Source organism: Panthera onca, chromosome B4 (genome assembly GCF_046562875.1).
Source record: "Panthera onca isolate mPanOnc1 chromosome B4, mPanOnc1 haplotype 2, whole genome shotgun sequence".
Taxonomy (NCBI): Eukaryota; Metazoa; Chordata; class Mammalia; order Carnivora; family Felidae; genus Panthera; species Panthera onca.
In genome coordinates, this window is record NC_138345.1 from 118,283,413 (window position 1) to 118,427,591 (window position 144,179).

A 144,179-nucleotide genomic window follows, 5' to 3' on the forward strand; every position below is an offset into this window, starting at 1 on the left:
TGAGCGCAAGCGGTGGAAGGGGCAGAGAGAGGGAGACACAGGATCCGAAGCAAGCTCCAGGCTCTGAGCTGTCAGCACAGAGCCCGATGCAGGGCTTGAACCCATGAACTGTGAGATCATGACCTGAGCTGAAGTCAGACACTCGACTGACTGAATCACCCAGGCGCCCCAGTCATTAACCTTTCTGGGCTTCAGTTTCTTTCTCAATGAAACTGAATGATAATTTCTATCTCCTTGGGTGTTGTGAGAATTAAATCAGATAGTGCACACATAATATTTAACACATTGGCTATAAGTAGCTCAGTGAATGTTCTAGCAGTTCTTATTTTAATTATTAGTAGTATTATTATCATTATCATGATCAATGGCACAATAGCAAAAACGTCTTGGACTTAATCTCACAACAACTTGCTATAGTGGTAGAAATGCGAAAGCAAGAATCAAAATCATGTTGTCCAGAGTATATCACTATTTATGTTAAAAAGCCTTATACAAGTGAGCATAGAGACATTTGATGAAAGTCAGTACAACCATCCCTTTCCTTATTTAGAAGTCCAGCAGTTTGCAAACATTTTTATAGTGGGCCAGATAGTAAGTACCTTAGGATTTGTGGGACATACTGTCTCTGCCACACAATTCAACTCTACTATAGCATAAAAGCAGCCATGGACAATTCATAAGCAAATGGATATGGCTGTGTTCCTAATAAATCTTTATTTACAAGAACAGGTGGTGACCCAATTTGGCTTGAGGGCTATAGCTTGCAAACCCTGCATAAAAAAAATGTCTTTTGTTGAAAATATTATTAATTGGGTTAATTAACACTATTTCTATAGCTAACAATCTTAAGTTCTTAACGATTTAATATAATAAATGTGTATTTCTTTACAGTTTGGTAGGCAACTTTCCAGTGGTGATTTAGGGAATCCTATCTCATTCCATGTTATGGTAATCCCCTCTTCCAGGGTTCGTTGGAGTTCCTTGCTGGATCCTTTGCATCCAACCAGTCTTTGAGTGAAAAGAAAGAATGAGGAGGATCATGTCAGACTTTTCATGGGCACACCACACTTGAACCCACATTTCACTGGCCAGAACTAACTTTAAAAAAGGCTGAGAAATACAATAACTTCCTATAAAAGTGCACAGTAAAGAAATGAAGAGTGCTCGGCACCTAGACAATCTCTACCAAAAACAAAAACTAAAAGGACCCACAGGGTAAAAAAAAAACCAAAACAACAAAAAAACAAAAAGCATTTAGTAAGCTTTGGCAGCCATATTTTCCCTCCAAAACATCTGAATCATCCTGCAGTGGTAGCTACATAATTTGTTGGGCTTAATATAAAGTGAAAATGTGAGCCCCTTGAACAAAAACCAGGTAAAAAGATATTGCCTTCCTTCTGTAGTCTCTCTCAAGCTACATAGTATTTTTTTTAATTTGTTATTTAACCTCTCCTTCTCGGTCATGGGGATACTCACAAGGCAAGGACACACCTTCCTAGGCACCTGGGGTCTACCCATAATTCAGTTCATGGGGCCTACTCTGGACCCTGACTCTCCCTGTATCTGTACTGAAACCCTCCAACCCCACCCCCAGGGTAGAAAGGTCAGCAGTCAAAATCCAGCCTGGGGTAGATGAGCCTATTTGTGAGCCAAGACCCCAAGCCTCAGCTTTTGCTCTGCTAACATCAGACTTCACTTACAAAACATAGCTGCAAAGATAAAATTATTAAGAATTTCAAGATGCTGGGGTGCCTGAGTGGCTCAGTCGGTTAAGTGAACAACTTTGACTCAGGTCATGATCTTGTGTTTCATGAGTTCAAGCCCCACATCAGGTTCTGTGGTGACAGCTCAGAGCCTGGAGTCTGCTTCAGATTCTGTGTCTCCCTCTCTCTCTGCCCCTCCCCTGCTCATGCTCTGTCTCTCTCTTCCTCCTTCAAAAATAAATAAACATAAAAAAAATAAGAATTTCAAGATGCTAAACAAACACCATTAAATACCATTAAACACCAAGAGTGGGCCCCTGATCTGAGTGTAGGGTCCTATAGAACTACACTGGTCACATGCCCATGAGGCCAGTCCTGCTACCTTTCCAGCTTGATCACTTGCTGGAGGAGGGAACGGTCTAGAAGTATCCACTTTAAGAAGTTTAGTAAAGGGGCGCCTGGGTGGCTCAGTTGGTTGAGCATCAGACTTCGAGTCAGGTCATGATCTCACAGTTTGTGAGTTCGAGCCCCACATCGGTCTCTGTACTGACAGCTTGGAACCTGGAGCCTGTTTCGGATTCTGTGTCTCCCTCTCTTTCTACCCGTCCTCCACTCATGCTCTGTCTCTCTCTCTCTCAAAAATAAATAAACATTAAAAAAATAAAATGTTAAAAGAAGTTTAGTAAAGAAGGGCACCTGTGTGGCTCCGTTGGCTAAGCATCCAACTTCAGCTCAGGTCATGATCTCACAGTTCATGGGTTCCAGCACCATGTCGGGCTCTGTGCTGACAGCTCAGAGGCTGGAGCCTGCTTCAGATTCTGTCTCCCTCTCTCTCTGCTCCTCCCCCACTCTTGCTCTCTCTGTCTCTCAAAAATAAATAAACATTAAAAAATTTAAAAAAGCAAAGAAGTTTAGTAAAGAATCAGCTGAGTTTAACCAAATGTTAAACCCAGAGCCCTTCTGCCTGCTCCTGGCCAGCTTTTTCCAACCTTCCTCTCCAGAAAAGACATTGTGCTGGACTGTAGTAGAAATTTGGCATAGATTGAATTGGCCTTCAATAGACAGCTCTTAGCTCTGAATTGTCTAAATTATCGCATGTTAAGAACATGCTAATGCACTCAGCATTCCAGAATAAAACTATTTGTTGTTTTTCAGATGAAACTATTTATTCCTATCCTAAAATTGTATTGGTAGATTTCAAGAAGTTAGCCATTCATGCATTATTTATTCTGTGTTACTGATATTGTGAAAGGCAATGTAGAATCAAGGTGAACTGACATTCAATCCTAGACCCTGGATTAGCCTTATGACCTTATGCAAGACGCTGAACTTCTATAGCCTCTGTTTCATCATCTGTAAAATGGGCCTGATAATATTCACCTCATAGTATTGTGGAGAGTTTGACAAAGAAATAGTATGTGTACAAATCTTGACACCTAGTAAGCATTTAAAACATGGAAATCATAATTACTATGCATTGGTGATAATGCCAGTCATTACTATTGGGAGGTGGGAGAGGGAATCTTCAGACACAGTCCCTAAACTGCAAGATTATGAGTCTAGAAGGAGAATGAGTTCTTTTTTAAAATGTTTATTTATTTATTTTTGAGGCGGGGAGGGGAGGAGTAGAGAGGGAGGGAGACACGGAATCCCAAGCAGGCTTCAGGTTCTGAGCTGTCAGCATAGAGCCTGACATAGGGCTCGAACTCACGAACCATGAGATCATGACCTGAGCTGAAGTCGAACACTTAACTGACTGAACCACCCAGGTGCCCTGAAGGAGAATGAATTCTGATCAAAAACTGCAAAGCCAAGCAGTAAACATGTAGAGACCCAGTCACACAATGGATCCTGTGTGTTACAGGAACAACAAGGGTGGCTTAGCGGTTTCTCGTTTGGATCAGAGACACTTGTCAGCGATATTTTCCAGGCTGTTCTTCAGTCGGCTGGCTCTAAAGGTGAGTACTTCCACATAACTTTCTGTGGGGGAGAGGAACACATAATTTAAATGTATGGCCATTTGGTGGCTTAGGAATTTACAATGGGGCAATTATCTATGAAATGTGGGTGCATGTAAATAATGCGATGAATGTAACCACAGTAAATAATAAAACAGGAAATGTAACTGGTTTCTGGATATTACCTTTAGGGCTGCAATTCGGCCAGCATTAGTTATATGCTATAAGATCAATAGGGAAGAGGAAGCATCCTCATAAAATAAACATTTGTCTGCAAATTTTCCAGTTGAAGGAAAGGCTGCTTCTCAGCTGTGCTACCTCCATTGCACGTGATGATTGGACATTAGTGAATCACACAGCCTGGGTCAGCCTAAAATTGTCCTATAATGAAACTGAGATCAAATAGGAAGCTATGTGCTTTTTGTATTTCCAAAGAAGGAGGCCTCTCATACAGCTGTGCTCCTGTGTTGAAAAGTGACCCTCAAAACAAGAAAATGGTATGGGAAAATCTAAACTCTGAGATTAAAAGAGGCAACAAGACAATCTTGTTTCTGCTTCGTAAAAGGATGTTCTCACAGTAGAAAAACCTCTATAGCTACCAGTAATAAGAACAGATCAAATCAGTCTGCTTTCTCTGAACTTTGAGGGTCTTATACATAATTTTAAACATGGGAGCCCTACTTAACTCATCAGGCTGATTTTATTTTTGACTTCAAAAATATCGCACTATTCTTAGAGGGTCCATGTATAAAAATACAGAAGTCTGCTGGGTTCTATCATGTTCTAAAGAGTGCTGGAATTTCATTTACATTTAGAAGATCAGAAAGAATAAAACTTGAAAATCTCGTAGTGAATCACAAGGCCTGCTCTATGTTTGAGGGCAGTGTTACGTAACATATTTATATTTGACCATTCAGTGCATATGTTTGCCCTATATTGTCCCTAGAAACATGTCTAAACCTGCCTTATTTTTCAGCAAGAGAGGAGGCCATTATATTTAAAATGTGTATGCTGAAGTTAAATTTGTAAATTTCAGAAATTTACTTCTATGGCTGTATTAGTTTCTTACAGCTGCTGTAACATATCATCACAAACTTAGTGGCTTCAAACAACACAAATTGATTAACTTACAGTTCTAAAGGCCAGAGGTCTAAAAATCGGTCCACCAGCCTACATTCCTTCTGGAGGCCCTTAGGGAGAATATCTTTCCTTGCTTTTTCTAGTTTCTGGAGGTTGTCTACACTCTGTGACTCGTGGTCCCTGTCTTTAATCTTCAAGGCAAGCAGGTAGCATCTTCTGTCTTTTCTGACCTCCAGTCTCTTCCTCACACGGATCCTTGTGATTATACCAGGCTCACCTAGATAATCCAGGATAATGTCTCCTCCACAAAATCCTTAATTGATCACACCTTCAAAGTCTCTTTTAACATGTGAGGTAACATATTCACAGGTTCTGGGAACCAGAATGGGAACATCATTGGGGGGCCTACTGCAATGACTGTCATCACCACAGAAACAGGGCAGAGTAGGGGTTTAGTAAATAAGGCCTGTTGATGGTGTGCATGAATTCATTGTAATTTGTTTAGCTAATTAAGTCAACTAGAGTTTTAAGACATTATTGGAGAATCTTTAGTATATTAGTATTTGGCTTTGATTGGACAAGAAATGAGAATGCTTATTTATTACATCAGTGCTTGTCGTTCACATTCATTCATTCATACATTCCTTCACTTACTAAACATGGGTTGTGTACACAGGATGTATCAGATCCTATGCCTGGCACTGAAGACCCGATGACAAAAAAGACACAGCACTGGCCACAGGGAGCCCACAGTCACAGTCACAAAGAAATCACTGTTTTCTAGTGCTATAAATACAGGGACAACAGCCAGTCATGGACACTTTTGAGGCAACGGTTATGGGACAGGGCCTTGGCAAAGGAGAGTGGTAGAAAAGGGTAGAGAAAACTAAGTTGATCCTCATATCACGTTATTGCAGATATTATCTCCAATTTACAGATGGAAAAAACCCTCCCAAAGTAACTAAATGGGACTTCCGATCTTTCTTCCTTCAAAGAAGATGAAAAGGTTTTGATTTGTAACCTAGAGCCCCAGGATTTTAAGTATCTCCTTTTCGATTTTCTTTTCTCTCTAAATCCCCCACACATCATGACAGCTTGGAAGTTCTCCCGTTCTAGATGCCTGACTCCCAACTGTTCTACACCTCTGTCCTGTCTCGTGGCCCCCCGACCTCCGATGATGATGTCCTCCCCGCGTCTTCCTCAAGTCCTTTTATCTCCGAGGCCAATGAGGATGCTGCACCCTCTGCTCCTCCGGTGGGTAGTCAGAGACTCTGGAGGAAAGACAGAAGAGGAAGTTTTCTACACCACCCTTACCCCATCAGGTCCTCCACACAGCATCTGCAAACTCCCAAAGGGTGAAGTTGCTCTCCAACTCTAATACTTTGCTAAGAAGAAGCCTGATTTTTTTCATTAAATCCAACATGTTTTCAGCATATTTGGAACAACTTGTGTGTGTGAATCTACTTTTCAACTGTTAAGTTTTAGAAGTGAGGGCAGCAGGATTTGTTCTGTGGGACAGTGGTGAGATGTTACTTGAAATACTCAACTGGCTCTAGCCCTTCTTACACAAATTGGTGGGTGGAATTCAGAGAGAAAGATAGTAAGAGAAAGGGTTTCCAGCTGGGATAAATGAAAAGACCCTGCAACTTGAAATAAAGGAGGCTAGGGAGGTCACGGTAATCCTGGGCAAACGTGTCATATATATATAATATTGTTCACCCATAAAAAGGAATGAAATCTTGCCATTTGCAGCAACATGATAGATCCAGAGGGTATGATGCTAACTGAAATAAGTCAGTCAGAGAAAGACAAATAAATACCATATGATTTCATTTAGATGTGAAATTTAAGAAACAAAACAAATGAGCAAAGGAAAAAAAGAGAGAGACAAAGCAAGAAACAGATTCTCAACTATAGAGAATAGCCTGCTGGTTATTAATATTAATAACCTGCTGGTTACCAGGGAGGAAGTGTGTGGGTGGATGGGTGAAATAGGTGAAGGGGATTAAAACTTAACTTACCACGATAAGCACCGAGAAATGTATAGAATTGCTGACTCATTATATTGTACACCTGAAATTAACATAACACTGTATGTTAATTATACTTGAATAAAAAAATTTTAGTGAGGCATGCAGATAATAAACAACATATATACTCTTGTATGTAAACAACATGTATACTGTTGTATACATATAGTGTACAATATAATCAAATTATAAAGTACACTAGAAATTGATAAGTACTATAGAAAAAAATTTAAAGGACCATTTTGGAAAAGTGAGATTACTCACCTTGAAGTATGAGGGAGCCTCAGAGAGACTGCCCAGTTAATAAGTGGTAGAGTTCAACCTCTTTTACTACACCATGCTGCCCTAATGAAGACAGATTGTAAAGTTATTATGTATTAATGGTAATATAGGAGGGTTTTTAAATTATAATCATGCTTCCAGAATACATATTCAGAAGCTCAGGAGTATACGTTCATAGGAAATTTTCTGCGAAAACCAAATTTCAAATCTGTTCTGACAGTAATTTTAGATTTTCCCCATTTTTAAGTGCATACATTTAATTGCAGAAAGCACAAGTTTTCTTTACTGGGAAAGTATAGGATAAATGAGATACTCAGAAGACCTGAGTTCTAGTCTCAGTTCCTCCATTAATTCCATGTTTGGTCTTAGGCAAATCACTGAGCCTTTGCATCTCAGCCGAGTGTTGAAACAAGGGAGACTTTTGCCCTTAAGAAAAGGTCTACCAAAAATGGCAACAGTCTATGGAAGCTCCTTTAAACTTGAATATTCAATTTAGGAACAAATTACTTACACATATGTTAACCACATGTTTTCTAAAGTTGTCATAAAAATGTCTAGGGAGAGAATTCTGATTTGAACCCCCTGATGGTGCCTATGTGCAGTGGACTGTATTCTGTACTCTGATACAGAGTGACCGTCTTCTTTTTGTCTATTGAGTCTCATTATTTACTGTAAACGTTTATTAATATTACGTCCATTTTGGGGTCAAACAAAAGCACCGAATATTATTACTCTAAACCACAGTGCCTCTCTGATGTTGAACACTTACATCAATGCTCTATGATTACACCGGTGACATGTTTGCCCAGGATTACCGTGACCTCCCTAGCCTCCTTTATTTCAAGTTGCAGGGTCTTTTCATTTATCCCAGCTGGAAACCCTTTCTCTTAACTATCTTTCTCTCTGAATTCCACCCACCAATTTGTGTAAGAAGGGCTAGAGCCAGTTGAGTATTTCAAGTAACATCTCACCACTGTCCCACAGAACAAATCCTGCTGCCCTCCAAGTTAGCTGCTTCCCTATATTTCTCCGAAGCTCTCAAGGTTTTCTTTTTTTCTATCTGAGAATTAGACTTCACAAAAAACCAAAAACCAAAAAACAAAAAAACACCACCCTTAATTTCTTCCCCCCTCATAGTCTCTATCTCTGGACTATGGCCATTCCTTTATTTCTTACCAACTGAATTTCTGGGAATGAGCCTAGCGAAAGGACATCAGGCATCAATGCAGAAGTACAATTGGCTGAATGATGGAGTCCGTCGGGTTCCAACAGAGTCTCTTGAATTTGGTCAGGCTTCAGCCAGCCTCAAGCTTCCCTCCCCATACTGACCCAGCAGGACCCAGGAGTGTTTTCAATATCAGCCCTAATCTCAAGAACCTCACCAAAAAATGGGCATTATTTTCATGTTTCATGGTACAGTCCCAGTGACATCTACACCTCTTGACCCAAACCAAGAAAGCTACTGCACAGGCTCCTTGGGGTTAGAGAGAACAGAGCAAAATTCCTATCCTAGTCCCACTCCTGGCTGATTATACAGAGGGATGAAATCCACCCTGCCTAATAGGGTTGCTGCTAGTCACACATGGTTATCAAGCACTTAAAATACGGTTAGTGTCCCCGGGGAACTGAGATTTTAATTTTTATTTGAAAAATTAAATAAGTTAAATTTAAAAACTGAAACTCAATTTGGTTATTGGAAAACTTGTAAGAAACGATTTGGTCTTGTGACTCTGTATTGTCAACTGTTAATTTTATGAAATCTGAATACAGATCAAGTATTTCCAATGAAAATTTAGTGTCCAAATTGAGGTGTGCTGCGAGTATAGAATAAAGCCCAGGTTTCAAGCACTTAGTAACAAAAAATATACAATGGCTCATTAATAATTTTATATTTATTTCCAATTGCAATAATATTTTGAATAAAGTGGGTTAAATGAAATATCTTATTTATACTAATTAAGCCTGTTTCTTTTTAATTTTTTAATTTTAAAAAATATTTATTTATTTTTGAGAGAGAGAGAGAGAAAGAGACAGAGCATGAGTGGGGGAGGGGCAGAGAGAGGGAGACACAGAATCCAAAGCAGGCTGCAGGCTCCGGGCTCTGAGCTGTCAGCACAGAGCTGACATGGGGCTTGAACTCACAGAGTGCGAAATCATGACCTGAGCTGAGGTCAGATGCTTAACTGACTGAGCCACCCAGGCACCCCTGTTTCTTTTTAATTTTTTAATGTGGCCACTAAAAATTTTAAATTCTATTTGCGTCTCACATTATTTCAGTCATCACTGCTCTAGATCAACCTTGGGAGTATGTGGGGGTGGGGGGTGCGGGGAATGCTGTCTAGACCACCATTTTCAGGTTGCTGTTGGGGGAAGTAACTTCTGTTAATCACTTTCTATGTTCCAGGAATTATTCTAGATTCTTTCCATGTGTTATATTGTTTGATAATCATGACAACCCTTTGATGGAGACATAATAGAGGCTTTCAAAGATTAAACATGTGACCCCCTAAAATCACATATGTGGGGAGTAGCAGGCCTAGAGTTAACCAGAGTTATGTCTTAAAACCAATAATATTTATTTATTTATTTATTTATTTATTTATTTATTTATTTTGAGAGAGCGTGCACAAGCGGAGGAGGGGCAGAGAGAGAGGGAGAGAGAGAATCCCAAGCAGGCTCTGCACTGACAGCAGAGAGCCCGATGCAAAGCTCGAACTCATGAACCACAAGATCACGACCTGAGCCAAAGTCGGACATTTAACTGGCTTTCGTTAAATGTCCCAGGTGCCCCACAATAATATTTTAACAAAACTTGCGATGCGCTTTCGTAGTAGCTTTTTGTATCTTTTTTCATTAATCATAAATTTAGTCTTATGTATTGTAATTGTACCTCCCTCCCAGAGAAGAGGTGAGTCTGAACCAAGAGAATGAGTGTGAAATGCTAAAGATAGTGTCTGGTACACGTTAACTACTATTATTTTTCATCTAGGAAAATGGTCTGATTCCACAAGCAAACTATTTCCACTTTATCACACTGCCTCACATTTGGGGATATTTGTGACACAAATTACCATAAATTTGCATGTATTCTTTTCAGTTCAACGTTAAGGTTGTTTGTTCTGTTTTGTTTTGTTTTTGACTTATGAATTGTATCTACTGCTATGTTTTTCCTTAACTTTTCTGGGCATTTCATATGTGTGGCCAGTGCCCCCTCAAATATTAACCCCCAAATTAATCTTCAGTCAAAATCATTCCCCTTTAATGTAGCATATGGAGAATTTAACTTATGCCTTTTATCCCCATTTTCGTACAAAAAGGAACGGCCCAGACATTAATGCTTACTAATTTTTAGCTAAGTTTAGCACAGGTAGGCAGTGGAAAACAAAACAAAACAAAACAAAACCCTCCCGGTGACTTCCAATCCTGTCTTTCAGATAGTATTCTGCTCTGACTGAAAGAAATAGGTACAAAACATGAGCAATGATAATAGTTCTTATCGCACGGACTCAACCATGGAAACTACGGATGCCCAACACACCCTGCTTTAGAAGCAGCATGTCTCGAAAGCCCTGGTGAAATTGCTAAGGAGCCAAATAGCCATTTGATTTGGGTTTTTCTCCTTCTGTCCTTTATGGTCCTTTATAAGTCACTGGTGAATCGATTTCAGGAATATCAATAAGGAAACTTTAGTGGGTAATCTATACCTGAACAGGGGACAGAAAAACAGTCACTAATTCCGGTTAGTTTTATAGTTTACAAAGTGCATTCACCCACATTAGCTTATCTGAGCCCCTCAGCTCACTGGAAGAATGTGTGTCAAACTGTACATCTGCTGTGATGTTCATTTCGTTCCTTTGCCACTGCCTCCCACTAGAATGTAAACCCCATGACAGCAGGAATCAGTTTTCCGTTTCGTTCATGGCTGTGTCCCCGACACGTTAGCCCACTGCCTGGTCATCCAGAAAGTGCGCAATAAATAACTGACTGAATGAGTTGTGTAGATGATCTAGAGAAACAAAGAGGCAGTACAAGCCCACAGTGGAATTGCAAACCACAGGCAAAGGGAACGCTGGACTCTGTTCACCATCCTCTTGCCAGAAGCTGTTTTCCCACAAATGATGAACAGATTTCTTTTACGTATGACATGTGTTCAGTTGTCCCCTATTCTTTGAGTGTGGCTTTTCAAATGTATAAAAATGAAGTTCCTGAGAAAATATCCGAATATCCAAATATCCAAAGCAAATATCACAGCGAGTGGGTCAGTCTGAGCCAATTAGAGTTGACAGGTGAGGAACCTAATTGTGAGGCCCCATGTCTAGGCACTCGGGGTGTGGTTCAATGTCCCTTTTGTGGTGCAGTGAAAATGTCACACAATTGGAAAAACACATTAGAGCCAGTATATGTCCAACTCCATGCTGAACTAGTGCCAAAGCTGAACATTTGCATTCAGCTTTAAAAAAAAAAAAAAAGGAGAAGAAAAGAGGTTCAGAATGGCTGTCTAGACCTTGGTCCCACACAGCGCTGAATACAACACTTTCAGGGTGCGTACAGGCACTGCCTTGCTGTGAGAGCCAGGAAGGACTTATACAAAAGGAAGGTTAAACCCCAGGAAGCAAGGAAAGGGACGAACATCTAATTTCCTTTGATTCGGTGTGATGCTAAATAAAACCCAGCAAGAACCAGAGTGCTCAGGACCACACTGACAGCAGGGGTGGGGAGTGGGGAGAGAATCCAACATTTATAAACATACATCTTTCAGAAACCAAAACAAGTTTTGTTCTTTAACACTCTGCGGTCAGGACATTGAAATGTTCAGTTCCTATTTATTTACCCATTCTTCCATTTATTTAACAAATACAAACCCTGTGTCTTGCATGCATGGGGCTGGATACAGGATGATAGGTAACTGAGCCACGTTTCCCCTTCTCGAGGAGCTTCACTCTATTACATGGGAGAGACAGCCACAAACAAATAATAGGATTGTAAGACAATTTTTTATATGTAATTCTAAAAGCTCAGTTTCCTAGGGTGGCTATAACAAATGACCACAAACTTGCTGTCTTAAAACAACAGAAATTCATTTTCTCACAGTTCTGGAGGTTAGAAGTCTGAAATCAAGGTGTCAGCAGGGACCTACTTTTTCCAAAGGCTCTAGGGGAGAATGCCTGCTTGCCTCTTCCAGGGTCTGGGGGTTCACGTCGTTCCTTGGCTGGTGGCTTCCTAACTCCAATCTCTGCCTCCCTCTTCAAATGGGTCTCTCTTCTGTGTGTCTTGTATAGGGACACTTGTCATTGGATTTAGTGCCTACCCAGATAAAGCAGGTTGATCTCACTTCAAGATTCTTAACTGAATGACATCGGCAAAGACTCTTTTATCCAAACAAGGCCACATTTCCAAGTTCCAGGATGTGGACAGTTTCCAGGAAGGGGGCCACCATTCTACCCACTACAGATAGCATATGTGAATAATGAGGATATTATCCGGAAGACCTACCTAGAGGTGGTAACACTCAGGTTGCAGCTGAAATGTTATACAGAAGATGTAGGAGTTCTATAGGCTAAATGGGAGCAGTAGGCTCTCATTGCAACAGAAGGGATAGAGGAGCGAAAGTATAAAGACATAATGGATGAGTATGAAACAACAACAAGCAGCTCAGTGTGTCTGGAGGGTAATGTGAATAGAGAAGAGAAGCAAAGACAAGACTGGAGGCTGAAGCAGTGGCCCAACCGTGGAGGACTCATAAGCTACACCATGGAGCCTTGAGCTGTTGATTAGCAGCTCTTAGCTGGTATGCCCTGGCACCTTGGGCGCTTGCCAGCTTTTCAAATGTTGGTTTAATGTTGGAATGGCTACACTCCAGCCGTATTGAACTTCCAACTCTTCAGACCGGACACACTCACTTTCACCTCTGGGTCTTGCTACTCAATTTTTCTCCAGCAGAAATGTTGAGTATTACTATTTTCATTTTATAAAGAAGATTCTCATTTTATTTATTTATTTATTTTTAATTTGCATCCAGTTAGTTAGCATATAGTGCAATGATGATTTCAGGAGTAGAATCCAGTGATTCATCCCTTGCATATAACACCGTGTGCTCATCCCAACAAGTGTCCTCCTTAGTTCCTCTTGCCCATTTAGCCTATCCCCCACCAAAACCCCTCCGGCAACTCTCAGTTCATTCTCTGTATTAAGAGTCTCTTATCTTTTGCCCCCTCCCTGTTTTTATATTATTTTTTCTTCCCTTCCCTTATGTTCATCTGTTTTGTATCTTAAGTTCTTCATATGAGTGAAGTCATATGATATTTCTTTTTCTCTGACTGACTAATTTTGCTTACCATAATACACTATAGTTCCATCCACATAGTTGCAAATGGCAAGATCTCATTCTTTTTGATTGCCAAGTAATACTACATTGTGTATATATACCACATCTTCTTTATCCATCCATCCATTGATGGACATTTGGGCTCTTTCCATACTTTGGCTATTGTCATTAATAATGCTATAAACATGGGGTACATGTGTCCCTTCAAAACAGCACACATGTATCCTTTGGATAAATACCTAGTAGTGCAATTGCTGGGTCATAGGGTAGTTCTATTTTTAATTTTTTGAGGAACCTCCATACTGTTTTCCAGAGTGGCTGCACCAGTTTGCATTCCCATAAACAGCACTAGAGGATTCCTCTTTCTCCGTATGCTTGCCAACATCTGTTGTTGCCTGAGTTGTTAATTTTAGCCATTCTGACAGGTGTGAGGTGGTATCTCATTGTAGTTTTGATTTTTATTTCCCTGATAATGAGTCATGTTGAGCATTTTTTCATGTGTCGGTTGGCCATCTGGATGTCTTCTTTGGAGAAGTGTCTATTCATGTCTTTGGCCCATTTCTTCACTGGATTATTTGTTTTCTGGGTGTTGAATTTGGTAAGTTCTTTATAGATTTTGGATACTAACCCTTTATCTGACATGTCATTTGCAAATATCTTCAATTCTGTTGGTTGCCTTTTAGTTTTGCTCATTGTTTCCTTCACCGTGCGGAAGCTTTTTATCTTGATGAAGTCCCAATAGTTCATTTTTGCTTTTGTTTCCCTTGCCTCCGGAGACGTGTTGAGTAAAAAGTTGCTGCAGCTGAGGTCAAAGAGGTTTTTGCCTGCTCTCTCCTCTAGGATTTTGATGGCTTCCTATCTTATGTTTAGGTATTTCATCCATTTTGATTTTATTTTTGTATATGGAATAAGAAAATGGTCCAGATTCTTTTTTTTTTTTTTTTTTTTGCATGCTGCTGTCCAGTTTTCCCAATACCATTTGCTGAAGAGATTGCCTTTATTCCATTGAATATTCTTTCCTGCTTTGTCAAAGATTATTTGGCCATACGTTTGTGGGTCCATTTCTGGGTTCTCTATTCTCCATTGATCTAAGTGTCTGTTTTTGTGCCAGTACCATACTGTCTTGATGATTACAGCTTTGTAATACATCCTGAAGTCCAGAATTATGATGCCTACAGTTTTGGTTTTCTTTTTTAGGATTGCTATGGCTATTTGGGGTCTTTTCTGGTTCCATACAAATTTTGGGATTATTTGTTCTAGCTCTGTGAAGAATGCTGGTGTTATTTTGATAGGGATTGCATTGAATGTGTAGATTTCCTTGGGTAGTAGGAGATTCTCATTTTATAAGGAAAATGAATGGACATGGAATCAAGACACAACTCCAGATGTTCTGCCTCCAAAATCACTTATTTGTCCCAGATACTACATTGATTGTTAATCCCAAATAAAACATTCCAAGGATAAATGGTAGATTTTATACCTGCATGCTATATTTGAAAACAGCAAAAAAGTAGTAAACACTCAAATAATAGTGACTTGAACAAGAAGTGGTTATTTCTCTCTCAAGTAAATGAGGTTAGTTGCACAGGGCTAGCACGGTGACTATACTGTCTAAAATCTCTGGAACCAAGCTCTTCCCACTCCCTGGAGTATGGTCCTGTCCTCACAATATAAGGTGGCTGCTAGAAATCCTGCCATCAGATCTCTGTTCCAAGCATAAGAGTGGATTAAAGGATAAAACAACAGTGGAAAAAAGGCACCAACCAGTTGATATTTAAGGCAAGTTTTTGAAAGCTAACCCCTGACACTTCTGTGTCAATAATGGGCAAGAATGCCCACTTTTCCCTACCTCTCTTGCCTATAGTAGCAGGAGTCAGGAGGAAGTTTTGTGTGTTCCAGATGACTCTGCTCCTGCCCTCCCCATACCACCAAACACTGCTAGAGGCAGAAGTAGAGACGGGGCCCCAGAACTCTGTGTCCTTAGCTAAACCGCGCTCTGCCCTTTTCTCTGCATGCAGAGCCTCACCAGCACTGTCTGTCCTGTCATCATCTCAGTGTGCGCGTTGCCCTGTTTACATCAGTCACAAAAACCCCTGACTCCCAGACTAGACTTCACCCCCAGGTGTCTCATTCCCACTCAACTTTATGAACAGTGAGGCAACTCCCATCTCTTCTTCTATGTTCTATCCTCCTATTTTGCTTCATTTTTCTACATAACACTTATCACCTAGAATAATATATTTTTAACTTCTCTATTTCCTCCTGGTAGGTAGATTATAAACTCAATTTGGGGGTTGGGAGGGCAGGGATTACTGGAAATTTGTTTATTTTATTTACCACTATATCCCTAGATCCCAGACTCCAGTAGGTGCTGAATAAGTATTTGTTGACTGACTGACTGAATGAATGAATCTTTTTGGTCAGGACCTATACACATGGCAAGACCTACAAAGGAAGCTGGGAAATGTCTTTTTGCAAGTGATCACATGTCTCACTAAAAATTGGGAAGAGGGAAGTATAGATATTGTAGGATAATCAACACCCTCTAGCACAGAGGTCACCTACTAAGTGATTTCATGTAAACCTTACAAATATGTTTATCTTCACTAAAATAAAACTATAATGACAGTATGCAACAATCCACCTGAAAGACAGGATGGAGATATGTGACTTAGAAGTTTTGGTGCCTGAAAGCCCTGTCTGGAGAAAGAAAAATAAGTATACACATATGCCATGAGACTTTACAGAGCATATGAGCAAAGTGATGCTCAAGGAAATGAAGTAGCTTATTCTGGAAACAAAATCCATTAGGTGTCAAAATGAGTGCCCAAATTTTTGGTTTTGTGCTCTCCCAGGTATGCCATTACCATGAAGTCTTGTCATACTGTTGGGTTATTGTTGATTTTCCATAGACAGAGACAGGCAGGGAGGGCCAGATGAATATATATGTGGTCAGAAAATCCATATCCTTCAGACAGAGCTAAAGGGTAAGAGGTGAAGACAGCTCAGGAGAAATGAGAAACCAAGGAATGCTGAATTTGTGAACTGATATGTTTTTGGCAAAAAGACTTTTAAGATATTCAATCATGATTGTTGGAGTCTAGCTAGTTCTAGATGTCTTTCTGTTAACCCAGTAACTTATTTGCTGTATTATTTACTTACCGAATATTGCATATGTGCATTCAAATGTAACCTTTTCAAGTGGAATCAGAGGTAAATTTCCAAGTTCATTTGTATTAGATTGTCCTATATATTGACGAAAATGAATTAAAGTTGAGAAAAAGTCATCTTTTTCTTTTTCCCAGCTCCTCTTATAAGATTTAAATGTTGTTCAATTTTGACAATTTTGCTCGTGATGTGTAAGGCTGAGCCAGACTCCGTTTTCTCCTCTTCAGATGTTGAGTCTGAAGAAGTGCTGACAAGCAAGAGTTTAAAAAAAAAAAAAAAAAGGCTGGCACATTTTTGGCAAGCCATTTGACATGTGGGCCCATTATTATTTTAGAAAGCAAGATGGCTCCTTGTGGCAGACAATTCTCTGTACCCCCCTCCCACTGCATACTTAGAAGACCATCACGTTGCCCAAGGTGTGGAAGCCAACTAATGAGAAAAAGAAAATGAGTCCTTAAAACTGCTGTGTCTTCATGCTGTGGTTGTAAATAGGAAGGGAGGGGGAGGGACTTTCCAACACAGGCATCTGATCCCACCTCATCAAGGAAGCAGGACTTGAATGCACCGCCATAGCGCCATAGCACTGCATTCCCCCCCAACCCCACCCTCACCCGCCAGAGTCCCTACTCCACAACACTGCAATTCCCCCATTGTTAGTTTTTACCTTCCTGCCTTCACCTGCTGTCTGTGAGATAGAAACCCTTTCTGTCTTTTCACCTAGACATCTCCAAAACTTCTATATTGCCTGGGGCATAACTGATACTCAATAAATATTATCGACTTTAATCAATTTAGCTATCACAGCTTACAGGGAAGGTATGTGTCTAAGTAAGTGGGAGCATACAGAGGGTTAAGAAAAAAACTAATTAGCATAGAGGAAAAGCATTACATAAACAAAATGAAATTTGAATATCTGTCCACTGAAAGTTTGGTCTTCATGATCAGTTTATAAACTAATTTTTCTTTCATTTTCAATGCACAGATACATTTCTTTAGCACGCAAACAACATAAGGGAATCTAAACGCCTTACGCTATTGTCATTAATGATGGCATTGATTTGGGTCACTGTCATTCTAAGCTTCACATGAGACAGAATGAAGCATAAGTTGGTTGTCATAGAAATTAAGAAATGATTCAGATTCTTAAAGAAGCTTGATTGGAGTTTGGAAGTGACTTACCATTCAATGTATTTTTAGTTGATGTTGAAGCCAAAATCAAAATTAAATCTTCTGTCAGTTAATTAAGTGTGTAGAAGAGTTTCCAATTAGATTTCATCAAAAGAATTACTGTGATGGAATAATGGTATCCTATTCAACATGCTTCCTTCAAATTTCTTCCACATACCTCCATCCTACTCTAGATTTTCTAACCCTCCAATCAAAGAGACAAAAAAAGGGGGGAAAGAAAAGAAAACATCTTCTCTAAATCCTTCAAATAATGTGGGTTCATCCCAACTGTCAGTGTTAGGATTCTGAAATTCTAAGTGGTAAGTGACATGAAAGGTGAGCAACTTAGCATTTATATTTCTATGCATATATACATTATGAAGATATATATTTCCATAAGTATCGTGCTAAGGGAGGAAAATGTCAAAAAGATCTTACGAAAACCTTAGAAATATTTTTACCTTCACTGAAATGAAACTATAAAGGAGGCACCCTTTATGAAGAGACTATCCTGAGATTTTAAACATATGAGGTGTATAATTACAGTCACTCTGCTTTCAGTTTATATTTACAATTTCTTCTTCACTAAATACTTCTCAGGGTAGTAATGGCTAATATCTATTAAGCTTTTACTATGCTGTGGGCACCATATTAAGTGTTTATATGTACATTGTGGCATTTAATTGTCTCAACAACCCCAGGGATAGATACAATTATGATCTTTATTTTATCCACACAGAAATTCAGCACAGAGGGATTAAGTGATTTGCCAAGCAACTGGCAAACTCTTATCTCAAACTCCAAAACCATCAACAACAACTCCTTTAGTTTTAAGTACGCTTGCAAACTATGGCCTGGTTGCAGGTAATATGCATAAAAAAGACCTTTTGTCTCTTTTCAGTGACCACTCAAATTTATGACTTCAAGGATGGTTCTGGCCAGACCCTGAATCCACCTCTGTCACTCTCCCCCATTTTTATCCTTGCCCCGGGTAATAGTTCTGAAGGTCAATTTTATCTACTCGTAACTTTGGGTTAAAAAAACCTCAGTTCCTTCTCTACCATCTATTTTGCTTCCGTTTCCCATCTCCACTAGAAAAAGTATTCCCAAAGGAAAGAGTCATAACATCTATACACAAGAGCAAGAAGGAAGAATTCTCTCAAATGTCCAAAAGTATTCTGAGAGCCGGTGGGATCAGAGAAGATAAAATCTGGAGATCTAAGTTGTACACTGAGTGACTGCATGTGGCCTTCATAAAAACGAAGCTTATATGAACTTATGCTAGTTCCTATTTTGAATTAAGTGACCTTTTGAATTCTGTGGACTGGGAAAATAAATAAATGCATACATACATACAGGGGAAACTAGGTGGCTCAGTCGGTTAAGCATCTGACTTCGGCTCAGGTCATGATCTCACGGCTCATCAGTTCAAACCCCATGTCAGGCTCTGTGCTGACAGCTCAGAGCCTGGAGCCTGATTCAGATTCCGTGTCTCCCTCTCTTGTTGCCCCTCCCCCACTCATGCTCTCTCTCTCTCTCTCTCTCTCTCTCTCAAAAATAAATAAACATTAAAAAAAGAATACAGAGTTTATCACTCAATTATACACACACACACACACACACACACACACACACACATGATTTACATGTGTTCCAACAACCCTCGCTATCTGCCTTGGAACAGTTGTGAGTTTTCGAAAGGACATGAGAAAATGCTGGTAGGGCTAGTGTACAAGAAATCAACAATGGTGGTATTAAAAAGGCATCTTATTGTCTGGAGATCATAAGTTCTCTTCCACTGCATCTTTCTTCCAATGAATTAAGAAAAAAGTGATTGAATGTCAGATTCTCAGGAGTGAGAAAAAAGAAGGCTTCAAACTAAAATGTCCAATCCCTGTGCTGTGATAAGTTACTTCTGGCAGGTTGACATCACTGATTGATCATGGCTCCAGAACCACCTCCTTTCTTGCCTGGAAACTTAACCTTCAGATTTTGGTAGCAATGAAGATTGACTTTGTGCTTCTCAAAGCACAGACAGAGTAATTCAAAAAGGAGAATTACAGATCTTATCTCATTATGCTAGTAAAAAAACTGATTTAGAAACCTGTTTGCAGAGAGCAGTTTTAACCATATTATGGTCCAAAATTAGATGCTCCCTTTGAGACTGGATGAAATTTGATCCCTTTGTCAATGACAGTAGAGGGTTCATTGCCACATGATAGAAGCTTGTGTGTGGTAGGTGATTCCTCAAAATTCCTCAGCAGTTATAAAGCAAACAAAATCAACCCTAGGAAACCTGATTGTGAGGAAACTCAAGAACCTTGCACTGTGTATGCCTCTGCCTTCAACAGAGAGCCTGGCTTGACCATTCCAGGCATATACAGCTCTTCCAATGCCTCTGATAAGATTGCTTCCTGCAGAGTGCAGTTCAAGATCCTCCCTTGTGGTAGGGCCACAGAAGGCTTCCAAAGGCCACCTAATCAACCACACTGACATTCAGTGGGGCCACTCATTTATCTTGCTGCACTTTAAGCCCAATTTTTGTGTGTCCTAACCATGGAAAACAACTCACTTTTTTTCTGTTTTATAAACCCCCTGACCAGAAAGAAATTCCGAAAGTAGGTTTCATTGTCTTTGTTTTGTTTTGTTTTGTTTTGTTTTGTTTTGTTTTGTTTCAGGCTGAATAATCCTAAATTTTGTATGCTTTCTTCTTGCTGGCCGTGCTTTCCATCTCATAATTCATCCTATGATTAACTGTAGCTTTCTAAGATCCTTCTAAAGTTTCGGTTGGGCCTAACCAAAGAAAAGTGTGATGAATGTGTGTCAACAATGAATATTAAGTGTTGTTTGCCAGAAGGCTCTCTATCTAACTGAACTGCCTAGTCCTGGAGCTCCTTAAATCACTAAAGTTATTCATTACTCTTGTCTCTAAAACCATCCTGTGCTGAAGTGCATAAGGTAATTGGAAAGGAGAGTGCTGTTCACAGGGATCTGGGTGGCAGATTAATTTGGGGGGTTAACCGGCTAATTGCATGGTATAAGAGGTGGTGACAGGGTGCAGTGCAAAGAACACGCGACCGAGAGTCACGGGCAGGGTGCAGAATTTTCCCCACCCTTGCCACTCACCAGTTGGGTGACCTGGGGCATGTGCCCAAGCTTTGGATCTTTTATCTGCTTCAAGAAGATACTGCAGAGATGACATTTATGATTCTACTCATGTCTGAAACTTGGAATTCAGTAACTTAATGTTAAGCAGAGCTCTATGAGGATATAATACAAAGTATATTTCCAAGGTGACAAGGTTGATGAAGTCCTCAGTAGAGAGTGCTGTATCTAAAGGGGCTGCCACAGAGGAGAGTTGTGAACAGCTGGGTATAGAGTGTGGGTTTTGGATGCCTGGAAACTGGGCAGGGGCGGGGGAGGGAGGGTGAGAGTGGGCTCCCATTCTGTTGAGAGCCTCAGCCAGCGTGAGAGATAATGTCTGAACTCTTCTGTCCTTCCTTACATAAGCCCAGCCGTGCTGAAATAGATCTCAATGATACTGGGGACATTCAGTGTTTACCTCGTATATACCTTTGAGGAAAATCTTATTTGTCAAAGACAAAATCATCTCCTCCTCTAGAGTTGCCAAGATGATAAATATCCTGGCAGAAAGGTTGATGACTATCAAGTTCTATAGTAAACCCAAGAGACAACTGGGATTTATCTTTTCCTTCATTTCAAAACAACTATCTCCAAAGAACTCAGCCACCATGGAGTTTTGACTTTCTCCAGTGCTTTTGTCCATGGCATCAAGAAGTGATAGAGGAGTTTCAAATGAAGCAAAGACAAAAATGCCCTTGAACCTTCTATCCAATGAGTTGGTATTCCTTCAGTAATTGAAATCAATATAGCACAGTGGTTAGGAGCTCATTCTGGACTCAGCTGAATCTGGTTTGCACTTCTCTCATTTAATAGGAGTAGGACCTCGATGGAGGCTGAGGTCTTTAAGCTTCTGTTTCTCCTCATCTGCCAAATGGAGATAATAACAACAGCTATCTCATAGGGTTATCTAGCTCATGTAAATTAATAATAAAAAGTTCTTAGCCCAATGCCTGGCATGAGTGCTCGAAAAATGGACATCATCGTCATTATCAATTTTATCTTCCAGGAGGCAAAAGTGATAACATTGTGGTTCTAAAGTGTTCAAAACTCACATTCAGAGAAAAGAAGTGCACTCTTATAATATGCTTCCCATTTCTGGCAGCTGAACACGGGATTGGAAAGTGAGCTGGAATGTGTCAGATACGAATCTCACAAAAATAGGTAGAGCACTGCCTCAAGCTAGTTTCCCAAGCCAGGCCAGTGTCTGATATTAAAGTTTCCCTGCAGTCGTATTGAAGTATTATTACTATATATTGCTTTGAAAACAGAAGCTGAGACTTGTGTCCTCAAAGTATCTTTTAGGCTGTCCTCATTGGTCCACCCAAGCTTCTCATTTTCTAGTGGAATCATGGTTTTGATCATTGTGAGACAAAAGACTGAGAATAGATAGATGACCAATCGGCTTGTGTGCCGATTCCCTAGTTTGATTTCAATTTTAATAAACACCAATGGGAGGAAAAAAACACAAATTTCTCTGTGGTTATGAATCCAGTCCTCTATGGATGAAGTCACTGTTATTATAAAGACTGATAGAAAATGTGAACAATATAATATTTGATAACATCAAGCCAAAAAAAAATGTTAAATGCTTTATGTAGTGGAGATTAGTGATTGGGTGTAATATTGTGTTGCTGAGTAAGAGACAAACGTATAAAAACTAAACATGGGCTTTTTTGCTCTTACTACAGTTTTTCTCTCTGTCAATTCAAAATTCTTGTTTTTATTTTTTATTAGTTTATTTTATGGACCTAAACAAGTTCAAGCTGCAAAAATGACATCTGTGTTTGTACAAGACAACAGACATCATTTGAATTTATTAATATGAAGCATTTTACACCTAGAAAAGACTCAAATAACCAATGTAGTAAGCAGATGGGAAAATATAATAAATAATCTGTCTTTCAATGACATTTATATCTTTTACTCATTCAGCAATGGCAGACAAAATAGGCAAATGGACTTTTTTATAGGCATAGTCTAGGAAAGCTTCTTTAAAGCTGCTTTTGTCAGAAGCTTATTTTTATTATATCGGATTGAGTATCTAATCAAGTGATCTGCATTTTATAATGCAAAAGTTTGAAGCCATTTTAGGGGGAAAAATACCTAATTTACAAGGGTGCTCAAATGTAAATAAAAGCCAAAAGTGTTTTCTGAAATGGAGAACATTTTAGTGAAAGTACTTCAACCTAAGACATTTAAATCTAAATTTTGCTTTCAGATGTACTTGTTCTAATATACAAAGCAAAAGATCGAAGAGCAGAAAACTAAACAGGTTTGGAGTTTTTAGCCTGAAGGAGAGAAAAAAATCAAGGAAAATTAAATTTAAAATCTTCCATTTTAGAAAGAGTTTTGACTAAGAATAGAAATGTATTTTTCTGTGTCCTCATTTACTTAAAAACATTTTTTAACATAAAGTCTCCATGAAAATTACCATCGGGAGGTCTTCAGTTGGGTAGAAGTCACCATTTACTGTTGACAAGAGTTTTTAAACATGGACGAAAGGGTTTGCCTTTTGTGAGATCTTTTGAAATATGACAGAGTGTTTTTTCCAAGTTGACTAGAGTTGCCCAGGTGTTATTGCCTTCAAATCCATTCCTACCCTCTTCAGATTCTTCTAGCTCAATTTGCTACGTTGGCAAGGTGTGTTATATTCCTCCAAAAATGTGATTTCTGCTATCTGGTTTTCAATTAATTAAAAAGGAGGCCATTACACTGAGGTGGCTCTCACGCTAGGATGGCTGATGGAAACAATCCAAAACCCAAGCCTGTAAACGCCTCAAGGTTATAAAATCGAAACCTAAGAACAACCAATCATAAATAGCCAACGAGGCTTTAAGTCATAGCCAATTACGTAATTTCCTTGCTTTTCTTCTGCACCTTTTCTGTTTAAGTCTTGCTCCCTAGCTCCTGTCTATGGAGTACCACTAACCACCCCCAGGTTGGTGTTGCCCGATTCCAATAAATTTTTGCTTGTATAAACTCTTAAAAATGTTAATATGCTTTAGTTTATATTTTAACAGTGTTTAGGGAAGGATTCGTTAGAGATTAATTCCTCTTCATTTTTATGTCCACCATGGTCAGAGAGCAAAAGTTAGCTATCCTGCTTATACCTTTCAAAGCTAATTGAAATTTGTCACAATCAAATAAGCCTTGGGAAGTAGTTGCATTTCTGGATGCTTCTCATTGTACTTATTTATTTATTTGTATTCTTTTCGGTGCATCTTTTATTGCTTATTGCTGTATTTATTTTTTAATGTTTTTTTATTTTTGAGAGAGAGAGACAGAGCACGAGCAGGGGAGGGGGAGAGAGAGAGAAGTGGGCTCCAGGCCCTGAGCTGTTAGCACAGAGCCCGACACGGGGCTCAAACTTCTAAGCTGTGAGATCATGACCTAAGCCAAAGTCAGACACTCAACCAGTTGAGTCACCCAGGCACCTCTGTTTTCAAGGTAGGATAAGGTTCTTTCATTATTAATTCCAAAAATGAAATGTCCTATAGTTAGTTCTGCTTTTAAATTCATTTTGATCTTAAAATGAAAGTCATCTTTTCAAAACCTGCCCCTTTATAGGTAGGCGGTAGAGTTTTAGGTGAGTAGCAAAGTAAGTTATCCCCTTAAGCAAAGCTTTCTGCATATGTGGGCAGGGGTGGGGTGGGGGGTAGGCTTTTAGACTTAATGGACCTTGTGTTGAACAATATTCTTTCTTACTAAAAATCTCAAAGTAGCAAGTCTGAACCATGTTGAGTGAGTTACATTTGCAGTGGAGGAGAGTACAGAGAAAGCGATTAAACAATGAGGGAGATTCCATTTGAAAGATAATCCTAAGTACAAAAGAGGTAAATTCATATTCATCGTTTTGATTCAAGTAGTTATTTTCCACTGAATGAATGGCTGCCACGTTTAAGAACAAACCAGTGGTCTAATTGATTATATTTTCTAAAATTTGCCTGATTTTGGTGAGTGTCTTAATCTATTCAGGCTGCAGTAACAAAATACCATAAACTGGGTGGTTTAAGCAAAACAGAGAAATTTTCTTCACATTTTGGAGGCTGGAAATCCTAGATCAGGGCATCAGTATGCTTGGGTTCTGGTGAGAACCCTCTTCCTGGCCTGCAGATAGCTGCCTTCTGGATGTGTGCTCACCTGGCCTTTTCTTGATGAATGTCTGAGGGGAGAAAGAAGTGGGGGGATAAACTCTCATGTTTTTTCTTATAAGGGCACTAATCATATCATGAGGGGTCCACCCTTGTGAACTTCTCCAACCCTCATTACCTCCCAAAGGCCCCCATCTCGAAATCCCATTACATTGAGGATTAGGACTTCCAATCTATAAATTGGGTGGAGAGGGAAACAGAGATATTCAGTCCCTAACAGACAGTCAAACTAGAGCTTAACTAAACTGTGCATGACACTCAGTAAAACTCGTGTCTATGCACATCTTCCCTTTGTACTCCCAGATTCAGAAATCCTTCAGAAACCCACGTTCTCCATCCCCAAAGCTGCATCTCCACTGGCCCCTCTCATCCACACATGCATCCGTGCAGAAGACTCCAGCTCTCTTCCCTTCCTGTCTTACCCATCAAACTGCTAGTTGTCACCCTAGAGGTCAAAAAAGGGGCAGTGTTCATGATCAGAAGAGGTAATGTCCTGCATGCTGCATCATTTTAGGAAGGTATGCCTCTTCTTATTCTTGTACATCTCTACCACCTGTCTTGTATATCTCTGATCTACACTCTCTAGCTTATCACAGACAAGAATCCTCACTGTTCCTAAAGCCTTAGCAGCTTGAGAACTTGATTATAGTTTACATGGATAAAGTGCCTTGTGACTTGAGATGCTTTCATAAACACCAATTTGGAGGATCTTCACTTTTATAAGGTGAAGAGACTAACATTACACAGGTTGACCCTTGCCTGAGGACCCAAGTTTAAGTGGTAGATTCAGGACCCAGCCCAAGCCCTCTGCACCACGGACCCAGGCCCTCCCAGGATGTCAGTTATCCATTATACAACGCTACCACAATCTCTGCAGTTACAGTACAATAAACTCTCTCTTGTCCAATTATTCTCAGATGCTCTTTTAAACCTAAAAGCTAGTAAATTTTAACAACTGAAATTATATAAAGGAATGCATATGTGTATTTTTCGAAGGATGGACAACACAAAGTATTCTGTTGACCTCCTACCACAAGCTTCTTTCATCTTGCTCATTCTATCCAGCTGCCCCACAAGGAGGGAACGTTTATTTTTTGAGCTCCTCATAGGGTCCAGCATTGAGCTGTACCCCACATGAGAATCACAGGGTATTGTTTAAGGAACTCACTCTGAAACTGAACAAAACAAACTTTGATCCTAAACCTGATTGCACCGGTTAGCCATAAAACCTTGAGGCTATTCATTTGCCTTTCTAAGGCTCAGCTTCCCCATCTGTTAAGCTAGAATAAAAGCAATAGCGAGGAAGATTGTGGATATTACATAAGAGAACTCATGTAAAGCACTCCACACACTATCTGCCATGTGGTAAACATTGCCTATTGTCCATTATTACGATTGCCATTTATTGTTCAAAGACAAACAAGACATAGTTCTTACTTCAGAAGACTCACGATGTAATACGGAAATGAAAGAGGCTTAAATAATGCCAGGATAGACAGATTCCAGAAAAACAGGGAGACCTAGATTTTCCTCTCACAGCTCTCTTCCTACTAACTCCCAAATGTCTTAACTCTCTTGACCTAAGACTTAGTAAAATCCTGGCTGATTTAATCCTCAGTATTTTTTTCCTTGAGAAATAAAAATTCCAATGCATGAAAGTATGTCTGCAGAAATGGCAAGCATATGGAGTAAAAACTCAAAGCAAAAAAAAAAAGAAAGTATAACAGTTTAGAACTCCAGCTTGATGTAGTGTTGCAATTCACAGCCTTGTCAGTCTGTTTTATAACACCATTGCTCAAATTTGTGACAAAGTCCCAGCCCCAGAATCCTAGAATGAAGAAATTTGGCATGGTGTAGACTTGTTTACATTTTCTTCTTCTGAATATTTTCATTTAGAAGTTGGTGTTTCCTGGGGTGCCTGGGTGGCTCAGTCAGTTAAGCATCTGACTTTAGCTCAGGTCATCATCTCATAGTTCATGGCTTCAAGCCCTGCATCGGGCTCTGTGCTGACAGCTCAGAGCCTGGAACCTGCTTCAGATTCTGTGTCTCCCTCTCTCTGCCCCTCCCCAGCTCGCACTCTGTCTCTCTCTCCCAAAAATAAGTAAACATTAAAAAAATTTTTTTTTTTAATTTGGTGTTTCTGGTTTAGACACCCTTGGTTACAAACAGGAAGATAAAAATATCAAATATCAAGGCAAAGTGGGACAGAAGTCAAATTGGGTCTGAGATGATCTCAAGCCCCTTCTACCTCCCTTTCTCTATCAGAGATGGTCACTAACACAGATGTAAAGTGAGGACAACTGGTGTACAGGCGGAGCACTTTTCTTTAGTCATCAAGTACTTCTCATGGGCCAGGGACTGCTTCAGGTAATTCACAATTAATGAATATAGTTCATTAACCCTCATAACAACCCTATGAAGTGGATGCCTTTATTATTCTCAATTTACAGATGCAGAAACTGACACACAAAGAAATTAAGCAATTTACCCTAGGGCAGAAAGACAGGAAAAGATGGACCTTGGATTATAAACCCAGGTATAAACCCAGGTAGGCTCCATAGTTTAACTGCTTTGCTAATATTTATGCTGGGTTTTTTTGCTAGGAAATGCTGTTTTTTGCTAGGAAATGCTGGTCTTCCACTTTGTGACCACGTGCCATTTGCGAAAGTGGTGATGGAGGTACAGACGTTGACCGTGCATGTGATTTAAGCCTCTTTGGGGCCACTTGGCTTACAGAATTTAAAAACGCTAATGTTCCACCTTAAGAATCAAACTTAATTCTTGCACACTGGTTTCTAAGGATTAAGCCTCTTCTACCAGGATGATGATAGGTTTATATATTTAAATTTTGCAAAAACATAAATTCTAATGAAATAGGTGGTCCTCATTTTTACTAGGTTTGTGATTTATGATCTTAAATTACAGTCTTATGGATATGGGAGGGAGCAGGAGCATCAAATATTGAACATTTGGCTCCTTTTTAAAACAATTTAAATTGGAATTTTATGTAATTTTTCTTTTCTCAAATCCCTTTTTCACACTCAAATTGCAGAGCCAAATTCTACTTTAAACCAGATGACAAGTGGACGGATATTACAGTTTAGTTGTTTGGTGGCTTTGTTTTGTTTTGTTTTGTTTTACATTTGTTAGAGGGGAAAGTGGTACATTCATTTGATCCCTTCCTTCTTCTGCCCCCATGAAATCTCATACCTGAATTCAATTGAAAAATTAAGAAGCATTGAATTTCTATTACATACTGGAAAATATGTCCCCTGCACTGGCAGTGAATACCGCTTAGTAGGTATTCAGTAAATAGTTGACAATGAAAGGTGCTACGGATTCAGAGATGAATTTGATTCTTCCCTAAATTTGATTCTTCCCTTTCCTCCATGGTTTATGATCCAGTAAGAATCAGTCCTACAAACAACTGAAGTGCAACGTGATAGATTTTGAGAACGATGTACACGTGAGTGCTATAGATGACTCCTTACAGTAGTAATAGTAAAAAGGGAAACCCTTCAGAAAGAACAACTTCAATTCTTATTTTTCTTTCTTAAACTTTATTAGATTTTAAAAAAATTTAAAGTAATATATGGGGGCGCCTGGGTGGCTCAGTCAGTTAAGCATCTGACTTTTGATTTTGGCTCAGGTCATTATTTCACAGTTCATGGGCATGAGCCCTGTGTGGCCTTCTGTGCTAACAGCACAGAGCCTGCTTGGGATTCTCAACGTCTCTCTCTCACTCTCTCTCTCTTTCTCTCTGCCCTTCCCCCGCAAGCATGTGCACCCTCTCTCAAAATAAATAAATAAACATTAAATAAAAGTGATATATGATTTTGTAAAAAAAAAAACAAACCATACAATACACAGATGTATTTATAAAAAGCAAATAATCTCCTCTGTACCCTATCTTTTTTTAATGTTTATTTATTTTTGAGAGAGAGAGAGAGAGAGCATGAACAGAGGAGGGGCAAACAGAGAGAAAAAGACACAGAATCTGAAGCAGGTTCCAGGCTCTGAGCTGTTAGCACAGAGCCAGACACAAGGCTCAAACCCATGAACCACGAGATCATGACCTGAGAAGAAGTCGGACACTTAACTGACTGAGCCACCCAGGCGTCCATCCCCTGTTCCTTATCTTTTTTTTTTTTTTAATTTTTTTTTTTCAACGTTTTTTATTTATTTTTGGGACAGAGAGAGACAGAGCATGAACGGGGGAGGGTCAGAGAGAGGGAGACACAGAATCGGAAACAGGCTCCAGGCTCCGAGCCATCAGCCCAGAGCCCGACGCGGGGCCCGAACTCACGGACCGCGAGATCGTGACCTGGCTGAAGTCGGACGCCCAACCGACTGCGCCACCCAGGCGCCCCCCCTGTTCCTTATCTTTAATCTCAGTATCCTTGAAGTATTTTTAAAAATAAAAATTATATATTCTTCAATACATAAGATTTATTTTTTCCTAACAAAGGGGGGGTGTAATATACATATCACATTGGAATTCCACAAAATATTATGTGTATATCTCCAGATCAATAATATAAATGGAATGCTTAAAATATATAATGTTGCATATATTAAATATACCATAATGTATTCAAGGATAAATTCTGGTAGGTAATCAGATCAGAGCCTTTTTTTTGTCTTTGTTTTCCGGTTTTGTTTTGTCTTTAAAACATCCCCATGTATCTGTCCTTAGCTGCAAGTGCTGTTTGTTTATTTTGTTTGTTTGTTCTAATCCGCTTTACTGAAGCATAGTTTATATTCAACGAAATTTTGCCATTTTAAGTACACAGTTTGATATGTTTTAACAATCATGCATATAAAATATATACAGTCACGTAAATACCACAGTAAATGAAATATAGAACGTATCCATCATCCTCAAAAAGTTCCTATGTGCTTTAATTCAGCACTGCCTCCACATTCACTGATCTGCTATTCTGGCTATAGTTGGTGCCATTTCTAAAATTCAAACAAATAAAAGCATATACGTATAGTATTTTGCGTATGGCTTCTTACCCTTAGCTTTTAGAAATCTAAACCAGATGTTTTTCGAAAATGTCCTCCTAATCTGTTGGCTTGCCTTTTCATAGTCTTAGAGTCTTTGAAAGAGCAGAAGTTTATAATTTTGAAGAAATACAATGTATTGATTTTCCTTTTATGGTGTTCTTTTTGTCTTATCTAACAGATCTTTGTCTAAAACAAAATATCTTTTGTTTTGAAGACTTAGTTTTTTCTTATATATTTAGATCTATATTTCAAGTTAGATTTATGTGTGGTATAAGGTAAGAGTTGAGTTTTATTTTTTCAATTATATGGTATCCATTTATTGCAAAGCAATTTAGTGAGGAGACTATCTGGTCTGCACTGAATTGCTAAGGCACTTTTGGCAAAAATCAACTGAACATGTAGGTATGTGTCAATTTCTGAATTCTACTTATGTCTGTGCTATACAGTTTCAATTACTGTAGCTTTGTCTTGAATTCAGATGATATAAAACGTCCAATTTTGTTCTTCTACAAGGTTATCTTTACTATTCTAAGCCCTTTTTACTTCCATATATTTTGGAAACAATTTCTCCAACTTTATAAAAAAGTCCACTGGGATTTGATTAGGATCACACTGAATTTATAGATCAATTTGAAGAGAACTGACATCCTAGTGGTATTGGGCCTTCCACTCCATAGGATGCGTCTCCATTTATTTAAATCTTCTTTAAATTCTTCGATTTAGCAAGATTTTGTAGTTTTCAGTATACAAGTATTGTGCATATTTTGTTACATTTATCTGTAATTTTTGTATGTTGTTTACACTATTGTAAATATATTTAAATTTCAATTTCCAATTGCTTGTTGTTTGTATAAAAATACACTTGAGTTTTGAACATTGACCTCGTATCCTGCAAACATACTAAGATCAGTTAGCTTGTTTTTGTTTTTTTAGATTCCTTAGGATTTTTTATATATAAACCCATAATTACATGAAAAACACAGGGTTATTCTTTCCTTTCCAATCTGTATGCATTTTTTTTTCTCTTGCCTTATTACTAACTAGAACTTCTAGTACAATGTTGAATAGAAATAGTGAGTGTGAACAATCCTTGCCTTGTACCTAATCTTAGGGTGAAAGCATTCAGTATTTCACCACTAAGTATGATGTTGTTTGTGATTTTTTTCATAGATAACTTTTATTAGGTTGAAAAGTTCTTAACAATTCCTTGTTTCTTACAACTTTTAAAAAATCATGAATGGATGTTGAATTTTGTCAAATGTTTCTCCTACCATATTAAGATTAAAACTTTAAAACTTTTTCTTCTTTAATCAGTTAATATAGTGAATTATCATATTGACTAGTTTTCAAATGTTGAACCAACCTTAAAAATTTTTGGAATAAATCTCAGTTAATCGTGATATATCATTTTATGTAGTGCTGGATTTTCTTATATTGGTAATTTTCTTCTTTTTGTCTAATTTAAAAAATTTTTTTTAATGTTTTTATTTATTTTTGAGAGAGACAGAGCATGAGCAGGGGAGAGGCAGAGAGAGGGAGTCACAGAATCCGAAGCAGTGTCCAGGCCCTGAGCTGTCAGCACAGAGTATGACAAGGGACTTGAACCCACAGACTGTAGACTGTGAGATCATGACCTGAGCCAAAGTCGGATGCTCAACCGACTGAGCCACCCAGGCGCCCCTTCTCTTTGTCTAATTTTGATAGCAGGGTTACACTTGTCTCAAGTCAATTAAGAAATGTTTCCATCTCTTCTACATTCTGCAAGAGTATACAAAATTGATACTATTTTTCCCCTAAATGCTGAAGAAAATTTACCAACAAAGCCTTCTAGGCCTGGAGTTTACTTTGTGGGAAGGTTTTAAATATGAATGTCATTTCTTTAATAGATATTTGGGTATTCCAAGGTTATCTATTTTTCTCCTTAGGAGAGTTTGGTAATTTGTCTTTTTCAAAAAATTTGTCCATCTTGTGTACATTATCAAATTTATGGGTATGAAGTTCTTTATAATTTTTGTTATTCTTTAATATTTATACAATCTGTAGTCATAACCTCACATTAATTCTTGAAGTAATTTGTGCCTTCTCTGTTATTGTCTGGATTAGTCTAGTTTTATCAATTATATTGATTTTTTTAAAGAACTAGCTATTGGTTTTACTCATTTTCTCTATTATTTATCTGATTTCCACTTCATTATTTATGCACTTCTCTTTATTATTTTCTTTCTTTATTTCTTTCTTTATTACTCATCTGTTTATTATTTTCTTTCTTTTGCTTATTTTGGGTTATTTTGTGTTTATGTATGTGTTTTCCAAGTTTCTTATGGTAAAACCTGAGATCATTTCTTGAGACCTTTAACAATCTTTTCTTTTTTTTTCTTTTCTTTTTTCTTTTTTTTTAAGAGAGAGAGAGAGATGGGGGGAGGGGCAGAGAAAGAGGAAGACACAGAACCCAAACCAGGTTCCAGGCTCTGAGCTGTCAGCACAGAGCCCGGTGCAGGGCTCGAACTCATGAACTGCCAGATCATGACCTGAGCTGAAGTCGGACGCTTCACAGGCTGAGCGACCCAGGCTCCCCTAACAATCTTTTCTAATATAAATGTTCCATCTTATAAATTTCACACCAATTTTGATAACTTTGCCTTCTGAATTTTGATATTTTGTGATTCAAAATATATTCTACCTTGTCTTGTGATTTTATTTTTTACCAGTTATTTAGAAGCGTGTCATTTAATTTCCAAATATTTAGTGATAGTCATGCTATTTTCCTATTGACCTTTAATTTAATGAATTTTTGTCAAAGACTATATTCTAGGGGCACCCAGGTGGCTCAGTTGGTTAAGCATCTAACTTCAGCTCAGGTCATGATCTCACGGTTTGTGAGTTTAAGCCGGGCATTGGGTTCTGTGCTGACAGCTCAGAGCCTGGAGCCTGCTTCGGGTTCTATGTGTGTCTCTCTCTCTGCCCCACTCCGTTTTCTCTCTCTCTCAAAAATAAACATAAAAAAAGACTATATTGTATAATTTGAATCCTTTTAAATTTATTAAAAAGTTGTTTTAGGGCCCAGAATAAGATTTTTCTTTTTTTTCTTAAACAGAATTAATCCTAAAAAGCAATTGCTATGTCAAAGAGTATCTTGTTTTTATCTGTAATTGATATTGCCTAATTACTTTGTGTAAAAAATAACAATTTATACCGCCATTTTCCCATATTCTCTTTATTTTAAGATCTTATCAAGCTACTCTATTTTTTCCACATATTTGGTGAAAAATAGTATTTTTGGTTTGTTTTGGATCTTCTAGGCAATACGTGAGGTTGAGGGATTTCTTGTATGTTGCTCATTTATATATTTTCTTTTATGACTTCCTTGTTAATATTCTTTGTCCAGAGCTTAATTTTAATTGTATAATTATTCAAGGATTTTCTTGACTCTTTTGCATTTGGCACTATTGTTTATGGAATTGATACATTTTTACCCTTAATGTTTCTTTTGTGTGTGTGTGTGTGTGTGTGTGTGTGTGTGTAGTGAAATTTACTATTTATAGAATGTCTATATAGTGGGTCAGTTACTTTACACATACTTTTCTTTAATCCTTAAAACAGCCCTCAAAGAATAAATACATCTATTTATATACCATCAGTATGTGCCTGGTAGTACTTCAGCTTTCAAACTGCTGTTGAGGAAACTGAGCTAATTGCAGTTACTTGCTGAAGTCTACACGGTGAGTTGCATAGCTGGATTTGAACCCAGGTCTATCTGTCTCCAAAACCCATGTCCTTATCACTACAGCATACAACCTTCTCTTGAATGAAAAGAAAGTTCAAGTGCCAATGCTCTTCTTTGTTGCTACTATCATTGTATGCTAATGGAAAACAATGAGCCATTTCTATGTAAATTTTGAAGTTATATCACTAAAAGAGTCGTAGAATTCTACAGTCAAGAAATAAGGTCTTGCAATCTCAAGCAGTCAGAGGCAGGTTCTATCCTCCCATCATTGGCCAGAGATCACACTTAGTCTGTCCCATCCATGGCGTATGCTTTCTCTTTCTGTAGATTCAAAATCTTACTAAATATTATGCCAGTTCCTTTCCCTCTTATACTAGCTACAGCTTCAAGGGAAAAATTCTAGTTACCTATACCAGGTCAAGGCACAAGAGCCTGGGCCGATTCATGAAATGTTCATAACAGTTTACACCACAGGCCATGATCTGTGCCCATTTCGATGAGCCATAGCAGTCAGAGAGTTGAGGAATCCCATTTGGCAGAACAGCAGTAACTAGCCCTTCAAAATGTTTTGCATGCGATCATTATTATCTTAAAATCTGGAAACAGAGGCAATGGAAAATATGCTTTTCGCATTATCCTTATTATTTTCATAGAAGCCATTTGTGCTGCATTGTCACTTCCTAACACTGCATTGCAAATGCATCTGGCCACTGCTGTCACTCTGACCTTCTCTCTTACTGCCATCTTTCTCCCACATTCCATCCTTTCATTTTACATGGCCTTAGGAAGATACACTAACAGCCTCTCTGGTTGTTTGGGTCTGTCCAGATAATTCATCCTAGTTAAGAGTTGTATCTCTTCCCTCATGTTGTTGCTACCAATAAGAGTCCTTAATAGTTTCAACTGGAAAAAACTGACAACTGCATCATTCTTGTCTCTACAGAGCAAACAAAATAACATGGCTGGCCCTGTTAAGATCTGTTGAGTGACAGAAACCAGACTCTAAGCGCTTCACTGTAAATCCATGCTGGGCACTGTTCTAGGTGATCAAAACAGGAAAAAAAAAAATCCCTATTCTCATGGAGCTTATGTTCTAGAGGGAAATAAATGTGTCCATTGAAAAAAACATGGCTCCCACCTCTGTCACCTACAAGCTGTAAGTGTTTATAAATTACTTAAGCTGGAAGTTACATAAACTCTCATCTTCCTCACCAGGGGAGTGATTATCGGCAGGGTGGCTTTGAAGATAAAGAGATAATATAAACGAAGTGTTTCAGCATAGGATCTAGCACATAATAAGACCTTTGTATAGATGGGATATTATTATTATTATGATCACTATCACATTTCTATTCACCCCTATTTTCAGTGACCTTATACACATTATTTTATTTTTTTATTCCTTTTTTCCAAATTTTTATTTATTTATTTATTTATTTATTTCTAAATATAATTTATTGTCAAATTGGCTTACATACAACATCAAATGCTCATCCCACCAAGTGCCCTCCTCAATGCCCATCACCTGTTTAGCCCATCCCCCACCCACCCCTTTCCATCAACCCTCAGTTTATTCTCTATCATTAAAAGAGTCTCTTATGGTTTGCTTCCCTCTCATTTTCTCCCCTTCCCACATGTTCATCTGTTTTGTTTCCTAAATTCCACATACAAGTGAATAGACACATTATTTAAAAAGTGCATTTTATATACTCTGAGCCCAACCAGTCAGATATCCACAGTCTGATTTTCTGTATCTGACAAAATTCTAACCATAACCCCCCATATTATCTCTGCTCAATCACACTGTATTTTCTTTATTTTGTTTAAATCTCTATTAAGTTGAAATGAATCACAGATGTCCTCCCAAACACAATTTGTTCAGCCCAAAGTTAACTTCCCTTTGCATATAATGTAGGTCCCACAAGAGAAGGATGTTGATATCTTGAGTGATTCATGCAGATGGAAGCAGTCATGAGAATCAACAGAGTTGTGGAAGCTCTTGCAGACAAATAGACAGCCGTATGCATCACGAGGCAGGATGCTAAGGGACAAATCAGCTCGGAAACATTGACTCTCTGTCACTTCTACTGCTTGGAGGAAATGAATTGCAAAAGAAGGGACTGATAAAAGAGCTAATTTAAAACACTGTGTGGGTGAGGGGAGGTGGGGGGAGATGTGGGGTGAGCATACAGCTGAAATTAAGAGATCTTGGGTTCTAGTCTTCCCTATGTCCCTAACCTAATGCGTGATAGTGAAAAAGTCATATTCTCTCTGTGCTTGTTTTCTCATCTGTGAAATCAGGCCAGGCCTATCCTAAGGCACTTTATTGCTTCTAAATTGCTGTGTTGATTTCTGCTACATAGTTATTTTTGAATGAGAAGCCTATAAGAACAGGACTTTTAAAACATAATTTCCTGTCATCAGTAATATGTAAAAATAAGACCTACCTGACCAGAATGCTATGAAGGGCAAGTTGGGAAATATATGTAGAGCACTTAGCATAATGTCTGGGATGTACATATGTTACCAATACCTAATGTTCCTATACCTTGAAATCATAAAGTGTGATCCTGACAATGTATAACAATCAAATAAAAAAATTAAAATGATCTCTCTTTAAAAAAACTACCATGGGGGAGAAAAAAGTAAACAAACGTAGAAACAAAATTAAAATTTCTGGGTACTGGGATTATGGATACTTTGGGCTCACCCTTTTATTTCAGAGATAACATGGCTTTTCTTGGCATTGAATCCTAGCTCTGATACCAACTGTGTGACTTTAGACAAGTTTTATAACCTCTCTGTAAATGAAAGTGTGAAAGTACTTCCTTACTAAGAAAAGAGTTTATAATTATGAAACACATATTAAAAAATTTTTTTTAATGTTTATTTATTTTAGAGACAGAGAGACAGAGCACAAATGGGAGAGAGGGAGACACAGAATCTGAAGCAGGCTCCAGGCTCTGAGCCGTCAGCACAGAGTTCAATGCAGGGCTCAAACCCACGAACCACGAGATCATACCGAAGTTGCACACTTAACTGACTGAGCCAACCAGTGGTTCACAATATGAAACACCTATTAAGCACTAAATATTTGTTAATAAAGATATTTTCCAAATCTGTAATAATGGATATGCACGCACCTATAGTGGAATGGACTTTCTTTTGTAAAGCTATGATACTACCCCTAATATAGTAATTTAGTAAGTTTTTACTATGGCAGACCCTGTTCTTAGAAGTTTTTACTAAGCACTTTATGTAGACTAACCTTCACAATAACTCTGTGAGATGAGTATTATTATCAGCAGAGGTGAAAAGTACTAGAAGGCAAATGCCCCAGTCTCCTCAATCTTACCAAGGCACAGGGGTGGAAATTTGCCCATCCCTAGGTGTTCCCCCCACCCCAGCCCCCAGTTTTCTGGCCTCTGCAGATATCGTGAATCTCATTTGCCCAGTGGCTGAGATGCTCTGGATGAACCGGGACAAAACTGGACTAGTCTCACTTTCTTGTCCTTTTCTCTTTCTGATACCTGCTTAAGGATCCAATCTGCATGCTCCTGCTGCTTGTCCTCTTATCAAAACTAACTCTCCTTTTAGGCTCTCACATCGAGCAAAGTGACAGGCTGATGGTCAAAAGACTTGGTTTGAGTCCGGGCTCTCTCCTAAATTCCATAAAACTTTGCATAAGCTACTTGATTCTTTACAGTCTCAAACTTAACATGTAAATCTCAGTCCACTCAGAGTTTCTGAGAATTTTTGTCAAAATGTGAGAGGAAGGACTGCTACCCATTGAGACACCTGACGCATGTTGTCTGGGAAAGCTTAAAGGAAGACAACGGTTAAAATGGCAGCATCCAGGGGAACCTGGGTGGCTCAGTCCGTTAAGTGTGCAACTTCGGCTCGGATCATGCTCTTGCGGTTTCTGAGTTCGAGCCCCGCATTGGGCTCTGTACTGATGGCTCAGAGCCTGGAGCCTGCTTCATATTCTGTCTCCCCCTCTCTCTGCCCCTCCCATGCTCATACTCTAGCTCTCTCTGTCTCTCAATAATAAATAAACCTTAAAATATATTTTTAAAAACTGCCAGCATCCAATCTAGAGTCTTGTGCTGGACATGAAATAGCAAAGATCACTCAGAGCTTTCCACATCTCCCCACCCTCCAACCTGCTCCATGGTGCTATTATAGACCAATATAGGGAAATGCACTTCTGACGGTCAAAAAAAAGTTCTAAAATTCAAGGTCAGAGTCTTTGACTCTTTTGATTTCCTGTGGTTGGGTGCAATGATTTTCATTAGGCAGAGTCCCCAGTGATTTTTTACCTCAATAAAAAGCCCGCAACAGAATTTTTCAGCGTGTTCTGCATATTTGCTGCTATCAAGGAATAAGAAGGAAGAGAGAAGTCATCTACAGAATGATGTTTGTGTGTTCACTTATTCTTATTATCCAGAATAATCCCAATACGAAAGTGTTCAGCCAGAGGACTATCAAAAGTAGTAATAAAATGCTTGCAACGTTTCTTTTCTGCTTTTTCAGAAATTGCCCATTTTGACACTATTTAGAGCAATATTAGTGTTTTCAGAAAAATGCTACTAGGTAGCATGCATATAATTTGGTCTACCACTTTAAAAATTACTCTGACTTATAGCTTAAGACCTGTTAAATTTATGGAATGGCTTTTTTTTTTAAGAATGAATAAAAAGGCTCACTGGAAAACTACAAATTTATTTTTACCCTAAGCACTCTAAGCTTGCGGAGAAAAAGGAATGCATTTGTTGTTCCGACCTTTTACCCACCTATTTGCCTTGTGGGTTGCATTAGTAATTCCTTAACATCTACTAGAATTGCTAGTAGTTATATGTATGAAGAAACCATTTCTCAGCCCTTTATTTTTCCTGATTCTTTAGACATTCTAATTTTCTGGTTCAAAATATTAGCATCAATTGGAGTAGCTATTTTCAGTATCACTGAGTAAATGTCCACTCAGTACAAGAAGAAAGAATGGCTGCCTTTTACTGAAAAACTCACCCACTCTTCTGCTGGAAGTTATATATCTTATTTGTAAAATCACAGCAACTTTGTAATGTAGATATTATTATTATCCCCACTTTACAGATAAGAACACGGAGGGTTCAAGCATCTAAGATGCTTGATTGAGATCACGCAGCTAACAAGTTACCGAGCCTAAATTGAAAAAAAGGTATTATTCTTTCCTATTGACCATAAGTTACCAAGTCATTTAATAATCAAATAGAGAGCTGTGCAGAAAAAAATATGATTGATTTGGGAGTTTCTGATTTTTAACTGATTCTGCTAATAAGTTTCTATAGTTAGAGTCAGCAGAGTAGACAAGAACAATTTGGACTTTGAAATCTAGGAGACCTGAGTACAAACCTAACTCCATCACTTGGCAGGTACATGGCTTTGGAGAAGTTACTTAATATCTATAACATTTCCTCAGAAGGTTGGGAAGATTAAATAAGGTAAATCTCATAAGTACTGAATACGTTCCTTGCATCTGCTATGGGCTTAATAAATGGTATATCTCTTCAGTCTCTTTTTAAAAAGAACATGCATTTTAAATTGCCTAAAAACATAAATATTCAAAAGTAGTTGTTCCATGACTTGCTAATGCCACAATTACTGTATTTCTTTTTGTTTTGTTCCTTATCGGCAGGGACATAAACCACCTTCTTACAGAGGATTTGCTGGATTTGTAAGAGGAGCTGCTTCCCCTGATGCATGTGTGAGAAGGAGCAATTCTTTTTTACCACCAGAAAAATAGGCTACTTTCCTTCCTCAGATGCACAGGGTTTCTATTATGTGAAAGCAAATTGAATGCAGGTCCGACAAGATTTGGCATGGGGTCTAATAGCAAGGGAAATGGGACTGGGCTTCAATGTGATTTATCACAGTAATTTTCATAAATATCAAAATGGAAAACTTTTTTGGTGTTGGAATGGAAAGGTGAATTGACTGTCCATTAAGGATCGGTCGGTACTTTTCACAGGTTATTTGAACCGAACCCAAGGGCGGTTAACAGGACTCGAAATACTGATGTCTGTAGCGAGAAACAAAATCTGACCAACACCCATAAAAATAATGGGATTAGGCAGTAGTTGCTTTGAGTGCTGAACAAAGTTGCTTTTCTACAAGATCACGGAGAACTGTGTTTAGTGGGTCTGGGAAGAAGTGACAGTTGATTTAACCCAAGGAGTTCATGGGAGGGGAAACTCAGCAGAGCTGAAGAGCGTGCAGGCCGAGCCCACAGTGCTGTCTGTCCAGAGGATTCTCCAAGGAGAAGCAACTCGTCTCACCCTAATGGAAATGCCCATGGAAAACCTGTCCCAGACACAATTTTCTTTTTCGTTTTTTTCCCGCTATACTTTCTGGCCAATTTGCAATGTCCTACTGGATGGGGTTTTTAATCTTCTCTGTTCCATACCCTTTGTCCTAATTAAGTCTTGTAATCGCATCTTTCTCATGGGTATCCCACTAGAGTCATCTTTCGCTGGCAGCTGCAGACTCTGTCACCAGGAAGTGAGATGTGTCTGCATTCTACCTAGGCATTTATGTATTTATACAATGTCTCTGAAGCTGCATAAATAGAGTGTGGCTCGGGCCAGCTGCTCTGTCAGAATGATGATGATACATAACTCTTCCAAATGACTTACAGTTTGTAGAGGACTTTTCATACAAGCAAAGAGGAAGGAGAATAGTTTACTGGGTGGATATGATACGTGGGGTTCTATGCTGAGTGTTTCATCCAACTGTCACTACTACCTATAAGATCATTGTCATCTACATTTTTCAGTTGGGAAAACTAAGGTTCAGAGAGGTTCAGCAGCCTGTTCAAACCACACAGCTGATAAATGGGAAATGCTGGGCTAGAACTTAGGTCTTCGTAATCTAAGCACAGACTACTATGGGAAGATAAAGTTAGAAAGGAGTAAGAAATATACAGGATATTGAAGTTCAGTTAAGGAATTCAGACTTTAGTATTTATATCGTAGGTGAAGGAAAATTATGTAAGGCCATGAGCAAGGAAATGGCATGAGTCTTTTTTTTCTCTCAACCCAACCCTGAGTGCCTTTCCTTTTTATTTATTCTGCTTACCCCTATCTACATTTCCTCCATTCATTTAAACTCTTCCATCGTATGAGAAAGATTCTCCCATTAACTCCATTTAATAGATGCGGAAATAGAGGCTCAGAGAGGTAAAGGAGTTTGGCCAAGTCCAGAGCCAGGCAGAGACAGGATTAGAACTCCGGACTCTCTGGACTCACTCTTAATTTCAGCACATAGCTCCATGTACCCACGTACATAAATATATATGGTAATAAGTATTAGAATATATTAGATCGTATAAAATTTCAGCTTGCTATAAACCCCACTGTTAAAAAACAGTTCCAACCACTATACATTGCAGATGGAGAGTATGCAAAATGCCATGATGACCTATATAACATGAGGAAAACAGCAAACACTAAGGATTACAAATAACCACTGCAATAACCAAGCTGAAGCCGTGGGATGCTAAAGGTTATGGAACTCTTTCACAAATATCTTAAAAAGAGTGCCTCCATGTGGATGCTGACTAGTCATCATTTTTCTAAGCTAATATCACTGCTGCGTGGAATGTCATAAAGTTTAGGAACAAAGAAAATAATTCTAGAATCCTCTGCAGGCAAAAAAAAAGTACATTCAAGGAGAAGTGGATTTTTTTTCCCACTTGTTTTTGCTTTATCATGGCACATTAACTTGATGAAAATTTCCCTTGTGGATATGAAGAATTGTTTTGACCCTATGTACTTGTATGTTTATTTTGATGGTTCTAAATTTAGCAAAGCATTATTGTCATCATTGATCCTGGAGAATTATTCACCTGTTAGTGAGTCAATAGCTTGCATGGGTTTATGGTATCATGAGGGATATTGACTGCCAAGTTTATTTACAGTAATTGATGATTTTTTAATTGTTCTCTGCTCCTGTTCCTAAAATAACTAAGCAGTGATGATCACTTCACTGGATAAAGAAAAAGCTCATAAGTCAGAGAGGAAAGGGCTTCAGGCCGTGTGTACTTGAGAAATAGGACATGCTTATCGAGCCTCTGGAATTATTCAAACCCTGGCAAAAGCCTAAGCAGCACTTTGGAGCCAAGCAGACTGCTGTCTCCCCTGAGATGTCCCCTGCCTTTCTTATGTGAAGTGGTTTCTCCCTCTTCTGTGTCTCCATCCTGATCTACCCTCTACCGACTTTCACAACAGATGAACTTCGTCCCCTACCACAGTGTCTGACACATAATCACTCAACAAGCATGTCAGATTACCTAATCTGTTCATGAGGTTACTTCCACTGTTATACTGTGAGTCCTTAAGTATAGGGACGGTGTGTGTTTATGGACTTTGGATTCCGAGAACCTTACTTCACACATGCTCAGTAGCAATTTGCTGAGAGGCAGTATGGACAATGGTGAGACTTTGAAGCTATGTTCAAATCCTCACTCTGCTATTGATTAGTCCTGTAACCTGGGTCAAGTTACTAATTTCTCCATGCCTCCATTCCCTCATTTGCAAAATGGGATAGCAGAGAATTTACAAGGTAGCTGTGAGAACTGAGTTTCTTTAAACAGAGTAATATTAAGACTATTAGCCATGGTAATTACAGTAGCTACAGTAACAAGCCAACCTCAGTCCCCCTGGCCCAACAAAATAGAAGGCAATTTCTCCAATGCAGATGGTCCATGCCAGCTGGCAGTTCTGCAGGTAATGACACTGTGATCTAAATCCTTCTATCTTCTAATGCCATCATCTTTAGCTCGTGGTATCCAAGATTCCATGGAAGGGGAAGAAAGAGGATAATAATATCTGGAAGGCTTTCTTAAGGGCTAGGCTTCATAATGACATGCATCACTCTCCCCAGAACCAGTCTTAAGATCCTACTTAGATGCCAAGGGCCTGGACAACATAGCCTTATTATGTGTGCTGTCATAAAGTGAACCAATTTAGTCAATGCATAGCATTCTCGGTCACCGGAAAGGGTTAACTAGATGTTAGCCATTAGTTATAAAATTCAAGCTCTAAAATCATACAAATAGATGTACGTAGCTGGGGAGTTTAGTTTCAATTGGTTAAATTGGTTTAGTTCAATTGGTTTAGTTTCAATTGCTTATCACTTTTGTATTTTAAATTCAATTGTTTTAGGGTGCCTGGGTGGCTCAGTTGGTTAAGCATCTGACTCTTGATATTAGCTCAAGTCATGATCTCACAGTCATGAGATCAAGCTCTGCGTCAGGCTCTGCACTGACAGGGCAGAGGCTGCTTGGGATTCTCTCGCTCCCTTTCTCTCTGCCCCTACTTCGCTTGAGCACACACGCTCTCTCTCAAAGTATATAAATAAACATTTAAAAATAAATAAATAAATAAATTCAATTGTTTCCTACATGTCTCTTTGTATGATCTTGACATCACTCTGCTATTCTTGGTGCTATCAGCCCACCTGGGACCTTTAAACCAGGGATCACAAAGTTGTATTGAGGAAAGGCAAGTGACATAAATGAATGTAGCAAAGGTGGGTGAGGACCACAGGACTCTGCAGAGTGGCACCTGTTCTGCCAGACACCATGACAGTCATCAGCATGAACACCATCCCAAACTCCCCCGGTCCTGCAATTTCTTGCGAAAAGCCAGAAATCAGGATTTTTATGTGAAACCTCTCAAATTTAAAATGTTGTCAGCTACTTTCAATGTTTTCAAAACATTGGGTGGGCAAAATACATGTTAGCTAAGAAAAGTATAGACATGTTAAGGTAATATGCTAAACATATTACTTTAAAGTAATCTGTTAAGATGATATGTTGATGACAGTTAAGACAGATGAAAAGATGCTCAAGAAAATGGTGGGAGAACAAGACCAAGATATGTATAAAGAAAGTAGCCAAAGGGCAGAAGCTGTTTTTGTTTTTTGTTTGTTTGTTTTGCATGGAAGCTGGTTTTAAGTGACTATTCCCTCAGCAGCCCAGAGTATAGGCTTTTTCTGCAAGCCCTGAGTGTGTTCTCCCCAATATTAGGACATGGCCCCTTTGATAGGATGATGGGTAAGTGTATAGACTCTGGAACCAGTCTACCTAGATTTAAAGCCCAATGCTACAAGTTAACTGGTTGTTAACCCAGTTCCCACATCTGGAAACTGAGGATACTAATGGTATCCATCCCCGGGCTTATTTAGCAGTTTCCATGAGCTAGTAAGTGTAAAATACTTAGACCAAGTCTCATGTGTATTAAATGTTAGTACACATTTTCTTATCATTATTACCTTGGTGTGTGGCCTGAATTTGATCTGTGGGCCGCCAGTTTGCGATTTCTGCTTTAAACCAGGGCAACTGAGATTCAAATCAGAAAACACTTAGCATGTGATAAAACCAAGCATTACAGAACAGCGTCTGCTTCCTGGGAAATGCCTGGCACCTCTTGCTTTGCTTCACCTCACTCTTACCCTCTCCCTACTCCATTTCTGGAGGCTCTTGACCTCTGTGGTTTTTCAATTTTCAACTCCACTCTTGCTTTTTGCATTGACAATGTTGTTTTTCTTGTTAATTTCCCCTAGACAAGGCTTACCACTCACCATGACCTCTCATCCCCTCTGTCTACTACTACTACTCTTCACCAGCCTGATCAATCTAAAACTCCCAGGAAAAACAAACAAACAAACAAAGTTTGGAGAAGTTAAGCAATTCAGTCAAACCAGGATTTGAACCATGTCCTATGACTACAGCTAGGGATCCCAAAATTTGAGCCATACTACAGTCAATCTTTATTTTGCTGAGGCAGAAATTGGAGTCTCGGGTGATTGTGAAGTTAGCTTATGAGAACAAACTACTTAGCTAGGAAGTAGACCTAATCCCTGGATTATATCTCAATGGGTCTTTGCTATTCTCAGCTCATTATTGAGGTATGCAAAATTCCCAGGAGGTGACAGAATCCTTGTTTCTTTATGACAAATGGCCATACAGTGAAAGATCAAACTTTAGTGAAAGTTAAAAATGCAGGTAGTTAGCTATCAGCAATAGAAGTTGGTGCATATCAACAAAATTAGGAGGATATTCATAAAGGTCTGGAGATTTCATTCAATAACACCGAAGGCCTATGCACAGATCTCACAGTCTACACATAGCCACAAAATTTTGGCCCACTAGCTAAATCTGATGATTTAGGGGAGGAGAGAACATATTGTTGTAAACACCTGGCTGCTCTTAAATAGAACATGGATTCCCCAGTAGGCCTTAGCTACCAGCACTCTTTTTTGGAGTTTTGGCTCTCTGGCCTATTATATACAATAAATGAGTATGGAGACCTAAGTTTGTATCCATAACATTTTGTATTCTCTCTTAGAGATACTCATTAATTTTGCTACTTTATGGCTTAAATAGCACATAATAGTCATTTGAAATATTCTAAGAAAATGCCTCTTTTCCACAAAACTATAAACTCTTTTTAAAAAGTCATGACCCTGGAAGAATGTTGTCTGAGGATCAATGAAACATCTTGTTAGTTCAGATTTAGGCTTACTTCATGTGCCAGATAGAGCTAAAAACTTGCACACACATTTCATTTATCCTTCACAATAATCCAATGTGCTTTAATAATAATATTATTCCCATTTTACAGTCTTGGAAACTTTGGACCAAAGAGGGTTAGTCCTTTGTGCAAAACCGCACCACTGGGAAATGGTGGATTAGGAATCCAGACTTAAATTTGGTGCTTTTCATCATTTCATGCTGCCTATCACTGGTGTTATTCAGCCCTTGAAGATAATTTTCAAAAAGAAAGAGGAGCCTATAAAAGTACCCATCCATTAAAAATGATTCCATTGTTCCTCTATGTACCTTGCTATGACTGTGATGGAAGAGAACATCAGCTGTTTGAAATATTCAATAACAATTCCTAGGATGGTAGTTCTAATTTTAGCTTCCTGTGGACCCTGTTTCTTCAGGCAATAAATAATTTGCATGGAAAGTTTACTTCTGAGGAAGACATTAGAGTTGAAACCAAGGACACTTAGAATAGTTTCATAGGAAAGTTGGGTTTCAGAACTGCATTAAAACTTGCTGAAATTTCTATAATGATGGTTCACTATTGATTATATACTTAACCTTTTTATAAGTTTTCAAGAGTCTATTAAATTCTACTTCAGCACAATAACCATTTATAGTTCCATAATGATAATGCTAAGATGATGACTTTTTAAAGCCCGCTTGAAACTGTATTTTTATTCCTAGTAACAACCTTTGCCATTCGTTGGTCATTCTCACTCCAGGCTTTCTAAGAATATTAAAAAAGTGGGGAAGCCAGGACCCAGGTTTTAATCTCATGTCATCAGACTGTTCCATCCACTACCCTATTCAGTACAGTCAACTAATATCCCTTAATCCATTTTCCCTAATTTTTTTGAGGATTTTTGCTCCTATCTCACTGTCATTCTCTCCAATACTAATTTATCCCAATTCTTGCTCAGTTCTGCAGATCAGAGCCTGGCCAGTTGGAAATATTTTAGACTTTGTTGGCCAAGGGACAAAAGCAAGAATATTATGTAGGTACTTACATAACAAAGCAGAAAACTCCTGTCCTGTTCCTCCCACCCCATCTGTCTGTGGCTGCCATCATAGTCAGTTTCACCCTCTGCTTCAGTGACCCTGATCTCAGAACACTGCTTCCTCCTGGAAAGCCCAACCATTTCAGTTTGGGCAGAAGGCCAGAGGTGATTCCACAACTTGGTACCCGGCAGTTGCCAAGCATGACTCTTGAGCAGCAATGAAGTGTGGCCACCATGCTGGATGGGTTGGTGCTGGGAGTGGAGGTAAACACAGGGAAGGGAAGCACCAATTCATCTCTGTGGCTCACAATGCTATCCAGATCCAGATTCATATGCCAGGGCCATATGAAACCTTGCAACAGGCCAGATGAGGCTATGGTTTATTGACCGTTGATGTACATTATCCTTCCAATGCATTGGTCTCTCACTCTCTGGACCTCTTTTCTTCTGATGATCTTGTCCTCACCTTACCTTTGACATTCATTGCCATGATAATGCCTTCTCATCACCAAAAGTTGCAACCACTCCCTGTAAATTCAATTTTAGTACCCCCTCTGTTATACCACTTCCTATCTTTCCAGCACATTCCCTGTAGTCTTCCAACTACAACAATTCTTCAACCCATCTGCTCTGACAATCGGAAGTCCTTACCTTCCTTTCACTGTATTTCAGCATCTTCAGGTTTTTCTTATCTTGCTTAACATCTCCAGGAATCAGAGACATCACTCCCTTCCACACAGCTCTCTTTTGTCATGTTCTGACTTCATCCCCACACCTGGCACAACCCCAGCTCTGCCTAAGTACAATTTTCTGCTTGCTCCATACTGCACACATGCACAGCTGAACAGACCTAAAGAAAAACACAATCATACTGGCTGATTTCACTTTAAATTCATAATCTCTGCCCCCCCCCCCAAGTGGCCTTAGAGCTACCTGGCAGCCCCATATTCATTCACTCTCCACCATTACTATTAGAAGCCTCCTTCTATTTCTTCCAAGTTCTAATATCTGCTCATTCTCATTCTCATTCTCAGTTGATAAACATGCTTTCTCTTTTACTAAAAAAAATCAGAAGGTTTGATTCCTATGAGCTCATACCACTACAACTATACACCCACTCACATATGTGCTCAGAAAGTTTCTTTTATCTTCTGAGTATGCTCTGCCCATATTCTTCCCTAAGGCCAGCCTATCCACTTGTGCATGAAATCCCATCTACCTTGCCTACTCAAAAACATCACTCCAGAAATTTGTTTCTGTCTCTGCTGTATCATCAACTTTTTCTCTTTATTGGGTCATTTTTGCAAATGTACAAGAATGCTATAATTTTTCTTGGCTTCCAAAAGACCTAACTCTACCTGTCCTAGAACTATTTCCCCATTTCTCTGTCTATATCTATTTGTATAAAAACTTATTGGTAGATGCTGGCTCCAATTTCCTCTCTTTCTGTCATGCCTTCAACCCATTCAAATCAGGCTTTGCCGCCTGCACTCCACCAAAAATATTCTACTCAAGGTCATTGGCTTCCAGATTACTGAGGCCAAAGAGCCCAATGAGTTTTATTCACCTTAGTTCCTCATTGTAACTGATCTTTCAGCATCATTTGGTACATTTGACCATTCTGTCCTCCTTGAAACTCTTTCTTTACTTATTTTCCAGCAGTCCACACCTTCCCAGTTTCCTCCTCCTGTTCACTAATGTGTCTTAGTCTTTACTGGTTCCTCATCTACCCAATCTCTAAACTTTTATGTGTCCAGGAGTCCTTAGACCATTTCTCCACCTATACCCACTCTTTTGTGGATCTCATCAAACTTACGACTTTAAATACTATCTTTACACCAACAACTTCCAAATTTATGTCTCTAGTATAGACCTCTTCCTTGACTTTAGACTCACAAAACAAATTTTCTATTATCTTTTCTTGGGTTTCTCAAATGTGTCTCAAACTTAACATGTGCAGGGACTTCCATTTCTAACAATAAGGTTATCTGGGCACCTTGATAAATTCTTTTGCTGAAAAATAACTAAAATTTCTGAATTTAAATTTTTTCTTAAAAACAATATCAATAATCAGATAATAAAATTCAAGGACTGAGAGAAAGTAGGATTTCTGAAAAATTAAAAGCACTGAAACTTAATTTAATGTTTAGGTACTTTGCCTAACAGAATAACTTTAAAGTACAATTTTCATGGTTGATATGATGCATGGAAAAGTTAAAAAAAAAACCAACGTAGGCCTGCCCAAGATGAAAAATCTAATAGGCAGTCTTTTCCCCATAAAACTGGAACCCAAAAGGCTACATCATCAGTTTATGGGTGATATATCAGTTTTATGGGTGATATATCAGTTTATGATGATACATTAATATATGAATGATATATAGTAGTATAAATACCCTAACTTTGTTCTTGGTTGTCCTAGGTTCTTCACATTTCCATGTAAATGTATATATATATGTACATGTATACAAATGTATACATATATATAAGACACACACATATATAACACATATATATAACATATATTCTAATCTTTATATATATATGTTATATATATATATATAAAGATTAGAATCCACTTGTCAATTTCTAGCCCAAAAATAACTAATCTACTGGATTTTAATCAGGATTCCATTGTATCTATAGATCAACTTGAGGACAGTTGCATCATAAAAATATTATTATCTGTAAACATGGTACCCTCTCCATTTATTTAAGAAGGCTTTAATGTTTCTCAGCTATGCGGTAATTTTAAAGTTTTCAGTGTAGAAGTTTTACATTTCTTTTGGTAAATGCATTCTTAAGTGTTTGATACTTTTAACACCTAATGTAAATAATAATTTTTAGATTATTTTAATGTTTTTATGTGCTCTACTATAAAAATGTAATTGATTTTTATATTTTAATCTTTTATCCAGTAATTTTGCTACATTCCTTTGGATTTTATGATCACATTTGCTTTTAACTTTAGTAACTCTACTAATTTGACATTAGTTTTATGAAGAGTTCATTTCTACTCCAGGTTTTACTTTTGGTTTGCTAGGGAGAAACTAAGTAATGTGAGAAAGCAATCTAGATGAGACCAATACAGGATCCAGAAATATCAAATAGACTAAATATGATTCTAGTTGAAGCCTCTTTTTCTAGCTTTATCTTTCTCATTTCTCATTTAGAATCCACTTCGAAGCTTGAAATCTTCTGGCATACTTAAGAAGAAAGTAAGAATTTCCCAATGGCATCTCTGGAAATTATTCTGAAATTCTCCTTCATCTATCTTTTCCTCTACTGTCTATTATGCTTGGACTCCGAGGAATAGCAGATTAAACCATGTATTCTATCAAACTTTTCTTTGTTTCACAAAATCAGGGATTACCTAGAAGGCAATATGGATATAATGAAAGAAAAGTGATTCTTCAGTGAGACCTAATAATCATCTCACAACATGAAGAAGTGAAAAGAGTCCAGGCTTTGGCATTCCAAGACTTAGGTTCAAATCCTCTCTCTTCCACTTGCTAGATGAGTGGCCTGGACTAGAATGCCCTTTTATATTTCATTTTCTGCACGTCATAATGGAGGTATTAGTTGCTTCCTCTAAAGGATGCTGTGAAAGTTCAACAAGACAACACATATAAAGCGCCTACCCCTGATATGCCCAAATTCGAAAGACCCCCAAGAACAAACCACCAGAGTCCAGAGTCAAAGCCAAGCGGCAAGGGTCGTTTATTACAGGTTCGAACCCGGACCTCCGTGCACTCGTTACCGGTAACGCTAGGAGGTCCCGAGCGAGGATCTTACAGCTTCTTTTATAGACAGGCACAAACAAGTTAGGGATTTTTCGTGGTTACAGAGCTGTTATTGGTTGACATTTAAATTTGAACACTCAGCAGAACTTGATTGGTTCCTGCCTTTTTTTCAAACCACTCAGCAGAACTTGATTGGTTCCCACCTTTAGGTCAGACCACAACCGGGCACGCCCTGGCTGGTTCCGAGAACAGTGGGGGGGGGGGGGGGGGTCTTTTCTTTGCAGTTGTGAGTACACCTGGTAATTTTTCTCTTAGTCTCTCACCCCAGGGTCTGGTATGCCAGAGATATTCAATAAGTACTAGTTCTATTTCCAGCCTTATTGTTTTGAGATGTATCACACTTAACCTTTCTCAAGAAAACTTGGAATGTGGGTCACTGGAAATTAATTTGAGATCTTATTAAGTATATTTCATTTTTTGCTATCTTTAAACTATAACCACAACTTAAAATATTATGAATTTCAGGAGGATTTTAATTTGAATAATTTGCTATTACCTCAAAGAAAAGTAGTGATGGCAGCCACTAAAACTCACATCATTCCACTTCTGTTAGATCCGGATACTTTACTGCATCCCTAAACAGCCCCTTCCCATTCCTTATAGCAGCTCTTTCAGACCGTCTCCATTCTTTTCAAGGCCTTAAGGACATCTCAGTCACACAACTCTCAGCAGATCTGAAAGAATAAAAGCTTTCAGTCATGCTACTCCTTTAGGACCCCTCCCACCCTCACTTCATTATATCTCTGGACCTTCACTCCTTGCTTATTTTCCTTTCATTTCAAGGATATTTCCACCCTTCTTTCTAAGAAAATCCCTTCGGTTGTATTCTTTACCTAATCTCTCCTATCTCCCCACAAACTTAATCATTTCTTCCATATTTCATGCTCTTGATTTCTTCATCTGAACAGGCTCTTCCCCCTGTCTTGCAAACAGACTGAGAATTTGGTCTTTGCCTCTCTTCCCATTCTACATTAGCTCTTTGGATTCTTTCATACTCTAGCCACTCTGCTTTTCTGATAATTCTGAAATTCTCAGCTCTGGCTATGACTTCATCCGTGAGCTCAAGAGCAGTATATGCCCACTTGGCATTTTCACTGGGCTATTCCACCCTAATTCAAATACAAATAGGCCAAACGGGATGTTGTATTCTTCCACCCATCCACCCTCATTTGGGCTTGACTCTAAGGAATGCTAGGCCCTCTGTGCTGGGCTAGTAGAAAATTGGAACTGGGAGTCCTAGAACTAATGGAGTAAACTCAACTTTCAGACCTATCCAAATGTGAAAGGCAAAACAGCACTGGAATGACATATACAAGAGAAGCAGTCTAGAACAATGTGGGAGTTAAGCAGGTGGGAATGCCTTGCTCCTGAGTCATCCTCCTGGTTGGGAATGCAATTCCATTCAAAGGTTGAGGGTACAAGAGAAGAGTTTGAAGTAATAAAAAGCTGGCAAAAGCTTATAGATTTCCAGTTCAGCAAAAAGGTTGGCGCTCAGGGTAATTTTCCTTGATCTAATGATAGAATTGGGAACAAGCTAAAAAGTAAGGCTGGTTCAGCAATTCCACTTCTGGGTATATATGTGAAGAAAACAAAAACACTATCTCAAAGAAATAGTTCTCCCATTACAGCATTATTCATAATAGCCAAGACATGGAAATAACCTAAGTGTCTGATGTTAGATGAATGTATATGTGGTATATATAAATATGCAATGGAATAAAATTCAGCCATTAAAAGCAAAGAAATACTGACATTTGCAACAACATGAATGACTTCTGAGGGTACTGTGCTAAGTGAAATAAGTCAGACAGAATAAGAAAAATACTGCATGGTCTCACTTATATGTGGAATCTACTTACAGAAATCTAACTTATAGAAACAGAGAGTAGAATGGTGGTTACCAAGGGCTGAGAGCCAGGGAAAATGAGGAGTTGTTGATCAAAGAGTACAAACTTCCAGTTGTAAGACAAATAAGTTCTGGGGTTCTAATGGATAGCATGCTGACTATAGTTAGCAATATCGTGTTGTATATTTGGAATTTGCTAAGAGAGTAGATTTTAAATGTTCTCACCACTGGGGAGAAAAGGTAACTACATAAGGTAATGAATGTGTTAACTAACCTCACTGTGGTTATCATTTCACAATACATACGTATACGAAATCACCATGCTGTACACTTTAACCTTACACAATGTTGTCTGTCAATTATGTCTCAATAAAGCTGAGAAAAATGAGAAGCAAGGTTGGGCTTAAATCACAAAGGGAAAAAATACAGCAGCTATAAGATGAAAGTTCCTTGGATGCCAGCTTTAGGAAGTCCAGACTACTTGAGCCAAATGTATTCTCTCAACAGATCTTTATTGAGCACTTACTATGTGCAGAGCAATAGAAGCTAGGGACTGGGAATTTAACTGTGAATAAAAAGAAGATGACAACGAGCAGTCCTTTCTCTCACAGACAGTCTGGGGAAAGTTATAAAATAATGAAGAGCTGGTTACAACATGGAACTGGGAGTAAGATGCCAAGATGGGGACGTGTAGTGCTTTGAAGGGCACCTAACCCAGAGTTACAAAATCAGTAAATAGGTGGTGAACATTTGTCATGTTGGCTGTTAGCCCTGCATCTCTGATCCCTTTTTTAATCCTTGGGAAATTTTCAGCCCTATGCATCCCTTTTCCCTAAGACAGGAACCAGAAAACTTGCCACCCCAGCCTCTTTTGTAACTGGGGCACAGGTGTGTTCCCTGGGCTACACTGATCAGACTCATCTCTGAGAGATTTTGATTTATATATGAGAAAGATGAATACAAAGGCCCCTAGTGGAACCATTTGGCCTTCAAGGCACCCAAGCCTTAGCAGGTACGCTGGTTGGAAAGTCGGGTTCTTGAATCAGATTTAGCATCAATGCTGGCGGCAGGTGCACTTCCAGTCCATTCAGGTTCCAAAGTCAAGCCAATGCTCCAACATTTTATGAGGCATGTAATAACCTTTCCTGCTTAAAGACAGATTTGGCTTCTACCACTTGCAACCAAAAAAAACCCCAACAAATATAAAAGACTTCCTAGGGGAAGTGATATCTAAACTGAGATGTGAAAGAGGATGAGGCTGCTGTATGATATATATGAAAGTTGTTAAAACAGCAAATCCTAGGAATTCTCATCTATAAGGAGAATACGCTTTTTTTCTTTCTTTAAAATTGTATCTTACAAGGTGATGGAGGTTAACTAACCTTATTGTGGTAATCACTTCACAATACATGTAAGTCAAAGTATTGTGCTGAATATCAACTACCATCTCAATAAAAATGGGAAAGAAAGAGGACTGGGGGTTAGCTAGGAAGTGAGAGGGTTTGCAGCTGAAGGAATAAGGCCAGGGGAAAGAGAAGGAGAACATGGTATATTTGAGGGATTGAAGAAGTTAGGTGTCATGGGAGGTGGTGAGTTGTGAGAAGTAAGTCTGAAGAGGTTAGCAGGGACGTGGCCATGGAGTATCTCACACCAGATTAAGCCCTTTAGCAAAGTTGACTCAGCAAATGAGCAGGATGCAGGTTATGATTGAAAACCTCATTGCCGAGAACCAAGAGGCTGGGACCAAGTTTACTATTCTCCTAGTCCTGTTTGCTGCCTCCAGGAACATTGTTTTCCCCAAAGCTCGTTAGTCAAGCCTGGGTCTTATTACCTCCATCTCCAAATTGGACATTGCAAAAGAGAAAATGCAGAGAAAGGTATCTATCACGAAATATTTTCCAACGTGGACCAGCAAACCACCTATGAGAATTTCATCCAGCAGGGGTGTCTAGCAGATGGACTTTCAACCCAGCATGAAAGTGTTAAGAAAAACTTCTAGTCGCATCATTTCCTCAATATCCATCTCAGTGCTTTTGCCTAGGAAACCCAATTCATATTTCATTTACCACACCTGAAGCCCACTGTCTATTCTATACATAATAAGCCAGAACAGCACCAATCACGACGATCAATTTATGAGTTGAATACTAAAGATTGTCACAAACTTGGCCCCACTGGCCTCAATGGATCATTTGGTACTTGAAGACTTTAGATCAGTGAGTTCTCAGGCTGTTAATAGATACTGTTATAAATTGTTCTAAGATCAAATAATATTGAGAAACACTTATTGAAGCAGAGGTTATCTGCTGAGAGAATGCTTAATGTACACCAAAACCCCCGAGATGAAGAGAGGGTATGCATCAAGTTCCAAATTTACTTGATTACTACCTTCCCTGTGTCAGGATAGGTGACCCACAGAACCTATCCTTAGGCCATTCTTTCTCTTTAATATGACCTGTATGTCATTTAAAGGTAAGTGTCAGGGCAGTTTTTACCTGAAGAGAAAAAAACTAACCTAAAAAACATAACTCAGGTCATTTCACTTGACCAGTAGCTTCCCGTCTCACACCAATGTCATTTTCCTTTCTTTTTTTTAAATTTTTTAATGTTTATTTACTTTTGAGAGAGAGACAGAGTACAAGCAGGGGAGGATCAGAGAGAGAGGGAGACGCAGAATCTGAAGCAGGCTCCAAGTTCCAAGCTGTCAGCACAGAGCCCAATGTGGGGCTCAAACCCATAAACTGTGAGATCATGGCCTGAGCCGAAGTCAGAGGCTAAACCAACTGAGCCACCTAGGCGTCCCAATTTCATTTTCCTTTTAATGAGATAGATCTAATTCCACCTATCTAATATTTTCTTTTTCCCTGGGGTTTTTGATTTTCTTTGTTTTTATTAGTTACTTCCTCCCTGTGGTGTCGCTCCCGCTCTATCTTGGGGAAAAAGTTTCTTCATTAAGTTCACCTGGAAAATCTACATCTCCCAGGATACAATCAGGTTTTCACATTCTAATTTCAGTCTCCCACATTTTCCAATTAAGGTATACACGCTCAAATACAAACAAAGCCAGGACTTTTGAGTGGGCCAGGGAAGTTTCTTAATGAGGTCATCTGATTTTGGCTGTCCCGGCATAAGGAAAAGAATGAGATGCACCTTGTCATCTGAGATTGTCAGACCCCAAACAAACATAAGGACCTTCACAGCCTTTCACATTTGTCTATACCACCAGTTCCCAGGTTTTAACTGGCGTTACACTCCCCTAGGCTTATAAAACCTAGATTGTTGGGTCATACCCCAAGAGTTTCAGATTTAGTAGCTCAACCATTCCTATCAGATTTCCAGATGATATTGACAATGAGGACCACACCTTGAAAACCAGACTTAGACAATAGTGAACTACAACCTTGGCCTGGTTGGGGTGGGTAGAGGGGAAGGCAGAGGCAAATGCCTGATGAGGTACTTGCTCTTATTTCCTTTCCTTTTTCTTTCAAACAGGTGAAAGGCTTGATAGCAAATGCTATAGAGTGGACATTTGGGTCAGAGAGACACTGGCTTCAATCCCAGATGTGCCACTCAGTATCTGAGGTCCTGAAACCATTTATTTATCATATGTACCCCAATCGTCCCATGTGCACAATAAGGTAAGACGAGTAGAGCCCACCACAGTCACCTGCTGTGAAGACTGAGTAGGGCAAAGCTCTCAACAGAGACTCTGGCTCACAGTAAAGCACTCAATAAATGGTGACCACATGAGTATTGTTTCGTCAATTTTCAAAAAACCCTGGTGATATCCAGCCCTTAAGCTCCAGATACTAAGCAAAGAGAGTCTGGATGCTTTCGCATTTATCAAAAATCCAATGGAAATATTAAATCACCAGTCCTGCAGGATACAAACCAAGTATTATAGAACTCATCCCCAAATTACTGACGTTGCTTTTTTTTATGATTCTTTTTTGACAGAGGAATGTTTTCTCCAATCCCTTTTGCCTTTAGATGGCAGGAGTTGGAATTTTGGACCCCCAGTCAAAAAATTCCAGAAAGGCTTCCTTACCCATTACTAATTATAAAATAAGTAGTGAGTCCTATATTTCTTGGGCATTCTCACGTCTTAATGTAAATATAGATCCTCAGGTTTCCTCTGCCCGATCTACTCCATTTCCCCATCAGGCTTTGTTAGAACCCCCTGCTATGTGCATGTAGGGTACCCTGCACCCTTCTCAATTTTTTACACATTTGTAATTATTTAATCAATTATTTGTAATAATTTGTTTAAAGTTTGTTTGTTCTCATCTAACACACTTTTCAAGAGAGAATTATGTCTACTAAGTTCCCCACTGTACCCCCTAGAATAGAACCTGGAAGGTAGAAAGTCTATAGTCAATGTTTGACGAGGGTCAGACCAAATAACCAAATTCCCCAAGAAGTGTGAACCGCAGAGTGAGAAAGACAATGTAATTTTTTGTGCATATTCTAAACAGCATATTTCAGGAATGTATTTGACAAGAAAAAAATAAGATATAACTCTCTCAATATGTTTTTGATAGTTGAGTATTGGAATTTCCTACTAAATTAAGGACTTTAGTAATCCAGTTTAATAGCCCAAATTAAGAACTTCTGACACATGAATTTCTCCTTAGTAAAAAAAAAAAAGCACTGGACTTTTGGGTTTTACATATGTTAGAAAGTCAAATAGTGGTAAAGCATCTACGTAGTACTTGGCAAAATTCATTCAACTCATTTTTGTTTTGTTTTTGTTTTTTTTTCTGTTGAAAACACTGGCCCTTTTCCTTATTACTTTGCCTGGTATATTCCTTCCAATATGGATATAAATGTAAATGCATTTCTGGGCCCTGCTATTCTTTTATCATTTTAAATTACCTCTCCACTTCACCATAAATTGTATATTTGGAGCTCCATTTGTGGCCAAAATGCAATTGTTTAATTGTGCAATATGTAATTTGTAATATAATTATGCTGGCCAAATTATTTCCTGGGCTGCTCAATTACTGTGATTACATTTGTTAAGTTTACAAGCCACATGCTGTTATTCTCCTTTCCCTCTGGCTGGTAAATAGTTTTATTTTGCTTTTAGTTCTTGGGTTCAGAGCTTCAAGTGGGTGTCATAAGGGGGAGTGAAATTTGATATCTTGTTTTCTACCATTACAGCCCCACTTGTGTTAATGAAGATGGAAGCTGAAGCTGAAAACCACAAACGACTTTTACTGTTATGCATCCACTCAACACTTAGAAAGAGAGATTGATGATAGCACATTTCAAATTCATCTTCCAGAACATTCCATCTCATATGGGGAAAATGGCTAACATTTACTGAGTGCTTCTATGGGCAGGCACTAGACCAAGCATTTTACATACATTTAAACGTTCATCTTTGAAACAAACCTGTGAGGTCAATGCCATGATTCTCACAGTGTCTTAGTCTAGGTTCTCCAAAAAGCAGAACATACGATAATGGCTTGTGTGCAGGCAGTTTAAATTGGGAAGCACACCAAGGAAAAAGAGTGAAGATTAGGGGGAGTGAAACCCAGGGTTGTGTTGTCTGGATGATTGACTCTGTGGGCAACTGGGGTTCTAACAGGTGAGGAAAGCTCTGAGGAGCTACACAGAAAACACCCTAGAATTATCTGTCTTAGACTCTGAGAAGGGAAATATTTCCCGCCTGGATTCTATCCCTTTTGGTCAAGAGCTCTTCTGTAGGGTGTTGGCATCGAAACACTTCCACGGCTACAATACCTACGAGTAGTGAGTCCTGTGAGGCCTCATGTGGCTGTAGCAGAGAAGCTCTGGACCAAAATGTAAGCTATGCATGGGGCAGCTGAGGCACTTCCATCTAGAGTAAGATGGTAGGCAAAATATGAAACAGGGCAAAAGACGTATTCCATACACACCGTTTATTCTTTCTTTCTTTCTTTCTTTCTTCCTTTCTTCCCTTTTCTTTCTTTCCTTTTTTTGCATATGTCAAAGATTTTTCATTATATTTGTATAATTCACCAACAATTTTTTACAGCTTTATTGAGGAATAATTAATACACAAAAAGAAACTGCTCATATTTCATGTATACAATTTGATGAGTTTGGATGTATCCATACTCCATACACTCATGATATCACCACCACAATCAATACAATAGACGTATCTCTCACCTCCAAAAGTTCCCTTGTGTCCCTTTGCTCTTGTTTTGTTCTGTCTTTGTATAAGAACACTTAACTGAAGGTCTACCCTCTTAACAATTTTTAAGTGCACAACATCATACTGTTAAGTATAGACATTATGTTGCACAGCAGATATCTCAACCTACTCACTGTGTAATTGTAACTTTATACCCAATGAACAACTCCCCATTCCACCCTACCTCCGTCCTCTGGCAGCCACCATTTTATTTTCTGTTTCTATCTTTTTGACTCTTAAAGATACCTCATATAACTAGAATCACGCAGTATTTGTCCTTCTGTAACTGACTTATTTCACTTAGAACACCTTCAATATCCATTTGTGTTGTCGCAAACGAACCATTCTTGCATCCTAGGGATGAATCCCACTTGATCATAGTGATCAAGTGATCATAGGATCATAGTGATCCTTTTAATATGCTGTTGAATTCAATTTGCATGTATTTTGTAGAGGAGTTTTGCATCTATGTTCATCAGGGAAACTGGTCTGTAATTTTCTTTTCTTGTACTGTTTTTTCCTACCTTTGGTGTCACAGTCTTTTTCAAATAGGAAAACTGAGGCCTGGAGAGGCTCAAGGGAATAGATGGGGCTCATATCTGGCAGAGCTCATGATCTGGTACTCAAGATTTCAGCCTGTGTTAGTTTCCTAGGGCTTCTGTAACAAATCAGCACAAACAGAGTGGTTTAAAACAACAAATTTATCCTCTCACAGTTCTGAAGGAACTGTGAGGCAGATAAAGCCTTCTTTAAAAGACAACAATAAACATCTGACCCCTCTAGGAAATGGGTATTCAGACATTTCTAATGTTCAACTATTGAGAAAGATATGTAAAAAAGTATTTTAAAAAATACTTTGCCCAGACCTTTGCATTGTATTCATCAATTTGAGAAAAGTATTTTTCAGACTCTGGTATGTTTGGCTGCTTTAAGAAATTGACAGGAGATCTACTGGCATTGTTAGTCATGTCAGTTACATGTCTGAAATCAAGGTGCCAGCAGGATCATACTTCCTCTGAAGAGTCGAGGGAAGACTTCTCTTGTAGTTTATAGTGACTGCTGTAATCCTTGGCATTCCGTGGTGTGTGGAAACTTCACTCCAATTTCTGCCTCCATTCTCATAAAATCATCTTCCCTTTATGTCTGTGTGTCTGTGTCCAAATTCCCCTCTTCTGATAAAGACACCAGTCTTATTAGATATAGTAACGACCCTAATTCGGTATGACCTCATTTTAAGTTGATTACACCTGCTTGCACATTGATTAAATTATTCAGAGCTATTTCCAAATAACGCCCATTTACAGCTTCCAGATAGACATAACTTTTAGGGGGATACTATCCAACCCACTACACAACCCCATGTCATCTCCTTTGGAAATGTTATTTTCAATTTTTTAAAATACTTTTTTACATATCTTTTTCAATAGTTGAACATTAGAAATGTCTGAATACCCATTTCCTAGAGGGGTCAGATGTCTATTGTTCTCTTTTAAAGAAGGCTTTATCTGCCTCCAGATTTCTCAGATATCTCTTCAAAAAGATGAACCTACTAGCTATCAGAAATCTTTGTAACAGAGCATCTTTTAGTGTTAATCCAGTCCCAGTCAGAGTTCACCTTGAATCCATAGCTGTTGCAAGAATGGTTGGAAGCCACTACCTAGGATGAATGGGCAGGCATTTGGAGAAATGCCCAGATCTTTGCATTGTATTCATCAATTTGAGAAAAGTATTTTTCAGACTCTGGTATGTTTGGCTGCTTTAAGAAATTGACAGGAGATCTACTGGCATTGTTAGTCATGTCAGATTTGATCTTGTTGAGTTTGACCAAGTTTCTATCCTGGTTGAATGAAATAGATCAGTGTTAAAGGTATTTTATATAGCTCTGATTATACATTGTTCCCTCTTTGCATAAGTTGTATTTAATATACTCCTGTTGAGATAGTATGAACAACACCCCTGTTGAGAAAGTATCATTTCAATCATATCAGGAAACTGAAACTTCAAAAGGATAAGAAATATATACGAGGTCACAGCCAATCAGTGGTAGATCTAGGGATTAAAACCAGGTTTTTATGACTCCAGAACCTGGAATGGTCTCCGATATCAATAGCTGCTTTTGACCTGGTCCAGAGCCACCAAATGTCTTCAGTCATGTCATTTAGGGATCACTATTTCTTACTTTCAAAACACTTATGTAAAAATATATAGAAGATTATGAACCAATATATTACTGGCTATCAATCATCATTAAGTCTCCTTCTCTGTGTCAACCACCTTACACAAATGAGGTTGAAAATAGTTTCTCTGGTGTAGTGAAATTAAAAGTCAGGGAGTTTTAGTTACTCACCCAAGTAGATCACAAAGGTGACAAATGTTAGATTCTTACTTACTCTAAAACCTGTTCTCTCAACTACTTCATATATTGCTTCACAACATCAAAGCCTTAAACAAATAGCATAGGAGCTCAAAGTAAGGGTTTGAGTAGGGGAATTGAAGAAGACTTTATGCAGAGCTGGCACTGTTGAGGTAAGTCTTAAAGCACGAGGAAGGTTATGACAGCCAACGAATGGTAAGAGGAGTCTGAATACTCACCCACTTATCCACTCATTCAATATGTATTTTACGGACCATATAGTCTCTATCAGGCACCATGTTGGTGATGATCTCTGCCCTTGTGTTGCTTAAAGCCCACTGGGAGAGTAGACAATAGTTGAACAAACACACCAATAACTGAACTCATGAAAAATTCTGTGAGGACTATATAGGACACAAACTACATTGTGAAAAGAGAATAAGAGGGGATCTTACTTAATGAGGGTCAGGGAAAACTTTTCTGGGGGAAGTAACATAAAAATTGACCCTTACATTCAGGAAGGAATCAATCTTCCAAGAGTAGCAAAAACATGGTTCCAATCAGAGAAGTCTGCAGAGCTCTGAAGTGAAGAAAGAAACTCTGTGTGAAGGAGACTGGCATGTGATGGGGAGAGATGCCTGACAGGAGCTGGGAGACAGTTGGGAGCTTGACCTCTCAGGGCCTCTTAGGCCATGCTCAGGAATTTCAATTTCATTCAAAGGACAGTGGGAAGCCATTAAAATGCTTCACCAAAGGGGTAAAATTCTCCAATTTATGTTGCTATGTCTATCTGGCTACTCTGTGGAGAACAGATATGGGAAGTCCAACTAAGAAGCTACAGCTGTAATCCAAGCAAGAGATACTGGTGGGTGGTCACAGTGGTGGCTGTGGAAATGGCAAGAAGGAGAGAGAGATAACATGAAGATCGAATCAAGAGTTCGTGCTGACAGATTGGATATGGGAGGAGGAGACAAAGAGAAGGAAACACAATCAAGGAAGACTTCCAGCTTTCTGGCTTATACAATTGAGTGTGTGTGGGGGTGGGGGGTAGGGGTGCTATTTAATAAAGTGGGGAAGACTGCAATGGGGAGAGGGCAGATAGATATGTGTAGCAAATGCATGCTGAGGGGTAAGGAGAGTAAAGAGATCTGTTACTTCTAATGAATAATTTATCTGGATGTAAAATGACATGCTACCACTAAGCTATAGGCCAATGAATTTTATTGAATGAAAACAGGTCCTAACAGTATTTGTCAAATAAGGGGGGGAAAATGGCTGAGAGATTCACATCTGGCACCTACTTCCCATTCCACTTCCAAGTCAACCTCACCTAGCTCAGATGTCCATTCAGCATACTTCCCTTGAGTGTCCACTGAGGATGATGCTGGGATGAGTTCTGCAAATAAAATGTAAAAGAAATAATAAGAACGCAATGAATTCAAATCCCGCATGGTAAATGAACATGTTTGACTGTCAAGAGGGAAAGCCACAAGAAGCAGAATATCTTCCAAAGGGAGAATAGAATAATGAAAGAAAGCTTTCTACAGGCAGTGACCTATGTACTGGCCTTGAAAATGAGTCTGAATTTACCACAAGGAGAAGACATGGAACAGCATTCCAGGCAAAGGAAAGATAAGGACAAAAGATGGAGACACAGCAGTGCCTGGAATATTTAGGAAACAGTACATGTGGTTCTAAGAGCTGCAGGAGGGAAGGTTTTAGGGTGAAAAAGATAATGTGTTTAGGGTCAGGTTGTAAGAAACTATTAAATGCCATACTGTTGGTACTACCTGTGACGAACAATGCACCAGCACACATGTACATGCACACTTGTATATCCCATCGCTCTCTCTGTTTCTGTCTCTCTCTCTCTCTTACACACACACACGCGCACACACACATGCACACACACACACACTCCTGTAATGCCGTTTCCCATTTTAATGTTGCAAATTCCTTCATGCCTGTACCTGGAGACAAGAAAAGTAAGGGAAAGGAAGGTTATGTGGGTAAATTGTTCCTGAATGCAGCTAAAGATAGCTCTGAACAGGTGGATCTTGGTGACGGCAGCTTTTGCAATTCAGAGCATAATTTCTTTCCCATTTTCATCACAACTACACAGCCAACAGGCTTTACCCCTTCCAATCATCCTAACAGCATTGCCAGATTCATCTTCTGGGGAAAATAAGTGTATATCACATCATCCCCCTGTTCAGAATCTTTCCCTAGGTTTCTAAGCCCACCATAGAGCTCCTGCTGTTCTCAATAACTACAGAGCCCACCAGAGGGTAAATTGCTATAAGGGGGGGAAATCCTCCTTAAAATTTTAAGAGGAAATAGAAATATACAAGGAAGGGAATGGAGTAAATATGGCCTCCTGGGTATGACTCACATAGCATTCACAGATAAGAACATGTTTGATAGTTTCTGCAATAGTGATTTGGGATGTCGTCTTGGAAGAGAATTGTCTATCAATACTATCATTTATTATGTTTGTTGTTTGGGAAGATGGTATGTGGGAGGAAACCCGAGACAGGTGGTTGTACTATATTTACACCTTTCTGCTGTAGTTCCTTCATAATCAAAAGTGACACTACCAGTGATAACTGCTATCTTCTGGTGCAGGTGTGAGTGAAAAGACAGATTTGAAGCCAACAGTCCCCATGCACGTCATTTGCCCATAGAAATGAAACTTTGATCTGTGGCTCTTACAGCAACACTGTCCAATAGAACTCTCTGCAACGATGGAAATGTGCTGTATCTGTGGTGTCCCTTTGAGTAACTGGGAGCCCCGTGTAGCAATTGAATTGTGACAAGTGCAACTGAGGAGCTAAATTTTTTATTTCATTTAATTTTTAATAAATTCAAGTTGGAATAGCACACTTCTCCACCTATCAACATCCCCTTTTCTAATCCTGGGTCTCCTCTTCACATGGGTGTTTCTGTGGGTGGTTTTATTTGTTTCCTAAGACTGCTGTAACAAATGACCACAAACTGGGCAGCATAAAACAATAAAAATGTCTTCTCCTACTGTTACAGAGGCCAGAAGTCCGAAATCAAGTTGTCAGGATTGGTTCCTTCTGGAGGCTCTGAGAGAAAATCTGTTCCAGGCCTGTCTCCTAGCTTCTGGTGGCTGGCAGTAGTCCTGAATGTTCCTTGGCTTCTGGCTGCGTCCCTCCAATCTCTGTTTCTGCTTTACATCACCGCCTTCTCTATGTTTCTGTTTCAACTTCCCCCCCTTTCTCTTCTAAGGGAACCGGTGTTGGATTTAGAATGAATCCATCCTAAATCCACAATAATATCAGCTCAAGATCTTTAATTATATGTGCAAAGACTCTATTTATAAATGAGGTCATACTCATGGATACCAGGGGTTAGAGCTTAGGCATGACTTTTGGGGGGACACAATCCAGCTGACTACATTGATATTCCAGCACCTTCTCAGTGTGCTTTCATAAGGACACAAATTACCTTCCCAAACAGCAATTTGCATGCTTTCCTTCATGACATCCAAAGCTACTTCCATGCCTCTTTCTCACAACCCAATTCCTCTTCCTGTTACAGCTTTCATATCCTGAGCTATTTGACTCGTTTGCATTCAGTCGGTTACTAATATTTTTAGGTGCTTTGCAATATTAAGGGTGATTCCTTCCTTGGAGCCAGACCTAACTGTTCTTTAAAGAGCAACAGAACAGAAGTTTCAGGACACTATGAGAGCATTCAAAGAATTTTTCTACTGTCCTTTTTGGATTTTTTACTTTAAAAAAAATTAATACACAGCTTTGTTTCAGCCATCTGCATAAGAGATTTCTTCATTTCGAAATCAGGTGTATGAGGACATACGGATACTTCCTGTCACTTTTTGAGGGGAGGAACATCTACAGAAACTGGGAAACTATCTGGCTTCAGGCACAAAAGTGCCCTGACCTCATTTCCACGTCCCTTGGGGTAGAAGTGATTGGTGTGGTAAAATCCAGCATAACCCCATCATCTCATTTGAGGTGGGTTTAACAGGCCAATTGGCTCTGTTCTTTGTAACAACTCTATATTTAGCAAGCTAGCACAATTTTTAGACAGAGATTTCTCACAAGAACTTGGCAAACATTCCATGTTTCTTTTGCTGCAATATGTAGAATTGATATTTCTGACAAAATTGCTCACATAGCTTAGTGTAACCTGTTTAGTGGTTGTACTTTGTTAATTTTATTTTTTCTCCCTAAGAAAAAGGAAACACAGATTTGTGCTATGGTATTGGGGGCTGGGGAGAGAAATTTGACTACAGGTCTCCTGAAAACCAAGGCCTCTCACGTCTTCCTTTATGGGGCCTCTCATGCCCACACCTTCCCATCCAGCCTCCTACCCATCGTTGAATTATAACCACATGGCCTACCGGTAATACTGAAGTTGAAATAACCCTGACCAACCTCCCTGCTCAGAAGTTCCACCTTTTGATTCATTCTCCACCAACCTACCAACTTCATCTTCTAAAACACAAAGGCATTTAAATATTAGCATCTGGATGGGAGGGAGGTCCTCTGTGCAAAATATGTTATTTTTTCTTCACTTTGCTTTATTCTTGAAATACTTAAGTAAATATTTTTAAATTAAATTGATAAATAGTATGTTGAGCTCAAATATTATTTTTAGAAACGAAATTCACTCCCTCACACAAAATGATAAGTTTACATCGATTTTCTTAAAACCTGTTTATTCAAAATAATAAAAAGAACAACATAGTTCCCCTAAATTCCAAACTTTTTTGCTCAGTATCATTGTTCTGGTCTGTGAAATATTGGATTGTAAATTTTTTCTTATGTCTCATATCGGATTGAGATGACTAGCATGAAACCAAATGTAATATTTTAAACATTTAAATATGATTTAATAACTAGTAAATAAGAGCTAGGAAAGAATAAATATACCAACAAAAAGGGGTCCTCTAGTAAAAAATAATAAACTATGGTATAGTTTTGAAAAAAAGACCCTGTAGTCTTACCTTCTGCTTCCATTGTGACTTCATTTCTTACACAAATCATATTATTCTGTGTTATTATCAAAACTAGCTACCATTTGCTGAGTATCAATGGCTTTATATATATTATCATATTTATTTTTCAAAACCATTCTATGAGATGGATGTTATTTTCCCCATTTTACAGATGAGGAAACTGAGGCTCAAAAACGTAGAGTGGCTTTTCTTGCCCCCAAATCACACAATTGTTAAGTAGCAAGGCAGGGATGGGAATCCTTATTTGTTTCACCTCAAAATCCATATTCTTAGCCAAAGCACCGTGCCTGGCACAATCATAATGTTCAAAATAGACATTATTAGGTATAATCAGGTATAATCACTGTCCTATCCTGCCTCTCTGCTTTGGAAGGTCCTCTCTTGAGAATTTGATGAGCATTGAATGAACTGTACTCCCCTGAAAGCCAATGGCAGGAGTTCTGTTTACTATAGCTGCAAAACAAAGTGCAGGTATCCCTCACTTTCCCAAAGTTTGCGTTATGCTGTCTTACTCTTGAAAAAGACCTACATTAGTTTGATGAAGCCTTTTTTTTTTTTTTTTTGGTAAAAGTGAAAATCCTCTTCAGATTTCTATCGGTTAGCAAAAGCCAGGTACTAATGTAGGTCTTTCATAATGGCGAAACACAAACTTTTGAAATGGCAGAGAGTATATACGCTTGGCTTTGTGCCATTTTGGCTTACCAAAGTTTTCAAAGGAATCCTCTGCTCAGGTAGCAGGGGAAACCTGTACTCCAAAACCTACCAGCTTGAAACAACCATTTTAATATGCTCAAAAAATTCTGCCAGAAATTCAGACAGGACACAGAAGACACGGCTTTTCTCCACTCCAGGATATTTAGGCCTCAGCTGGAAAGACTCAAAAGCTGCAGGAATGACTCTATGGCTGGCGGGTAGAATCATCTGAAAGGGCATCTAGAGTTCCAGGATGGCTTACTAACAAGGCTGCCCAGTGACACTCTGTCAGCTGCGAATTTTGCTGGGACTATTGGCTGGAACACCTACTCATGGCCTCTTCAGCATGACTGTCTCTGAGTAGTGGAACTTCTCACCTGGAGACTGGCGTCTCCTAGAATGAACATCTCAAGAGAACCTGGCAGAAGCTGCATGGTCTTCTCTAAGCTAGTCTCCTATGTCACAGCATGTTTCTTCCACTTCATTCTATTGGTTAATAGGTAGTAACTCAGGCCAGCTCAAATCAAAGAGAAAACATAGACACCCCTCTTGATTGAAAGGGTGTCAAAGAATTGGCTGGCATATTTTGAAATCACTGCATCAGTGTTATGCATAATGAAAGGACTATTTCAGTGAGAGGCTGAACACCTATTACTGGAACTCAAGTATTGGAAAGGACATCTATAGAGTCACTGATGTCACCATGATAATGACAGTATTTGGAGAAAAAGGAAGCCTGTGAAGCTGTTGCCAGAGACTTCAGAAAAGGAACATGAATGAGTTCCTGGCTTGGGGGATCAAGTGGGGGGAGTGTACATGGCAACAACACGCAGGGGTAGAGGATGTCTTAGCCAGATGGTAGTTATTATCAGGCATAATCAGGTATAATCACAATCTGTTTCCTCTTGCCTCCTCAAAAGAGAAGAGTTGTTTTTTTTTTTTTTTCTAGTAACAGCAGAGAATTAATGGTCTACCAAGGCAATGGGCATCTAAGGTAATAGCATCCATACCTCTGACCTCTGTCATATTTGGAGAATGGAGAACGATAGTTCTCTTAAAGGGTTACAACAGACTCAGTGCCCTCTGAGGAGAGCCAGGGCTCTGGTTAAGCAGAGAGACAATGGAATCCAGGTTCCAGAGGTTCTAATGAAGTGAGTGAGGAAGAAAGACAGCAGCAGAAGAGTTACTGAAGATAAAGTTTTGCAGTGTTTATGGTTGTGAGTAAAAGCAAAACATACATAGAATTAAACCAAATTGACATTTGTTGTTAACTAACAAGAAGTTTAGACAGAGGTTGATCCTGAGTTCCTTTGATTCTACCACGTGTAGCAATGTCTCCCTCATGGTGCAAATTTGTCTATCCCAACTCCAAGTGTCATATCCTTAGACATCAACATCTACACTTGAAACAAAGTGGAAATAAGAAAAAGAACCTTTTTAATGAAGAAGAGAAGCTTTTTCAGAAACCTTCATCTGATTTCCCTTAAATCCCACTGTCACGCTTTCATCCCTATGTCAATCATTGGCATAGAGGAAGGATAGTCATGACTGAAACCAATCCTGATTCATATCTTAGACTGGGCACACTACTACTCAAACAACTAGACCATGCCTGCAAAGAGAAGACAATGGCTGCTGGAAAGGCAAGCTATAAGATTCATCATGTTGGGGGAGAATGTGGGATAATGCTTTGAGTAATGTGGACACAGGAGTGTCAAGACAGCAGAGACTTGGGAAGGCTTCAGTTTACCCAACTGTAAAAAGAAGACTATGAATTCACTAATCTCCAAGGTCCTTTCCAAAGCTGTAAGCCCAATATTTTATCCACATCATTTATCATACTCATACCTTTTCTTTTATTAAGTCTATTTTCCCATATTTTATCTTCCCAACTAGATTACTGGCACATTGATAGCTGGGATCTTGTTTGCTTTGTCTTTATATTCCACATGGTCTGTAAATATTGGAGAATGGAAGCAATGCCAAACACTCTTCAAAGCTGTGTGGCTTTCTTTGTGAGATCAATCTGGTTTCTCTCAGTAGCTCCCCAATGAGAGAGATAAAAAGAAAAGGAGATCATTGTTTCCCTATTTATTGAGCACCCACCATGTGCTTCCTGCCATTGTGGAATCCAAGAAAAATGTAAGAGTCATTGGCATAAATAACTCTTGAAGAGAACAGGCAAGCACATGGAACCCCATGTTGCATCTTTACACTGGAGCAGCTGTGCTTCCTTCACTGTATTCCAGAGAGATATAGCCAAGACAATGGCCTGGATACATTGGAACAGAGAGTTTTCTCTCAGTGGATTGAGTTGTAAAGAGCTAATGGATAACGAGAGAGGGTGATTGACAGAGAGAGCAACAGTGGAAGAGAATGGGTGACGGGGGAAGCTGGAATGCTTTTTTTAGCTATAAAACAAATCACAAATTTAATTATAATTTGTACTTAGCTAAACTGTCATTATTTGAGGGATTTTTCAGTTATGGGATTCATGATTTTAAAAACTTATTGGAGTTTTTTTTTCCACTTGGCTGGTTTCCTATGAGATTCAAATAGACAGAAATGATCAGATAGAGTAGATGCTTGTTACATGAGAGAATACATGCACTTTTAGATTTGACTCAGTAATATTACAGTTTCTAAATAGTATGAACACATCTGGACAGAGAGATTATAGAACCCCATAGTCTCAAAGTCAGAAGGGGCCTTAAAGATCATTAACCCCTACCACCCTCCCAATGTTTGAATTCCCTCTACAAGCAACCTTGCCATATAACATCATCCAATGGAACTTGTGCATCTCCAGTGATGCAAAGCTCCCATCTCTCAAGGCAACCCATTCTATCTGTGGGGCCCCATAACACTAAAGAAGTCTTCTTCATATTAAATACATGACTCTATAAAGCTTTCAGCAAGTTGACCCACTAAACTCCTGAGCAAGTTTAATCTCGCTTCATGCTAGCCCTTCAGTTTGGGAAAAAATGTGATCCTTCTGAATCCTTCTACCAGCATGGTCACTTGATGCAAATGGTTCCTTTCTGTGTTCCTCTTAACATATAGTGCCTACAAATGCTCAACATTCTTCTGTGAGAAAATAAGACCAGATTTTTCTCTCTTGCATCTGAAATACTTCATACTTGTAGTTGCTATATTGACAAGATACAATTTGTAGCATTATCAAAATGCAACATTATTTTGTCTCCTACCTTCCCTTTAAAATGTAATCAGGGATGGTAAAGAATGAGTGAGATGTCCTCACTCTTTTTTTTTAATTTTTTTAACGTTTATTTATTTTTTTGAGACAGAGAGAGACAGAGCACGAACAGGGGAGGAGCAGAGAAAGAGGGAGACACAGAATCCAAAACAGGCTCCAGGCTCTGAGCTGTCAGCACAGAGCCCGACACGGGGCTCGAACTCATGGACCGTGAGATCATGACCTGAGCCGAAGTCGGATGCTCAACCGACCAAGCCACCCAGGCGCCCCGAGTTGTCCTCACTCTTAAGTAACAGACATTTCTTTTTATTTATTTCTCTTTTGAGAGAGAGAGAGAGAGAGAGAGAGAGAGAGAGAACATGAGAGCAGAGGAGAGGGACAGAGGGAGAGAATCCTAAGCAGGTGAGGAGCTTGACATGAGGCTTGATCCTACAACCCTGGGATCATGACCTGAGCCAAAGTCAAGAGTCAGCCACTCAACCAACTGAGTCACCCAAGCACCCCATAAGTAACAGACATTTCTAAGAACACTTTAAGTTATAAATGTAGACTCAATTCAGTAAATAAAATATCCACTTAATTAAAATCATCAGTTTGATGATTATATCTTTTCTACTTCCTTAGCTTGGGTCAGCTTCAGGCTGGAAGCCTGCATGCAACAGGAAAAGGATAAGGATTTCATATGCTTGTGGATGGTGGTGGGTGGTGGGTGGCTTCTTATCTGCGCACCTGCTAGCTAATTCCTGCCCTTTACAAAGCTACAGTAAGATGAAGGAAAGGTCTTGAATCATAAACCTGGCTTGCTGTCTCTGGGTCTGGCAGGTGTTTAAAGCTTTCTCTTGTTTTTATGTGGGTGTTTTGTGTACTTCAGGTGATAATTCCATCCCATTCAGCTTGTTGTCTCAATGATCATTGTTTGAACCATTTCCTAGAACCCAGCATTATCTTCCATGTTCTTGATTCTGAAGTCCTTCCTCTCTTCCAGGTAGACAGATTAAACAGGATTCAAGATAGCCTCACACCAATTCTCTCTTCTGTGTGGCCCACCTGTGGTCCATTCCTCATCTCAGCAAACTTTGGACGTATCAGCAAGCCTTAGGCAGCCACTTATACCCTCAGGTATGAGTCAGGCACCAACATTCTCACCCCCCCACACACAACTAACAGTTCTGAGTTTACATTGAAGCTCTCTGAATGGCTTCAGGGAAGCTTCCCTCAGCAGGCTAGAGGTAAATGTTATAGCTTTTGCCAAAAACTTTCCTGCCCACATTTATCCCTCTCCACAATCTGATCCAGTTTGCAGCTATTTCCTTTGTAATTCTGCATACATCGACTTGTCTAGCCCTCACTTTGGTCTTAAATTTGTATTGTTTTAGAGTCCAAGATGAAACTGAGGCAATAAGAGTTTAACCTGATATTTCAAATGCACAGATATGCAGCATGAGATCTTCTTAGCCATCTTATTCTTTCAAGCCACGTTGAATATATTCTTCACTGTCATCCCTGTGGCAGACTGCCAGTGTTTCCTAAAATCTCTTCTTCTTTCTTTCTTGGTAAAAAATTTTTGGCTTTTCCCCTTAACTTAAGCTGGAGGATGTATTTTCCAGCCTGTCTTGCAGCTAGGTGGGCATGGCCCTAAGATTAAGTTGCTATCAATAGAGTGTGAGTGGAACTAAAGAGTGTCCCATCATTCCATGCATTTTAAGAGGAAACTGCAAAGTTCAATTCTGGTTTAGAGGGAGCAAACATACTCCCTACTATCTCTCTGCTTACTAAGACTAAAAAGCTTGGGAAGAATACATAAAGCAACTGTTAGAGGACTCTGAAAAGTGAGTAAGAAAAAGAGGACTAGGTAGGAAGTTCAGGGCTCCAAAGCAACCCAGCAATGCTGTTTCTTCTTTGTTTGTTTGTACCTCTGATATGTGATGGAATGGGCTCTGGAGAAGCCCAAAACTGGAACCATAAACAGGAAACACCAAGAGAAGCCCATGATCTCAGCACTCAGAGAACCAAGAGGGGTGTTCACAAAAAATCTCTCTATATATGTTAAAACTTACAGGACAATACACCCCCCAAAAAGATTTTTACTGCATGTAAATTAAAAAAATAACTTTAAGAAAGGAAATCACTTTCCCAGGACATTTTTCCCATAGGTTAGGACATTGACATAAAACAGAGGCATTTTGCCTATACAGGTAAGACAAGAATCCTCCAGGATGGCAGAGCCATGGCCTGTGAAGCAAGCTGCCCAGCAGCCTGGATGACCCTCATGGGTCCTAATTTTGGAGCAACTTCACTTCCACCCTAGCTAATCAAACCTCTCATGCCTTCCACATGGGCTGCTACTAAGTTACGTCTGCTCCATATATCATGGGTGCAGGCAACTTGTTGAAGCTTGGCAGGACCCTGCATACTCAGGGGCAACTTGTCCTCCAAGCCAGTCTAGATAGAATTGGATACAGATTCTGTCATACAGTATATTCACCATTACTTCCAAGTGAGTCAAATCTAAACATTTAAAACTGCTAAAAGCACTGATGAATAAATATGTTGATTAGGACTAGGGAGAGAACCACAGGGCACCGCTGATCTCTGCTTCAAGGAGAGAAGGAGAGTGTGGAGAATGCTTAGCAAAATACGGAGAACTGATTAAAACTTTTTGAATAGAATTTCTATCCTGGCTGATAGCAATCGCTTTAATTGTCAAACAAATTATTAATCTATCTAATTATGTCAGGTCTTTCTCATTTTCCCCCATTTTATACACACACACACACACACACACACACGCTGAGAGATTTTTCATTAGTGACTTGTTAAAGTGCAAATACACACTGCCTCTCACATGCCTTCTCTGGCATTCTAGTTTTCAACAAGGCAAATAAGAAATTAATTTAGCCAACATGACTTCTTGTTCTTGGTATCCTCCTATTTGGCCTTGGTGGCAAACTTCCTGTAGTATTATGTATATTATGTAGCACATAATATAATGATCAATTCCAAAATCTTGTTCAAGAGCAAGTGTACCAGTCTTAGGTCTACTGAGTCTACTGTTTTGAAAATAAGATTTTTTTTAACATCCAAAGTTTTCTGGCACATTTTTTTCTTCTTTATTTCTCAACAGTAATCAATCTCAGTTCAGTGACCTGACTTGCAAGTTCTCCACAGTCATGAGAAATAATTAATCTGGGTTCATGTGAAAAAAATGTTATTTGCAGTACTTGAGTTATCTGTATTTCAAATTCTTTGCCCAAGTGAGGTTTCAGTTCCTTCATATCAGAGTTCATTTATTCATTACCTCATTCATCCATTCAACACATATCTACTGAGAACGTCCTCTGTGTCTGGCATTAATGGAAGTGTTGAAGATTCAGCAGAGAACCAAACAGACAAAAGTCCCTCAAGGATTTTACATTTAATCAAATACAAGTATAAAATTACAGAGTGTCAGATAATGACCAGTTGTATGGAAATAAATATTTTAGGGAAGAGGAGGCTGTCATGAGCGTGAGATTAAATTTTTTTTAAAAGAAGTTGCCAGAAAAGATTCATTTGAGCAAAGGGTCATTAGAGGTGATGGAGTAAGTCATGCAGATATTTGGGGTAGAGAGTTCCAAGTAAAGGAAGCAACAAGTACTAAATCTCCAAGACAGGAACATGCCCAACATATTTGAGAAACAGCAAGAAGGACAGTGTTGCTGGAGTAGAATAAATGAATGGGAGAGAAGTAGGAAACAAGACAGAAAGGTGATGGACAAAAGACCACACAGGAGAGAAGAATCAGTTGCCAAGAAATTCGACATGTACTTTACCCTCACTAAGAGTTTCTCAGCGAATTTAAGATATTATTGCCATATAGTATTACTCTGCCTCCCTTTCTGAGGAGCCTATTTTTTTAATTTATTGAATTATCAAATATTTATTAAGTACCTATTATGTGCTGGGTGCCATTGTAGGCACTGTATGAAGATCCCAGGAACCTTACAGTCTATTGGGGAGTTAGCTTTTACTCTGAGCAGGAAGGCAAATATGGGCTCTGAGGAGAGCAGTGACTTTAGATGACTTAGGTTTTAAAAGGATCTTTCAGACTGCCATGCTAAAAATAGATTCCAATAGGACAGGAAGGAAACAGAAAAAACAATTAGGAGGATATTGAAATAATTCAGAGAAAAGACGATGCTTCAACCAGGATAGTAATGGAGAGACACTGTCAGAATCTAGGTTCCTTTTAAAAGTAGAGTCTACAGTATGGATGTGGGTATTAAAGGAAGGAGTTGATCAGTATGGATCCAAGGTTCTAAGTTTTTGTCTCCCCCTCTGGAGAATCATAAAGAGTCACCATTTTTTCTGAACTGGAGACAACAGTGGAGGAGGAGATTTGAGGGGGAGAAAAATCAGGGGTTTTGTTTCAGGCATTTTAATTTTGTGAGGTTTATTATATATCTAAGTGGAGATGATGAATAGGCAAGACTTGAGAAGTGTCCAGGCTGGAGATAGATATCTGGGAGTCAAAGGGTGCCTGGGAGGCTCAGTCAGTTAAGCGTCTGACCTCAGCTCAGGTCATGATCTCGCAGTCCATGAGTTCAAGCTCCATGTTGGGCTCTGTGCTGACAGCTCAGAGCCTAGAGCCTGCTTCAGATTCTGTGTCTCCCTCTGTCTCTGTCAAAAATAAATAAACCTTAAAAAAATTTTAATGAAAAAAAAAGAAATCTGGGAGTCATAAGCATATAGATGGAAGTTGAAAGTGTGAAGCTCTATGAAATCACCAAGCAAGTGAGTAAAGATAGAAAAGGAAGGTGCTTAAGCTTGGAGTCCTGGGACATTTGCATACTTACAGTTGTGGGAGATGAGGAAACACCAGGAAAGAGGACTGAGAGGAAGCCATCAGAGAGGAGAAAAAGTAGCTAAAAGAATTAGGTGATTACCATGGAAGTCAAGTGAAAAATCAAGGAGGACAGAGTGAGGACATGAATCGTCAGGCAAGGACTAAAGACTAGCTACATGGAAGTCACCTGTGGCCACACACATCTTGGTAGTAGGCTGGCTGTGAATGCCTGATTGGAGGGAGTTCCAAGCAAGGGATTGGAGCGTCAAGAATATGCATCCCTTTGTGTAATGTCTGTGCTAACAGCGAGCAGAGAAATAGAGGGAGATAAGGAGTCAAGTTGGGTTTTTAGTCTGTTTCTTTGTCTTTTATTAAAAAAAAAAAAAGGAAAAATCACATCTTTGCATGATGATGGAAATGATCCAGTAGAACGCCAAAAAAAAAAAAAAAAAAAATGTATGATTTTATAGAGACAAAGAGAAATTTCTGGAATATTGTCCTGGAGTAAAAATAAGGAGAGGGATCTAGTGGGCACATGAAGAGTTTGACTTTAGATGGAGCTTCCAGCCCCTATTCTTTCTAAGTAAATCACAGGGTCCCTCCTTTTGTACTTTTGTTATTCTTACACATCATACATGCTGCTGCTCTCCCTAAACAAGCTTCAAGTTTTTATCCCCTCTAGCTGATCAGTTTTCTGGATAATTTTGTATTTATTCTTATTCATTGAACCTCTTCCTTGCTACAGAATTGTCCTAAGCATCTGAGATGCCATAAACAGGACAGAAAAAGCCCCGGCACTCCAGGAGCTTGCACTAACAGTAGGTAGACATGAGCTGAGTGGTCAGGAAAGCCTTAAACACATTGGCTGTAGCCTGAATTTTGAGAAACAAATGTATTGTTGGTGGGGGACAAGGATGAAAGATGTGGGGAGAAATAACACAGGAAACAAATGGAAAGAACAAAAAGTCCAGTTTAAATGGAGTGTCGTGAGCAAGAGAAAGGATGATGGAGGGGGGTCAAGTGGGGAAAGGCTTAGGCTTTGTACTTCATGGGAAGGTGACTTAGACTGAATGTTTGTGTCCCTACCCCAGAATACATATGTTGAAATTTTAATTCCCAGCGTGATCGGATTAGGAAATGGGGCCTTTGGGGTGATTAGATCAGAGCACTCATGAATGGGATTAGTGCCCTTATAAAGAGACCCTAGAGATCTTTCTTGCCCCTTCTGCCATAAGAAGACACATTAAGAAGACAACTGTCTATGAACCAGGAAATGGGCTGTCACCAGAACCCAAATCTGCCAGTACCTTGATCATGGACTGTTTGTTGCTTATTGTTCAAGCCACCCAGTCTATAGTATTTTGTTACAGCAGCCCAAATGGAGTAAAACCAAAGAAGACTGAATTATATGCTGAGTGCACTGTTAAGTCATGAGCCTGACCCTGATTCACCTTTTAAAGACATCTTTCTGGTTAGTGTATGGAGAAAGGATCTTAATGGAAGAGTAGAAGCAAAAAAAAAAAAAAAAAAAAAAAAGGTAAAATGTTTCTACAGCCTTCCAGGCAAGAGATGGGGGGGAGCCTTGTTCGAGAATAGTGGCAGTAAAGATGGAGAGGGGTGGATGGATTTGTTTTCCATCTCAGAGGTTTAACTGGGATGACTTGCTGATGAATTGGATGTGAAGAGTAAGAGAAAAAAAGGAATCAACAATGATTCCTAAGCATTTGGCCTGAGTCACTGGGTCAAGCTGCTATTACAGAGATGGAAAAACAACACAGGGGAGATTGGTTTGTGGGAACGATAAAACCTGCAATTCCATTTTGGACTTAATTTGGGAATACCTATCAAACACACAAGGGGAAATAGTAGGCAATTAGCTATAATAAATAAAGATAGCTGACACTTCCATGGTGTTTATTATGAGCTAGGCATGACTCTCATCACTTCACAAACATTAAATCAGCATAGATTGCATTTACATGCTTAGGACTGGGTGAGTTCACCTAGGGAGAAAAGACAGGGAAAGAAGGAAGCCCAGGAATAAGCCCTGAACACACCAGTACTCAGAGGTCAGTTAAATGCCCTTCTTCCCCAGATCCTCAGGTAAAAGTCGTTGGTTATGGGCTTTTGCATAATAGATCAGAATCCCAAATCCTATTTGTTGACAACATCTGCACAGACAGCTGTTTCCCTCCTATCTCTTGGTCTGTCTTCCAAAGTCCCAGGCTTCAGTGGGAGGAATTCATGTAAATACCAGCTGTATACATAAGCCTTTCTATTTTCTGTCTAAAAATGATTGTCTCTAAGGATGCTTCCGTGGTCTTAGACTGCTGTTTATCTCTATTTGAACTCCCCCCACCCCCACCTCCCAAATGTGGGAAAACGTATTAAGTTTAAGCAGGCTCTCCACCACATGTTGGCTACATGCTTCAGGTTGTGCATCTAAACGGGGCTATCTGGGGAAGAATTCAGCCACCTTCATCACCAGATTTATTGCTAATTTCTTCTTCCCAGGATAAGTTTTCACTTCCATCAAAACTCTACTCTCTAGTAAATAACCTGTTTAACTGAGTACTAGCACTGATATATATAATTCATGTTTTCTCCACTTCAAAAGTAAGGTTGTCAATTTCCTTTTAGAGGAAAAACCATAACCCACAGCATCAGTCCCAAGGGAAACTAGGTTAGAGGAGGGTTAGTGGTCAGCTCAGTGGATGCCAGCACCACTCTTGGGAAAGCAACCATAGAGTTCCTCCATTAATATTCAGTAATCAGCAGTTGCTTCTATACAGAAAAACAGTCCCTACTACACAAATTCCAATGCATTGCATTCTTAAGACTAATTTAATGGCACTCAGTTGAACCACTCTTAACGATGTGGTCCAAATGCTTAAATGGTAGGGTGCATTATCTTTTTTCCCACTATTTTATTATTTGAGGAGATCAGACTTGGCTTCTATTTATGATCAGCTCCAAGAGACTTAAAAGGGACTTTGATTCCAAAGTATATACATAAATCGTGTGGGGTTTTTTTTTCTCTTAGAGATGATGAAAGGGCAATATTTTTCTTTTATGTTTCAACACTAAACAGAAGTCCTTCTGAAATTTTTTAAATAGCAGTTCTTATTAATTACAAGTGAAAGCTTAAAGAGGGTTTAAATAAGAGGAACCAAAATGATCATGTTAGTAGCAGTACTCCATGTATTATTTCTTATGTTGTTCTGCCTTGCGTGCAAATTCTCTCTCCATAGAGATAGAGATAGTGACAGAAATAGATATAGATATAGATATAGATGATATAGATATAGATATATGGCACTCTCTTTTTTCTCTCTTTCTCTCCCTCCCTCCCTCCTTCTCTCATTGTTTCCAATTTTTAGTCCTTGTCCCATGACATTTCTCTTTTTGATAGCATCGTTTCTGACCTCTTCCCCAGGGTTTTCCTGCCAGCTTCTCACCATGGCATCCAGGACATATCCAACAGGGAAATCATACTGAAAATGAATCTGAAAGCAAGACTTTGGTTCATCAAGTAGATAATACAAGTCAGAAAATGTCTCATCTAATTCTCTGGATTCTGCCTATAATCTGCCATAAAATATCGAACCCCTGATTTTAAATCAGAACCTGAAATGGTTCCAGGATGTAGATATTTAAATGGAAATCTCTAGGGGTTTTCCTCTCCCATATAAAATTAGTATCTTGATTTTCTGCCAGTTTGGTATATGGATTTCAGATGTGCTGATGAATTGATTTTTTTTTTTTAAAAAATAGGACTACAGAAATAATCTACTATGGTATGTCTTTATTTGGGGAAACAGAATCTAATTAGAAAACTGCCTTATTATTATTTATGGCATGTTATAAATTAGGTTTGTGCTATGTCTCTTAGCCTAAATATTTTACAAATCCTTCTATATATATTTTAGGTGGAAATATAATATGCAGAGCTGCAACATTTTATGGGGAAACAACTGATCCCCCTGGGTTAAGTATTTTAACATCTTAAGTAAATGTAAATTTTTAAAACAGATCTAGGACGATAAACTGGCATAGTTGTATGTTGGAAGAAAGCCCTCTAGGGTATAAAGCCTGTGTTTTGAAGGAACAATCTAGGATTTGGGAACAGCTGGAAGCAAAAGGCCTCTAATGGATGTACGCAGAGTGTCTCTTCACCAATCCCCAAACCTATGAGGTTAGAACAGCCAGAGGAGATTGCATGAAATTTCACGTGAATAGAGGGAAGACAGGTGTTTCCAAAGCAGAAGGAAACTATTGTAGAGAAAACTACTGAGACGGTTTATCATATGTTCATATTTAATCTACTTCATTAATTCAGTTTTCCTAATGGTCTGTCATATGGTTTTTAAAGCCCATAAATTGTTTTGTTCTTTTTGTCTTTAATAAGAAAGTTAACATAAAAATAACTCTGAGAGCCTGTTGCGGATCTCCTTAAAAAATACTAGCATCCCTCCCCTGCAGGCTTCCAGGAAAGAAGAAGAGAATTTTCTGACCCAAGAGGCTTACCTGGCCCTCTGCCACAGTAAAGGTTAGAGCTCCCCTTTTATCAATTTTCTTTCCTCCTTATCACACTTGCAGTCAATTCATCATTTGGCACTTCTTGTTCAATGCATTTTCCCCACTGAATTATTCGAGGAATTCAGGAACCATGTCTGTCTGGTTTACTTATCTTAGGTGAGCACAGAGTCTGTTTTCAAGAAATATATGTTGAATGAAAAAACAAAGAACCATCCTCTTGAATAGACATAGACCCCCAAAGAAGTTGGAAAGTTGAGAAGGAGACCACACAGTAATACCATCATCAAAGACAACAACACAGTCACCTTCTATGAACGACTCACTCTGAGCGTTATTGGCTAATGATTAAGAACACAGGCCTGCAGTTCATCTGCTTAAGTTTGAAACCTGTTGCTGGCTGTGTGACAGCAAGCATGTGATTTAAGCGCTCGCTCTCTCTCTCTCTCTCTTCTCCACTTTCCCTATCTATAAAATGAGGATTCGAATGTTATTATTCCTCTTAGGGTCATTGTGACAGTTAACTGAAGTAAAACTGAAGTGACTGGTGGGAAGGATTTAGCACAGCACCAAGCCCTCAGTGAGGAGTATGCGTTAAGCACTGAGCTGGAGCTCAGTGAGTTCTTTACAGGAATACTGTAGCACAGGTGTTACTAGCCCCACTTTGCAGAAAACAGAATCCTGTTTCTTGCCCTAGTTCACCCAGTCAGTGGTAAATCATGGAGCTAGGATTACACTAGGATACACCCTTGCTAAGGTGTGGTCTTTGCTCTAGTTTCAGTGACTCAGATAAGGTTACTTACCAATTAACTACTAACTACCACCACAGCTCAGAACAGATACCTTGGCTGGTAAGAGTGAATATGGCCAGCCACACAGCAGGAACCAAGACCAATGTTGATGGCTAAATCTGGCAAGGAACTTCAGCTAGCTGGCCTACAGAGGGCAAGATGATGCAAGCCCTTGTCTACTGCTGAGGTGGTCAGTGGGAGCATTCCTACCAGCCACAGAGTGCGCTTCCAAAAGATTTCGCCCATCTCACGCCAGCCTTTAGAACTAGGTAGGGACCAATTAACTGTACTATCAACAGGGTGACAATTAACTAGTAAGTCACTTAAGGCATCAACAAACTTGGGTTGGATTAAATAAAACAGGAACAGAAAGTCTAAAAGCAGCTATCTCCCACTCAGGGAAAAGCTGGGGTACATTACTGAAATATAATTGCAGCTGAATCACTAAGCAAGATGGTTCATTGTTTAAACGAAGCTAGAGCATCATTGTTTCTTTCTTGTGATCGTCAGTGTGACATTTTTCCTCCATTTAAGTCACTGTTTCTTACAATTGCGTCAGGCTGAAGATGTAAGTGTTGGTTCTTAATGATTCCTCATGTGCAGGCCTAGTTCTGTGTTAATCAGGAAGAAGGTAACATTTCTTATGTAAATACAGAATTATGGAGATAGCCACCCAGAAATGGGTTTGCATTCTAACTCTGCATTCACTAGCTTAGGAAAGACCCCTCAGTCTTTCTGAGTCTCAGTTCCCAAAAAATGAGGATGTAACTTCATAGTGATATGGTAGCGATTAAATTAGATCATATATGTGACTATCAGTACAAAGAAACAAGCATCCCCTGACAATGTTCCTAGCATTTTTTTTCTTTTCCTTTCTATTCCTTTCCTTTCTTTTCCTTTCCTTTCCTTTCCTTTCCTTTCCTTTCCTTTCCTTTCCTTTCTTTTCCTTTCCTTTTCATGTTCTTTTCTTTTCTTTCTTTTGTTCCTAGCATTTTCAGTCACCTTGTCTACGAGTTATTTTAGATAATCATTACAGTGACACAATATGGTCAATAGTAGGTTAGCAGCATTCCTGACCTCTACCTGTGATATACCAACAGCATAATCTTCTCCATTTGTGACAATCCAAAATGTCTCCATATAGCAGAAGGCATGAACAGACATTTCTCCCAAGAGGACATACAGATGGCCAACAGACACATGAAAAGATTCTCAGCATCACTCATCATCAGGGAAATGCAACTCAAAGCTACAATGAGATATCATCTCACAACTATCAGAATGGCTAAAATCAAAAACACAAGAAACAAGTGTTGGTGAGGATGTGGAAAAAGGGAACCCTCATGCACTGTTGATGGGAATGCAAACTAGTGTAGCCCCTGTGGAAATACTATGGAGATTCCTCAAAAAGTTATAAATAGAACTACCCTACAGTCCAGTAATCCCACTACTGGGTATTTACCCAAAGAACACAAAAACACTAATTTGAAAAGATACATGCACCTCTATGTTTATTTACAATAAATATATTTATATTATTTACAACAGCCAAGATATGGAAGCAGCCCAAGTGTCCACTGATAGATGAATGAATAAAGAAGATGTGATAGCTATACAATGGAATATTATTCAGCTGTAAAAAAAAGAATGAAATCTTGCCATTTGCAACAACATGGATGGAGCTAGACAGTGTAATGCTAAGCAAAATGAGTCAGTCAGAGAAAAATAAATATCATATGATTTAATTCATATGTGGAATTTAACAAACTAAAAAGAAAAAAAAGAGAGAGAGACAAATCAAGAAACAGACTCTTAACTACAGAGAACAAACTGATGGTTACCAGGGGGGAGGTTGCTGGGTGGATGGATGAAATAGATGAAGGAGATTAAGAGTATATTTATATTGATGAACACTGAATAACATATAGAACTGTTGAATCACTACATCGTCCACCTGAAACTGACATAACACTGTATGTTAACTATACTGAAATTAAAATTAAAAAAAAAAAAGTCTCCATACATTGCAAGTACCCACTGAGGGAGTAAAATCAACCTTGGTTAAGAACCACTACTGTAGGACAATAAATGTCTAAATAGATTAAGAAAATGTAATAGGGACAATAAGCAGCATTAAGGTTCTGCATAATGCATATGGATTTACATTATTATTGTGTGTTTTTCCAGGCATATTCAACTACACAGGTGCAAGCATGAAGCAGGTAGAGAATAGGATTTGGCCAGGATTGGGCGTTTCCAGTTGAATGTGACAGGGAAATATATGGGCTAGCAGCTAACCTATAAAAGGGAATGCTGCTAAACATCCTACAATGTTCAGGACAGCCATCCACAATAAATATCTGGTCCAAAATGGCAAGAGTACCAAGATTACGAAAACTTATCCTAGACCCTTGCTGCTCGAAGTGTGGCCCATGGACCAATGACATCTTCATCACCTGAGATTTTATTTGAAATGCAGAATTTCAGGCCTCACTGTGGATTTACAGAACTAGAATCTCCATTTTAACAAGATCCCTGGGTGAGCTGTATGCACATTAAAGTTTGAGAAGCCCCTTTCAAGCCATCTTGTCTCCTCTCATGCTTACAACACTTCCTTCCTGCCTTCACTCTCACCAGTGCCTTGTTTGCTATTGCACCAACAAAGAGGCATTCAGAAGATATCTAACACATGCTTCCACTGTCAAAGTTCCCCACCCAACTATATCTGTATATCTAGGAAAGATTTCAGGAAGGAGTGCAATGATGAACCGTGGTAAAGAGAAAAGTACTGAGGGTGAGAGGTGAGGGGTACTGATAAGATGATGAGGTTGACAGAATATGGATCTTGGGGGGCTTAAAGTATTGTTGAAGTTGAAATACTAAAGGGAGAGAGCTAAAGAGATCGTGGACAGTAGTCAAAGATGAAAGATAAAAATGAAGATTATGAAGTACATGCAATTAATAATGAAAGATCTTGGCATGACTCTGGTGACTGAGGTATGTTCAAAGACATAACCACCAGAGAAGAAGTCAAGAGCTAAGAGGCAAGAATTTGGGAACTATCATTTACGTGAATTTTGAAATTTCTAAGAATTTCGTCAGGAGGTGCATTAAAGACCCATGAAAAGGAGTAATGAGTTAAAACCTTCAAGGAATAAAATGAGAGTGCTCTGTGGGGTCCATTGATCACAACAATAAGGGCGGGGGGAGGAGAAGGTGATATAGTGAGATGACATGAGTTAGGTCAAAATTGGGTGTTCTGAGAAGAGAAGGGTGGTGGTCTGGAGGCAGCAACAGGGAGCAAGGTATACACCATGACCACCACCACCACCGCCATCACCACCACCTCCAGGCCCAAATGAGAAGCAGGATCCTCAGAGGAGAGTCAGATTTCAGAACCAGAAGTTGAAGAGAACATATAGGAAAAACTTTTGGACCAAGGACAGATTTTAGATGTTGTGAAAGGATGGAAGATGAGGTCAGATATAGAATATGTGAGGAAAAGGATCCATGGGGAAGGCAGTAATGTGGGAGTCTTAAGTTTCTTATAATGTCTGAAATAAACAAGGATAAATAAGGTGGTCATGCAAATTATCATCCAAACGGAAACATTTTCAGGGTTGGGAGAGGATGGTCATCCTAGGCAAACCAGGACATATTACCTTTTGGATAAAGGTTATGATAGGATTGACAGTGACTATCAATCTCTTTGGCAGATTGTGATGGTAAGGATGAGAGTATTGGTGGTTGAAATGGGGTGTTCTAGGACCGTGAAGCTTTCTGCAACCCTAAAATTCTTCAAGTGCTGAAGGAGGCTGGAAGAGGAGTCGTGTATTGCTGAGGGTCCCTGAGCTCCAACAGGCTAGTTTCACCTACAAATTAAAAATGCTAAATAGAAGAGATTTTATTTTTTATTGTTAACTGTTTTCAGTGTAAAGCTACCCAATGATAATAAAAATATTCTCAAAACGTTGTTAGCAAAATAGTCAACATGTTTGCACAGGTCACACACCCCAAAAGCAGCTAGAGCCCAGTGAATGTTTGTAGTTCTTGTCTACTATTTGAGAGCCTTTTAAGGGGAAAAAAACCAATGAGGCCCTCTAGCGGCCAGAATATTTCCAGGTAATCAGTTAAAACATCACAGAAGGAGCTGGAAAGAAATATGGGCCATCACCTGGTAGAGACCCTTGCCCTGAGTTAAGTGAACGTGCGTACAAGGATCAGGACTAATCACATCATAGGTGCTAATGAAGGCTAGAATTAACTCTAAGCCTAGAGGTTGGTTCTTACCCAACAGACACTCTTGCCCTGGACACTGCCGCTCAAGACCACTCCACTACGCGACCACTAACACCCCACATCCTCACACCCAACCCCAGATACAGAGTTTGGAGAGGACTCTCTAGGGTCAGACCTTTAAAACCTTGTAGGCTAGATTAAAGATCTTGATCTCTTTCTAAGCGCAATGGAAAGCCATTGAAATATTTCAAGTTGAGGGATGTGGGGGGGTGGGGGGAGTTTCATGTTCAAATTTGCACTTCAGAAAGATTGCTGTGGCTGCAGGGTGAAGAACAGTCAGGGAGCAGGGGCGCAGAGCAGATTCAGAGACCTCAGGAATGTGGTTATTATAGTAATAAAGGTAAGGATAGGATTGGAATGGGTGGAGGCGAAGAGATAGAAAGAAGTCAACATATTCAAATGAGAATTAAGGAGTGAACTCAGCAGGACTTGGAGGTGTATTTCATATAAGGATAAAAGAGTGAGAAGAGTACGGATGATACTAGATTTGGAATGTGTGGTGTTCACAGAGACAGGTGACACTGAAAGAAGACACAGGCTGGAGGCAGAGCTGGGGCAGAACACGAGTTTGATTCTGGATAGACTTTGTTGGCATTGCTTTGGTTCATACATACTGTCCAAATACTGAGTAGGCAAATGACTGTTCTGGCTGGCAGCAAGGAAGAGAGGCCTGGGCTGGAGGCAGCATATAGTGAGTTGTCTGCATATGATTCTATTCTTTTAATCTCTCCGTGGGGAATATTATGTTTGTTTGCTTGCTTGCTTGATGAATAATGGGTTGATTGATTGACTGATTTTGATTGATTTTTGACTCTACAAAAAGAAGCCCCTTCCTTGGGCACCTGGGTGGCTTATTTGTTAAGTATTGGACTCTTGATTTCAGCTCATGTCATGATCTCATGGATTCCTGAGCTCAATCCCTGTGTCGGGCTCTGTGCCCTGACCCCTAACCACTGACCACATGGAGCCTGCTTGGGATTCTCTGTCTCCCTCTCTCTCTGCCCCTCCCCCACTCACACTGTCTCTGTCTCTCTCAAAATAAAAAACATAAAAAATTTAAAAAAAAAAGCCTCTTCGTATTTGCACCCTGATCCCTTTTTGAGACTGTTTTGAGGCTTCCACAATGCAGACCAAAGGGTTTGGCCAAAGTTCCCCTAAGCTCAACACCTCTGTGGGACAGGCTGTGACAGGCTCAGCCAATGGGATACTCTTCGCCAGAGCTCACCTATGACGCATGATTGTGGAGCCAGGTGGAGGTTGCTCATCAGCCCAATGGCAACCCGAATGGCCTTGAGTCCAGTGTGTTTTGCTTCACAGCCCTTTTTCTGGTTCCTGATGCCCAACCCTTGATTCCTGCCCATTATCCAAACCTCCCGTTGGGTCTACAAGCCTCTCATATCTTCACATAATTGCTGTTTTTGTTTTTGCTTAAATTGAGCAGTTGCCTGAAATTAAGAATCCTGACTGGTACCTCTCCTTTATATTTATGTTTCTTTCTTTCTCTTCCTCCAATTTCCTTAAAGCTTTTTCTATCCTGAGTCCTTCTTTCTGATGGGCTATCTCCCTACTACCACCATCCTTTCTACACTGCATCATTCTCTTTATTTTTCCCTCCACGGACCTCTGCTCTCCTTCCCTCTCTGGTCACAATGTCAAACTAGGGATTCAGGGTTAGAAGTAGAGTGAACACACTGACTTCATAACATCAAGATTTAAAACTTCTGACAAGTTGGAAAGAGAAGCTGAAATCAATGTGATGAAATTTAATTGAGATAAATGGGTATTTCTGAGCTTAGCTTCTAAAATGAAGCACAGAAGATGAACCAGCAATGGTTCCACAGCCAATTCTATTAAAAAACAAAAGAAGTGAGAAGTGGGATTGCCAGACAAAATATGTGGGACATACTTACACTAAATAATTCTTCCTTGTTTATCTGAAATTTAAATTTAACTGGGTGTTCTGTGTGTTTTAGTAAATCTGGAAGCCTTACTCTTGAGGTTTGAATTGACTGAAAGCTCAGTACACGCCTTCAGACATGGGTGCCTTGGAAAGCACATCAATTCCGCGGTATGACGGGAAGGATGACGACTAGATGAAAGAACCCCAGGATTCACTGAGCCCAAGAGAGCACATGCAGAGTGTGTTGGGTCTTTCCGGGCCCATTCTTGGAGAGATGCTGCTGGGTTGATGGGCAGAGAGAATGGAAATCACATCTTAGGTGGGATAGCTGAAAGAATGTGGGAGGGGAAGCCCTAAGTGGGTCATGCCATCAAGATCTCCAGAAAGACTGACTCCTGCCTTTTCTTCTATGCCTGGTTCTCCAACTTCTCTTCAATTCTATGAGCAGCCCAATGGCTCATCAAGAAATTTATCTTCTTTTTAGGTTTGTCAAAGTCAATTTCTGCTTCTTGCCACTGAAGACCTCAAAAGGTACAATCGTTTTCTTCCTAACATCTACCTGGATCTTTTCAGAAGAGAATTTGGCCATATTTAGAGAGCAAAACTAGCACCTGGAGGTGAAATCAGACAAGTCAACATGGGAAAGAACTTCCTAATTATCCAAACAACCCTGAACCGTAAAGGTCTATAGATCAGTGAGAGTCCGTTTTCTGCAGAGATTCAAGAAGAGGCAGGATGATCCACGGATAGGGACAGGATTCCTGATCTAACTGGATAAACAGATCAGATGCTGGATCAGATGCCTTATAAGACATGTTTTGTTTTGTTTTAACTTACAGGATCTTGTTCAAATAAAATGGCAAACAGAAATTAAAACAAGGTACACACAAGCTGAGCAACTGTGGTAGTTGCAGATAAAAACCAAGTTTCCCCTGCTTATCCTTATCTTAAATTTGTAGGTGTTTCAGCACGAGACTTGTAGAAACTTGGGACTCTTTGAAGCATAGTTTTAAAATTACTGGATTAAAATTGCTAATATTTAGGGGGCACTTGCAAGTATCTCTGGCACCCTCTTAAGTACTTTTTATGTATTATCTCATTTAATGCTCCTCAAAACTATGTGAACTAACTACTATTATTAGCCCCATTTTACAGATGAGGAGCTGGAAGCCCACAGATGGTAATTGACTCATTCAAGGTCACATGGCTGGAAGATATTCCCATCTTCCAAAATTCAAACACAGGAGGTCTGACTACTGAGGCTGAACCCTGAACCACTGTGCTGCTTGCTTTTTAAGATCTTATGATTGAACGAAGCTTGAGTTTCAGTGCTTACCATTCCTTTTGAGTTCTGTGTTCCTTTCATTCATTTATCATCAGATTAATTTAAGCCTTTCTAGGCTTTTCTAAAATAGCACCAACTCAGATGAATTTAATTTGTTTTTCCTGACCCTCAGTTCACAGTTTTCCCTGTAGCTGGTTTTCCTTAATTAGTATTTTTTTTTTAACGATTTCACATACCTCTCTAAATTAGGTGCTTTAAGGTATCAGCTCTTAGGGTTGGCTGTAAAAGATCAAGTTGCCTACCAGGGTCAGCATTCATTCCATCAGTTGGATGTTCACTGTGCCTCCTTTATCTTTTCACAGCACAACAAAGTGGGGCAAGGGGCTTGGTTTGTTTGCCAGGCTTCATTTGACCAAGCAATGATGGAGGTTTCTCTGGTGGTCACCAAACGGGAGGAAGGCAGGCAGATGCAAAAAACAAAAAACAAAAAACCCGGCACACTAATTGTCCTGGTGTTCACCGCGACCTCTCTTCCCCCTGTCACAGAGCATCAGACAGGTAGGTTTGAAGCAGCAGGAGCAGCCTGACCTAATCAAACGCTCTCCAGACCATTCCTAGGAAAGCCGCCAGCTTTGGCTCGCAGGGGTCAGCGGCCACTGTGAGCGGCATTGCTGTCACCCGCTCTTGACTCAGTATGATCCTTGACTCTCTCATGCTGTCAACCGCATCCTACTGTTCTCCGTGCCTGTGTGAGAAAGGATATACCTAAAGGCACAGGCCAGTAGGACCAGGCTGTAAGTTGGAGGCCCAGATTCAGGGGAAGGTTCAGGATAAGCCTCCTCCCTCATGCACCTGTTTCCCCCTCCCCACAGGTGGGCCCACTGTTGCCCTGAATTCCCCCATTCATCCCATTACTCACCACCTCTAACAGGCTGTCAGGGTCCCAGGTTTCTCTCTGCGAGGTGCTCTCCAATACTGTTTGTCTAACGTCACCTGTGAACCTCCCCACCCCAGGCATCGACCGTTACTTCATATTTTACAAAAAACGGTGTAAGTTCAGCACTCCATAAATATAAAATGGTGAATAGCAAATTTCCCCCATACCGAAGCCATTTCATTTTCTTCAGCAAAACGGTTCCCTTTATTTCTATGCAGAAAGCCCAACGAGGGAAATTTCTTCATTGCTCAGACAGCTACAAAATGTGATCACATTTTTTCCCCACAGCTAATGTGCTCTTATGTATAAAATTTAAATTTGAAAGTCTGAGCAGATGGCCTATAAAGTTCTTGTTTTCCCTCTGAATTTAATTTCTTCCTGCTTATAGTGGGGTTTTTTAAATCATTTGAAAAGGAACAATAAAATGTTTCTATAAATTGTAATAATCATTATCTTGACGATTGTTCTCTACCAAAGGTATCCCAAAGGAAAACCCGGATGCTTGACATTGGGTCTGGAATCTTATCTGCCCTGTCTTGTTCTCAACATTAATCGGCACCATAAAACTCTGCCAGTTGGGCCCTGTGCATCTCAGAATTGGTCATCATTCTTACTCGAACGAGGCAGAAGTTTACCTTATCTTAGAGAACAAAAGGTCAGGGATGAAATGACCTAAGAAAATTAGCCAGATACAAAAATACAACTGGAATGTTTAGTCTCTTTTAGAAAATACTGTTTTTGAGTGCCTTAAGAGCCATTTCATTTCATTTCATTTCATTCCATTCAGAGCCATTAATGAGCTAATTATCTTTTTACTAAAGGAGACCCGTAGGACTTCAACTTAGCAATACTTAGTTGGTCATCAGTTTGGGTGATTATATGTAACAAAGTTGTGTTGTTTTTCAAGCTGTTCTGTCATTCAGATTCTTCCCCCAACTTCCCACGGTTGAAAGAAGCGGGATTGACCCGCTGTGGTTTCAGGTTCATATAAGGAAAATATCCCTAGTGCCATTTGCACACGGTGGTGGTCTCTTACCTTTTATTCCTGCTGTTTACTACATTCAAAGGTGCCTACTATAGGAAGTTTAACTAAGTAGATAAAATGCAGGGATTGGCATCACATTTGCAGCCCAATACTATTCTGCAGGTTGAATTCATTGACATGAGCCTGCCCTTAGAATTTGCAGGGCTCAGGCGTGACAATACAAACAGAAGCCTACTACTCTATGTCCATATATTTAAAAGTTATCAATCGAGCTTACACAGGTGAAATAAAATACATTCTATCTGTCCACTTTGAAAAATAGATCTTGTCATATGGTCCTATCTTAGTATGAAAAATTGAAGGCCAGCTTCAGATTTAAACTCTTGGATCACCATGAGCTGTACCTGAATGTGGCAGCCCGTGGAGTGTCAGCACCGGGCTGCTATTCACCACTGTCTCTTCAGGCCCCAACTCCACCTACACTCATCTCTTGGGTCACATTTCCAGGCTACATCTCTACCTTTTTCCTCCCCTCCCCACAAACAATGGCCCCTTGGCTACCCTCCAGGCCTAAAGACACAAACACTAGGATAGTCTCCCCTCGGGAGAACAGGGAAGAGTGTCTTCCCTTGGAAGAGGACCTTGCGGGTTCTGGTTGTGGGCTCAGGACCATTGGGATAAGCAATTAGAGAGTCACAGATATGAAGAATATGGTCTAGTAGGTGTGGAGAAGGGAAATCCCCAAGTAGAATCCTACCTAACTGCCATGTCATGTTCATAGTCATCTACTAAGATGATCAAACCTTGGACTCTCTATCCCAACAGTAGGACGATAGGCACTGGAGACCCAAGGCAGGGGTCCCTCTAAGAACAGAACTGCCTGTTGTCATAGCATTATGAACCAGACCAGCAGTACTTATGTGATAAACATTTACTAGGCACTGAGAATTACCATTGGCAAGAGATCCTATTATATGCCATAAGGAAGACCAACATATATGAGATTTGGTCTCTGTCCCCAAAGAACTTATAGTCTAGTTAAGAAGATCACAAACACAGAAACAGTTGTTTCTGTGAAACAACTAAAGGCCCTAATGAAAACCCTAAGGGCCAAAGATGTATAAGCCAAGTCAATGGTATGTTCTTCCCCAAAAGTAGTTCAGACTAACAAGTATTAAGTAAACCAGCTTTCTTTAGCCACTTAGATAAAATGTTCTACCTTTCTAAATCAGCCTTCATGACACTCCTCGAAAGAAGCTTAGTATTATCGTATGGAACACTCTGGAAATGAACAGGTTAAGATTTGGCTTCCATTCCTTAGCAAATCTGATGCAGGCAGGATTAGAAGTAGAAAGATTTAGCTCCCAGTTCAGCACATTGTGTGCCAACCCATCTGCCCACATCAGTGTCTATTTAAAAGTGAAGCCAATCAGACTAGCCCCATCTTCACCTGTCCTACTGATCGCCCATAGCAAGGGAGGAACAGAAAGCCCACAAGTTGGTCTGGAAAATTGAGTCTCTGTGCAATTTCCAGTCGTGTCTCTGCTTAGAGGCACACAGCCAACAAAGCCATCAATCTGGCAGTTTTTTAACGCTGACCCAGTATATATTTGCTAGGCCATTTGCGCCATCTGCCATGCAAATGTCAGTTAAGGAAATAGCAGAGAGTTGTGGGAATACCAGGGTTAAAATGCCATTTAGCAGGAATGCACCAGTTCCAGTCGCCATCGCCCACTGGAGAACAAAGAGCTGGGAGAGCCAAGGGCAATAAAAAGAGAACAGAGGTGTAACAGACCAAGGCTCTCAGCCTTGCTTTCTCTCCACTCCCGGATCGTTTCATTATGACACCTTCAGAAACATGGAGCCTCGTTACTGACAAGGTCAGTAAATGCTCATGCAGCAATAATATATATATATATATATATATATATATATATATATATATATATGATTATTTTTAAAATGTATATATAGACATGCATATATAACATTTTATATATATGCATATATAAAAAATTTTAAGGGGCACAAAGGCACTCATGGCTACATGTCCCTAACATAGCTCCCCCATTCTCCCGAATAGGGCCCATATATTAGCAATACTTATAACCATCTATGGAGCCCTTACCATAATATGCTGTGTACCAAATTAGCTGCCAATTATTTATTTCTCTAATGTTTACATCACTAAAAAGTTGATATTTTCTACAGTTTTAGAGATGCAACAAGCAAGGCTCAGAGAAGTATTCTTTTAAAGCCCAACAACACACAGCTTGTAAATGGAAGACCTAAATTTCAAATCAGCTCCTCCCTCTCAATACTCATGTCCCTCATACCATAGCCACTCCCGTGGGTGTGCATACTTGTTTATACATAATTAAACGGAGAATGTATACTATTTTGTGTTCAGTTTTGTTCAGTGAATGTCGTAAATATTTCTCATGTTTTTATAAAGCTTTCGTGTTTGTCATTTTTAACAGGTGGACAGTAATCCATCTGGTGATTTACATTAGTATATGAAACACTATATTTAAACTGGCTGCCTTTCGGTGTGTGTGTGTCCGTCCATGTGTCCTAACTCTTTTTCTCTTATAATTGATACTACAAGGAACATGTTGGTTCATACGTTTTTTGCTTCTGTTGTATTATTTCCTTAGGATAAATTTCCAGTAGTAGATTACTGGGTCAAACAGTATCACCATTTTAATGGCACCTGGTATATAATTATCATATTTATTTTCAAAACTATTCCATCAAAAACATGTGAGAGTTTCAACTCACAACAGCTTACAACTTACAACTTACAACTTACAACAACCACACCAGCACTGGGTGTTTCATTAGCCTTTCTTTTTTGCTAATATATTAAATTTCACATGGCACCTCAAGCTTGCTTTGGCTTTCATTTTATATTCCAAAATAGTGATGGATATTTCCCCCCATCTACTTGGTTACTGCTCTTACGTTGTCTCGTATAGCTGTTCTCTCTACTTACCCCACCTATCTCGAGGTGCTTTGTATAAATGTGGATGTACTTTTTATGTCAAGGAACTATTACCCCTTTGCCTTATTTTCTTTATTCTTGGAGAAATGTCTGAAAAGGAAATGCTAACTTGACATATAAAATGCCAGTGACAAATCCTTCTTCAGAATGATGTCTAAAACTAAAATAATCAAGAGGCAGCAGTATGAGCAAGTTATTTGAAAATATGTAGGTAAATATCATGAGAGACAGCTGAAAAGGCTTTAAAGAGGTAGCTTGTGGGGGGCAAGGGGTGGGAACTGTGCAGGGAGCTGATCTTTCTCATAAGTCTTGCAGAACTGTTTGACTTTTTACGTGGCAGTTACAACTGATGAAAAAAGAAAATAAAATTTATAAATTCTTCTCAGCAAATGAACTGGAGGCTCACATAATGCTCTGTGCCCCTGCTTGAGAAAATCTTCCAATTAAGCTTTCTTTTCTCAAAAATTAACTTATGTTTTGCATCTCCCTCCCATTGCTCACAGCCTTAAGATGCTAAGAGGAAGGGACAAAATCTGGCCAAATTGTGTTCAAGGTTGCTACCAGAGTCATGTCTTTCTCAATTGCAGATTCTCATTATTTCCCTTTTTTATGTACTTTGCATACGCTTAATTAGAGCTCCTACAATGCAGTGGGGATCTATAACAGGAGGGGGTCCTCTCTCTAGAGAAAAATTGATGCTCATTAACAAAAGAGAAACGGATCTCCAAATTAATTTTGTCTTGAGAACCTAGGATTCAAAAACATGTGAGCAGTGCTCTGTCACTCTACTCTCTTATAGGAGCAAGTCAAAATTACCTGAGATGAATCACGTCCCTTAAAACCATACTGATTACTAGACCCAGACCACCCAAGTTGGATCTTCACTCTGCCACTGAAGTGTATGACCTTGGCAACTTATTTAACCTTTTCTCATCTCAGTTTTCTTATCTGTAAAATGGAAAAAATAACAATACTTTTCTCATAGCTTTTATAAAAATTTCATTTGTAAATCCATTTAAAGGGCTTAGAACAATGCCTGTTACAGAACAATAACTCAATAAATATTTTTAAATAGTATTATCTTTGTTATTATTCTCATTTTGCCAGTTTATTCTAGTGTGTAGGAAACTTTGTCCAGGATCATGCAGCATAACGTAACTGTGAATAGAGATTTGCATTGAATTAAAAATCAGACACATTTAGATACCAACTTTGACTCTGCTATTTAACAGCTGTGCAGCTCTGTATAAAACATTGATTTCCTCATTATACATTGGATCCTGATACCTCGTTCATAGCATTGACTGGAAGATCAAATAAAACAATGTATCACAAACCTGCTCTTCCCATTTTTGCCAGGATGTGTTGCTCAAATGGACAGAGAGAGTGGGGGCACAGGAAGAATTACAGCAGTTACCTGAGATGGTTGGAGCTGAAACTTCTCTTGCCCTAATGGCACCAATTGCTGGTGATTGGTAGGAGAGCAGTGGGAGCAGAGAGGGCTATTGAATATATGTTCATTACTTAACACACAATTATTGTTGAGCCAGGTGCTGTGCTAGGAGATAAATCAGGTCACTGCCCTCAATGAGCTCAGTGCAGAGCAGGAAACAAAGACAAACATAATTAGAATACCATGTTCTAAGTACAAGAATAGACCTATACAGATGGCTACATAAAGGAGAGGTGCCTAGGGTGAGGGGAAGCTGCTTGGAAGGGATGTGTATTAGTAATCTTTTGCTGTGTAACAAATTAGTCCAAAATTTAGTGGCTTAACACAGCACACATATATAAACACATCACTTGAGTGGGTCAGAAATCCAGGCATGGTGTAGCTAGGTCTCTGTTTCATGGTTTCTCGTAAGTCTACAATCGAGGTGTTAGTCCAGGTATGCAGCCTCATCTGAAAGCTCTACTGGGGAGAAGATTCACTTTCAAGCTCTGTGGCTGTTGGCAGAATTCATTTCTGTGTGCACTATTGGACTGAGGACACTAATTCTTCCCTGTTGGCTGGAAGCTGTCCTTGGTTCCTTGCCATGTGGACCTCTCCAGCATAGCAACTTAGCAGCTTGCTTCATCAAAACACACAAGCCAGGAAGACAAAAGAGAGAGCCTACTTGCAAGGTGGACATCATAATTACCATGGAAGTGACACCCCATCATTTTTGCCATACTAATAATCCCATTACTTTTGCCAGTCCTGGGCAAGTCACTAAGTTCAGCCCATTCTCAAGGGGAGGAGATTATAGAAGGGCATAAATACTAGGAAGCAGAGGCCATGGGAGCCCTTATTAGAAGTCAGCCTACCCCAAAAGAACTCCTGAACTGATACTTAAAGCAGAAGGAGTCAATATGAGTCTGTGTGGGAAGAAAGTAGAAGGTTGCAGAAAAGACAGAGCAAGCAAACAAGAAAAAGGGGGGAAAGATAAATAAGTTATCTTATTTCTTAAGATGTTATCTTAGAGGAAAAGAATGGGGAAAAAGAGGCTCTTAAATAATGGAAGGAAATTTGACAATGGATATAGATTAAGGGAAGAATTGGGGTGAATTTTGAAAGGAAAAACAGAGACTATTAGTCTTACCTGTGGAGTAGTTTGAAAGCCACACTGCTGATGAGGGTTATTTTCTTAAATTTATTTTGAATTAGTAAGTGGATAGGAGGTCAGAGTGACAGAGGTGGGCATGTGATGAAGCAAGGGTGGCAGTCACAGTTTGTTCCCTTAGGTTTTTATTTTTATTTATTCAATAAATAGACCTCTTCCTTAGACTACACTCTGATGGCCATTTAATTAGTTAATTAATCACTTAATGCCAGTCATGATACTTTTGCTGTGTCCTTTTAGTTTTTAGTGTACCCTATGTTCTCATGTCCTTATTGATCCCCTGATGTACTTGTAAAAGGAAAACTTGCAAAGAATCACTAGAATTTGACATTCTCGCTGGTCCTCATTATCCCAGCCAAGATTTAAGTTATAATGAGGAAGAATTGCACTTCGGGGTTCCATTTGGTCACTCTCTTCTGCCTCAATATCCATGGCTATACAATGGGAATAACAGGACCCACCACCCCTATCTTTTCTGGTTGATGTCAATATTGAATGAGATAATGTAGTAAATACAGTTTTTAATTTTTAATCATATATATAATATACAAGAAAGTAATTCACTCCACAAATGGTTATTGAGTGTACTGCGCAAGACACAATGGAAATGTCTAGAATAGAACCCAGTCCTTATGTGTGAGCAGTTAACAGTAGTAAGAGAGAGAGAGATTTCAACATATCCTTAGAATACGATTTCCTCAATGTGATAATGGAGACTTACACAAAGGCCATTAGGGCCATGGACAAATTTATCACATTGTATTTTAAATATTTGTTCTACTTTCGTGAGGTCACACAACAACATTTAGCAAATACTACTGAGCATCTGTTTGTGTGGATGTGGCATAATGTGGTAGTTAAGCACATGGACTCTGAAGAGAGCCCGCCTGAGTTCAAGTCCTGGCTATGATCCTTACCAACCGTGTGAAGTTGGTCGAGTTACTTAACCATGTTATACCTCAGTTTCCCCTTTTGTAAAACGTGGATGATAATAGTAGATCTCACAGAGGTGTTGCAAAAATTAAACAAGTTAGTATAAACAAAGTTCTTAGAACAGTGCATGGCATGTAGTATGCACAGCCCAAGTGTTTGCTTTTGTAACTTTAGGCAAAGACATATGCGAGGCCCAAAGGATCTAACACCAAAAAGAAGAATATAGTCCCTGCCTTCCAGTAACTTTGAGCTTATTGGATGAGTCCCATGCTCCTTCCACCCCAAATCATTCAGGCCAGGAACCTGGAAGTTACCTGAGACGGGTTGCTCTTCCTCAGTTCCACCACTACACACCCAGCTCTCATAATTGATCACTGAGTCAGATCATCCAAAGATCTCTTATCTGTTCCCTCCTCCCCAGCCCCAGTCCCAGTGACTTCCAGTAACCCATCTTCCCTCACCTATACCAGTGCCTCCTCTGTGCTTCTGGCAGCATGTCAATCTGAGCATCTATACCTTTCATTGAAAACTCTACAGTGTTTCCCTACTGATTCCTGGAACGAATTCAAATTCCTCAATGAGACCTTTCATAATTTCCTCCTTGCACACCTCAATACTTGCCCAAAGACTAGGTTGTGTAGTGGTTAAAGACACAGACTCAGGGGCCAGACAGTTGGGATCCAGTTCCACCATTTACAAGCTATACAACCTCAGTCAAGTTATCTAACTTCTCTGAGTTTCTGCCTGTCTTAATGGTGATAATATCTATCTCTTGGGGTTTTTGTAAGGATTCTATGATTTAACATACATAAAGTACCCTGGCATGGATTAAGCATTATCTAAATGTTAGCAGTGATCATTCTGCCTTGGGTCTTACCTTGAGTCACTCTTCCTTCACTCCTCCATCCCATTGCAGCTATACAGAACCATTGTTCATTCCCTACACAATCTCTTATCTACCTGCTTCTCCCATTCCTCTTATCACCCCATGTGGGGCACACACCTTAGGGTGACCCCCAATGAGTTGCTCCTTGCGTTCATGCCTTTGTATAATCTCTTCTCCTTAGGTGCAGGTAAGACCTGTGATTTACTTCTAAACAATAGAGTATGTCAAAGGTGATGGAATGTCCTTTCATGATTTTGTTATATTACATAAGACTCTCTTAGCAGACTAGACTAGAGACTATCCTTGTTGGCTTAATGAAGTAAGAAGTCATGTAGGAGAAGACCACATAGCTAGGAACTTCTGGCAGCCTCTAAAAATGAAAGCTGTCTTCTAGGACCTGAGGACAGCCTCTGTCTAATAGCCAGCAAAACTATGGGGCCCTCAGTCAGACAACCATGAGACAATGAAAGGCAACAACAACGTGAATGAGCTTCAAAATAGATTATTCCCCAGTCAAGCCTGTAGATGAGAATGCAGCCCACCCAATATCCTGAATTTAGCTTTGTGTGACCTTGAGCAGAGAACCAAGCTCACCTACACCCAGACGCCTGACCTACAGCAACTATGAGATAATAAGTGTTTATTGTTTTAAACTACTACAAAGTGGTAATTTGTTACATGGAGACAGAAAACTAATATACTCCCAATCCTGTTCACTTGTAGAATCCTACTCAAACTTCTATCTAAGTGTTATCTGCCTAACCCAATGCTCCCATGCACAGATAGACTCTCCCTCCTCATACCCGCATTGTACCTTTTGCACCCTTCCATAACAGAACAGTTGCATTGCATTATTACTGTTTATTAAACTCTAAGTCCTTAAGAGTCCTTCATTTTGTTCATCTTTAAATTGCAAGTTTCTGAGATACAATGCCAACTTTGTAGGAGAGAGGAAGAGAGAAAATGGGGTGGGGGGAAGACAACAAAAAGAAAGAAAGAGAAGATAGCAGGGCAACTAGACGCTCAATAAATAAATAAACAGTATTTTCATTATTTTCTTCTCAAGTCTATAGAGCTCTACAGAGATACTTTCATTTCACTCTTAAAGGCATCTCAAAAACTGAGGCTTTTATCATAACAGAAGATATTGAATTATCACTAACTTAGATTGCAAGCAAAATAAAAACAGAAAACAGCATTTAGAGAAAAAGATGATACACTGAGGAAAATTATTTTTATTTACTTTTATTTTTAAAAGAAAAACCTTGGCAGAATGAAGTCCAAATATTAGATTAAGAAGTGATAGGGGCAATTTTTCCAGTAGGCCAAATGCTTGAAATGCATATTGAAATAGGCCAATTGATGGGAAACATAGATACAACTCAACCAACTTGGAAAAGATGTCATTTAACTTCATTCAACAGTTATTAACAATAGAAGAGCTGGTAGATTCTCAATCTCTCAAAATTTTTGCGAAAAAACAAGGTAAAAGTATTTAATTTCCTTGAAGGAAAAGGAAAACAGTTAAATGACCACTTCTTTTTCTAGGATCCTTGTTACTTTGGAGGTCAAGTCATTTATTCTTATGTACATACTTACTGTGTACTGTGTGTGTCATGCTGTGTCCAAGAAGAAACAAAAGCAAAAGCCGTCCACTATGGTTTAAAAATAAATATAGTAGGGGCGCCTGGGTGGGTCAGTCAGTTAAGCGTCCAACTCTTGATTTCAGCTCGGGTCATGGTCTCACGGCTCATGAGATTGAGCCCTGAGTGGGGCTCTGTTCTGACAGGGCAGATCTTGCTTGAGATTCTCTCTCTCTCTCTCTCTCTCTCTCTCTCTCTCTCTGCCCCTCCCCTGCTCGTGATCTCTCTCTCCAAATAAACATTAAAATATATATATTAAATTTGGTCCAACCATAATTTAGCCACAGGTAAAGCCTGAATTTTTCCTGGTGTCTGTTTTCTGCACATCACAGCCACTGCAGGCAGGCAAATAGACAATCCAGCTGCTGATGTGGTAGGGTCCCTTCCTAAAAAATGTGGTGAAAACCTCAAGACAAGGGAAGGCAACCTGGCTATGTGCACGTGTGCACTATTCCTCACGACTCTGCAACGCAGACTGCACATTCAGACTGTATGTTACCATATATGGAGACAAAGGGGCAAAAATTGTACAAAAGGCAACCTGACCACTGTGCTCAAGTCTCAGCCTTTTGGGGTCTTAGCCCACTGAGCCTGAGCTGGCATGAATAAAGCTGCCTCCTGGAAAGAAAAGACTCAGTGTCCCCGGCTCTCTCTGTGTGACACATCACTACATTTTGTGGGGACATCGCCCGGGAGGCAGGGACGGTGTTTTACCTCCCTTGTCACCAAGCACGAACCTCAGGGCACTGGGAGAGGCAACCTTGACTGGCGCTGGCGGACCGCTTGGTCCATAGGAGATTAGCGCCTCCCAGCACACTGGGGCGAGGGCCCCAGATCCACAAAGGAAGCTGGTGAGGCCCAGGAACCAGCTCAGAGAACATCGCCCATCAGACTGGTAAGAACCCAGGTTCATTTTGGTAGACCTGCCCCTAAGAGGCCGAAGGCGAGCCTGATCACCTCCCAGAGTTGCCCGGGTAGTTCCATAAGGAATGAAACCACAACTCTAAGATACCAGGCACTGGGCAGCAGGTTGGAGTCACTGTGTGACTGTGTGTAAATGAGACGGACAGAGGAAGTTTTCTGACCCTGACCCATTAAATGGGTCAAAGTGAATTCTGAGTCCCAGTCTGTGGTTCCGTGGCAACCTCATATGGCCTAGGGCGGCGTCAGACTTCCTCAGGAGTCTGACCTGGGTCAGCGCTTGATACTGAACCCACCAATGCTAAGTGGCGCCTGAAATATCTCTGAGAGGAGAGCAGCCGAAAATGGACGAAGCAAGTGTGTGTCCTCTCCAAATTAGTCCCTTCTTTCCCCTTTTCTCCTCTCTTGTGCATGAAAGTTGTCCATTATGGGGAGGAAATGGGTGGAAAGCAGAGTAAACGACTCCCGTAGAGTGTATTCTGAGGAATTTCAAAAAGGGATATTCAGGAGATTACAGTGTGAAATTAACTTCCGGAAAGCTCTGGACATTCTATGAAATTGATTAGCCACCGTTTGGGGTGGGCTGGCCCTCTGAGGGCTCACTTGATAGGGAACTAGTTGGTCCAGTATTCAAGGTCATTGTGGGGGATCCAGGCCACCCCCAACCAATTTCTTCACATTGAATGTTGGCAAGACCTAGTCCTATCCCAGTCGCCTTGGCTAAAAGTCTGTATTAAAGAGAACTATAAAATTACGATGGCTCGCATCATGGCATCCTCCAAATGCTGGCCAAAAACTGAAAAACCCATACTGTTGGGAGAGCCTGAGGGGACCCCACTGCCATATGCCCCCACTATACCCCTTACTGCCACCTGTGCCTGCAGCCATCCCAGCTGCTGAAACCCCACAGGAGTCTGCCCCTAGTCCTGACACCTCACCACCTCTAGCACCACCGGCTTCTCTGGATGTGACCAGCTCAACTGGACCACCCATCCTAACCCCATATATCCCTCCTAGAGGGCGATTAGAAGATCAGGCCGGTGGAGACAGTCCCTCCCTGCAGCAACACTGGGGACCCCTACAGATGCCACTGAGGGAAATTAGGGGACCCATCTATGATGATCAGGAAGGCCAGATCCGAGGATACCAGCACGTTTTGTGTACCAACCCTTTACCACTATGGACCTCCTAAATTGGAAGCACCACACTCCATCCTGTACAGAGAAGCCCCAGGCTATGACTGAACTAATGCAGTCCATAATTCAAACCCATAAACCTACCTGCATGGACTGCTGCCAACTCCTCCTGACCCTCAAATTACCTAGGTGGCCCTAGCATGGTTAGAGGAGAATGGCCCGGCTGCGACGCTTATGCTCGGGCTCACTTCCCTGGAGAGGACCCCAAATGGGACCCAAATGACTCATGTGTAGATGGAGGGCTGGTGAGTACTAACCAGTATCAAGAAGCCCTTCTAAATGGCATGCAGGAAGGGGGGGGGGGTGCCAAAGGCCCAAATCTGTCAAAAGAAAGTCAAGTACCTTAGCTTTCACCTCTCCCAGGGGCAGTGCCAACTCAGCCCAGAGAAAACACAGGCCATTTGTTTGATCCTGGTCCTGTTGACCTGACATTAGGTTTGGGAGTTTTTCAGGGCTGCAGGTTTCTGTAGAATCCAGTTACCTAACTTCTCAGTCTTGGCAAAACCCCTTTATGAGGCCACAGAGTAGGGAGGGCAGGAACCTCTAGTTATGGGAGCAAGCACAGCAAAAGGCCTTTGAAGAGATCAAATGGGCCCTCACCAACGTGCCTGGTCTGGGGCTCCCAGACATGTCCAAGCCCTTCTTCTTGTACGTTCATGAATGTACCAGCATCATGTGAGAGTCCTAACCCAGATGTTGAGGTCCTGGCATTGTCCGGTGGCATATCTCTCCAAACAGCTTGACTTTGTTGCCCAAGGCTGGCCACCCTGCTATAGGCACTTGCAGCCACGGCCCCCTTAGTGTCTGAGGCTGACAAGTTAACTATGAGATAAGAATTGACTGTCTGAGTGCCACATTCAGTACTGACGTTAATGGACTACTGACTAACCAATGCCAGGATGGTCAGATACCAGGGAATGAATGCTATGTGAGAACCCATGCATTCACCTAGAAGTAGTGTGGACCCTAAACTCTGCAACCCTACTGCCTGTTGGGCCAGATCAACCAGATTATGACTGCATTGAAATCATGAATGAGGTGTTCTCCAGCAGACCAGACTTGAGGGACCAGCCCCTCAAGGACCCCGACACTGAGCATTTCACTGACAGTAGCAGTTTTGTGAAAGAGGGAGAATGCCTTGTGGGGTACTCTGTGGTGACCCTGAATTCTATCATTGAGGCCAAATCCCTGACAAAGGGGACTTTGGCATAGAAGGCAGAGCTCATCACATTAACCCGAGCTCTCCAACTGGTGGCAGGGATAGGTGTTAATATATATACAGACTCTAAGTATGCCTTCACCACCCTCCACGTCCAGGGGGCTTTATATAAAGAGAAGGGTCTAATAAACTCAGGAGGAAAAGACATAAAGTATGGTAAGGAAATCCTTGAACTCTTACATGCTGTGTGGGCCCCTAAAGAGTGGCAGTCATGCATTGTTGGGGACATCATGGCTGCACAGGGAAACTGTAAAGCAGACCGAGAGGCAAAGCTTGCAGCTTCCAAAGGACAGTGGAATCTGCGACTTTAATGGCCACACTGTTCCCTAGTCCACTGGCAAAATGGGACCCTAATGACACAACATGAGAATACCTGGTTTAAGACTGAAAATGGAAGCTACCTCCCAGGTGGATGGTGGAACTTTGAAGGCGGCCAAGTTAGCAATTCCTGAGGCCCTGGCCCAAACTTTTGTCAAGAAGTTCCATCAGGACACTATGCTGGCCAGACAGCTCTCAAGACTACATTAAGCCAACATTTCTACATCCCTCGACTGTCCAGCATAGCCTGAGCAGTATGCGAGCAATGTGAAATGTGTGCCCGGAATAACCCACGTCAGGGACTCAAGGCTGCCCCTGGGGTGCAGAGTGTTGGGGGAGCCCCATTTGAAAATATGATGGTGGACTTTACTGATCTTCCCTGGGTCTGAGGCTATAAATATCTGTTGGTCTTTGTGTGTACTTTCTCAGGCTGGGTGGAATCCTTCCCTGATCACATAGAAAAGGCACAGGAAGTGGCCCAACTTCTTCTAAAAATATCATTCCTCTATTTGGAATCCCTACCACTATGGGATCAGATAATGGGCCAGCATTCACGGCTGAGGTGGTGTGGCTGGTGGCAAAGGGGTTAAAGATTACCTAGAAATTACATACAGAATACCAACCCCTGAGCTCTGGGAAGATGGAACGAGTGAACCGAACCCTGAAGCTGCAATTAAGTAAACTATGTCAGGAAACAAGGTGTTGCCATCACCTTGTTAAGAATCAGGTGTAGCCCCACTAAGCAGATGGCGTTCTCCCGTTAAGAAATCCATTATGGGTGCCCTCCCTCCATTATCAAGGGCATAAGTGGGGATCTAAATTAGATAGGCAGTTTAACCCTGAGGCAACAGATGTGGGCCCTTGGCTCTACCCTAACCACCTTACACCACTGGGTTGGGGAGGGATTACCTGTGAGTCTGGCCACAGACGCTCACCCCTTTAAACCAGGAGATGCTATATGGGTGAAGGAGTAGAATGTCCAACCCCTAAAACCCCTCCTGAAGGGTCCATTCACTGTCACCTAGTGCAGTAAAGGTAGCCGAGGTGGGTCCCTGGATTCACCACAGCACAGTGAAGGCAGCATCTCGAAACTGGGAGTACATTCCTGATCCATCAACACCGTGCAAGCTGACCATATGGAGGGAGCAATCTGCAACTCCAGAGCCTCTGGGACACTACAGCCCTGCTTTAGTCACTCCAGAAGCTGACTAATCTATGCATGGCAGAACCCTGAGGAATCGATGGTCTGGTGGGACAAATCGACTGTCCTTATTTTCTAAATCTGTTTCCTTACTGGGATGCACTGTCACCCTTGTTTCTTGCTATTATTGTGATTCTTGCTTTACTTTTTGCCATAGGACTGGCAGTGGCTGCCCGGCTGGCTGCATGTGTGGTGAGAGGTTTCTGTTAGTGCCACCTTCCCTTTGTGGAGGGATGCTTCATTGGTATTGGTTGCTTCTAATCTGGACCCCTTCTGTAGACCTATATCCCTCATCATGTGACCCATGTATTCATATAACCAGGTCAGGCCAGAGAGTCACTTGGACTTTACCATACCCACTTCTCATCCCAGGGAAAAGGACTGGGGACCTGCAGACATAAGACCACCTATTCTATCTGCCAACGGGAGAGTCAATAACACTTGCTTCACCCCACAGTACTCCCTCAGTGAAGATTGGTTAGAAGTCTGATCCTACCAAGGTTCCAGAGGGGGAGGGGAGGCCTTGGTCAGCTGGACACAAATTACTAACCCAAAAGGACCAGTGTCAATGTTGTTTGACGTATGTGTGGTTATAGGTATTGGCACAGAGGCATCTGTCATAAGAAAAAAGTGGGCACTTGTCACAGAGGGCCCAAAGACTCTTTATACACCATGTGGAGGCTTAGACTGGGAGTGGGTTTACTGACTCAATGACAAATGCATGTGTGAGGAAAATGGTTTATGTGCCTATACACCTGAGTTTTTATGCCCTAGCTGGAGCTGTGTTTCACGGGCTACTTGGAAAAAAGAAAGCACAACAGTGCTCCTTCAGAAGGGGGCTGCTACATCAGGTTGTCAATCAAAGGTCTGTAATGCTGTTAATTTTACCATCATTAACCCAGGAGATTCCAAATGGCAATGGGGCACCTGAATTGGCATCCGGATCCCTGGACGAGGCAGAGACCCAGGGACTGTGCTATATTTCAAGAGAGTCACTACCACCCATCCAACCATATCCCATCAAGTCTTCCACTCCTTCTATGAAGAAATAAGAAGTAGCCCGCTCCCATTTCAGTCACAGCAAGGAACTTGTTTCTAGCCCTAGCAGAGACTATAGCCCAGACTCTGAAGATCTCTTATTGCTACGTATGCATGGGAACCAACATGGGAGATCAATGACCATGGGAGGCTAGAGAATTAGATCCCCGCAAACCTTATAATGGAACAGAATAATCCAGTCCTACCAGGGTTTGGCTCTTCAAATCCTCAATTATTGAGACAAACTGCCTTGCCTGGTGGGGAAGAAAGTTCACCATCTCTGTTGGAAGCTTCACGTGTCTAGGCCAAAGATTTTATAACTCAACCCCCCGGAAACACAATGGTGGGGATCCCCAGATCACCTTGAGTCAGACAGATCCCCACCCCTTGTCTAACTTCTCTCATCTCCAAGAGGCCTGGGACAATGTCAATGCAGCCATTGAATGGCGGGCCCCAGGTTGACTATACTGGATATGTGGAAGGATAGCCTATATAGTACTTCCCTCAGGCTGGTCAGGGTCATGTGTGCTGGGAACTTTTCATCCACCTTTCTTCCTGCTCCCCCTCGCCAGAGGGGAGGATTTGGGAGTCCAAGTGTATGGGGACAGGGAGACTCAAAGGAAATGATGTGCCCTACAAATTGGCAACTGGAAAGATGATAAATGGCCTCCCAAGTGTATAATCCAATATTATGGCCCTGCCACCTAGCAGAGGATGGGTTAGGAGAGGTTAGAGGATGGGGTAGGATTGCTACTGCAATCCCATTTACATGTTAAACCACATAATCAGACTGCAAGCAGTTGTAGAAGTTATAACCAATGAAAGTGCCAGAGCTCTTAACTTACTAGCCAAGCAGCAAACCAAAATGCACGATGCTATCTATCAAAATCGCTTGGCCTTAGATTACTTGCTTCCTTCTGGGGGAGGAGTTTGTGGGAAGTTTAACCTGAGCAACTGCTGCCTACAGATAGATGATGAAGGAAAAGTCATAAAGGAGATCATAGATCGAACGAGAAATGTTGCTTGTGCCAGTCCAGACCCGGAAAGGTTGAGACCCTGGGGAGTTATTTGCAGGAGGGTTTTCAACTCTCTGGGGATTCAAAACCCACCTAAGTATTATCCTCTTGATTTTGGGAGCTTGCTTAATCCTACCTTGCTTAGGTCCCGGGCTTATACAGTCTGTCTCCAACCTCACTGAGGCGATAGTCAAAAGGGAAACGGCCACACATGTGATGATGTTATGGAAGTATAAACCTCTAAACCAAGATGATGCTCTTTGACCCAAAATAGGGGGTCCAAGCATCAAAGGGGGGAATGTGGTAGAGCTTCTCCCTAAGGAATGTGGTAAAAACCTCAAGACAAGGAAAGGCAACCTGGCTATGTGCAAGTGCGCGACCTTCCTCACAACTCTGCAACACAGACCACTCATTCAGATGTATGTTACCATATATGGGAGACAAAGGAGCAAAATTGTACAAAAGGCAGCCCCCCCCCCCCGCTATGCTCGTGGCTCAGCCTTTTGGGGTCTTAGCCCACTGAGCCCGTGCTGGCACGAATAAAGTTGCTTCCTGGAAAGAAAAGCCTCAATGTCCCAACTCCCTGTGTTTGACACACTGCTACACTGAGATGGAATGATGGACCAGTATATGGATAGGCACCTGCTGCTAACATTCAGTGACAGCAGGCGCCCTACAGTGTTAGGTCAGTTGCTGAGAGGAATAAGTCACCTATTAACTTCTAATAATAATGGCTATTTCACACTGCATGTATATCCAGTAATTGCAAAGTTAACCCATCGTGTTGCTTGGGGATCTATTCCAAATGTCAACATACAATGGTTCATACCTGGCACATAGTAGGGATACAACATTAGTCAAACATAAATCTAAACTGAGGCTCTAAAACTGTTCCCAGCCTTTGGGATCTGAATGCTTCCGATTAGAGCTGGCATTGCCTGTGCTGTTAATTTGAGTGATATTCTCGCCTGGTAGGCCAAATGTTGTGAATTTAAGGGTGGGACCCAAGACCTGATGGAGAACTGTTTCTTTTAACCTTAGGCTTGTGCAATGCCAATAAGGATAAACAAAAACATTGGATTTGATTGCAGTCTTTTGTATTCATGATGGGGGAAGAAAAGGCCAGTGAGTTGGGGAGAAAAACAATGAACTGAATTAGTCGGTTCTATCAGAGCAGCTGATAAGACTGTGTTACTCCAAGCTGTGTTGCCTGGGGCCCTCCAGTTTGGGCCACCCTGAGTCGGCTACACAGAGCTAAGGATTGCATTAGTTTCCTAATGCTGCTGTAACAAGTTACACAACTTATTGGCTTAAAACAAAACACATTTATTCTCTTACAATTCTGAAGGAATTGTAAGCACTCCAAAATCAGTCTTACTGGGCTAAAATAGAGGTATATACAAAGCTGGTTCCTTCTGGAATTTCTGAGGAGAGAACTGGTTTCCCTGCCTTTTTCAGCATCTGATGGCTGTGTGTATTCCTTGGCTTTGGGCCCCTTCTTTCATCTTCAAAACACATCACCCAGTCTCTGCTGCCCTCTTCACACTGCCTTCTGCTCTAATAAGGACCCTTGTGATTACATCAGACCCATTCAGATAATCCAAAATAATCTCCCACATTTCAAGATATTTAAATTAATCACACCTGCTAGGTCCTTTTTGTCCCATCGGGTAACATATTTCCAGGTTCTGGGGATTAGCACATGGACATCTTGGAGGACTGTTGTCAACTTACCTCAAGATTTATCCACAAGTCTAACTGATAGACTTCCTGTTTAAATAAGACGATGCAAATTTCGGATCAAAACCAAATATTGAACTAACAAATGCCCTTTTAAGTGTAAATAAGGCATGTTGCTTTGATTCTCTCAGCCAGCAGTTTCTCGACCTATTTTTCTTTCACAGGACAAGGTAGTGTGCCTGAATTTCTCATCAATAAAGATTACTCACTCCGCATCTCCACAATATTCTGTGGCTGAGAACCACTGTTTTTAGCCCTTTAGAGGTCCACAGAGAATGCTGGGATTAGTAATTTCCTAACTTTTGCTGTGAGGATTCTCTCCTGGTCCCCTTTGTGGTCCCCTGTTGACCTGAGTACGTGCATTTATTAGCAATCGTGCTTAACAAACTCTGAGGGAATTTATTTACCTTTATCAGCATGAAAATGTCCCCACATCCTGCATTCTCCTGACTGGCTTCGTTTCCTTTCTCAAGCTCAGCCAACGCAAAATAAAATCAGCTCCTAGGTTTTTACGGTGTGTAAGTTGTGTTCATCAGGTCTATCATTGCCTGTGGGTGGGTGAAAATTGGGAGCAAGGGGATGGTGGGCTGGGCTCAGCATGATTCATTCCCCCGGTTTGTCTGGCTCCTGATGTCATCACAAAGACCAGTATTCTATCATATTTCCTCTATTAGACAGGGGCAGACTGCCAGCTGGGAGCAGCTAGCCCTCTGCCCCTGTGATAGAGCCAAGTAAAGTTTGACTTGCCAATCTCGTGCCTCATCAGAACATCCATGGGCAGAGACTTTCTCTACTTAATTAGAATCTGTCTTAGTGGATGTGCCAGGCCCTGGGAGCCCAACGATGTTCCTACACAGCAGTTTTCTTTCTCTCCCTCTTTTTTTAGTTTGGCACCACCTTGTCAACAGGTGCGATCAACAGTAAGGAAACATGCGGTGCCAGTGCTCCCATTCTGGTCCAGCATGAGAACCCACTACTGGAAAGATGGCACTCACAGCATTAGGCAGGCTGCCATGAAATCGTCCTTCCTTGGCACCGGTGCCCATGGTGAGCGTCTAGGCAACTTTTGATTGGGCACCACGCCCTCCAAACAGATGGGCATGAATGTAGGCAGGCAAGAGACCATTTATTTATATCAACTGTATTTGCTGAGGGCAGGGTTCCCAGCTGGGAACATCAAAACAGCTCTTTGTCCTGGCCGTCTGCAGCTCTGATGGAGGTGAGGCAGCCTCGCAAATTCGGCAGGATTAATTTTGAAAAATAAGAACAATGTTTCTATGGACACCAGGGGACATTTTTGGCTCTCTTCAATGGTTCAGAACACAGAGCAGGCTGGGCCCAAGTCATTTTAATAAAATCTCCCATCCCTGTTTGGATTGGATGGGAAAAAGCCAAGAAAGCTTTCCAAATCAGGCCAAATGTAGGTGAACAGAGTTAGCCCCACATGGAAGCCTGCTTTGTGAGTCCTTTTACATACAATGGCAATGGCTTCCAAAGAAAATTCAGCTGAAGTCACCCGGACTCAGGCATTAGGAAAGGCATTCTGGTTGAGCTCACCACTGCACTGTTGTTCTAGGCATCCATTAACCTTCTTGTTGTTCCTCCTGTAAATGATGAATGGGATCAAGTGTGAGCTGAAAATGCAAGGGTGGACATTAGGGCTGACCTTCATAAAAGCCTCACTTGGCTTTGAGGGTGAACAGATAAATAAACAAGAATTATTATCTGCGTTTAAACATCTGAGAAATTGCAGAGTCTCTGAAGAGTATAACTTTATCAATGTTAGTATTAACTACTAAAAAATATTGCTTGTTTACAGTGCACCTGGCATTGTCTCAAGCACTTTCCATGAAATCTGTCAATTCATTTTCCCGATAACCCGAGAGAGGTGGGTACTATTATTAGTATCATTACACAGGTGAGCACACTTAAGCTTAGAGAGACTTTCCCGAAGTCACACAGCTACTGACTGACATAACCAGGGTACAAACCCAGAACTGCCTGACAATAGACCCCACGGTTACACCCCACTTCCTCCAGAGACACCGAGAGAGGCCAATCTGTTCAGCAATCGGCTTACCTAATTTAGGGATGTCTCTTACAACAATAGCAGTTTAGGTCAGTTTTTCTCCAACTTCAGCGTGCCTGCAAATCACCTGAAGATTTTGCTAATACACAGATTCTGTTCAGTAGACCGGGTGCAACAGATCTAGCTGATTCAGTACATTTCTGAATTTCTAACAAGCCCATGAGGCTGGCACCCAGCTACACAGAGTGGCAAGGGTTCAGGTTGGGGCACACTGAGCCTCGACCTTGGCTACGTATCGAAATGACCCGAGGAGCTTTTAAAAATACCAAATGCCCACAATGCACCCCCCAGAGATTCTGATTTAATCACTTGACAACCATTGGGTGAGCAATTCTCTTACTCACCAGCATTTCATTGTTTATTTGAGATGGGAATGATGAATTGTAAAAGGCCCTTGGCTGCATTCCTTAGAGGTGGAAAATAAGACAATAGATGAAGATGTGGTGCTCTCAGTCCTAGTCAGTTCCTTTTCCCGATACTGATTATTTATAACAATCTTGGAGGTGGGTGATGGGTAGACCTGTTACTCACACAGTGGTCTTTAACCTGAACAGCTGGAGCGAGAGAAGCCTGAGAGCAGCAGAACTGCTACCATCGTTTAAGAGCAGAGTGTGACGAAATGTGCGATGATGGAGGTGACAAGGAATTACAATCAGAAACATCATCCTTCTACGGCATAGGTTTTGTTGATTGTCATTTTTTTGGTTGAGAGGATCTGAATATGGAAAACCTGGGGCCACTCAAATCTTAACTATGTCGAAACTTTAATCAATTACACGTAACAAGCAACGTATGGATCAGGTGTTCAATGATTGCATTTATTAAGAAGGAGCAATTGATTCCATGTTGGTGGATATGTGGCCATGGCTCTTTTTGGGGTTTCCTGAGAAGTGTGATCAAACCAAAAGGACTACAGATTATTAAATCCAAATCAATGTTGGTGCTGGCAAAAGCAAAGCATTCAGTGAGGGGGGAGAATAGTATCCTCTTTTCAGAAGATCTCAGCTTCATGTATTATTGATGCAAAGATGATCAGATAAAAACTGGAACTTGGCAAGCTGTCAAATAAAAAATGCAGAGTGAATCAAAAATTTATAAAACAGTATTGAGTTATTACAATTCTATTATAGACACCAGTAATCATTTTTACTGAAACAAACCTCTTATATGACTGTACAGCTGGGATGTTAGGATACAAGGATTTAGGACTTGACCTCATTTGGGGTGAGAATATCGCAAAATTAAAAATTAAATATGAAGAGTAAATGATTTAGTCATAGTTCAGTAGCAGATTGAATAAAAACAATAGAGTTCTGAAAAAATAATGGCAGTGTTTTCCTTCTTGGGCTACATTTTGCTGACTTCCTTGAAAAATTACTGGCATTAGATTCAGAGCAGGATGAATTGCTTTACAGAATCTGTAAACTTAATTTGTGCATGTGCCAAGCACGCGCACAATGCCAAGACACTGGGGAGGAAAAATGACTTGGTGAGATATTTTGTCACTTATGGATTTTCTTTTATAGAAAAAAAATCCCACCACTATAGTTTTATTAGCTATCTCCTCTTGTATAGGAGCCTTCTTCCTCCCTTCCTGGGACTGAAGCCCCGACAATGCCAGAAATATATTCAAGAATGGAGAGACGGCTGTCACCATTCCTAAATATTCAGAAGATAATTGCCAACCAAAGTTAGAGCATCTTGACATAAAACATCCCTTTCACTCCCAAGCCAATTTGCCTATCCAAATCAAATAAACAGCTATAATTATAAAATCACACATACTGCTACGTAGTCAGCATTAGGAAAATGACACCGAAAACGTTTGACAGCGAGGCCTGCTTTCTGTCCTTGGCTTTTTCTCAGTGCCTGGGCAGAGAACAAAGAGGATCTCTTGGAACTGAAAATGACTCAGAAGCAAGGTAAGTGTAGAGCAATGAGAAGCATCAGCCCTGGGTTTTCCTGCTTTGGGGCTGAAACTTAACATTGTTATTATTATTTGAAAATGAGATAACTTTGTCTTTAAGAAACAGAACTGATTCCACTTAAATGGACTTTCATCAAGAGGCAGAAAGGGGGAAATGCTTTGCTTAAGCAGACACAGAGCCGACCTACCCCGTGACATGACCCACTTCAGTTCCACTGGGGATAAGAGTGTGTGGTCAACTTTCATTGGACTTTGAAAGGCAAAACCTTCATGTGTGAATTACATATTGGCCAATTAGTCTTAATATTACAGGCTGAACACTTTACCTAAAGTGCCGACGTCAGGAATACCTGCGGGATTCATCAATCCCTATGCATAAAAGAGCACAAAAAAACTCAGCTTCTCTGCTATGACCTATGAATTATGTTGAATCATTATTTTTTGACTTGATGTTTCATTCATGTCACCGTGGCTGTTTTCAAGAACGTAAGGAAAATGCAAACGCAGGGAGAATTTTCGTTTCCCACTGAGAACCAACTTTAAAAGGTTCCTATGACACTTGCATTTGTTTTGGGTAACTGGTTACATGCTCTGTTGTGTTCATCTTCCCAGGATTAGGGGTCAATGATGCAGTGTTGGCCCTCCCAGTCACTAGGCTGGGGAACTCAGCACAAACCAGAGGAGGGCTGGGAAGCCAGTGGGCTGTGACATCTCAGAGTGAGAACAAACTCACTGTTGAAATAGGCTTGTGTGTGTGGTGTGGTATGTGCCCTGCCTCAGGGTCCAGTCAGGAAGGCAGAAACCGCACCAAGTATTTCACACAGAAGGGATTTACTACAAGCACTTGGGTCCATGGCTGTAAGTAAGGGGCACAGGTTCTTATGGACAAAGTATAAATAAAAATCTCCAGGGCAAAATGCTTTCAAACTGCACACAGGGGTTTGGTCAGCTCAGCCAAACACCCTGGTTCGAACTACATTCCAGCCATTTGGATCGCCCGACTTGCTTCTGTTGGGAAGTATAAAATCTCTCCTCATTTCCTGTCGTCAATTGCAGCATGGAGTAGCTGAAAAGTGTTCAAGCAATTACTGGGCTTCACCAACTGGGTGCCTCTGGCCATAAGGGGCCTTTTGGGTTTGCAATAGCTCTGCTGTCATTTCCCTTCCTTGGCTGATCCTGGTACAAATTGCTGATGGCTCCAAGAGTGTGTCCTCTTGCTCACTGGAAGGGAAGTCAGGTTTCTACAAAAATGCTCTTTGCTTTTAGATGTGTGTGGTGCTGGTGGGGGTGGAAGGGTGGTGGGGGGGGGGAGGCTGGGGACAGAGGAGATCGCTCACCCGCAATGCTAATCAAACCACCACTGTTGGTTCTGCTTCCTAATTATCTCTTAAAGTCATCCCCTTCCCTATTCCCATGAATGTTCCCACTATGTTCCTTCAGGCCATTTCATTGCTCAGCTTAAATTTCACAACAACCTCTTAACTGGTTCCTCTGCCTTCCACACAGCCTTCTTCCTATCCACAGTTCTCCAGTGCAGTGATTCTCAACCAGGGGCAAACTGCTCTACCCCCACCCTTGCCCCCAGCAGCAGCAGACGTTTGGAAATGTGTGAGAGCCATTGGGATTGTCACATAACTGGGGGCAGGGGGTGGGGGGCCATGCTGTCATTAAAGGAATAGGAGCCAGGGAGGCTGCATTATCTAGTGTTCTCATTTCCTACTGCTCGGGTAGTGAAGTACCACAGATTTAGCAGCTTAAAGCAACATCCATTTATTACTGCAAAAGTTATGTAGGTCAGAAGTCTGACAGAGGTCTAACTGGGCTCAAATCAAGGTTTCGGAAGGGCTGCACTCCTTAATGGAAGCGAGCTCCTCTTCCAAGCTCAGTAAAGTTGTTGGCAGAATTCAGTTCCGTGGGATTGTAGAACTGAAGTGGCAGTTTCCTTGCTGGCTATCAGCAGAGATCATTCAAGCTTTTAGGGCCTCCCATACTTCTTCGTTCATTTCTCCCTTCATCTTCAAAGAAAGTAATGGTGGATTGAATACTTTTCATGCCTCACGTCTCCTACCACATCTTTCCCTGATTCTTCTGTCTTCCTCTTCCCTTCTAAGGGCCCATGTGATTAGATGGGGCCTGCCCAATCTAGGTAACCCAGGATAGCCTCCTTATTTTAAAACCCATAACTTTAATACTATCCACAAAGTCCCTTTTGCCATGTAATATAACCTGTTCATAGGTTCTGGGAATTAGCACATGGGTATCTTTGGGAAGCCAGTAATCTGCAACCACAGCTGGAATGATCTCCATAGTAGAGAATTGTTCCACCCAAAATGCCACTAGCAGCCTCTTTGAAAAATATGGAGTGGGTGAGTTTCCTAAAATGCAAATCTAATATGTCTCTTTCTTGCTTTGAACTCCTCCAGGGAATCCTCATTGCCCTCAAGACAAAATCCAGGACAAAGCTTTAGCATGCCTACCAGAGAGTTCTCTAAGATGGGGCATCTCTTCAACCCTAGTTCACAAAGGGCTCCGCCTCTGTCTCATGGCTCCAGCCACGGTGAATAATTTTTGACCATCCTGTGTTCTCTTACCTCTCATTCTTTGGGTAGGCTCTTTCCTCCATCTGGGATGCTCCTCCCTTTAACTCTCACCCACTTCCTTTAACCTAATTCCAACTCAACTTTCAGATCTTACTTTAGACCTTATTTCCTCATGAAAGCCTTCCATGACCCTGCAAGCCTGTGTGAGGCAACACTCCTACATACTCCCATAGCACCCACATGCCCGTCCATACCATTTATCACAGGGCTTTGTAATATCTGGCCTGTTTATCATTCCTTCATCAAGTCTAAGCTCTGAGAAGACAGGGATAGCGTCTGTCCTGTTTGTTGTTGTATCCATAGCACTTAGCTCACATCTGCCATATACTTATCTTCAATACATATTGATTCATTAAATAAAATTACTTGGTCATGTTTACTTTGGTATAAAAGATACAGTAAATTTGGTTCCAACCCTTCTCTAATAGACATAGTCATAGCAAAGCTGTGTTCCAAACTTTTACAGACAGCATTTCATCTGAACTCCATATCTGCATGAAACTATGATTATTATTATTAAATTGGTGTTACAGAGGAGGATATCCAAACTCAGGGGGGATAAATAATTCCTCATAAAATTATGTGGCCCACAAGTGGCTAAACTGGACCCAAGTCTGATTTCTGATTCCCAAGCCAATACCACAGTACCTTTCTGCAGCAACAAGTAGCATCTCATAGTTTATAAAGCACCATATCACAGAATCCTCCTAAGTCCACTATAAGATAAAAATATTGATCCCTTTTTTAAACATGAGGAAAGAGACTCATTGAGCTTAAGGGACTAAGGTCACACAGTTAGTATGTGGCAAATTCAGAACTAGAAACCACATGTTTTAAACCCATTCCTCTTACCCTAATTCTACGACCTCTGAACTGGGAAAATGGCAGAACTTGGAGGTTAGCAATTTGTTCTTAACTTCTTCATGTCATCATCTCACACCTCCATGCCTACGCACAACCGAGGAACTTAACCAATGAAAAATCTATTTGGACAAAAATGGAACTCTGTTCATGAATCGTTTGCATATTATATATGAGGTGAAAAAAGAGAATTATATTATATGAATTTAACCTCCAAAGAGATGATAGGTGATAAACAATGGCAATTACCTTATGAACAAATATTGATTATCATAGTGATCAGAATACCTATATGGTATAAAATCTATCCTTCAGGTAGAGACATCTGTCACCACAATGTACCAGTCAGGACTCTTTGGGTTCCATCGTAACCAGCCTCCAAGACAGCCTCCAATAATCTTCACCTCTTAGTATTCATGTCCTTGTATAGTCCCCTCCCATACTGAATCAGAGCTAACCTATATGAACAATACAATACTGGAGAAGTGACAATGTGTGACTTCCAAGGCTAGGTCATAACAGACATTTGCTTCTCCCACCTTGGCCTCCTGGATTACTTGTTCTTGGGGAAGCCATCTGTCATGTCATATGGGCACAAGCAGCTCTGTGGAGAGGTCTGTGTGAAGAGTAAGTGAAACCTCCCACCAACAACCAGTACCAATGTACCACCATGTGACACAGATCCTCCAGCCCCATTCCAGGCTTCGGGTGACTGTAGTGCCCACCAACATCTGAATGAACAAATCAATCCCAAGTCAAAATCACCCAGAAAAGCTTCTCCTGAATTCCTGACCCACAGAAACTGGGTAATAAGATAATAAATGAGCATTGTTGTCTTCAGTCACCAATTTTTATAGTAGTCTATCATTCGGCAATAGTTAACAATAAAGGCTGCAAGTGACAGAACCTTAATTTCAACTAGTTTTAAACAGTGTAAACTTTTAACCTATGTTCCTACAGGAAGGTTTGAGGGCATGTGGTTTAAAGGACAATGGAACCAGGGCCCCAAAAGATGCCAAAACACTTTTTCTTTATCTCTCATCTCTGCTTCTCTCTGCACATATTTTTCATTCTCTCAGACAGTCTTCTTTGATGTAACAGAAAACATGACCACCAACATGATCAGGCAGTACATCTCACTTTCTCTCATCCCAAGTTCTAAAAGCTGGAAAGTGCTCCAAATGGCCAAGCACAAATCATATGTTTATCCTAAATCAAAGAATAGAGGCCAAGTTGATGAGATCCATAAGAATATGGCCATTTCCAGGGCACCTGGTTGGCTCAGTCAGTTGAATGTCTGACTTTGGCCCAGGTCATGATCTCATGGTTCATAGGTTCAAGCCCCACGTCAGGCTCTCTGCTGTCATCACAGAACCCACTTTGGATCCTCTGTCCCCCTGTCCCCCTCTCTCTCTCTCTGCCTCTCTCTCTCTCTTTCAAAAATAAACATAAAAAAAAAAAAAGAATTTGTCCATTTCTATCCAAACCACATGATTAGGATGGGGCAGGGGGGACATTTCTTAGAAGCAGAATGGGATAAGTACAGTTTTCCTTGGAGGAGAACAAGAGGCCTACTCACTACTCATTGTATGTTTGCATAGGAGCATGAGGACACGTCCATGGGCAACTAATTCTAATCCTCTGGTGACACTTGACATCATTGTTTTCACATGTCTCTTTATCACCTGGCCATAAGGACAAGCTTCTCTCCTGCCAGGAAATCACATGAGCCAAATTTCCAAAGAGAAATAAATCTTGGGGGCACCTGGGTGTCTGACTCTTGATTTTGGCTCAGGTCATGATCTCACAGTTCATGAGATTGAGCTCCTAATTGGGCTCTGTGCTAACAGTGTAGAGCCTACTTGGGATACTCTTTCTCCCTCTCTCTCTGCCTCTCCTCCACTCATGTTCTCTCTCTCTCAAAATAAATAAATAAACCTTTTCAAAGAGGGAAATGGAGAAAAAAAAAGAAAAAAGTATCCCAAAGAAGCCCAGTATTACAAAATACTTTAAAAAATGCTTTTCCTAGAAACTAGGGCCTAGATGATGAGAACGAGGAAATTAATGATAATAGATATAGTCTAGCAAGCACATGTTAGGCACATTAGGTTCCTGGATAGCACTTAATTTGCCTCATGTCACACAGGTGATAAATGCCAAAGTTAAGACCACACCTAGGTCTGTCTCTCACCAAAGTCCAAGCTCTTAATCACTACACAAAACACCAGAGAAAGGATCATACAAGCCCAAGACTTACTCAAGTTCATGTTTAGCACCTAAGCTAAAGAGAGGGAGAGCAAGGCAGGCTCAGCTCAAGATTCATTCTCCTGTAGATTCTGTATCTAGCTAGACCTCACCTCATCACTCCCCTGGGCTCCAGCTGGGAGAACCGAATTCCAGCCCAGTACTGCTGCTTTTGTCTAGGAAGCAAAGCAAGACCCAAGGCAAAGGTTTTCAGAATTTTGTCATAGCAAAATCTCTGCTTTTCATTGTCCTCAGAAATAAATATTGCTAAACCAGTTCCATCTTTGGGAGGTTCTCAGAGGCAGTTACATAAATTGAAAACCCATGTGACTTATTCCAGTTAGAAGTGGGCCACTCAGAACAAAAATGTTGAGCATTTTGCAATGGTCAGGGCAATCCGTAGTTGAAGACCATCCCTATTGCATGCCACCTGTGTCTTGGGACAGTCGACATCACCATCACATGGTTTCTTCATCTGAAAAATGGGCATAAGTCACATATCACGTAGAGTGATGGTGAAAACCAAGTAAGGTACCATCTGTGAAAACACCCAACATGGTACTTGGTAAATATTGGTGGAATTTTTCTTTCATCAACAGGGCTTTGTTTTGTTCTGTGTGCCAGTGCACAAGACTTTTCTCCTCAAGATTATAAATTCCTTATGGCAGAGACACTCTCATTGCTGTTCTGTACCCTACACATCACCTATGAGCAGGTAGTGTTTGATGTGCTAATGCAGTAGGCTCCACAGGGAGCAAATTAAACCAGCAGGTAGCATGCTTTCTGGCATGCTGCAATATGCCTTCATCTCAACCAGATAACAATAATGTGGATGAACACTTCAAAATTTGGACAGACAGATCTCCAAGTTAGCAGACTCAGTGACTCTAAGAGGGAAGCCTGTGGATACATGTAAATATTTTAACCCTACATGTCAAAAATAGTGTTCATGGGTATAAAAGTTCAGTTAACAGGACCTACCCTTCCATGCCTGATCTGGGCAATGATGCCCTCTCTCGAACCCCTTTGACCAGGAAACCCAATGTGACCACATTGTAAGATACATGATCCCCCTAGCCCTAGTGAGATGTATATCGTTCATTGGACCAGAGACAGAAAATTATGATGCAACCAGGCACAGAATGAAGAACTGACCAATTAGATTCTTTCCCTTGGGAATTTGTCTCAGTCTGTTCAGACTGCTGTAACAAAATAGCATAGATTGAGTGGCTATTAAAAAAAAAAAAAAAAACCACACACATTTATTTCTCACAATTCCAGAGACTGGGAAGTCCAAGGTCATGGTACTGCTCAGATTCTGGTGAGGACCCATTTCCTCATTGACAACTGTCTTCTCACTATAACCTCACATGGTGTAAGAGGAAAAATTTATCTGGGGTCTCTAATAAGGGTGTTAATCCCATCATGAGATCTCTACCTTCATGACCTAATCACCTCCCAAAGGCTTCACCTCATAACACCATCACCCTGGGGTGGTAAGATTTCAGAATATGAATTTGGGGGGGACAGGAATATTCAGTCTATAGCAGAATGTGTATTTAGAAATACTGAGAAAATGAAGGAATGGGAGTTAAAACTGAAAGAATACCATTAGTAGGCATATTACAGTAGGGAATGAAGATTGGATCTAGTCAGCCTGGATCCTTGTACCAGTTGTCAGTTCTGTGTGATCTTGGCCAAGGTACGTTATCTCTCTGAACTCAGTGTCTTCATCTGTAAAAATGGAAGTGATAATAGAACCTGCACTGTGGCCCTAGTGTAAAGTTCAAAGAGTAAATGAATGTGGGAAGCACTTGGAATGATGGCTAACATAGAGTTAGCACCATGTAAGTGATGGTTAGCATTATCAGGTAGACTCCAAGACCAAGGCAAGTCCACGCCATCTGCAGGCCATTATAAGAAAGCAGAAACTATGAGGGAACATAGGGAGCCAGTCAATACCGAGAGCATGTGCAGACAGAAGCCATGAATCACAAAGACCCCCCTAGCCCAAGAGAGAGATACACAGAGCATAACTTGTCTTCAAGCTGATCCTGCTCTAATTTCCTTAAAATAAACTCCCTGAAGCATGGGTCACCTGTCTGTTCTCTGAGCTAAGCCACATAAAGAACCTAAAATTTGGTACAAGAAGGATCCTGAACAAGCAGAAACATTGTGTCTTTCTGCTAAGAGGTTTGCAAAGGCTTGATGGAAATGACATATCCCAATTTTTTCAGTAAAAGAGAAAAGAATGAGGCTCTGGAAAAACCCCATCAGCATGCCCCTTACCTTGCCATGAATTTCTGGTAAAAACCCTAAGCTGGCACATATGAGCTCTCTACATCTAGCAAAGTGATAACCCTTATCAAGAGGCAGAGTCTGAAGCAAAGAATGTCTTGCAGCCCAGATAAGCTCCAAGGCGCTGGGCCAGGGTAATGGACCATAGGAGATGGAGCAGGGGTCTGCCAAGCTCAATAATACAGCATTGTTGCTGCACTGGAAAATGTTTTAATTTACATTTTCAAGTGCAAAATATTTTCCCCTCATGCTTTGGCTAAATTAGGTAGTTAAAGTCTGTGAAGTGGCAGTAATTGGAAACAATGGATTTTATATTTGACATTTATTATTTTAGTGGAATCTGTTTTACATTTACATCAAACATCCAAGGACCCCTGCAGAAGTTTCTTCTGCTATTGCATTACCATTTAGTTCTAATAATGCACTTTGAATCCCCAATTCTTGATTATAATTATATCATTTCAGATGGAGTGAGAGATAAGGTAAAGATAAACTTTCCATGGAAATTGTACCCCTGTGCTCTCTTCTCCTTTTGTTGAACTTTCATGAGCTGATAATTCATTCAGTATATTTTTACTTAATTCTTCACAGTTTCATTTTATCCTGTAATTACTTTATATACTTTGGTCTTACTTCACCGAAGGTCTACTTAAGGACAAAGACCATGTCTTAAGCCCACATAGCACTTGCTTTGAATCCAAGCACATAAAATTCAAGGAATGTTTGGTTGACTGTTCAAAATATATTAGCGTAATAGGAAATTGGAGTCGATGCTAGGGGAGGAAACTGGAAGGACAAAATTCCAGCTGGATACAAGGAAAACTTATAACCACTCAAGGTGGATTAGGTTGATTTAGAAAGTGATGAATCCTTTTTTTCCCAGTAGTGTTCAAACAGAAACTCAGTGACCAGAGTAATTCTTGACATAAGCCAAGAATTAATAGGTTCGGAGTCAGAAAGAATTGAGTTTGACAACTAGCCCCATACCCTAAAATATGTGGCCTTGGGCAAGTGACTTAATCTCCCTAAGTCTCAGTGTCCTCATCTTGCAATGGGGTTAATAGTCTAGAAAAAATCAGGAAACCTATCCGTGTAATGAACCAGATGTCCTGGGGGGCCACTCAAGGATTCAGTGGTCCTTTCTTTCATGGTGGGGGAAGGTCAAAAAATACCATTTAATTCTTGACTTTGTTTTTTATTTATTTTTATGTTTTTAAATTTTTTAATTACTTATGTATTTTAATTTACATCTAAGTTAGCTAGCATATAGAGCAACAATGATTTCAGGAGTAGATTCTTTAATGCCCCTTACCAATTTAGCCTATCCCCCTCCCACAACCCCTCCAGTAACCCTCAGTTTGTTCTCCATATTTAAGAGTCCTTTATGTTTTGTCCCCCTCCCTGTTTTTCTATTATTTTTGCTTCCCTTCCCTTATGTTCATCTGTTTTGTATCTTAAAGCCCTCATATGAGTGATTGACTTTAATATTTAAGAAATATAGACTGAGCAAAGTTTTAAAATGCAACTCAAAAATAGCCACTAGAAATAAAAATAGAATGTGTAACTTCCAAATCACAGGAGAGACTGAAAGTGACAGAAAACAAGGGAAGAAAATCTAAGATGACAGAAACTATATAACAAAATGGCATAACAAAAATAACCTATATCTATTTATGCAAATTGAAGTACTGGTGCCCAGAGCCATAGCAAGGACTTTACATACCTTATCTCCTTTAGCTCTTTCAGTGTCCTAGAGGCTGGTGTTATTATTGTGCCCATTTACAGGTGAGAAAACTGAGGCTTAGGAACGAGGGAAATTGTTAAACTTATCCAAGAGCTGCCTGGAAATTGAATCCAAGCAGTCTGACTGCAGAGCACCTACCCCTAAACATTACACCATCCTGTAGGAATAAAAGAAGGGTGCGTGTGTTTGTATGTCTAAATATGCTCACATATGTACATTGATAGGAAAGAATGAATCAAAAATAAATAAACATGTTAAACAGTGTTTATCTCCAAGTAGCGGGATTTTGAGGAATCTTAATTTTCTCTTTTACAGTTTTCTGTATTTTTCAAAATTTGTCTGCATTTAGCATATATTTTTATAGTCAGGGCAGAGGCTGTAAAATTTACAATAGATTGTCCCTCTTCTTGTTATACCAAGAAGCCTTAAGTCATGGTATAAAATTCTTGAGTTTTTCATGGGATTTATGTCCCTGGGGGGAATGTTTCCAAAGCGTTCTCATTATTTCTTCCAGTGGAGCCAGAACGAAAACTAGTAGACGCAGCTGTTTGTTTTGTTGTGTCTAGTCCATCCAATATGGACTTTAAAAAAAAGAAGAAGAAGAAGGAGAAGGGAGGGGTTTAAGTCAGAGGAAAATTTCAACAATCCCTCATCCCATGCTGTAATTTGATTCACAGTAAAATTTTTAAAATACAGTTGTCAGAAATCCTGTAAGTTTTGAAGCTCTGCTGTAATGCATGTCTCATCTGAGGAGTTCTAAGAGAATCCCCAAATCCAGGAAAAGGCCACCCCAAAAGGCAGGATGTGAGAATACATGTCTACACACCAGTCATGTGGCCACACAGCAACACACTCTTCCCCAGAGTATTTCCATCCCATCAAACCACAGAAATTGCCAGAAAGGATCCTAGTGTTGAACTTAGCTTTTCTCTTTGCAGATGAGGAAACTGAGGTCCTGAAAGTCTGTGATCAGTTTGTCTCTAGCATTACCTCCCTAAACCAATCTACGGCTATGACTCGCCTGGATTCCTCCTGAGTGATCTGACCCACACCCACTCCAGCCACTCTCAAATCCAGTTACCACAATGCCGATCACCCCCCCTCTCCCACGGGTGCCTTCTATTTCCTAAAATAAAGAACAATGTTCTTTGGGTTTTTTTTAAAATATTTGTTTATGTTTGGGGTTGGGGGGGGGGAGAGGAGGAAGAGAGAGAGAGAGTGTGAGCAGGGAAGGGGCAGAGAGAGGAGACACAGAATCCGAAGCAGGCTCTAGGCTCTGAGCTGTCAGTATAGAGCCCGATGTGGGGCTTGAACTCACGAACCGTGAGATCATGACCTGAGCCAAAGTCAGATCATGAACTGACTGAGTCACCCAGGCGTCCCGTATTCTTACAGTGTTTGGCAAGTCCCCCATAATCTGACCCCTATCCCTCCTTCATTATCTAAATTATCCTCTTTAGTTCTCTCACCTCCAGCTGCACTGTTCTATTTTCCAAACTTTCCTTTCTCCCTCCCACCAAGAGATCTTCACACGTGTCCTTTTCCTCTACCTGCCATCTACCTAGATTATTTCCACTAAAGAGCCTTCCCAGATTAAGTCCAAATTGGCTCTCTCACCCACCATCTACATGTCCTTCCTAGACCTCATCCAATTCATAGCTTTACATTTCTGGACCTATTTTCCCCCACTAGGTTGTAAATCTGAAGAAGAGAGGACATGCCAGTTTCGTTCACCATTTGGTCACCAGCACTAGCCTGGAGCCTGCCACATGGCAGGGTTCCGCTAACACTTGTTGGGTGAATGAAAGAGTGGTACACAGTGAGTCTATGACAGAGCAGTGTTCGTTCTTTATCCAACACTATTTCTTTTACACTTTGGGGGAAAAGAAAGAAACATCTGGAATCTCAGGAATCACAGTCTAGAATTGTCTATTTCTCTCCTATCTCAGAAGCATACAGTTTTAGAACGACTTTGGACATTAGATGTTGCTAATCCAAGCTTCTCACTTTCAAATCAAAGAAGCATGGGCCCAGAGAGGTTGTGTAGTTCTCTCAAGGGCACAGGTGGTGATAGACTCAGGACTCAAATCTGTGACTCTAGCGCTACCTCCTTTAGGGCACACTGTCTCTTTCAAACAGCCCTGCCTTTATCCAGCAATGGTAGCTCTAGCCAAATTCTTGTTTTTCTCCCAGATTTAAACTGCCAGAGCTTCTCCCTCCAACTTCTCTCAAAGTCCTCCTTTTCCACCTCCAATCCCAAGTTCCCATTAAATTCCTTCATCCTACTTAGAGCTGCAAAATTACTTGCTCGTGTTTGTTTCAATATGCTTCCCTGACATTCTGGACTCTCAATAAGTCAACCAGTCACACACACACACACACACACACACACACACACACACACACAAGTATTCAATCCCTCCTGTATGTTCAAGACTAAGTTGGGTGCTACAGGGAATAAAAGGAAGACACAAATGTCCTTCTGACCCTTAAGAAACAAAAAAGCTATTTGAAGAAGTAGAGTTTGCACAGCTAACACTACTAGCGAAAAAATAAAAAGTGGTAATGACAGTAATCTAGTTTGTGGAATATGGACTCTTGAGTGCTATAGAAATTGAGCTGAAAAGATGAGGAAGACGACACATGAAAGGTAGAAGTTGACCTGAAGCATAAAGGAAGGGAAGCACTTGGGCTTGCAGAGAAGAGAGAGAAAAAGCAATTGCAGTCACCATATTCCAACAAGGAAGTGTCATTAATAAATTTTGTAAACTATCAACTCAAATGGAGAGTAGTGCCAGATAGGAGACTTTGAAGAAAGTCAGGGTGTATAGTCTTTTCTAGATCCCCCAGGGACTGGTGACAGAGAAGTTAGGGCAACTTGAAAGCCAGTATGACTCTCAAACCCTACAAGGGCCTCCCTACTGCCCAGATGCCAACATTAACAGATAATAGTAAAGTTAACTCTTACTGCTTCTAACTAGGTGCCATGCATTGTGTTAGGTGCTTTGATATGTTATCTCATTTATTCATACCTAATCCTCCTAGCATTCCAGTGACAGTAGGTAGTATTATTATTGTCAGCTTCCATGTGAGGAAACTAAGGTTTTTGTCAGAGTAAATAAGCTGCCAAACAAGATTGCATAGCTGGATTACATAGAGCCAGTCAAGCCAAATTCTCTGACTTTGGAGCGTGAACAAAAATAAAAAAACTCAGAAGTCCCCAACTTTGTTTTAAAAAACCTAAATAATATCACAGAGCATGAACTCAGAAGACTGTCCATACTATCTCTGATGGATAATCTTGAGGAATTCTATAAATTCCTCACGAGAGGAATTTTATAAAATACGCACGAAAGTGAGTCGTGCAGGAATAGAAAGACGCAAAGGGGTCAGTTCTCACAACTCGATGGCCTCAAATTTTCATTAGTTCAGGCCATTAAGTCATGACTAAGAGGGGGGAAAAGCTACAATGTATCTGAGTTGGTGGCCTCTAAACTACATGAATTCTTCTCCATTCTTTCCCCACCACTGATTTTTTCCTCCTGATGCTAATAAAAGCATTTTAACACACCCGTTACATGTAACATAGAGTACGTAAATTTCGGCATCAAAGGAAGGAAGGAAAAAGGGGAGGGAGGGAAGGAAGGAAGAAAGGAGAAGAAGAAATTCAGAAAAATTGTCTCCTGTTGTCCAATGATGCTAGCCACTGCCTCTTAGCTTTCCTCCATCTCCAGTAATGTATGTTGACAATAGTGACACCTCCTGGCGAAAACAAACTTGACCTGCTGCAGGATTTCATTTTGCTCACTCCCTGCAAATTACTCTTGACTCTTCTTGTTGCCTCCAGGTGCAATTTTCTTTTCCTTATCTGGAAAAGTATAAACTGACACAGCCCATCCTCAACCTTAGAAACTCAATAACCCAGTGCTGACCTGATCACAGAACTCCGCTATGCAAAACCCCTGAGTTTCATCCCTGAACATGTCAGCATGATTAGCCCAGAGACCCAATTCACAGTCTTCCTACTTACAGCTACATTAAATATAAATAAAGCAAACTAAATATCAGCTACTGAAAAATAGTTCAATTAAATTCTACAATGAGAGTGCCTCTTGGTTTTAATGTGTTTAATCCCCTAGGAAGCATATTTGGTGTGTGCCCTTTTCTTGTAGGTTTTTTTTTTTTTTTTTTTTTTTTTTGTCTCAGACTTGTGTGAGTCACACAGTCACCAAAATGACTAAAAGCTCTTGTAATTATTGTTCACCAAAAACACCAAAAGATTTGTTTAATGAGTGTGGAAGGTTTCGTTTTATCTCACTGGCATAACATTCTAGAGTGTGATCCCTATGGTTACTAGCCTTGAGAATAGTATATTGGAAAATACAGTAAGGTGTTTTTTCCATACTTTGAAAGCAGTCCAGCATTTTTTTTTCTAAACTAGACCACTGAACAAGCACAATTAAAGGAAAGAGGAGTTGGCCAATCACAGCAGAGAATAAAGCCAATCTCAGACCCCATGGTATTTTCTCAAATTTTATAAAATAGCTGAGGGCTTCTATTGTTCTCTAGAAAGAAGGCATTCAGTGATTCAGAGCATGAAGAATTTACCTTGAAACTGGTTTGCTTCTATTCCATTCACAGTCTTACAATGAAACCCTTTCATTTGGTTAACTAAACTTTTAAGTTCATAGGTTGGAAAATATCTATGAACTTTCCCTTAGTTGTACTCTTATTTTGAAAAGGTTCCTATGAGAGATCTGCACATTAATTCTCAGGTGAACTTGCATTTCAAATTAATAAAAATTCAAACCTTTGCTCCTTTTCACATCTAGTGATTCTTTAGGCAAATAAACCTTGGAGATTAGATTATGTCTTTGCTATGCATGAACAGAAAACACTTGTATTAGAAAGAACAAAAGCCCTTCAACTGATCAAAAAGGAAAAGGCAGTTGAGTTGTGGAAGTTATGTTTTTGCTTCTGTTTTATTGAAAACTATGGTTGAAATTTTAACTTCGTTCTGACACAGTGAAAATTCCAAACATGAGCATTTCGAATCATTTACGTAAAAGCTAATTGTGGTGAAGGCGGTCAATTCCTAAGCTCTCTGCTTGCTTTAGAGCCCAGTTGAAAGATAGATAATCAACTAGAAGACTGTGTCTCATGGTTAACATAGCATCAAAATGAAAGATCTGGAACATGTCAGCTAACATACAACTAATGAATATATATTTGGACTTCATTAGGTAGTTTACTCAATTAGTCAACAGTGAATAAAGTGTGTGCAGTGGGTTAAGCAAAATGCGAGGTATTGGGAAGCAATGATGGTCCCTGCCCTCAAGTGAGAGCAGTCTAATAGAAGAAAGGCTTGCATGGGACATACTTATTCTAAAGAATTATTCACTGTTTATCTGACATTCAAATTTAACCAGGTGTCCTGTATTTTTATCTATTAAATCTGGTGAGCCTAAGAGAAAGTAAATGGGCAATTGCAACAGTGTGAAGTGGTAAGTATGATCTGAATGCTAAAGAAGTGGTTAAGGATGTATGAGTAACCCAGACTGGGGAACCAGGATCTGAAAGATGAATAGGAGCTAACCAAGAAAAAGGAAAAGTTAAGAGGTTTCAAGAAGGAATGCAAGTGCAAAGTTCACATGCAGAGAAAGAGACTGGCTTATGCCTATCACTGTCATACAAAATAACTGGGCATGGGGTGATAAGGCAGGAGAGATTGCAGATGCCCGACCATGGAGATCCTATAAAGACATTTGGACATCTTTAGGACAATGGAAAGTTGTAAAGGTTTCCAGGCAGCAGTGTTATACAATTGGGTGTTTGATTTAAGAAGACTGTTCTGGGTGAATGGTGGAAAATGGATAAACAGCTGGCAAGATGGGAGGCAAAGAAATCAGTTGAAATAATTAGCCTAAGGGACACTAGTGGCTTGAACTAAAATTCTAGCAATGTGGATATAAGAAAAGGACAAATGAGAAAGACACAGGAGAGATGGATTAGGAGGGGGGTTCAGGAATATTTGGTGATCAACTGAATAAGGGTTATCTGAAAGGAAAGACTCAAGTATAATTTAAAAAAATAATAGAGCATTTATCATAGATCACTATACAAAGTGCTACAAACATATTTATAATGTTCTCCCAAGTCTATGAAACAGGCACTACTGTTCCTGTTTTGGAAATGAAGGAAATAAGACTTACAGAGACAAATACGTGATTAGCCTGTAAACCTAATAAGTAGTGCGGTAAGGATGACATCCAGTTTTGGAGGCAGAGCTAAGAGCTGAATGATGGTGTCATTGAAATACAGGTGCCATTGAAATATAGGAGGGGCAAACATTTGCAGAAAAGGTGCTGACTCCTTTTTAGACTTGGTTGATCTCAGGTGCCTGTGGATGATGTCTGAGGGCAACTGAATAGATGGGCCTAGAGCTCAGCAAAGGGACTGGACCAGAAATTGTGATTGGAAAGTGGTCAGAGTCGCATTTAAAATTGAAACCATGAGAGTATAGATAAGATGGCCTGGAGAAGGTATACCAAGTGAGACCAGAAAGGAGCATAGGGAAGAAGCCTGAAAAACACCAACATTCAAGGGGCAGGAATGGACAGAGCAGTAGGAGAAAGACCAGAAGAGCATGGTGTAAAAGAAGACAAGAAAAGAGAGCATTCTAAAATGAAGGAAGTGTCAGCATTGTGATAGGAGTTATACAAAATATACCAGTGAGAGAGGGAGTTCAGAGGGTCAACCTGTTGTACATAGCAGAAGAGAAAATCTTCAAAGCTAGCTAGTTGAAATAAAAAAGAATTAAATTAGCAAATTTAGGGGTAAAGCATCCTAGTACAAAAGGAAAACCAGATAAAATAGGTGGAAGAGGATGGTCAAAATGTGAACTGCTGTGCATTCTTGACAGCCCAGGAATGAAATGAGTCAAGAATGCAATGGGAACATGACCAGGTAGGGTTAAGGTTAGTTTCAATAAAGACTACACTTCACATTTTAATGAAGTTAAATAAAGACCAAACCCACCCCTGGTTGACCTAGTCATGAGTGAACTGTATCCCATACCAATAGTATTATTATGAAAAACAAACTAGGGGAAGATCTGAGTGCATTTTAGGGGAGAGAGGTGAGAGTTGTATGCTACAGACAAAAGGTGTGGTCTTGAGGGAAAGAAGGAAAGTTCTCTAGTTAGGAGGTGAATTCAGCCTGCCTGCTGGAAAGTTTCTAGGTACAACACTGACCTTTTGTTCTCTTATTGTCCCTGAAAAAAAACATGCACCATAGTTTTGTGTATTATTAAGAGAGAAAAACACCTCTGCCTAGAGCTAGAAGACAAAGGGCTACACTCTCTGTAGAAGAGTAAATGAGAAATAAACCCACCACACAGAAGGGGACAGTAAAGAATGGGTACCTCAATTTTGGCACTAATTGGGAAGGAAATCAAAACCTCTCCCATAAAAATATGAGCCAACACACAGATTTTTATCTGAATTTACACCGTCAGTGTGGTCAAAAGAAACCTCAACCTGAGAACTTATTTTAAAGTGGTTTCAAGTTGATAGTAGACCAAGTGACTGGTAAAGGAAACTCAAATCCTCCAGGGAAGAAGTCAATGTCAATCCAGGCTAACAGTGATTCTAAATGCCATGAACCGTAAAAAAGGCTAAAAATGTTGGGGAGAGGGGAGGGGAATGTGCCCTAAACTCAATGGAATAATACAATTAATTCATATTTCTAGGAGCTTGCCTGAAAGGACACGTGGACTTCATCTGGTGACCCAAGAAGTTGACTCTAGATCAGAATTTAGATGGTTACCCTGAGATCAGAGCTTAGTTATTCTTACACTCTTACTCTCATTCAACAGCATGGGGCCTGCCCAGAAGAGGTACTGAAAGGAGAACACAGAGTTGATGGCTTGGATCAATGATCAGGGTGACAGAGGCTTCAGGCCATAACTATTCCAGTCCAGTGGAATTCTCAGGGCAGATGCCAAGATGTTTTACCCGACTACTGCCGGGACTGGATCAACCTTCTTCCAAGAACTCAGTTAAATAAGTACTAAAAGAATCCAATGAGTTTAGCAACTATATCACTGCTCCTCTCCAAGAACAATTTTGATGGAGATGGGAAGAAAGAAGAAACATTGCATTGGGTTGAAGTTGGGAAGAAGGTGAATAAACAGGCAGTCCGTGGAAACAATGCTTATCATAAACTCAGTCCTGATAGGCAGGACAGAGATTTTAATTCTCAAAGATGATATCAGTCCATTTTATCTATTATTGAAGGTCAAAATAACACATTCCTGGAAAACCTTTTTGGGGTTTCACAGGGGAGGGAACCCAGTATAAAATCAGTAGCTATATCTAACCAAAAGCTTTGAAATGAAGGATTTCTTTATAAACACGCCTCCAGATGTGTTCAGTCAGACCACTGAGGAGACATAATAAATTCTTGCATATTAAATGACTTCTGTCTCTTTAGTCCAGTGTGAAAGAATGTTAAAATTAGTTCAGATTGCTTTATTCCAATAACTAACATACATTTATACCTTACTGTCTAGTATGCATTCTAGGTGACACCAAAGCGCTCTTTAAAAATTTCCCACAACCAGAATTTCAGCTGTCTCTGTCCTTCTCCACCCTCACATCATTATTCTAAACTAGTGAAATCTTGCTGCCAATGTAATGATGGTGTTTAGAGATATGTGGAATCATTCTCAAAGTTCTGTTTATTTTTTCTAAACTTAAAGAAGAATAAAATGGAAAATGGGCATTGTCCCAGCTACAGGGGCTATCCACCAAAAAAAGCCTACTTCTTCCTCTCCATAGAGAAATTAAAAAGTCATACGGATATGTTTACAGTCTGATATTTCAGACTTTTTTAGAAGATATATGTTTCATAAATCTAGGCAAAGAGATGTTTTGATGTATTCTCTTACCGAACTCGTCTCCCTAACTGAAATGGACCTGGTAAGGCCAAAAGTAGGATGTCTTAGGAGGAAATTGGCCAATGAGAAGGTGCTTCTGATTTAACTTGATGGAAAAGACATTAAAAGTCAGGGCTTCTTTTATTTGGGGAGGAGGGGAGAACCAAAGATCAAAGGGCAAGGGCACAGTAAGGGACAGGAATGCTATACCGTGCATCTTGCTGGACCACCTGTTACTCTGAGACCCAAGGTGACAATTTATGGCTTCCCCTACAATAACATGGCAAGAACTGAAATTATGGACACAGCAGCAGCCAGATCCTCATCTTAGAGGACTTATTTATATAATATCCAATGCCATCTATTTCATTCCTGAGAAAGAACATCTAGATTATAAGAACTGGTACCTTCAGGCTGAAAATAAGAGGGAGGGATAAACCCATGGGTACCAAATTTATATTTTTCTTTTGGTCTATAGCCCCTAAGTAACTAGTTTTTTTTCCTTTTTGTTAAATATTTTGTGCTATTGCAACTAGTCTAGAAGATCATTTGCAAACATGGAACTATCAGATACGTGGGGATTCATTTGCCTGGCTAGTGGCCCCAGTGTTTGAATGTTATGAAAATGCCTTCCTCTGTTAGTTTCCTATTGCAACTGTAACAAATTACTAGATTTTTGGTGGCTTAAGACAACATAAATTTATTTCCTCACAGCTCTGGAAGTCAGAAATTCAAAATGAGTATCACTGGGCAAAAATCAATGTATCTTAAGGGCCACAGTCTCTCCAGGTAAAGTCATACTTCTTCCAGCTTCTGGTGGCTGCTGACATTCTTTGGCTTGTGGCCATATTGCTTCAATCTTCAAGGCCAGTATCTCAAAACTTGACTTTGTTCCATCTCCACATCACCTTTCCTCTGTGTATCAAGTCTCCCACTGCCTTCCTCATGTAAGCATACATGTGATTGCATTTAGGGCCCAACTAGATAACCCACCATAATCTCCCCTTCTCAAGATTCTGAATAATATCCACAAAGACTCTTTTTTTCCACATAAGTTAACATTCACAGGTTCTAGGTATTAGGATGTGGAAATCTTTCGAGGAACCATTTTTCGGTATACTATACTCACTGCTTGCCAAGCGCTTACCACATACAAAATCAAATAGAGGGAGAGATCAAAGCCAAAACCAAGTGATAAACTGTCAGTTAACTCTTCTTCAAACTTTTAGATAAATTCGGTTATCTAAAAAATTCACCAGAAAGGAATATTTTATTCATCCAACTCTGGGTGAAATAAGGTGCCTTAAAAAGAAAAACTCTTCAGTAGTTTTCTGCCTCATGCCTTAGGAACACCTTAACATGGAAATGTTAATGAAAATGGAGAACTAGAATGTCCCTACAATCTCTAATAGTGCTACATTTATTTACATCACTTTCTGTCAATTTAGACAGGTATACAAGGAAAGGAGAAGGATGGAGTTGTCCACCCTTGGACACCAATATATCCTTCAAATCCCTACAGAAACTGTGACAAAATGAAAGCCATTTGCTTCTGTATTGGAAGAGGACATGAGTCCCTGGGGTAATAAACCTCAGCTCAATCCAATCCACAGCCCAAGGGAGGTTACAGAATTGAATTCAGAGTTAAACCATTCAGAATTTAAATACATCAAATTCCCAATATCTTAAAATGTCATGTTGGTGAGTCATCCAGGCAAGATGGTGTGGTGGATGAGATTAGGGGTGGGGGTAAATCAAGAGCAAAAACATGACCCTAGAGCCTGCAACTCCAGAAGTGCCCAAGTGACCCTGAAACTCAAAGACAGAGAAGAGGAAAAATGCTGCCAGTGAGGTCTTCAAAAAGAAACTTTTGGTTTTTTTATTTCCACCTTTTACTTCCACTGTTGTCTGTCTTCTATTAAATATTTTCTAGTCTTATAATAAATTTGCTATTCTGAGTGGGTATAAGAGGCATTCTAGGATTTAAACCAGAAATCACCCAGCAGAACACACACACACACACACACACACACACACACACACACAGCTGTGAGAAGACTACGTGAGGACACCAAAGTACTGGGCCGAGGGTAAAGTGACTCATGAAGCTAAATCATGCTGATGGTTTCTAATCCCAGCTCACCAGGGATTTAAATTGTACAACAGGGAAATGACTTGTTGGATGACTTCCAGAGTTTGTCTTAAAATTTAATTGCAGCATACCTAACACTTTTATAAAACATATACATTTTACTTATGTTTCCTAGTCAAAATATTCCTCTAACCTTTTTTTTCAGTAAGTGACAAAAGTGTTCTTGTTGTAATTAATGGAGTACAAAAATATTGGGGAAACATGCCTAAAGGCTTAAACTATAATTCTATTACTAATATATTCCCTTGGCTTGCCTTTTGAACTCTGCTGCCTCTTGCCTTGCAGCTGTGTTTAATGAGTGGAGAGATTATTCAAATGAGCCCACAGCAAAGCATTATTTCGGAAGCTCTCGCCATCTTGAGCAGGCATCTTCTCTCAGAGTCAGGCAGTCTGAGCAGACCATTCCTCTTTAGTTACCTGGCCATGTGTGTGTACATCACATCCCTAGATTGGGAGAGAAGCTGCTAATGACCCTGGGACCAAACCAAAGGATGGCAGAACAGCCTTCAAGGTGAAAAATGAGGACGTGCCTATACTAGCCTCCATTGTGCTTTAGCTTCCAATGTGTCTCTACCTGTCAGTGATGGAGATTGTTGGTGTCTAATAATGAAAAGATGCAGATGTACAAAATAGTCTGTTTAGGAAGCCCTGTTTGAGGGCATATGGCTTTTGCCTAACTAACACTGAAGTGGAACAGACTGCAAATGGGCAAGCCAATGTTTAATGATTTTTAGGATGTTAAAGTGTGTTTCTATTCATGTAAGATTTAAAAGTAAGAATAACTCTCTGGGGGAGAACCCCCTGAGATGGTTACAAAGTTGCCAAGAAAATTTAATAAGAACTAATTTTGAACTGATAAGCATTCAATCCAATATGGTGGGATTAAGCAATAAGAATTCTTCCTGGGAATTTACAGAGAGATAAGCATCTCATGAATAAGTAAATTCTGAAATAGGAGGCTACAGGGTGTTTATTGATTTTGAAATCATTTGTTTGAGAAACTGCCCTTGAGGAAAAGACTATTATGGCTGATAATATAATAGTTATATTCAGAGACAACCCACTTCTTTGGCTGATGGCAGAATATAAAGATTACCCACCCACTACAAAATTTATAAGCTAAAGTTTGATCTGCAAAAGCCAGGCTACTCATAACCTTTCATTTCCTAATTCTTAGATGTTAATTTTCCGATATAAAACAAAAGTCAAAAATAAGTAAAAGAAAGAACCAGGATCCTCAATTCACTAAGTAGTTGTGCCACAACTGGAATTAAGTAATTTTTTTTAAAAAAAGGCTGTCTCTGGGTACATCCTAAATTCCATACCCATTAATACTAATCCCTCATACCATCTACCTCTGCAACTCAGTATAATTAAATGAAAATGAGGAGGAAACTTCTGAGGCATTTCGAATTTGTTAAAAACCAAATGTTTTGGGGTTTTTTTTTCAGTTGTCATTCTCCATTAAAGAAAAAAATGCCATCACTTTTAACAATGTTGGAAACAGAAAGGGTTGGGGTTTTTTGTTTGGTTTGGTTTTGGTTTTGGTGAATTCTGAGTTGGCCAGAAAATTCCATTACAGCACCCTGTGTTTTCTAATAATTGAGTGGTTAAGTTTTTTTCTAAACATTCCTGCTGAAGAAAGTCTCCCAGTTTCCACCTTTCTTAACTGCTATCCAGCATAAAGTGAGGTAACAGGATTCGACTGACGTGCCAATAGTGACTCAGCTTCTATAATAGTTCTGTCTCCTATGACTTCATGAATATTGGGTTCCACACAAGTGAGAGAAGCTTAAGTCTAGTCTCCGAAGAAGATTAAGGTTTTCTTTTCCTTTCAGAGGAATCCCTCCTTCCCTGTCTCTGTTCTCTCAACTTTATCTCTTCCTGTCTCTTCCAGAACTTCGTTGTATCAGTTGTGCCCTCTTCCAGTGTTTATTCTAGCCTCCTCCGTTGGCTATTTCCCCTTAGTGTTCTAATCCTCAAGTGATCTTAATTCATTAAAAATTAAAACCATCCTCCATCAAATTACCAACTCATCTCCATCCAGATTCTTAAGCAACTACACACGGGTCTCCATGCTGTCACGCCACACACTGCTTCAACCTTTGATCCATTTTCCATCAACAACAACACACTGAAATGTCTCTTAAATTTCACCCATACAGGGGCGCCTGGGTGGCTTGTCGGTTAAGCAGCCGACTTCAGCTCAGGTCATGATCTCACGGTCCGTGGGTTTGAACCCCGCGTCGGGCTCTGTGCTGACAGCTCAGAGCCTGGAGCCTGTTTCAGATTCTGTGTCTCCCTCTCTCTCTGACCCTACTCTGTTCATGCTCTGTCTCTCTCTGTCTCAAAAATAAATAAACGTTAAAAAAAAAATTTTTTTTTAAATTTCACCCATACTAAGCTGCTTCAGGTTCTCTTCAACCCATCAATCCCTCTTTCCACCTTCATTGACCCTGCATTCTTCTGGTTCTCCTGCTCCTATCAGGTCCTCTTGATGAGCTCTGAGCCTTGAAGGCTCTAGAAGCCTTCCAGAAGCCTTCTAGAAGAAACACTGTATATCCTTCAAGATCAACCTAAAATGCCACATCTGTGGAACCTGAGTCATCTACGAAACCTTTCCTGACTCCAAAAATAGTCATCCACACCTTGCACATTCTCTTTAAAAGTTCTTATCACACCAAATGGACCTTCTATTCATGCATCCACAAAACATTATTGAGCATCTTCTTGATGCCAGGTACTGTTCCAGGCACTCGGGATATCTCGGTGAAAAAACCAAGGTCCCTGCTTTTAAGCAGTTGCATTCTGATGAGAATAACTGACATATAAGAACACTCTATAAAAGAAAAGTACACCAAGAAAGTAGAATGAAGAATGGCATGGTAGAACTACAGAGCGGTTGTTAAAATCAAATATGGTGTTTCATGTATGTCTCTCCTGCTAGATTGCGATTTTCTTAAAGGCAGAAATCATGCCTGATTCATTTTTATATATCCAGGGCTTAGCCTGGTGCCTGGCACATGGTACATTATCATTAATTCATTTGTTCCTTCTACAAACATCTACCAAGGAGCTACTATTCCCCCAGGGTCTGTGCTGGGCACTGTGAATAATAATAACAGCAACATTTATTGAGCGCTTATTCTGTGCCAGCTACTTCAGTTTTATAGATTAAGAGACAGAGGTTCAGGAAAATTAAAAATCTTACTAGTCCTAGGTCACAATGTTAACAAATGGCTGAGCTAAGCTATGATTTGAACCCTGCTACTCTGACTCCAAAGCCTATGATCTTAGCCACCATGCTACTCTGACTCTCTAGTTCCTGTCCTCAAATTGTTTAGAACTAGTAGTGAAGACAAATATTAACAGACAGTTCTAGGGTGACCAACCATCCTGATTTGCCCAGGACTGATCCAGTTCTAGTACTGAACATCCCACATCCCAGGAAATAGTCTCAAGTAAATTAGAACAGTTGGTCAAAGTCTGCTCAAATTTTGCTTTCTCAGTTAGGCCCACTCTGACTTACTACTGTAAGTGTAACTGCCTTCCTGCGCCACTCCTAATCTCCCATATCCTAGGTACTTTTTCCTATCACACTTACCATCTATAGCATACTATACAATTTGTTTATTTGTTATGCTCAGTATTTATTGCCTATCAATTAAGCCATAATGCAAGCACACAGAGTAGTACCTAGCACTCAATAAAGAGCAAGTACCTAGCACTCATGAACGATCCACTCAACATGGCAAGTGCCCTTGAAATATGCCTCTCATTTTATGGAGTCACGAAGGAGTGTCAGAAACACCTTCCTGAAGTAACTGTGGCTAACTCCTGAGTAGGAGGAGTTTGACTACCTGACAAAGAGGAGCCCAAGAACATGGGAAAGATATTTCAAACAGAGGAAAAGACAATTGTAACCTAAAGGCTAGGACCAGCACGGTGGTATGTGTGTGGAGGTGGGACAGTAAGGAGTGTTTTGGAGTTTCTGGGACACAGAGAGTGAGGCAGGAATTGGCCACACATAAGACTAAAGAAGTAAGCAGCTCTCTAGGATGACGTCCAAGCTTTCTACATACACGGTCCTTTATTACCCCAACGTCTGAGTCCCCATTACTCCTTCCTATATCCCTCATTCCAGTCAAGTTGAACAATATACTAGTCTCAGTTCATGGTCTAGATTGCTGTGCCTTTTTTGTCTTTGCAGAGAAATACTACTACTTAAAATGTTCTTCCCCTCCAGTTCTCAGGTATTCTCCTTCAAGGTACAATTCAAAACCACTTTCTCTATGAACACTGAATGTCCATACCAAAGCAATGTCATTTCTCTCTGAATACTCAGAACCATTAATCTGCATCTCCCAACTCTTACCTGCTTTCTTCTCTCTGTAAAGATTACCTTTATGAAGACTGTTGACTCTCTGTTCACCTCTCTGACCTCCTCTCTGACCACCTACCTCCTCTAAAGACTTTGGCCTCTTTCTGCTTCTGCAGTTGCTCACTCCCACCTCAAGACCTTGACACTGGTGTTCTTTCTACCCAAAACTGGATCCCTCCAGGTCTTCACTTAACTGCTTCCTTCACATCATTCTCATCTGCTGCTCAGATAAGCATCCCAGAACTCTTCCCTCATTTCAGCCACTCTCTATCATGTTATCTCTGTATTCATTTCTTTATATGATTAATCAGTACCTATTTAAAACAATGTTTGGCTAGAATGTAAGCTCAACGACAGCAGGGGCTTTGTCTGTCTTGTTCCCTGCTCACTCCCCAATGCTCATAACACATAATAAGACTCAATAAATATGTGTGGAATGAATGAAAACTTCATGTCCTCTATTAACTTACCAGCTACTTTCAGAACATAGACATTCTTTGGTAGGTCATTGATTCCCCTATGGTACATAGTCTTTTTCCTAATAGTAGTTATTCAAATATTAATTGAATAAATAAACAAGAGTTCTTTGGATGTATTCTCATGATAAAAACCCTGAAAACCAATGGCTTTCTGCCTAATAGAATCACCTGGAGAACTTTAGAAATGCTAGTGCCATATGGCCCCACCCTCTGATATTCTGATTTAATTGGTCTGGGAAGGGGCTTGGGCATCAATATTTTTTAAAGGTTCACATATGATTCCAATGGACAGCTAAGGTTGAGAACCATTGCTCTATACCCTACAAAAGAATGTGAATCCAAATAAAATTATGTTGAATTTCAAACAAGCTTCAGGACATAGCCATTGATTTAATTCCTGAGTTGCTCTCTCCATGAGGAACTGGGAGCAAATACCCTCTTTTGCAAATACCTATTGAAAAAGAACATTTTGAGGGGAAAACACTACTTTGTACCACACACTGAAGAAGGTGGCCTTTCAAAAAAACAAAAGCAAAAACAAAAACACTATTTAGACCCATTTACTGTTTGCAATTTCTTCGGAAAAAATCATTGGCTTTAGCACATGCAGGCCTCCTATAAGTCAGAGCAGGAAAATGCATACTGTGTCATAAAGGCATTTAGTATCACTCTTGAAACAATTTGGAGCCTATATGCAGAAGGGTGGATTATACCTCCCTATCATGGTATTACTATGAATGTGTAAGCCTATTGTATTCAGGATGCAATAGACCTGCAATGATTTAGGCAGAGAGGGTGTTTGTAAAGCAGAAGAAAGCCTGCCTAATTAGAAAATGAGGAATAAGAAAATAAATAAAGGGGTTGAACAAAGTCGGCTCCAGCACTAATTTGCCTGGAGACATCCTAACACTTGCTGCAAAATAAATCGAATTTTTGCTGTGTACATTCAATATTTGTTAATAAGCTGCCAGCTAGCATTTTTTCTGTATTTCCTGCACATGCAAGGAACGGTGTGTTTATTGGCAGACTGGCACATGCAATGAGCCACATGGAAGCAACTTCCAGTCTATGGAGGGACAGCCTGGCTCAGGGGAAGACTGTCCCCAACCACAAACCTGGAGGGGTGGGGGGACAGCATGGGTGGATCCATGGGACTCACATATTATCTCAGGGAGGGAAATGATTTTTAGAGGCAATTTGACAAGGAATTTCTCTCCTGCTAGTCTGGGTTAGCGTTTCTGAATGTGATAAATAACAGGGCTGTAGGACAGCCCATTTTTTTCTTTATTTTGATACCCTTACAGCAGTAATCATGCCTCTTGTCAAGCGTTATAAAGATAAAGACAAATGTTCCCTATTGCTATTCTGTCAATGCAGCTCAACCCAAGCCGGATGTATGGAAGTTACCATTTGTCTTGTCTCCATCACAGATTGAGGCACATCCTGTCCCAACAGGATCCTCAGGTCAGAAAGATAGAAATCTGCTGTTGATGGCATTGAGGCTTTCTCTGTCTCTTCTAGGAACTAGCACCCCATGTACGTTCCCTCTATGCAGACACTGAGATTTATCTTCCTTTTCCGGGACTATCAATTAGACAATGAAACATATCCATAAGGTCAAACAGCAAAACGAGCCCTTTGTCACATAAGATGGGCTTTGGCACCCATGATTTTTTTTTTAATCAGAAAGATTCCACACAGTCATCATTTATGGATGGTAGCAATATTTGCAAAACATAAAATTATTTCCAAAGATGTAGTTCAGGAACCCGTTTGAAAAAAAATGTGTATGCCAAAACAGATGGAGTTTGGCTTCATTGTTGAAATAAATTGCCATATGGGATAAAACACAGCTGATTATTGCATTAACACTAACGTTAATATGCTTCGTCATTCTGTTGTCATTGTAGCTACAGTTGTCACCAGACTTTAATCAATATGTTTACAAGGGAACTCAAATTATCGAATTTGGGACCCAAAGCAGATCTCATAGATTATGTGGTCATTTTGCAAATAAAAAAAAAAAACTGGGGCTTACAGAGGATACATGATTTCTGTAAAGGCATATAACCTACAACTTGGAAATGAATGGAATTCTGAAAACATAAGGCACATATGGGCAAGGCGTTCATAAAGAGCAAGGTTATTATGACTCAAGGTAAAAAATACCACTATTGCCAATGATCGTGACAGGAGATTTGGTGCAATTAGATGAAGTAGACATGACTACCTAATTTGACAAGATTCTTTCTCATGCTTAGTATGTCTTAGTTAACACCCAAGATACTATGTGTATTCTCTTCTTGAACTTTCGCAATGATTTCTCACTTAGTGCCTTCTTCCCAGGACATTCTCAATATAAAATAAAAGCTACTGTGGATGATAGAAGGAAAACACAAATAAGCCACAGGATATGGTTGGGGGTGGGGTGGGCGGGGAATGGGACACAGGAACAAAGAGATATCTTCCATTTCCAGGTGTGGTTAGTGGAGTTTTTTCCTCTAAGTTTTTCTCATAACTGTTGATCCTTCCTTGGTCCTCTTTTCTCTGTAAAGTGGGAAATGAATGGGAATTGATCTGAAAAGCTATTTCAAAAGTTATTACAGGATTGTCAGTAATCCTCTAAACCTAACCTCCGTCCCTATTGCCACCCCTATGCCCAACACACAAAACCCTTTGAAAAGATAGTGTTGGAAGTCTGAAGTGAGAAAGCAGTAAGCCAGTGGCCAGCCCCTACCCCTGCCCCAGCTCAAGGTCAGTGACCCAGAAACAAGAGAGAGGAGGCTTCCAAATTCTGTAAAAGTAATTGTACAGGTGCATTGAATGGCTGCTTCGTTTCATGATTTGTGTTTCATCCTACTACAGCAAACTTTTAAAAGATCTCCAAATCCTTTCATTTTCTCTGGATACCACCCCTGACAGAGTCCTATGTTACAGTATTCTTCACCTTTAATTCCTTTCTTGTTTGTTTGTTATGTTTTTCTATCCCTGCTCATTTGTCCTGCCCACCCCCCCCCCAAAAAAAAGCTATTATCTAGGCAACTCTAGGCTTAATACACAATATAATACACAATAGGAAATCAGTAACTGTTATTGAATAAGTGCATGAATCTAACATTAATTGAGCTCCTGAGTTCTAAGTTGTAGGCAGTTGTATTTGCTATTTTTATCTGTTGATTATTTGTTATGTACAAGTTAGGGTAAAAGTCAAGTTGCTGTAACAAAGAGACACGAAAATATAGTGGCACACTTAAGACGGTTACCACATAACAGACCAGTGGTAGACAGTGGTCCAGGACGGGTAAGTAGGTATGATGTGCAAAGTAGGTGTGCTCTGGGCCCCAAGCTAGTGGGTTACATCTGCCGTCTTTAACCTGTGGCTTCCATCTCCTGGTCTGAGGCTGCTCCATTTCCCAGCCTGAGGAAATGGGGAGGGAAAAATGACAGAGCAGAAGAGTGGACAGCAAGAAGCTTTCTTAGCACACATTTTGTCCATTCATGTCACATTGGCCACAATTTTGTCACATGACCACACTTTAGCTGCAAGGAAAGGCAGGGAATTTAGTCTTAAGTTGGACGGCCATGGGCCTGGATAAAACTCAAATGTGGAAAGTTGGAAGAAAGGGTGGAGGCCTATTAATAAAACAAAAAAGAGAAAATGGATGTTGGGGTAGAGACACTTGTCCCTACCACAGTGTGTTTTGGAGGGAAACACACTGGAGCAAAAAGGAGCAAAAAGAAAACACATTTCACAAAATATAAACAATTAATAGGGATACTAGCTGTATCTGTTAGATTTTTCTATCCCAAACTTAGAGCTTAAAACATGTATTTGCTCAGAATTCAGTGGATTAGCTGGGTTAGGCTCAGCTAGGATGGTTCATTTCTGGTCTATGTGTTGTTGGTCAGGCTCAATCATGTGTCAGCTGGCTGACAATAGCATCATTGGCATATCTTGTAGTTGTCTGGCTCTTGGCAGAAGCAAAGAAGGTAATTGGCCATATGTTACTCATCATCCAGCAGGTAAATTTAACCTTGTTTACATGCTATTGGCCACAGGGTTACCAGGAGCAGCAAGGGAGGGTCCTGTGCATGGTACTTTTCAAGGGTCTAGTTGTATCACATGTGCTAATGTTCTATTGGCAAAGCAAGTCACATGGCCAAGTCCAGAGTTAAGACATAAAGAAATAGATATCAGCTCTTAATGGGTTGCAAAGTCACATCAAAGGGACATGTATATAGGAAGAAAAAGAGTTTCTGACCATTTCTTGCAAACATCTACTATAAAAGCTAGACTCAAGGTATATACACACAAAAGTATCACACAGATCATTCTGCAAAGCTTCAAAATTGTTCTAAAATTGTTGGCAAAATTTCATAAAGGGAATAATTATGTATTATCTGTAGCATAATGAAAAGTACAAATCTAAGTATAATTAACCATTTTCACTTTAAGAAATAAAATAAGCTCTTGAGGGGTGCCTGGGTGGCTCAGTAGGTTAAGCATCCAACTCTTGGTTTCAGCTCAGGTCATGATCTCATGGTTCGTGAGTTTGTTTTTTTTTTTTTGTTTTTTTTTTTTTTTTTTTCAATATATGAAGTTTATTGTCAAATTGGTTTCCATACAACAGCCAGTGCTCATCCCAAAAGGTGCCCTCCTCAATACCCATCACCCACCCTCCCCTCCCTCCCACCCCCCATCAACCCTCAGTTTGTTCTCAGTTTTTAACAGTCTCTTATGCTTTGGCTCTCTCCCACTCTAACCTCTTTTTTTTTTTTTTCCTTCCCCTCCCCCATGGGTTTCTGTTACGTTTCTCAGGATCCACATAAGAGTGAAACAATATGGTATCTGTCTTTCTCTGTATGGCTTATTTCACTTAGCAGAACACTCTCCAGTTCCATCCATGTTGCTACAAAGGGCCATATTTCATTCTTTCTCATTGCCACGTAGTACTCCATTGTGTATATAAACCACAATTTCTTTATCCATTCATCAGTTGATGGCCATTTAGGCTCTTTCCATAATTTGGCTATTTTTGAAAGTGCTGCTATAAACATTGGGGTACAAGTGCCCCTATGCATCAGTACTCCTGTATCCCTTGGGTAAATTCCTAGCAGTGCTATTGCTGGGTCATAGGGTAGGTCTGTTTTTAATTTTCTGAGGAACCTCCACACTGCTTTCCAGAGCGGCTGCACCAATTTGCATTCCCACCAACAGTGCAAGAGGGTTCCCGTTTCTCCACATCCTCTCCAGCATCTATAGTCTCCTGATTTGTTCATTTTGGCCACTCTGACTGGCGTGAGGTGATATCTGAGTGTGGTTTTGATTTGTATTTCCCTGATGAGGAGCAATGTTGAGCATATTTTCATGTGCCTGTTGGCCATCTGGATGTCTTCTTTAGAGAAGTGTCTATTCATGTTTTCTGCCCATTTCTTCACTGGATTATTTGTTTTTCAGGTCATGGTTCGTGAGTTTGAACCTTACATCAGGCTCTGCGCTGATGGTGTGGAACCTTTTTGGGATTCTCTCTCTCCCTCTATCTCTCTCTCCCTCTCTTTCTCTCTCTCTCTCTCAAAATAAATAAATAAATAAATTAGCTCTCTAAAAAGAGTATTAGAGAAACATTATGAAAACAAAAATGGCACTACTTTCTGGGTAGAGAGTGATACTCCCCAGGGAGAGTATCTTTTGAGCTCAGTGAATAAAATTATACTAGTCCTAATAAAACTTTTTACCTACCTAATAGAACATTTTACACCTCTCCTCATTTAATTTTCTAATTCAATTCCATAGGCCTTTATTGTGTGCCTACTGCATACTATGCCCTGTGGCAACTGTGTAAAGACAAAGAATCTTGTAATATTACGAGTTTGCACATTTTTTAAATTTTTTTCTTGCTAAATCATTAATAACATGAGTTTTGTGAAAGTATTTCCATTGTTTTGATCAGAGAATCAAATAGGAAGTGTAACTTACTGAAACTATCCAAGGATGCAGTGGCAGGAGCCAGGACAGAATCCAGAGCTGTCTTTACATTGTGCTTGGGCACTATAGATGGGAAGAAAGCAAGCAGGACAGAAGAGGGGGACATGTCTTATTTTAGAAATTTATGCATGCAAAGTGGGATCATAAAGTAATATGTGGAAGTAGTCAAATTAACCCTATGAGGTTAGTGTAATAATATGCTTCTAGGGGCACCTGGTTGGCTCAGTTGGGTGAGAGTCTGACTCTTGATTTCAGCTCAGGCCATATTCCAGGGTCGTGGGAGCAAGCACCACATAGGGCTCTGCACTGAGCATGGAACCTGCTTAGGATTCCCTCTTTCTCCCTCTGCCCCCTCCCCTACTCATGCTCTGTCTTTCTCTAAAATAAAAAATAAGTAAATACTAATAATATGCTTCTAGAAGCTTACCATCTCACTCAGAGTAAAACCCAAAGTCCTTACTGTGCCCTATGAGGGCCTGAAAGACCTACCTATTCTTCTAACCCCATCTACCATCTCCTTCTCCCTCTATCTGCTCCCACCACCCTGCCTCATCGCTTTCCTCAAAAAAAAAAAAAGTTAGAGAGGGAGAGAGCCAAACCATAAGAGACTCTTAAAAACTGAGAATAAACTGAGGGTTGATGGGGGGCGGAAAGGAGGGGAGGGTGGGTGATGGGCATTGAGGAGGGCACCTGTTGGGAGGAGCACTGGGTGTCATAGGGAAACCAATTTGACAATAAATTTCATATTAAAAAAAAATAAAAGAAATTCATTGGGAAAAAAAAAACAAAAAAACCCACAAGACATTCACCTCAGAGCTTACACTTCCTGTCCCCTCTGGCTGGACCACTTTTCCTTCCCAGATCTCTGGAAGCCTTTCCTCAAATCTTCGCCTTACTAAGGAGGCCCTTCCTAAACATATATAAAACACAGCCCTCCCTCTACCTCTCATTCTCCACTTAATGTGTCCTCTATTTTATTCTTAGTACTGATCATCATCTGACTTCATGTATATTTATTGTCTGTCTCTCCTACTAAAGAGAAGCTCTTCAGGCTATGATCTGTTTTTGTTGGCTGTTTTATCCTTAGTACCTAGGAGAGTGTCTGGCACACGTTGAGCATTCAGTAAACATTTGTTGAATGAATTATCTTTTATTTACATATATTATGTATTATATTATGTGTATATACCTATGCATATATACACAGATGTATATATGCATACGTACTCACATATGTAAATGCAGGATAATTGCTACAGTGTGGTTCTGGGATTCATTAATGGTCTCTTCACAGGGCATCACTGTCACTCTATAATTGTTAACTTTATGTTTCTACCTGGTTCTGATCCCCTTTTGTTATACTGTTGCAGTGTTCACTGATTGGTTTCTGGTTTGTATTTTACACAGATTCATGAATTTCACCTTCTTTTGTCAAACCAGGTACAACTAATTAAAGAGAATCAGCATGACCTTCAGTTTCTTACGATGCACTCTTTCAAGTAAAGAGAATATCTGCCCTGCAATACATAGGTGCTGCCTATAATAGTTATTTCTTTTGATCTAGATGGTCCCTTTCCTATTTGCTATTACACAAACCCAGGCAGTGATGAACGACAGTGCTCTCCATACCACAGATTCTGCAGTATAAAATGCCCCCCACAAAATTCCTGCTACACAGTATCTATTGCAGATACATAATGAAGAGGTTTAAATGCACCGTTCAATAGTTGGGTTCCTGCAAGTAAAGGAAGGCTTTCAGATTAATTATTG

General features: G+C 40.1%; 1 long non-coding RNA gene across 7 annotated transcripts; it reads right to left on the minus strand.

Moving 5' to 3' along the window:
• Nucleotides 1-5,494: 5,494 nt before the first annotated feature.
• LOC132693915 (uncharacterized) lies at nucleotides 5,495-107,317 on the minus strand. Of its 7 annotated transcripts, XR_013556547.2 has the most exons (9): nucleotides 107,118-107,317; nucleotides 87,990-88,071; nucleotides 61,847-61,912; nucleotides 57,732-57,824; nucleotides 50,630-50,807; nucleotides 11,916-11,994; nucleotides 7,036-7,116; nucleotides 6,763-6,814; nucleotides 5,495-6,012 (listed from the first exon to the last, which is right to left on the minus strand). It is a non-coding gene; the product is annotated as an uncharacterized LOC132693915 (long non-coding RNA). The 7 variants fall into 7 exon arrangements; XR_013556543.2 differs by lacking the exons at nucleotides 57,732-57,824; nucleotides 87,990-88,071 and adding an exon at nucleotides 46,982-47,180; XR_013556544.2 differs by lacking the exon at nucleotides 87,990-88,071.
• Nucleotides 107,318-144,179: the final 36,862 nt, after the last annotated feature.